Genomic DNA, 121,896 nt, shown 5'->3' with positions numbered 1-121,896 from the left:
ATGTAGTGTGGAATAGATTCTTCCAGAAATTGGTTTCTCATTTGAAATTTATTGTGCCACCAAATCATTGAAGGTGCAGGTTCTATGTGGTCTTTCACTAGTTTCACTGTTTCATTGAAAGTCATTTCCTCTGGCTTCTAAGGATATGCTAGGTCCATGATGAGATCTACATACTCAAATCCAACGAGGCTCAGTGTATAGTCATTTGTAGGTTGTCTGGAATCTTGAGCACAATGAACTTATTTTTCATAACGTAGATATACAGAGCCCACTGTACTCATTTTGCAAACTCGGGCATTGTGACGACACTAGAGTTACCTACAGACACTTTAATCTTCTTCACTGTTTCCTTGTCCTCAAGTTCAGTCAATATCTGACATGCTGCAGTCGATGGTTAGTTTGGATAATTTTTCTGACACACACTATTACAGCAAAAATTTATACACAAAGTCACATACATCAAGTTGTTCTTTAATTTCTCATTGCCAGTGGTTAGCTTTTGTACTGGATTGCTCAGTAATACCTGGATATAAAAACCACACACTTTATTTCACTAACTACATCCTTGTCCACACAGAAAAGAATACATCACGGATGATAATACCACAGCAAAGAACATAGGAAGGCAATTTAAACCACAGTGCCATGCCAACTTAACTAGCAGCTGTAACAAGAATTGGAAATACTTTTGAAATAAAAGAGACTACTCACTGAAAAGCAGAAACTTTGAGTCACTGACAGTCATACACAAAAAGAAAGGAAAGGAGGTAGCAAGTTTTTTTTCTTTATTTTTCTTTTTGGTGGTCCCTGTTGATGACTCAAACTTCTGCTTTTCGGTGAGGCTCTCCCTTAACACAAAATATTAGTGAGAGTATTATGCAGATGACCAGGAAAAACAATCCCGTAATGTTCAAATAAAGTATTAGTGATATGCTGCTCAACAGTCACATCAATTATGTATCTAGGCAAAATATTGCAAATTGACAGGAAATGGAATGAACTCTTAATGTTAGTTGTAGGGAAGATAAATGGTTGACTTCTTTTTACTTGGGTTATTCTATAAAGAAGACCACATACAGAATACCTGTGCAACTCGCTCTCAAATACTACTCAAGTGTTTGTGATCCTCACCAGGTCGGATAGATCAAAGACTTCAAAGTAATTCAGAGGAATGTTGCTAAAATTGTTACCAGTGAGTATTACAGAAACACTCTGGGAACACAAATGGGAATCCCTGGAGGGAAGAGTTTACTGAGAAAGTTTAGAGAACCAGTATTTGTGACAGACTGCCAATAAATCCTACTACCACTAACACATATCTTACGTAAGGACCATGAAGAAAAGACATGAAAAGTCAAGACTTGTACAGAAGCACATACACAGCTGTTTTCTCTTTCCTCCATTTGCACATGTAATATGAAAAGAAAATGACTAGCAGTGGTACAAGCTACCTTCCACCAAGCACTGTATGGTGACTTGTGAAGTATGTATGTAGGTGTTACTACTATATGAAACAGTTTATGAAGGATAAATTGATAATTTGAGTGAAATGTATTGCATTAATACTTTTACAGATATACAGTGAGATTTAACTCTTTGCTCAAAATTAAACTCTTATTAACACACTTATCACTCATTATCTGTAGCAATGAATGTGGGGCAACAATTTATGATATGTCTTTAATATTTTAATCAAATCATTTATAAACAATCCTTACAAATAATTTACGATGTTGTTTGTTCTCATTAGCAAATACGGTAGTTCTCTATCATTGGGAGATATTGGTTTCAAATGACTGGATTTAATAGAAGATTACACAGAAGAACATTCTTGTCTGCTGTTTCAATTCATAGCTGTAAATATCACTTCCTGGCTTTATTTAAAATGTTAATTTCTGTTTGTTACAGACATAGTAACGTTCCAACAGTACTTTTTTCTGAAACTGATAAATATCTTCAACAAACCTTCATAAATGTCAAATGAAACATAATAGTAATGGAAAGCAGGAGAGATCATCAATAGGATTTTTCTTGATTTATTCATATCGGTCATAATGCCAACAATGAAAATAACTACAGCTTATCAAAAATGGTTTTTAATTGACTTCATTTCAGCATACAAGAAAATTATCTTTCCTAAACATAAGTAGGAAACACTTATGTGATAATCACAACCCAGTAAATCTTTTGTCAGGGTTAAACACAGCATGTCACAGAATAAGTAGCATGGACAAAATGTGTTGTTAATAAAGGAGAAAGTTCCTTATTTGTTTTTAGTTTTTGCTTTTCTTTCATCATTTTTCTCCTTGAGTTTGGTATGAAGCTTTTTCAGTTTTTGGTTTCGATGATGATCATCACTTTTCACTGGAGGTGGGTGCTTAAATGTTTGTCGTGCATGCTTACGAGCTGCCTCACCACAACCATGCACTTCAGGAAGGGCATGCTCGAAACAGAAACGCAATCTGCAGTGAATGCAAGTACTGGATATCAGTTCTGTAGACTTCTTGCAGTCTTCATAATTGCACTTTGTATTCATTTTTTGAAAATGGCTAATTACAGAATCAAAATCATCATCCTTTAATTTATCTAATGCATTCACATTTTTTTTCTTAACACCAGGCTTATCACTTTTTCTAGTGCCTGGTATGTTGGCTTCTCTATCCTCATCCTTTATTTTGCCTTTATTGGAAGACTTAGTTCTACACAAAATATTTTCATTCTTATTTTCATCAGACTTCTGCATATCACTTGGTTCACTACAATTTTGTTTTTTACTTGCTGGTTTCCTGACCACAATGTAACGACTCTTTCCCTCACCAACACTTTCATGCTCCAAGTTCAGATTTTCAGCTGCTTCATGTATCAACATTCTTTCATATGATGTAAGATTCTTGAAATGGTGTTCTGAAGCACCATTAGGTACCAAAAATATTTTTTCAAGCTCTAATTTCCACTTCTCAGTTTCTGAGACTGTGCTTTTGATGTCACTCCTACTTGTAGCTTCATTGGTTACACGTTCATGTAATTCTTTGTTGTTGTCTTGTACATGTGAGTCTGGCTTTGTAGGCTGTTGAGATTTATGTAACCTAGATTGGGCTGACAAATCTTTGTTACAGGTCTTGTTTGCAGCAGGCATAGAAGATGACTCTTTTTTTGAAGGCTTTGTTTTTGTTCTACCAGGTAATTTTTTTATAGCTGGACTGCTCTGTGAAACAGATTTCTGGGCACCCTCATTGCCTGAAAATTAAAACAAACATATTAATAAAATAACAGGCCCAAAAAAAAAACATAAAATGCATTACATGTGACATATAAATAGGAGTACTGTGTACTTGAAAGGTAGCATTCCACCAACATTTGATACATCAAAGCATTGTAAAAAACAAAAGTTCAGAATAGTTGAAGGTACGGCACGAGTTTTAAATTTCCATGAAAAATCTTTTAATTATAGTCCTCCAGAGATATTCCAGTTCACATTACATGATTTTCCTCTCCAGGTTGACTCAGTCCTTAAAGAAAGACATCAAGTTTTCTGTGGTAATTTCTCCACGGAAAGGAATGTTGATGGATCTGCTTGAGTCTCACAACCTGATGCAAATAGTGTACTTTCCAGTTACAAGAGAACGGGCCAATGAGACATTTTGAAACCTTCCCTAAAATTTGTTTACACAGAAAGAAGACAACAAAAGAAATGCACTGTCAAAATTTTAGCTGCTAAGAGGCACTCCAAGGCAGTGGTAGAAATGGACTACTGGCGCTGTAACAACTGCGCATGCGCAACTAGGCACACACAGACAGCCGAGGTTGGCGGTACATTTCTAAACAAGAAACATGACACACCTCGATCATAATTTGTAAAGGACGTTTCAGGTTACCGTTCATTGATAGTTTCTCTGACACTACAATACACAGTAGTAACATCCATTACAAATTATCAGTTGCTTTTTGCAGTACTGGTGAGTATTGACAATAAAGGTAAAGCTGAATTAATATTTATTGTGCTTTCGTAAGGCATCCCTCTTAATAGGACCTTTTTTTTTTTGTTTCTTCCAGTTTCACAGTAATGCGGAATCCAATAAATGTTATCAGTTTAACAATGATGTAATACGAAGAACGTGGTTTCCAGTCGAAATCACATACATCTCTTGAGGATGTACATATGTGTCCTTTGTTAGTTAGTTGCCTTGACATTCATTCAAACGTCATCGACATTTCATTTGAAATTGTGAAGACATAAGAAGAAATAAGAAATAAGAAATAACCATGACAATTCCATTAATTGTGGTTTGGATGACAACAGTTGTGCCAGTGACAGTTCTGAAGAAGAATACCTTCCAAGCCTTTTAAAAAATGTACTACAACAGCTTTTGCTGACAAAGAAAAGGCAGTGAAATATTGGTTAAATGAAGGAGGGAAAAAACGCTAGAAGTTATGCAGCGTGCAAAGGCATTTTCGTTCCATAAAATCAGAGTGTGAAATATACAAATGGAAGAATGAATTACATGAAGTAAGAAATATGTGCCAAACAGAAACCTGAAACCATCTGATGAAAAACTGTTTGAAAGATTTAGGACTGCTCGTGAGAGGCTATGCACCGTTAATGATGGAGATCTACGAGACAGGGCCCCCCAAATTGCATCTGACACAAATATTGTTAATTTCCAAGCTTTGTCGACAGGCTACGCAAGTTCAAGAAATATTACAGAATAGGAAGTCACAAAATTACCAAGTTTACGTTATGTAAACGTGTAGAGAAGCTGCCAGTGATAGACAATGCTATAGAGAAATTCATAGCTGACATAAAGACAAAACTTGCTGTTATCACTGCAACTGCTCTTTATAAAGATGATCAGTCATGTTTGGTGAAAGAACTGCGTGCACACTGCACTTTATCATTTCAAGGTGAAAAAAGTCAGTTGCTCAATCAATGAATGTGGCGACACACTCACATACGATAATGCCAGTGATAAGTATGAGTGGTTTACTGTTTCTACAGTTGTATACCTGTCGTCAAGAACCGCAAGGCAAATTAGGACCAAAAATAAAAAATGGACTGTTTAGATCTTGTAATCAAAGTATCAAAATCTGGAAAAATTGAAAAGAATAATTTTCAACGTTTTGTTCGAAACATATTCCTACCAGCTACAGAAACTAATTCATTGCTTTTCTTGGATTCATAGGCTCGACATAACGACGCCTCTCTTTTTGTGGAGGACAAAGAAAAATATGTAGATGTAATGTGGATTCTGCCTGGAATTTTTTCAACAGCGGAAAGCAAAAGAGAATTTTGTCAGATGTACCCAGTAGGCCTCTTGCAGGTCTTTTAACCACTGCAGCTACTTGGGTGTCCCTCACATTCCCCAGTTACCTAATCAGAAAATGGAGACCTGCAGTTTAACGTGGAATCCAAACCACGTCTTTCATGGCCACTCCAACATCTGTGAGAAGTGACAGCTCTGTTAAAAATCATAGTGAAAAAGTTGTGGTCTGAATGGGATTTGATCCCGCGCTCTATGGATCACGAAGCGCACACTTTGTCACTAGACCATTCTTGTTTTAAAAAAAAAAAAACTAATGTGACCATTAGACCTTACATGCGAAGGGGAAATGCTAGCTCTTAAGATGATGTTTTACATCAGTAATTAGTGTTCTGTTTCCAAAGTTCCCCTCAAAGGTAATGAGAAGCCTGGAAAAAATGGCAGCTGACATACAAAGAAAATTTTGGACCAGTGCTAAGGAGAGATGAAGATGCAAATCCATGTAAGGTGTACAACCTCCACAAATGTCACACTTCCATTCAAATTGAGACACTTAAATTCTTCCATCCCTGCACTATTTTGCATACTCAGTCAAGAACAGTGCTCTCGCGATGCAAAATAATCCTCACTGAATAGCAAAGTTTCGTATTGTGACACTAACAAGATAGAATTATAGCCTGTATGCCAAATATTCACTCCAAAAACTAATAACACAGTGTTCATAGGCAGTGTTCGCTACCTCGTGTTCTCTTCCGTTCCCTATAGTATAAAAGATTCTACCCATATACAAGCGAATGGTAGTGAGTTTTCTGCAAATGTTCATTTCCATGTGTTCGCTTCCATTCGCTCCATTGTAAAGCACATTTGCTCCATTGTAAACCAGGATTTTGGTGCTTAAAATTGGTGTCTGTGAACTACAGGTAATTCCGCTACATGGCGCAGCATGATTGATTTGCCGAGTCGCGCGCTAGGTGGGCAGGGCTGTACATATCGCTGTTATAAGCTATTCTTCGTGTAGAAAAAGTGTGTAACTTCAACATTTTTTATAAAACACTTGCAGTGTCTCTTAGCAGCTAAAATTTTGGCAGTGCATTCCTTTCATTATCTTCTTCCTGCGTAAAAAATTTCAGGGTAGGTTTCAACATGTCTTATTGGACCATTCACTAGTTAGACTACAAGTAAACAGTAGCACAGCTTCATATGATGACTTAAATAATTTTTCTCAAGCTGAGACACATTGGGAGAAAAATTACAAATGGCTGGTCAGATTATAATGGATAAATACACTCATTTTCAGAAAAAAACAGAACATCTTGAATGACCAGAGACAGAACATTCATATCCACAGGACACGTACACAAGTATGTTCTGCAGAAATAATTAGCATCTGAACCACATCAGCCTGTGGCTTCATGCTCAACATCGATATTGCGGCACAACTCCACCTGCCGGTGAAATGTGCCCGAGGCTCTCGTTGTCACTATAAACCAAAGGTAATGGCTCAGTGTGTCTTGAACAGATGTGCAGAATGCCCTGCAGATGTATGCATGAACCATACCATCAGATCAGAGTTTGAAAGAAGATGCATTATTGGCATGATAGAATGTGATGTACCAATCCACGAAATTGTTGCTAGTGTGGGACAAAGTATTTTGGCAGTGCAATGGGTGTGGGCAGAATGGTTCATGGAAGGCCGTAGAACATGACGAGATGGGTCAAGTTGCACCAACCACCCCACCCCACCCCACCCCCCTCCCCCAAGATGATCAACACCTCATCCGAACAGCACTGCAGGACGGATCTGTTTCCTCCTTGGCTCTGGCACAACAGTGGAACAGTGTCACACATTGTACACTATCAAGGATGACAGCCCTTCATCATTTATTACAGCATGGGTTACATGTGTGTCATCCACTTCTCCACCTACCTATGACAAATGTGCAGAAACATGTTAGACAGCAATGGTATGGGGAACAACATCACTGGGGACAGGAATGACATTGGATAGTGTTTTTGTATGAATCCAGGTCCTGTTTGTTTGAAAATGATGGCCAAATTTTGGTTTGCTGCTGTTGGGTACAATGACAAATCACCACTGGTGCATTTTCAGGGCACTGTGACCAGTGTGAACTACGTGAATGACATACTGTGACCCACAGCCATACCCTTCCTGCACAATGCCCCAGATGCCATTTTTCAGCAGGACAATGCACGACCACATGTTGCTGCATGAACATGTGCCTTCTTGGTATCACAGGACATCAGTCTTTTGACTTAGGCTGGCAGCTCACCAGACTTGTCGCCAATCAAAAATGTGTGGGATATGGTGAAACGACAGGTGCAGCGCTGTGATCCAATGCCAACCACCATATATGAACTTTGGAACCAGGTGAATACAGCATGGATGACTATACCACTGGACACGATTTATGCCTTATACATGTCGATGCCATTATGCATGGAACAAGTTATCAGGGCCCTGTGCCTACTAGGCAACAGCACACATGCTGAACCGACGTGACTGAAATGCTAACCATTTCTGTAGAATATACTAATGTACATGTCCCCCTGTGAATATGAACATCCTATTTCTACTCATTCAATGTGTTCTGTTTTTCCTGAATGTGAGTGTAGTAAAGTTATAATGAATTAAGGCAGAGTCACATCCAAAGAAGTAAACAAAATATTTAGAGATACGGTTTCATTTGCAATGCAGACATCTAAAGCTAATCTTAAAGAACACCCTTGATAAGACATGCACACCAAACAGAAGTTTAATCAAACATACATTTATAAAAAAATCTATCACTTCCTTTGAAGTCCTTTTTGAATAAGGATTTGCGTGCAGAAACACAGTAGTAATAAGCAACCTGTTTGGATAATTAATGACATTAGAATATCATGATGCAGGAAATAGGATCAGTTTCGTTTGTTTCACTACAAACAATACTGCAAAGTGTTGAAGGATGTCATCAAACAGATTAAAACAATGTGTTCATACAGAGAATAAGCAACTTTCAAAATAGGTCAGTTTAAAAAAAAATCAAGCCAGAATGTGGGTGTTCAATGTATCACATCTCTTCTGTGTGAGAACGATAATTCTAATGATGTATCAGAGCTGGAATTTTGACAGTCATTTGCTGTCAATACTTGGCAAGGTAAATCAAAATTATATTTGCACAAGCAAGTTTGCGGAAGTTTAAAAAAAGCTGGTGAGCTAACACAATTATGTCATATCCACCTGTTGGAAACAAGCAAGAATGATATTGAACCAATTGTTAAGGCACTGGAGGCTCGTATGAGTATGATGAAATTTCAAGTAGACTTATGAAGATCAATGCAATACACATTAATTATTTACTTAGTCACCTGTACAATGTATCTTTCAGGTGTGTTCACTTTGCAGACAGATTAAAACACTCATTAGCAAGGGTGTTCCAGCTCATATGCCAGCTGATGGGTGGCAGGGTGCCCACGGTAATGTGAGTAGGGGTGATTAAACTGCTGTTGCACTGGCAATCAGGTAGCCAGGCAGCAGCCTACACGATCCTACTGTAGCGGCCGAGAGGATGCAAGCAGGGGTGACCAACCACCTCATGTAGGTGCAGAATGATTGCAACTGGGCTGCCTGTCAAGTAGCCTATACTAGCTGTTCTGCCTGCAAGCGAGCTGAGGGGTGGCCACTGGTGCCCATGTTCTATGGGTCTGCTTTGGAATGGCCTTCGTCAGCAGAAGCACTGAATAAAAAAGGCGAAAGAAATAATGGAGTCAATTACAAGCCAGTATCACTGATAACAATGTTTTCAAAGTTTTTTTGAGAAGAAAATATATAAGATAGAAGTAACACATCAGGCACATAACTTTTTGTCAGACTTACACTCTGATTTCAGAAGAAAGCAACAACAGGAAATGGGTGAGAGGTTCTTGCAGGGCAAATCAGTAAGTGGATAACAATAAGTATCTCCTTTGATTTAACAAAAGCATTTGACTGTGTGGGTCACAACACACTTTTAGGTAAGGAACTGAACATAAGCATATTTCATACCTCGAAAGTAGGTAATTGAAGGATGTTAACTAACAGGGAACCTATTTGAATCTCACTGGGGTGATGTAAAAGGAGGTGAAGTGTTGTAACTGCGTTATAATCTGAATCCATTGTTTTTCTTAATAAATTTATTCCAGTAAACCTGTGATTCTTTAAACAATCAAATTCCCATATATAAAACTGCTTTAAACATGTCATTACTTTACAAATGAGTTAATGTGGTGAATATTTGATTTTAAGCACATAAGTGAGAGAAGATTAAGGAGGGGTTTGAAATTAGCTTAAAGTTTGTTGGAAGTCACTAAGTGCTCTCATTATCAAACACAGGATAAATACAGTCTGAGGATTTGTGCATCATCTGCTACACTGCCTCAAGACAAACACACAGCTGACAAAGTAGTTTATGGTGGATGGACAGATGTTAGTGTCCAATGGGTACAATGTTTCAGCAATTGACCACAATGCTACTATCAGGTGCGCTGACAAACTGAATGCTTTGGAGCAGGTGTTTGTGTGAGATCCATACCCAGGCATGGGCACGTATCCAGTATATCCTCCCACCCTCTTCCTACCATCAAACTATTCCATTCAAGGTCTATACCCATGGGCATGTGCTGGATGCATCTTAGGCATTGCCCTGCTTGTCTCTAAAGTCAGTTCATTGTGGGATATCTCCTTCCTCTTCTTAATCAGACTCAATTCGAATTCCTAGGCCTTTCTAAGGGTGTAGCCACTATCATGACTGATTAGTGACTTCCTCATTCTAATCTTGATAGATCCTTTAATTACACAGTCCCAGAAATTAGACATGTGTCAGAACCTTAGTATAGTCATAAAAAGGAAGCCCTGTAATCAGCTCAATGGAAACCTACTTGTTTCTTCCACTACGCTAATGAAATCTTCATCATATGGTCACATGGAGGGTACAAACAGAGTGATATTCTCAGACTTCTCAGTTCCTCATACCAGAACATTAATTTTATCATGAAGGTTGAAGTGGATGGAGTGCTTCCCCTTCTGGATGTCCAGATAAAAATTAGAATGGACAGCATGTTGGACCAAAGCATGTACTTCAAGATGACGCACACCAACTTATACCAAATACAGCCAGCTACCACCACCCAGCACAGAGGAATGGCATGCTCTAAACATTGATACATACGGCTCATACCCTCTTTGACAATGACAGCCTCAATCACAAACCTGAACATTCTGAGGACAGTGTTTGGGAAAAAGGCTACACAGAGTGACAGATTCAGAGAGCTCTATGTCCTACACTGACTGTACAATCAGCATTAACAAAAGAGGACCCTCAGGAGGCTGCAGCCATTGCATTTATTCCATTTTGTGGCACATTATCTGGGAAGATTGGAGTAATTCTTTGTAAACATCAAGTGTCTTTTGTCCATCAATTAAAACACAGACACTGCTTGTTAGTGTCAAGGATAACCTTGGACTCTGGAAATCTGGGGTCTATTAGTTACCCTGCCAGTGTGGCATCATTTACATAGGCCAAACTGTGCATACTGTCTAAGGTCATCATTAAGAAAACCAACAGTACATCAGACTGCAGCAGTCTAACAAGTTGGCAGTCACGGAACATTGCCAACTGGAATCAAGTGGAATGCATTACGACCATATGGAGGTTCTGACACAGACATTCGATTTCTGGGACTGTGTACTTGAAGAATCTATCAAAATTTGAGTAAGGGAGCCACTGATAAATTATTAATAGTGGTTACATCCTTAGTAAGTCCTGGGAACATGCACTGGGTCCAATCAAGAAGAGGAGGAGGGAGATATCCCACAATGAACCGACTTCATTGGCAGTCAGTGCAATAGCAGAGATGCCACCAGTACGCATTCCTGGGTGCATACTTTGGAAGGATCAACTTGGCGGCAGGAGGAGGAGGAGGAGGAGGAGGGGAAGGAGATGCTAGACATATGCCCCGCAGCTGGGGGCAGACCTCGTACAGAATGCCAAGTAGAAGGTAGGGGTGGAGGGGAGAAGACATAAGCCACACACCAGCTCCAAGGCATTCAGTTCATCAGTGCACTTGATGATGGAAAGTTCTTGTTTGCTGAAATATTGCACCCATTGGACACTGACATCCGGTTGTTCATCTGAGACATTTTTCCTGAATTATGCAGGGAGAAGTGGAAGAATCACAAATACAGTTACTAAATGTAATGACCAGATTATGACAGCATTTTAAATTCAAAACGATAATGTAGTAAATCCATTCACTAATAAGAACATACGCAAAGTTCTAACCATTTTAATCCAAAGGCAGCAAGCTAGCAAGTTTTTTCTTTTTCTTTTGTGTGTCCTTGTTGACAAATCAATGCTTCTGCTACTCAGGGAGTGGTGTCCTTTACTTCTAATTTATTTACATCCCCCCCCCCCCCCAGAAGTCTCTTGAATATTATTCAGGATCTAGTGCAGAAGCTAAATTTTTCTATCTTCATTATAATAATATTCACTATCTATGACAATGGAGAGAAAGCTTTTTTATTATAATACTTTCACTCTATTACAAACTATGATACATTTTGGGACAATTCTGTGTGTTAACAAAGAATATTCTTAGCCCATAAAAGGGCAGTCAAAATTATTTGCAGACCCTGTTTGCGAACTTTGAGCAGACCAGTGTTCAAATGTAAAATTCTAACTTTAGCATTCCTATTCATATAATCACTCATGAGATTTTATTATTAATGATATGGAGTCTTTCAAAACAGACTTCAACAGTCACTCAGTGATTATAAATCTTTTTTATGATTTTCAGTTGCTGAATTATTACAGTGCTTCCACAATACATTATGAAGGAAAGACTGCAGCTGTAATTGTGATACACAATTTTCCATAATCTATTTTGTGTTGGAAATTTATTATGTCAACAAAGCTAGTTTTCACAACCTTTACCTGCACCAACAAGATTGCTAGAATACTTTGTGTACTTTGATTCAGCACTGTCCTACTGCATGATCAATTGGACTAATGGAGCTAAGGTTAAAAAATAATTTATTCTACAGAAGCATGCAGTAAGAATACCATGTTAAGATGAGATCTGAACACCTCACAAAAGCCTCTTCAAGGGCTTACAGATTCTTGCATTTACATGCCAATAAATTTTCTCCACAATTGTAGATGTGGATAATACTTTATAAGAGAGAGTTTAGGATACACCATAAAATTCACAATCACAATACTAGAAGCAAAAGTAATTTCCATATTGACTGTGCACCTCCCATCTATGTTTTGGAACGAAGTTTCATAAAGCAAGTCTAAAGGAAGTTGCTGGGAGACATCAGGAAAGAAATTCAAATTCCCAGATGTTCAAAAATCAAAATACCTTATTAGCCACTACTTCTACATGGTGATTTTGTAATGATGTTACAAACTTTCAGGGGCAATGGAGAAGGGTAACTGTATAACTGATCAAGCCAAAAGTTAAAAGAAAAATTTGCTCCGATACCTCTGGCAATAGAATACATGTACTGGGGTTTGTTGTTGCTATGACTGTGCAGTAGGTAACTTTCAGAGGTGCATTATGGACCACATAAGGAAAAAAAAATTAATGAGTATGGACTCTAAAATACGTACCTTAAGAGCTATGAGCACTTGTTCACCTTCGTTACTGTGAAACACAACTCTTCTACTGAATAAGTGCCCATAGTTGTTTGTACATTTCAGAGACCATATTTACTGGACTCTTTCTCCTTTTCTGGTCCTTATTACCTCATCTAAAAATACAGAAACCAAAGAGCTTGCAGTAGAAGGATGTATTTCACAGGATTGAAGATGAATAAGTGCTCATAGCTCTAAACGTAGCATTTTAGAGCCCATGTTTACTACAGAGATTGTTCAGAAAGTAATGCATCACTTTTTTTTTTAATTGATGGCTGAGACAACAAAGGCAGTGTGAGCTGGCACATTGTTATGGTGCAGTTTCCACGACACATGGAACTTCTTTTGGATGCAGGTGAACCTGTGATTCAGTCTCTGGAGCACTTCCTTGTAAAACTGAGCACAGAGGGTCCAGCCAGGTGTGCACTCATAATGCACTATACCCCTTGCGGGAGGGAGGGAGGGAGGGAGGGAGGGAGGGAGAGTGGTCTTCGCCTGGGACTTCCTCATGCCAGCTTTCTTCTGCAATGGCAGCGACATCATGTGCCATTCCTCATTCTGCCTCTCTGCATCTTGAACTGTACTGGAAGACCTATTATTCATCCGCAGTGATTATGATGTCCAGGAAATTGGAGTTGCTCGAATTCTTCATGCCCTTCCACTCACTCTTGCTTTTATGCATTGGTCAAAACTCTGGGAACAAGTTTCGTGCAAAACTTCTGCATGGTCCAGTATCCAATACAATCTCTTCACCAAGTCTAATAATTCCAACATCACGTGAACACTCATTATGGATCATCTCAATTCAGGAACTGGCACAAAAAAGTCACATGGGCACCCGTTTGAGATCCTGATGGACATCCTGTGTGGGTCTTGTCGGCAACCCCCTCCTGACCTACTCTAAAAAATTTGCACCACCTGTCCAACTGCGATCTAGATAGGTAATCATCCCCAAAGACATCCTTAAGCATTCCAAAAGTTTCCGGCAGCATCTTGTTGAGCTTCACACAAAACTTCATCATACAATGTTGTTCTAAAGTTCTCTTCATCGTTAGTTCAACGTGATCACTATGTAGAGGTTCACAGAAGAAGCTGTACTAACCTTTCAAGAGCACAGAGGCAACTGGATAACCCACCGGTGAAAAGATAAGGATCCTTCCACCCTTCCCAATCAGTCCAATCAATCTGCGAGGCAGTCACATAAAAAATTTGCAACATATTATTTTCCAGATACACCCTGTAGACATTTTTTTCCTTATTTGGTCCATACTGCCACTTCTGAAAGTTGCCTATCCTACAATCCTAGCAACAACAGTACTTGTACATGTATTTCACCAGCACATGTATTCCACTGACAGAGATATCAGAAAGATTTTCGCTTTTAACTTTCAACTTCGTCATTTCCGGATCAGAGTCTCTTACCTCAAATTGATATATTTTCCTTTGTCCATCATTCCTGAAAGTTTGTAACATCATCATGAAATCACCCTGTATAATTAATCAGACTATTTGGACTCATGGATGTACATTTTTCTTAACTCTAATGATTTTATTAAAGAGGTTTTAACACTGACAGTGTGTAGATAGTACATAGTGTGTACAGTTACATAAACACTTAGTTTGAAATATGATATAAAAATAGAAGCTGAGTAATCTAAGAGCAGGCAGCAGTATCGTCCCTCCCCTCCCCCACTGTCACCAGTTTGAGTATATTATCACTAGTCATAGTTAGCACCTAGTGTGCATTACAGAAGTTCCAGCGATGGGTTTTTGCCTAATAATGTACAACTTGTTCCACATCCTTGAGCGCATGAATGAATGAATAAAAGAATGAATGAGTGGCAAAACTGAAAAGCACCATAAACTTTGCCACTAAAAGTGGTATATTTTCTTCATCTCAGGACAACCAGCATACAACAAAATCATACGTTCAATACAAAGGATGTTTCAAAACGAACTTTACAAATTGATATAAATTAATTCAAAGTACTTAAAGAGGTGATTGTAGTGTCAATTTGCAGGGATATACAAATTTTGTCTCGCATTGTTTGTTACAACCGAATCACGGCATAAGGAGCACTTGCGGCAGTTGCATTAAAGATGGCTGTCTTCACTGGACCCGAGTGTGCTGGCTGTGTGTTTTGGTTTGAAGAATTGAAGTCAGCAACAACAGTTCAGCGTAATTTCCATACCAAGTATGCTAAAGATCCTTCTAGTAGCCCTACAATTTACAAGTGGCATAAATGTTTTGTAGAAACAGGGTGCTCGGTAAGACATGGGAAATCACCAGGTCATCCAAGCACATCTAACGACATCATTGAGCGAGTGAGACAACGTTTTGTCAACAGCCCTATGAAATCGACCCGGCGTGCATCTCATGAACTGCAAATCCCACATACATCTATTTGATGTGTGCTGAGAAACCGTTTGCATTTGAAACCGTACAGATTGACAATTGTTCAAGCAATAAAAGACACTGATAAAATTGGTTGCAAGAACTTCTATGCAGATATGTTAAATCGATTACATGAGGATGAACATTTCTTGGACAAAATCATCTTTTCTCATGAGTCGACTTTTCACTTAAGTAGCAAGGTTAACACACATAACTGTAGGATTTGTGGCAGTGAAAATCCACATCAAACATTGCAACATGTTCATGATAGCCCTAAACTGTAAGTCTGGTGTGCATTGAGCAATAACAAAGTTTACAGCCCCCTTTTTTTTCCCCATGAGAGAACCATCAATGGGATAGTGTACCTGGATATGTTACAACAATTTTTGATACCACAAATCAATGAGGATGACCAAGAATGAAATGTTTACCTCATGCAAGATGATGCACCACCCGACTACCTGGCTGATGTCCGGGATTTTCTTAGTGACCACTTTCCAGGTCAATGGATTGGCCATGCTTCGCCAATTGCATGGCCCCCACGTTCCCCAGACCTGACACCACTAAATTTTATTTTTAATGGGGATTCATCAAGGATATCATGTTTGTACCTCCTGTGCCAGCTTCTCTACCTGAACTTAGAGCAAGAATTTGAGCAAGTTACACCTACAATGCTACAGCAAGTTTGGGAAGAAATTGACTTCTGATGGGATGTGAGCAGGATAACCAACAGAAGCCACATACAACATCTTTAGCTTAAGGATAAAACAAAATAACACTAAACCCAGCTGTTTATCTTTTTTCAATAAATTTATATGAATTTTTGAAGTCCTTTTTGAAACATCCATTATATAGAAAACATCCAGAATATAGAATACACATATTCACTGCCATCCCACTACACACAAGCATTGTAGCATTTAGGGCCAAGTTGTACTGACTATAATTACTAAATTTAGAAAACAACAACCTTAAGCAATTGGACACATTAAACACATTTATAAACATGAAATTGCTGAAATGAAATTAATGTGAAGTCAATAGGTATAAATCAATTAAGATGCCATGAGGTGAGATGATGCCAGCAAAAACAAGTGAGAATTCTGCAAACATGGTGTCAGAAAAATTTCCAACAAATGTATACATGGTAGACAAGACATCCACCCACTCTTTGTAACATACCTGTATAAAAATCTGGTGTTAATACTATCCCATGTTCTCCTATATAGTCAAGAAGGCTCTTAATTGTCTCATCATTACTGACAGTAACAGAATCTCCGACCACACCAAGAAACCTGCGTGCACGACTGACAGCCACATTCAGTCTTCTCTTGTCTGTCAAGAAACCAAGGTTGCCTTCACGATTTGTTCTGACAAGTGATAAAATAACAGCTTCCTTCTCTCTTCCTTGAAATCCATCAACAGTCTTTACTTCAACATGTGACTTCCCAGTCAACAATGATCGCAACAGCTGTACCTACACATCAGAAAATAACAAACAATAGTAAGTGCAAGGAAGACAGAAAGCTTAGGGTTAACATCTTGTCAACTAGCAGGTCATTAGAGGTGGAGCACAAGCTTGAGGTTGGGGAGGGATAGTACTTGGCCCTGTCTTTCTCAAATGAACCACTGTCTGCCCCAGCACAGTGAAATTTATATCTGAAAATCATTAAGCCAGCAGTATTTTTTGCAATAAGAGTTTAGAGAAGAACTTATATATAATTTTAATTTTTTTTCACAAATATTTACACACAGATATTAACTTTCTTGTGTTAAAAGTACTTATGCACAACATACAGCACATTTGTGCCAGTGGTTTCACTAGTCTTTGAGAATTTCTGAAACACAATTTTGATTACAGTATTTAGCTCCTTGAGCTACTCTGACGCTCTCTCTTCGATGTTGCTAGAATTTCATATTTCATCATTCTTTCCAGCTATAAGTATTGGTAGATATCACTAGAGTCCCATGTACAGCACATACAGAGGTTGAGGGATCAGAATGGTGTTTTATTTGACCATATGCTGACGATTTTTAAGTGAAATTTGGGCAGGTGCTTTATCGTTCTGCATTGCCTTGAATTGTTTCACCAAACCCAAGCATATTTTTAACAGATTTGTTTTTCCAAATGTCATAGCATTTTTGTTCACTGCTAATAAAGAAAAGCAAGTACATCACAGATAACTTACCAAAATAAAAATTTCACAATACTACATTTGGTGCCACATTTTATTCTAGTCTTAAAGCAAAACTTAATGCAAATTCTTTTCTCCATTTTTTCCATAAGTTAAAAAAATCAATGAGATCCCCCCCCCACCCCCCCCCACCCCCCCCCGCCGGCCGCAGTGGCCGTGCGGTTCTGGCGCTGCAGTCTGGAACCGCGGGGCTGCTACAGTCGCAGGTTCGAATCCTGCCTCGGGCATGGGTGTGTGTGATATCCTTAGGTTAGTTAGGTTTAAATAGTTCTAAGTTCTAGGGGACTTATGACCTAAGATGTTGAGTCCCATAGTGCTCAGAGCCATTTTGAGCCCCCCCCCCCCCCCTTCCTCTCCTTTCAGAAGTAAGATATCTAAACATTTAATTCTGCAGAGCCATTCATCAGTTCAGAACGAGTGTAATAAAGGGCATATTGAAATAAATGTCATCAGAACAACATTGACTAACTGCTAAATATGAAACATGTTTGACAATTTAAAGGGTGAAAAAGATTATTTTGGTCATGTTGCAAATAGGTATGTATGAAACCAGCAATTTTTCTCTCATACAACACTGACACTGAGTATAAAATGAAAGTTCTTGCACTAATTATTACTTGGACTGCAGTAACTCAAACTAGATAACACTTTTTATCATCTATGAGGATAGAAGGCAAGTCATCATTGCAAAGATGTGTCAGTGATGATCAGTGTCAATAAGCATATATTACTATGTGAACTGAGAATAGCAGTGTCTGTAATCATTCCAACAATAGAGCTGTCAACAGACAGTTGAGTCAGTTCCCACAAATATTAACTGCACAGGTTCATTACTTGGTTACGGAATAATTTTCTATCTAAACATATGCTAGCTGTATTTGAAAGTCACAGATGACTTTACAGACTAATTCGAACTGTGAATTACTGAAACAATAATCATGTGGACGAAACATCATCACAGCACACTATATTGTTGTAATGGTGCTGTAACTTGAATGGGGTGACGACGTATCCCCTAGAGAGGGTGAGTAGAGAAATAAGGTGGAAAGGTAGATCGATGGAGGGTGTTTTGGAGGGAAGGACTACTGACTGTGGGCAGAGAGAGGTAGTAAGCACACAGGACAGGGATGTGGTACTGGTGAGCTCACTCTGGTACAGGCAGGGGGATTTGCACGTGGTGACAATGGTGTGGAGGTGTGGACAGGGAGGGGGAGCTAGAACAGAGAAAGAAAGAGACAGTACAGTAGAGATGAGAGAGGGCGTGGAAAATGAGTGAAGTAAGAGGAGGGGGGGGGGGGGCAGCGGACATGGGGACAGGAGTGGAGTTGGGTGTGGAACAGGGGCCACGACAACTGCAGGACTGAAAGATGTGTTTCTGTCTACATAGTTTGGAGAGGCTGGTATTGGGGGAAGGGAGGGGGAGGGTTCAGAAAGCATGGTTATGCAGCAGCCACTGAAGTAAAATACACAGTTCTTAGCAACGCGCTCTGCCACTGGACAGTCAACACCGCTCCTGACCACAGCTTGCTGATGGCTAGAGTTGTGTAACTGCTGTAGACTGTCATAAGCAAGTGTTGACTACAGTAGTTTTCCTTGTAGCTTTGGTCAGTTAATGTCATACTCACATATACTCACATTACCTGTACACTGTGTGTGTTGCATACCTATGGGCATTACCTCATAACGATTGCTTTCTTTACATATGTGATCCGTATCTTAACTAAATTCCTCTAAAAACCGGAAGTGGTAAAAACTGAGTAGGTCAGGTAACCTATAGAACTTTTATGTTCTACATAGTTATCCTCCAGTCTGTTACTTAAAAATAAACAATATTTACAACAAAACTTAAATTAACAATGTTTAATTCAGGTTTTATTCAAAAATTGTCATTTTGTAACATGAAACAGAGGGATGTAGCAAAAATAAAAGATGCAATACAGATTTATTGTGTAGTACTAGAAAACGCTATTGCCTAAACAAAAAGCTAAAAACACAAACAAAAATACATCAAACATTGATTCAATACTTCACCAAACTTACATAAAACACAAGACTGTTATTCATACACACCTTTTGCATTTATCAATAATATGTAAACTGTATCTTGCACCAAAAGTAACTGCCTTGGTTACATAAAAACGCAGACGATACGCAATCAACTAATTTTTATTATTTAGCAAATGCAATTTATATTCTGTAGGGGTATAAAATATACAGTGAAGTAATGTTGAATGATGTGCAGTTCAAATTTAAAAAAAGAGGAAGTTGTCGGGTCCCGTTTTCCTTTTTACACATTCATTTATGTTTACTTTCATACCAATTCTACTAATACTACTGTAATCCTACCATTTAATACATAATTTATGTAGTGTACCAAAACTACAGAACCATAGTTTTAGTAGATTGCAACTCTACTAGTGGCCATTCATTTGAGTGGATGGGTAGCCTGTGATCAATCCCATAAGAAAGGCTATCCATAAGTTCAGCAAAGCTAGGACACCACATGACTGCTTTCACAGGTGGCCCTGCCTCTGCTAGGCTAGGCTTTGCCTGTGATGGGCTATCATAGGATGTGCTCTTTGGATGCATAGGACAGGTCTTGTGCCTCAATCTTTCACATGTATCAATGGGTTGGGAGTATGCATGACATAAAAATGGACCAGAATATTTGTAGATTGGCTGGGTGGTGAAATACCATACAATACTTTGGGGCAGGTGGGAAGGAGTGTACACAGGATGTTCCTCATTTCTGGAAGTAACAATAACTACCCAAAGCACTGGAATGGATACGTCTACGTCTACATCTACATCCATATTCTGCACACCACTGTGTAGTATAAGGCAGAGAGTGTGACCCATTATACCAATTATGAAGGCTTTTTTCCCCACTATTTCTGTATGGAGTGTGGAAAGAAAAACTGTTTAAAAGACTCTGTGCATTCTGTAATTAATTTACACCTGTCCTCATGACCCTTATGGGAGCAATATGTATGTCGCTCTAGTACATTCCTAGAGTCATCATTAAAGGTGGTTCTTGAAGTTTTGTACATAGGCTTTCTTGAGCTAATTTATGTCTCACTTCAAGAGTTCTTTCAACATTTCTGTGACATTCTCCTCGGGTTCAGACAAGCCTGTGACCATTCACGTATGCGGATCACCTGTAAACATTCAATATCCCCTCTCAGTCCCACTTGGTACAGGTCTCACTCACTTCAGCAGTATTGTAGGATGGGTTGCACATGTGATATGTAAACAATTATATTTTAGACTGAATGCCTTTCCATGGTATTCTATCAATAAACTGAAATCAGCTACCTGCTTTACCCATGACTGAGCATATTTGATCATTCCGTTTCCTGTGTCTACAAAGTGTTACCCATAGGTATTTGTACGAGTTGGCCAATTCCAACTGTGAGTCATAAGATACTATGTTTTTTTGATCTGTGAAGTGCACAATCTTACATTTCTGAATATTTAAAGCAAGTTGTGAATCTTTCTACTGCTTTGAAATCTTACTGCGAATCCGACTGAATACTGTGCAGCTTCTTTCAGATAGTACTTCGTTAAAGATAATCACATCATCTGTGAAGTGTCTGAGGTTACTATTAATATTGCAACATCATTAATATACATCATTAGCTACAGGCCCAACACACACTTACCTGCGATACCCCATTAAGTTTCTTCTACATCTGTCAATGACTCTCCATTCAAGATAACTTGCTATGTCCTCCCTATCAAAAAACCTTCTGTCCAGTCACAGATTCCACTTGATATCCCATTCAATCATACTTTTGATAATAAGTGTTGTTATGGTACTGAGTCAAATGCTTTTCAGAAATCAAGAAATACTGCCTCTATCCGATTGCCTTGATTCATTCCTCTCAGTATGTCATTTGAGAGGTTGGGGTGATATTGAATAAAGAGGGAGTGGTCTTTGCAGTTGGTTCATGGGTGGGTTCAGAAGATTTGGGGTATGTGTATATGGTGCTGGAGGTGTGTTTACGAACTAGTTATGGAGGGTTATCCCTGTCTGTGTGGGTCTCAGGAAGGCCTTATGTACCAGAGTGAGCTCACCAGTGCCACATTCCTATTCTGTGCACTTAGTGCTTCTCTCTCCCAACCATCAACCACCCTTTCCTCCAACCCATCTTCCCTTCCTCTATCATGACCTCCTTTCTCCTCTCACTCAATACAATCATAAACCCCACCACTGCTGCAGTGCCTTTACATTGCAGTCGGCTGGGACAATTGCTGTACATGTTCAGTTTGCTTGTGTATTATGTCATTAAATCTGAAGGATGATATTGTTAAGAAGGTCTGCAATGTTTTCAGTCTCATTTATGTATCCATCAACAACTCAATGCCTGAATTACAATGTGAGTTTTAACTTCACTGTTTCCCTTATTTACATTTCTCAAAGGACTTTCTCTTACTATATTTATGAAACAATGTAGTTTTTGTTATCTAATAATCTATCATTTTCTTCACACTGATCAGTTTTCTGGGGATGTCAATGCTGCATGCTCAAAGTGAGCTGTTGTGTATTGCTGTTCTCACATTCTTGAGAACAATAGTCATTGTTAGAGACTGGAAAACATAGCATGTATTTTTGGCAAAATTTGAATCTATTTTTAGCAAAAGTCGGGTCCGTTTCTGTTGAAATTCACATCTATAGTAAATAAAAAATAGATGATTAGACATAAAAATGTAAGATTGTCATGCTACGTAAGTGAGGATGAAAAAAGCCTTAGTTCTTTCAAATTGACTGTTAAAAAAAAAAAAGTGCTGATTGAGACCCTTATGACTGGAATTTTTGCTTCTGTGAAAACTTCCAACAGCCTTTTTTTCTGAAGTGGCCTCTGCTTTTTGTTTGCCTGTATTTAAGCTTTAAAAAAAATGACTGGTCTGTTGAAAAGTAGCAGCATTTTTCCACAGGTGGACTGAATGTGCCTCTGGTTTGAGGTGTTTCTCAACATTATTTATCTCTTCCCACCCACTTCAATGATTACAAAACCTGCAGAATATTAATTTTGACATTTTGTGGGCATTAATAGCTGAGGGACCCATGCTTAACAATGCTACAGACAGAAATGACAAGGCAGTTAGTGTAGAAGCTGAACCAAAAGTAACTATTTTAACATTTGGGAAAGGGTTTTGTGCAGTCAAAAAACATGCAGACTTTCTTTTCCAAACATTATAGCATGCAGAGTGGGAGCACTATAGTATATAGTGGCAGGCCATGAGCATAAACAAACTAGTATTTGGCCACCACAGGGGTGAGGAACAGTGCAGGGAAATGAACCCCACATCTCTTTCACAGAGCAGCAGCCTACACCCATCTTCTGCGAAAGCAGAACTGATACTGCCACAAGGATCATCGATCTCTTCTGTTCTTGTGTCTTAATCAAAATCCATGATGGACCCAGATTCATTGTTTCACTCATTTCAAAACAAGTAGAGAAAACAACAAGCAATGCACAACAACACAAAGCATTCAGGAACGGTTACCACGCAATTGCCTGTTGAGGTTGGCACCGTGTAACAGCATAGTTTAGGCAGTGTTGCCAACTCAGCTGATTTTTGGCTGTTCTGGCAGATTTCTTGTAATACTATATTTTAATAAATTAGACACAATTAAATAATTTAATTAATTACATTTAATTAACTTAATTCATGCAATTATTAAAATATTAAAGTTAAAAAAATTTCATTGAGTTAATAATATTTGAGATGGACTTTTAGAATAGATAGCCTAATACACTGTTTAACAACGACTATCTTGATTACTGTTGGCAGCTGCGTGACATCTGACACAGTACAGTTCAGGAACAATAAGGAGGCCAATGTGCAGTGGTCCATTTTCATTCAAAGCTCTGGGAGAATTCATTTGTTTGTTTGGAAGGTAATGATGACAAGTGGTTTTGGCCAGTCGGCAATGATGTTTTTTCTTTCACAAACGAGTTTACAGAAACTATTTGGTAAAAAAAATCACTTTTGTGTTACTTATAGCTTCATGTGTCAGGTCCATGATGTTCTGCCCATTATTTTGTTAATTATCATAGTTATTGTGATATTTACTTGGAAGTAACATACTGCGTGAAATTGAAAATGTTTGCAGTGAAAAATGGGTGTTTCTATGATTTTGAGTTTGGTACAAATTACACAATACATTGCTGCATATGAAATTTAGCTAATGTATAAAATTTTTCTTTAGACTTGGGTGAAGGTATCTGTCACCAATCTCAAGAAAATTGATCTGATGTAGCACACTCATTTGCGATCACGCCGCACCAGTGATTAATCCAGAATGAAATATCCACAACATCCCTCGTATTTCATAAACAGTTTATATCAAAATGAGATTTTGGCAAATGATAGCATACAAAAAGGAGGTTATTTTACTATAAGCTTATTATGCAAAACTTCATTATCTACCATGGTAATCCTCTAACTACAGACTGACTAAACAATTTACATTTATTTTTGTTCTGGGGATGTGCTTTTTTTAATAAGTTATTGACCTTTCTTTTCCTCAGTTCCTCATTTAAGAAATCACTGTTTCAGAATTCTCTCGCAATTGTGTCTGCACAACACGTTAGAGAGGTGATACTGTGTATACTCCACTGTGTTTTGGCAAAAGAAGCAAATTTTAAAATGGCAACCAGAAAAATGTGTAAAATTTTACTCAAAATTTGTCACTAATGATGCTTCTCTGATAATTACAAGTGGTTGGCAAGCCAAGTGAAAATAAATCACTGCAATTTCAATGAAATTCTGTTTAGGCACTAATCACAGCATGGAGACAGACCTTTTGATGGTCACCATTGAAGTGCTGGTGTGGAGGGGCTCCACTTAACATTTACAAAAATGTTTAGAGCAGCACTTCCCCTCCAGTGCTCAGCATTTCCCCTACAGCACTTTCCCGCAACCCCCATTGCTACCCCTCTCCTCATGCATGCCCTGCTGACTGCACATCTACTGGCTACGGCGTTTTGCGCGGACTTATAACAGACTGCAGCAGGGCCTCAGTGGGTTGCTTGAATACAGTCTGCAGTGCTATTACAGCCATTTTATTATCAACAGTACACAGGCAGCAACCTTTAACTGTCTCTAGGCATTTATTTAACTCCTTTCATTTTGAATAAGAGTCAGTTTCCTTAGACATGTGTACATTTTGTTAAAAATGTGCTGAAGAAACATAATTATGCTACAATTTAGAGAAGAATGATTAAAAGATGTAAATTTGAAAGACTAGATACAGAAGGTACCAACAGTAAAACAAAGATGCAAAGTCATTTCTGTCAAAGCCTTCTCAACTGCAAGTATTTGGGACTGGGAGACTATTTTAAATCCATCAAGCATGTGAAAAAGCTAAACCATTTTCTTGTGCTACAAAGCCTAAATAGAATCTTCAGCCAAAAGTTCTATCAGTCACAACAGCTAGAGCCGAGGCAAAAATGACATTATTTGTGAGTAAGTATTGTGTTATATACTGTGCTGATCATCTCAGCAAGCTGAACAAATGATGTTTCCAAATAAGTTATCTGAAAATAACATTGCACAAAATGCAGTGATGTTATAAAAATGCAATATATCCATAATTTTATGTTTCGTTGTAAAATTACATTGGGGACAGTTCGTACAGTGTACTTGTCGTTGATGGCACCGACATAATTATTACGAAACAGCTAAGTGTTTGTTCTTTGGGCTTCTCAGGAAACAAAGAGTGCGTAGTTTCAACTTATTTGAAACTGTTGGGATAGACTCCATGATGCAAAAGCAATTGTTGAAGGAATGAAAGCTATGTTAGCTGACTTGGAACTGAATTTGCAGCAAATACATGGTATAAGGACAGATAATGCATCTTTTACAGTTGGCAAAGACAACGGAGTTTATGCTCTCCTTAAACAAGAAGTTTCACACCTAATCCTCATATCATGTATTTGTTACTCCAACCAGTTGGCCTTTCCTCATTCTTGTAAAGAAGAATTCAACCAATTGCAATTCATCTTTTCAGAAACATATGCCGCTCCTCGAGAAGGTGAAAGTCCTACAATCATCCGTATAATACTCTTTATGATGAAGATCTTTTGAGGGTACAACAAATCACCAGAACATGGTGGATCTCAATTGAGCCCATCTGTGAACACATACTTAATCAGTGGGAGGGGGGGGGGGGGTGTACTTCAGGGAGGCATCAGTGAATGAAAAGAGCTATACCACTCAGACACTATACAAAATGCATAAAGACGATAATAACAAATTGCTTTTCATATTTCTATGACCAATTCTGCAACAGTGCAATGTAATTAATACAATGCTAATCTGGATCTGTTGACCCCCTACAAGCTGCTGCAACATCTCACTATTTTAATCAAAATCTGTACAAATGGGAATCATAAAAGGGTCTCAAGAGGATCTGATGTTTGCAAATGTTAAGAATTTTCTTCATCTCAGGCCACATTTGGATTCCACTTTGGAAAAGCAAGTAGGAATTTTGCATACCAGAATGACTGTGGATACTGAAATGGGAATCAGAAAGTTTGCAGTAACTTTATTGTACAATATGTCCATAAGCTCCAATCCTCTCTCCTGTAGAATGCTGAAGTGCTGCACAAGGTATCATCTACAGCACCAGAAAACTGTTTAAGAAGAGTAAAGGACAATCTCACATCATCACATCATCAGCTTTGAAATTATTTATCATACCAGCCATCCTTCTGATGCAAAACTGTACTGGCAGAAAATCAACTTTTGGAATGGAAGAATGTGACAGACATGATTGGATTTTAGTTAGAAGTATCAAAATATGAGATGCAAGTGAACAGAAGTCTTTTAGTGAACTCTGCAATTTGGCTATGATACTTCTAGTGCTGCCTTGGTAAAATGCAACAGTTGAGAGATGTTTTAGTGAAATGAATATTGCTCGAAGTTTGTATAGGAACAGGATAGGGAACATCAAGATAAATCTATCTTGACAATTCGTGCTGGCCTTTGGCATCTCTGAATACGTAAAGAAACCATTTTCCTCAAACAAGTATTTTTTCTGGCTGTTTTCTAGCAGATTCTGAAAGTTGATTAGCCGAAATACATGTGACAAGAGTGGGCCTGACCTGTAGTGTTATTCGATGCAAAACATCTGCTACCTAATTTGCTGCATTAAATGTCCATATAATAACAACTTTTCAACTTTAGCTAATAAACTAATGTATGTGCTTTTTGTTATAAAATGCTAGGCCCCACCAAAGAGTATAAATATCTGTGGAGTGAGCATTCAGATGCATAGAATGAGAATTCCGGCCGCAACATCTGCCACAGCTCAAGTTACATAATTTTGGGACTGTGCGTTTTAGCCTGTATAGTGGTTACCATATTTTGGGAGTTATTACTTTGGTGCCACAGATGTATCACCTTTAGAAGGACTGAGAAACTTTGTATACACATTTTATAGACATCTTAACAATTCGATACCAGGGACTGTTGTTTGCTTAAATATGTTAAGAGCACAGTATCTTAGCTCAGATATCACTTTATTTGTGGTTTTTTGCTAATGGAATAAGAAGTGACAGCTAACAATATTTTTTAAATTTTCTATTGCACCGATTCATATAGTCAAATCTTTTCTAATTAATTATGTTATTATGACACTGTACAGGACACTATCTCATTGAGAGATACTTAGATATACACAAGGATTTGAAAATCTGCATTAATTGGAGGAAATTATTTGGACTGTCATGTATAAATTATATCTGCATATAAATATAGCACTAATCTGTATACACTGACTGGCAGTTTACTCAAACACACTTGCAAATTTACCCAACACTTGTCTCATAAACACATGGCCATAAAATCACAGAAATTATCTCTACAATACGAGACTTTATACTACAGTCTCTTGATATTTCTCAACATATAAAGTGCCTCATATCAATATGACATGTACAATTATACATTTGTTGTACATATCTATGAAAAACTTGTCCTGCTTTCACATACTTCTCTTTACATTCATAGTAATGACAATACTGCACCATAGCTGTTACTAGAACTCAAATGTGCAGAAACATATATAAAAAGGGCAAATACATGTAATATTCAAGTTTTGCTATTATTGCAAACTGTAGACAAGCAGTGTTGTCCCAAAATCACATGACTAGGCCAGTTTGATGTTGAGAACATGCACAGCAAGCTATGCTCCTCCCATAGATATGTATACTCTATGGGTCCCAGGGCTCCGTAAAATATTGCTCTATGCAGCATTATCTTAGATAGATCATTCAACCACCCACAACTGGCGTGACACCAGAGGGCTTAACGCATTAATAAGCCATTGCATTCATGGACTTTTTATTTCGCAAAGAGGTTCTTAAAACCCATTATATTTCCAAACTGGGCTTTGCCAGATGATGTATATTATCAATAACTAAAAATTAGTTACTTTTTTATATTTATATGCAGAAAATAAAGCTACTTCAAACTACCTCTGATAAAATAGTTCATCTGGACATAATTCGCTATAAAATAGCATCTATTATATAATTTCACTTTCTCACATTTTGAGACAGAATTTCCATCTATTTCACATTTATCACAAAATGCAAATTTTTCTGGTCCCCAGTCATTGTACACTGAATAGAAAGAGCACGTGAAGAAGATGTAACATGCAAAGGAAGTTGAAGAGCTCCTCAGAGTGCTTCTCACTGACAGGAGCAATTGACTGGGTGGCAATTTTGACTTATGCTTGATTGATCATCTACACAAATCAGAATATAGCTGAGGAAACTCTTGCAAAAGACCTTTTACAAAGTTTTCTGCAAAGAGGGCAATGACACAGTCAGCTAAATCCAAACCAGTGACTGGCTACAGCAGACAATTAGCCCCAAGCTCATAGGGTCTAGAAGACAGCTACTTCTCCTGTGTGCATCTGATGAAGGGACAGGAACTGGAAGGAGCACTGTCAGAAGCTGATGGACTGCACCAATTTAGTGTCAAGTCTGTTGATAATGAATTTGCACCCAAAATAAAAGTAGACAAATGGCATTAACTACAAGGCCATTAGAAACCTCGCAGCGAGCTTAGTTGTCCCAGTTCCAGTCAGTAAGTAGTGCAGAACTAAGAAAGTACCTGTAGACAATCCTTCCTGTCAGAGGATGATGAGAAGACAAGTCCACAAAGAGCTTACATTCATTGGTTTCCAGGAAGCAGATCTGAAGCTGCATAACTCGATAAACAAGAAGAAGAAGCTGCTATCTATACCAGCCAGAAAGATAGTCGACAGCCAATGAGAATAGAAAACTACCACAATATTCAAGGTGAGAAAGATCCTGGACTTTTCAATATTGTTAGAGCCCCTGGCAGAAATTTCAACCTGAGACTGTAATTCCAAGAACTGTGGCAAATGGCAAAGTATAGCTAGTATAGCACACAGGCTAGAACTCTCATTACACCCGTACAAAGAGAAATGATGACTTTCAAAATGTGGCAGCTGTAATATCCGATAGATATTCCACTGATAAGATTAAGACAATGATGAAATAAAAGATTTTGGCTAGTATTGAAAGCATCAATATGCATGAAATAGTACAATAATCCAGATCTTTTCCAAATGTTTTTAATTAAGTGTGTCAATAAAAATGATGAATGACGTGCAATGCATGCAGCATCAATTGGAGCATACACAAAAAATGTGGCACGGTTTCATTAAGGTCACATATTACGTTACACTGTGTCAAACAATGGAAAATCCAGGATGGAATGTAACAACATTATAAAAAGGATACCGTATTTACTCGAATCTAAGCCACACTTTTTTTCCGGTTTTTGTAATCCAAAAAACCGCCTGTGGCTTAGAATCGAGTGCAAAGCAAGCGGAAGTTCTGAAAAATGTTGGTAGGTGCTGCCACAACTAACTTCTGCCGTCGAATATATGTAGCGCTACACAGTCATGCTTTGTAGGCACAAAGATAAATACTGGCGCCAAAACCTCTGCGTCAGTAAATAAATTTAAAAAAAAAAAGGTGGAAGACGGACTTTTTTTCTCCGCCCCGAGTTTCGACCACTGCATTCTCATACATTATCCAACGAAGTAAATACAAATTCCGTACTGTTCATCTTCGAATGTAGCAGAATTTCAATGTACTACGAAAATCCGACTGGCAAGACTGTTTGGGATGTTTGTCAATATGGCCAACTCTGTGTTCTCAATTTTTTTCTACCTGTGAGAAAAGATGGTTGCTAATAGGAACCTGATGAAATGTGAATCACATACAGTATTCTCTTCAGCATAAGAATAATACGAATATAAACATTTTGCCATGTATTCTTTCGTGTTTGCTGCTATCTCATTTAAATCCTGTCAATAAACTACGAAACTAGAGTGAGACAACAGCAAACGCGGAAGAATATACGTATCGTGTCATGTTTATATCCGTATTATTCTTATGCCTAATAGTGATACAGTCAGAAATGAAGCATGGCAACTAACTAGATTTTTAAATCTAAGATGACTCTAATTTCTGTGCAGAATTTGATGTACTAAAGAAGTGGCCGCAAAGATTTTGAAATGGAGAAAAATTCTCGCCTAACTCTCGTTCAGAACATGTTCTATCATACGCAGTCTATTATTTGGTTCTTGTTGATCATTATCAAAGAAAGCAGCAGTGTAAATAACAACAAATAGCATTCTCTTGCTATTGTTTCGCTAATCAGACAATTCCTCTCTCTCTCTCTCTTTTTTTTTAATTGTAAGTGGCGGTAGCGCGCACAAAAGCAAGCCATGCCGCGAGCAGCGACAGGCCGTAAACACGCACTATCAGAATGCGACAAACAATGCATGACACAGTACAGTAATGTATTTTCAGCTTAGAGTGACGTAAACACCTATAACAAAGAAAATGGCACTTATCAGATCAAAGCAAAATAAGCAATCGATTCAAACCAGACGAAGCACGTGAAAAAGAAAGGGTACCCGTATAAATACGGACAGAGCGTCTGACACATAGCAATGGCTACCTGGTAAAGCTTAGCTGCTAAGATTACGACTCGAACGAAACTACTGTAGGTGTATTGTCATTCATTCAACCTAAATTGTGTCTCATATTACAATGGACCAACTTTGTGTCGATTTGGAGGTGCGGCCTAAAACTTTTCTCTCCCCTTGAATTTCGAGTCTCTAATTTCAGGTGCGGCTTAGATTCAGGAATTTTTTTTTCCTTTATTTCAAGTCTCATTTTTCAGGTCCGGCTTAGATTCGAGTAAATACAGTAGTTGCTACTCACCATATAGCAGAGATGCTGTCACAGATAGGCACAACAAAAGGATTGTCACAAAATAAGCTTTCAGCCAACATGGCCTTTGTCAAAAATAGACGACCGAGACACACACACACACACACACACACACACACACACACACACACACGACTTCAATCTCTGGCAGCTGAAGCCACATTGCGAGCAGCAGCAGCAGTGCACGATAGGAGAAGCACCCCTGGGCGGGGGTAAGGAGGAGGTGGGGTCGGGGAGGAGGAGGGATAGCAGGATAGGGTTGGGGGATGGTGAAGTGCTGTTGGGGAGCGTGCAAGGATGAGGTGGAGAAAGGGTAGGGCAGCTAGGTGCAGTTGTGAGGTTAGGTGGAGGACAGGAGAGAGGTGGGGGGAGGGGAGGTAGCAGTGAGGTAGGGGACAGTTAGGGTGGCAGCAGTGACTCAGGGGTGAGCAGAGAGATGGACTCCAGGGAGAGGTTCCCTGACAAGCTCATCACTGTTGATGCTGCCTCCCATTACACTAACATCCCTAATGCCCATGCCCTTACCACTATTGAACACTACCTTTCACAATGCCCAATAGATTCCAAACCAACAACCTCCTGCCTAGTTGCCATGACCAATTATATCCTCACGCACAATTACTTCCCCTTTGAAGGCATTACCTACAAACAAATCAGCAGTATGGCTATGGGCACCTGCATGGCACCATCCTACGCCAACCTGTTCATGGGCCATCTAGAGGTATCCTTCCTTAACACCCAGAATCCTAAACCCCTCACCTGGTTCAAATTCATTGATAACATCTTTATGATCTAGATTGAGGGTGAGCACACTCTATCTACATTCTACATTCCTCCAGAATCTCAACAGCTTCTTCCCCATTTGCTTCACCTGTTCCTACTCAACCCGACCAGCCACCTTCCTAGATGTTGACCTCCACCTCAAAGATGGCTACATCAGTACCTCTGTCCATATCAAACTTACTAATCAACAACAATACCTCAACATCCACAGCTGCTAACTGTTCCATACCAAGAAGTCTCTGCCATACAGCCTAGCCACCCGTGGTTGTCGTATCTGCAGTGACGAGTGGCCCTCTCGAAATATACTGAGGGTCTCACTGAGGTCTTCACAGACTGTAATTATCCTCCCAACCTTGTACAAAAACAAATCTCCCGTGTCTTATCTTTCTAGCCTCCCACCACCTCCCAAAGTCTCACAGCCCAGCCACAGAGGAGCATTCCCCTTGAAACTCAGAACCACCCAGTACTGGAAAAACTGAATTACATTCTCTGCCAGGACTTTGACTACCTCTCGTCATGCCCTGAAATGATAAATGTCCTGCCCACTATCATTCCCACCCCTCCCACAGTGGTGTTCCGCTGTCCATCTAACCTACACAATATACTCATATATCCCTACACAAACCCTGCTCCTAACCCCTCACCTCATGGCTCACATCCCTGTAATAGACTTAGATACAAGATCTGTCCCATACAACCTCCCAATACCACCTACTCCAGTCCGGTCACCTATACCATCAAATGCAGGGCTACCTGTGAAACCAGCCATGTGATATACAACCTAAGATGCAGTCACGGTGCTGTATTCTATGTGGGTATGACAACCAACAACCTGTCTGTCCGCATGAATGGCCACCAACAACAGTGGCCAAGAAACAACTGGACCCGCCTGTTACTGAGCACGCCGCCCAACACGACATTCTTCATTTCAATGACTGTTTCACAGCCTATGCCATCTGGATCCTTTCCACAAACACCAGCTTTTCTGAATTGTGCAGGTGGGAACACTCCCTGCAATATATGCTACATTCCCATAACCCTCCTAGCCTCAAACTTTGTTAGACATTGTCCTCACCCTTCCAGCCTCTTCCCTGTTCCCATTCCAGCACTACACACCCCTCTATTCCACCAACGCACCCAGTCTTTTTATTTCTTTCCTTTTCTGCAACCTGTCCCCCCCCCCCCCCCTCCCCTCCCTGCCCACCATCTAAGCACTTAGCCGCCCTATCCTCTCTCCACCTCGTCCCTGCACACTCCCCAGCAGTACTTCACCATCCCCCACCCATACCCTGCTATTCCTCCCCCTCCCCGCCCAAGCCTCCTCCTTACGCCCACCCAACAAAGGCCTTGTTGGTCAAAGTTTATTTTGTGACAGTCCTTTTGTTGTGCCTATCCGCTATATGGTGAGTAGCAACTACCCCTTTCATGATGTTATTATACCATATCAATATTTCAGAAATATTGATATTTCATGGTTAGAATATTGATATTTATTCATTGTCAATACACAACAATATCAGTAGATTTTTCCAATATACTGGTTTTTCATACTTCTATTTTTAAAGTATTTTTACTGATATGTGATACAAGTAATACAAGTAATTACTGTTTTTCACACATCTTGTCAAATAAACTTAACAAATGAAGAGTCGTTAAACACTTGTAGTATCTTATTGATATACGACATTTAATAAAGAAGAGTAGGCATGTTATTAGATTCACTCAGACACTCAGTAAATGCCAGTGACATATGAGACAAAAGCAAAACAATGAAAGTGTTGTCAAAGGAGAAGCTCTGAAAATGGCGCTGGACACAAGAAGACATTGAAATTATTCATATTGAGGGTAGACACTTTTTACAAAACATGTTTCCTCTGCACCAGACCTATCCTGAGCAGCAATTGCTTCAACCACACCGTGCACTCCGTTTACAATCAACTAAGTTAAAATGTATGCACTATGCTTAGTTTGTAAATCACTTTATTGCTGGAGTCCTTACTGCTGAACTGGCAGGAATTGGAACTCCAGGTTGCCAACACTTTGTGTCTGGCCACTGCTATCAACAACAACAACAACAACAACAACAATAGCATTACACAACCGAACCCTTGTACCCTTCACAAAATTTCATACTACGCCTCAGGAATAATTACCCACATGTTAGGAATTACTGCTTTAGTATTATAGTGTTTAGCAATATTGGGATACTAATTTCCATATTTGCAGTCAAACTCACTTAGCATAACTTCACATTGTGTCCACAGGGGAAACAGAGGATAAATTAACACAGAGGAATTTCCTGCAGCATATAACAGACATTTAATGCAAGTTAGGTATGTTCCTTAAAATACAAGACATAACATGATGAAGCTCTTTACAATGTGATCTTGTATCTTGCGCTTTTGTCTTGAATCAAGATGTATTCAGCTTTCTGCAGTTTCCCCAAAATATGCAGTTGTGTAAAATGTTCTAAAACATTATTTTACATTATGTTATTTGACACTATCTGAATATAAATTAAAATGTGCACTCCATTATTTAGTCTAAGTTCAGTACTGAGAATGTTAATAACTCAACAATCTTAATTGCAACCCTCCTCTACAAATTATATTTCACTGCTATTGTTCAAACTTGTATTGCAAGTAACTACACGACATGAGTTGTGTAGATTCAAGATGCACTCTGAATGGCTGCACACGGATTTGACCCAATCCACCCAAACACGAGTCCGGTATGCCTTCTTCCTCAATGGAGGCAGAAGTGGGTGTCTAATAGTCATGATCCACTCAAAAGCAGTATAAACAGTAAGTTCAAAGTTTACCTGATTGCTATAGGGTGTTATGACAGCAATTCCTTCATTTGGAACATTTGCCTCTAAAAGGCGGTTCACCAGAGCAGCAACAATATTGGCCTCTTCCTCATTCGAATACGATCCCTCATCATCAACAGATTCTTCATAGTCCATGCCTGCTGTGTCAATGAATAGCATTGGAGTGCCTGCCCACGAGAGGAGGAAGTTACTGGGAGTTTATTAACACAAAAGAAGAGGACAAAATACAGTGAATTATGCCAAGAGTATAAACTAATGCACAAAATCTCCAGACAATAATATTTCCACAACACCTATCACAAGTAAACAATTTACAATATGTTCATCTTCAACTTTTGTAGTCCTGTCTTCCTCAGTTGCATGTAATATTACGGTATATTGATAATTTTTACTTATGGACCGTCTGACAGCAACTGAATAAAACACAATTTTAGTGCCATACGCGTTTCGCCTTTATTTTCTGCAAGGCATCATCAGTGGCCTGGAATATGTACATATGATAGCTATTTTATTTACATTTTTGTCACTGTGCCTATAGGTTATAAACAGTTCTGGTGGTTGCTATTTCCTATTAAGTAGTAATGTTTTGAACTGTACTTACAGGTTGTGTGGACAATTTCTTACATATTACGCTCCTGTTACATTTTTGGTGTTGTTCTTCTTCTTATGAACGCCAATTTGCATTTTTTTCCACATTCCACAGCACTATGCGCTGAACGCTTGTTTTAATGCAATGTTTTGGTTTCTGTTGCCGACTGTCAAATGTTTTTGCCAAAGATCGAAACTTATGAGTGTAATTATTGAAGTATCTGTGGTCTGTTCGTGTATGCATTTGTGTGTGTGTGTGTGTGTGTGTGTGTGTGTGTGTCCAGATAGTGTGGGGAAGAGTTTTTTTGTTTTATGTTATCATTTCCTTTATTAAGTGTAGTAGGCAGCCTGTGCTGATGTGTGTTTGTTCATTTATCACATGTTTGTTTTCTGCTATGGCTTTCTGGATGCGGAAGTTTTCTTGTGTTTGTATAAGATGTTTGTCATGGTTGCTTATTCTCATTATTTTCATTTCTTGTTCCATGTTTGTAGGATGAATTGTCCACACAACCTGTAAGTACAGTTCAAAACATTACTACTTAATAGGAAATAGCAACCACCAGAACTGTTTATAACCTATAGGCACAGTGACAAAAACGTAAATAAAATAGCTATCATATGCACATATTCCAGGCCACTGATGATGCCTTGCAGAAAATAAAGGCGAAACACGTATGGCACTAAAATTGTGTTTTATTCAGTTGCTGTCAGACGGTCCATAAGTAAAAATTATCAATATACCGTAAATTTACAATATGTTCGTCTGCAGGACGTTTTATCCTTGATATACAATGTAAGACATTCAGTCATATCCATCACTTTCCCACAAACTGACTTCCTCCTTATTTATAAAACATTTGTTGTACTAACTTGTGCTCACAGCTGCAAAATTTAATTCGTATTGACTTAAGTTAGGATTTCTTTGCAAAGGTGCCACCTTTAAATGGAATTAAGGATCAGCAAAGAAAAGTTATAAGCTCATAATGAAAACTATAAATATCTGGCATTGTCAGCTGGAGAGTGACCATGAATTCAATGTAAAGAAAGCTTCAAATATCACATTTTTATTGCACTGATCACATGTAGGTACTGTGGATTACTAGTTTCAATAGGGCTAAGCTGCCATCTTCAGATCCTCAGGATATGAAAACATGCTGTGAAATAAACTGTATGTTTGTTTTTGTACTACCATAATGGGCTCCTAATGAAAAGAAAGTGAAACATTAAAAAATACAACTGCATCCTCATGGCAACATAGGGTCACACAGGTGTATCCCACCACGAAGTGCCACATATGTCCGTGTTAAATGCTGGCTATACACGCAGTTTATTGCACAGCATGATTTCATAACCCATACACTGAGGATCTGAAGATGACAACTTAGTCCTACCGAAACTAGTAATCAAGTGTACCTACGTGTGATAAAGGCAATAAAAACTTAATATCTGAAGCTTTCTTTACATATGAAAATATTGTAAAATACTGACAATTAAATACCTGTAATATTTTGGGATAGCAAAAACATATGAAAGAGATGTATATGTTTTCTGCAATTACAAGAATTTTCTGAAGAAAGAAGATATAACCATACATTTCAGCAACTATCATTCATTCTCTCTCTCTCTCTCTCTCTCTCTCTCTCTCTCTCTCTCTCTCTCTCTATCTCTTGAAATATTTCACTGATCTTTTTATTGATTTTGGAGATGGAAGTTTCTCTACAGAGTACAGAGTATTTCGAACAGGAAAGTATCAAGTCAAAATCATTTAAAAAGTGCAAAATGGAAGCATTTACATCCTGTTATTCAATAAATATTTACCTGTTTCATCATTTTCTGCGACACAAGGTAAGTCTTTCATAAGATGTTTAGCTACAGATGCATCAGCTGTGAGCTGACCATTATAAATTTTCTCCGATACCCATTTCATAATTGTCTCATTCATACGGAACTGGTGCGTTAGCATGTGATAAGGCCATTTCTTTACTGCCCGCTCCATGAGGCTAACTGACAATATATTTGTACTCTCTGGATTTAGAACTGTAGGTGGCAGCTGCATATGGTCACCTGCCATTATTACTTTGCTTGCTCGGGGTAATGCAATCCAACAGGCAGCCTCCATTCCCTTAAAGTTAATGAAGTTTCAAAACAGATAAGCAGAACAGATAGATTTTCATCTGCACATGTCATCATATACAAACACATCCAGTCACAAAAGGGATAGCATGTTGTCTGTGTATTGGATCTGCTAGCAGATCAGTATCTTATTCGCAATTCCAAACACAAAGTGCTGGCGTCAGTTGCAAAACATAACACAGTGCTTAACCTAAAATCAGTCCTACCTGCATGAAAATAAAATACTTTGCAAACATTGTTTTACAACTCAAGCAAAGAATCTTGATTTGAATTTAAACAGTGAAATGACTGAGATCTGGAAAAACAGCAAAAACAAAAATCATACTTTGAACAAGAGAAAAGAGAAAGTAATGAGTACAATTACACTTTCACTTTACTGATACTGGTCTCACACTTTTTACTTGTCCCCTCTGTGATCAGTGGAAATTGGCTGACAACATGCCACTCCAAAATGTTTACCTTCACTGCCAACCTTAGCTATGTGACAGCATCATGTGAATATAATGTGGATCTGTGTGTGTTGTTGTGCTAAATCAGTGTTAGTATTATTTACAAAAATTAGTGAAGAGGCTGTTCCTGGCCCATCTGACCCTCCTTAACTTTTTCTTACTTCTGCAACAAATTAATCCATTACATGTTCATTTCTTTTATAAGTTATAAGCCGTCTGCTCTGAGAGAAGGATGCGGGTCTTGCCGCAGTAACTAATGTGCTACAAGTTGATCACAAGCTTTCACTCCGAGCATCCTCCACTCAGGAGACAAATAAAAGTATGTGATCAATAAATGTTTTTCTTTATTTATTTGTATCAAGAGTTTATGTTGGACTGAAACACCATACATGATTATAAGGATGTTTGAGAAAGAAGAGGAGCATCTTGTTACTAGCTGCGAAGCAGTAACAACTATGGTCAAATTGACATAAAAACAAACTCCATGATGAAATTGCATATATCTCTAACAAAGCTCTTCATTAAAGGATGCCTTTGATGGGATCAATGAGTTATTTAAAATTACTGAAGATTAGACAACAAAGAATGACCTTTCTTTTCAGTGTCCAACTTATATCAATTTGTTTTGAGTAGCTTGTTATTATATGCTCTTCTTCTGGACCACATTTTTTTGTATCATTATTTTATATTAATTACTTATGAATAACAAACACAAGCTGTATGGTTACCTGCGAGCATTCATCAATGACCAAAACATCAAAATGGTCGGGAGGAAGGAGTTTTAACGGTCCATCATAATTTGCTGTAGTTAATGTACACAAGACAACTTCTGCCTTAAACAATACATCCTTCTGAGTTTTTAGTTCTCTTCTTTTTATTTCATTTCTCAGCTCTTTCACTCGTCTGGTAACACTATCCCTAGTCTCTTCTGAGCTCCTGCGCAGCTTTCGAGAAACTTCACGAATTTCTGACCTGATTTCTGATAATATCTGAGCATTCTCACTACTTGCAATAACAGAATCCAATGAATATTGCTGAAATGTTTCTGGCATACGGGCAGGATGTCCAAGTCGAATGGCGCGACATTTTGCTCGTACCAAGCGTTCTAGAACATTATCCACTGCAATGTTTGATGGTGCTGTCACTATCACCTATGGGCAGAAATGTTATTACAACACACACACACACAGAAAATGAAGTTAAAATTCAAACTGATTAACAATAATAACAAGCTGCATGGATGCATTTTTTTTTCCTTCCAAATTTGATAAAAGTTTATCCTACTTTCTTATAACCTGCACATTTAACTTCTTTAAATATAATACCAATCTCAAATTTAATTTATATACATGAAATTTATTACCTTTTGTTTGGCTTTCACAAGCTGAAGAATTATTTCCACAAGAGTTGTAGTTTTTCCTGTACCAGGAGGTCCCTGGATTATTGCAATATGCTTCTGTTTCAGACTGTATGCAACAGCTTCCTTCTGACTTGCATGAAGGTTACCTGTAAAGTGATATAAATATAGCTCACAATGTTAGATATTATGTCACTAGTGTTAAGGTGTTGGGTATTTTATGCAGATAACAGACTTAACTTCAAATAACAGAGAATGCTAGTAACTGTCCATTTTGTATTAAAATGATCCCTGTTTATGACCAACATAAATTATTAGCACATAAAGCTATGGATATGTGAGAAGTTAGAGTTCTATACACACTGTTAAATACAGATAATGAAGTTGTAATCACCACAAGTGAAGCTGAAGTCACCACAAGAGTAACGACAGACTCAAAAGGTGTATCTTAAATGAGCACTGGCCATTGTAAATATGCTGAGAAATTTCTTCTTTGATTCTTTCTGAACTTATGAACTTGTAGCCAGAAGTCAAAGGCTACGGTGAACTCACAATGTAAAAGGTCAAGCACACTGTACATGGTGATAAGACAGACTCACTAATGTGCAGCTCATTTACATGCCACCATAATGAACACTACTGATGTGGATGGAAGGAAGGAAGAATTCTGAGTGGTTTAATGATCCATAAATGACAACGTCATGGAGATGGAACAACTTGGATATGTCAAAGATGAGGTAGGAAATTTTCCTCATTATTTTCAAAGCACACATCCCAGCATTTTCCTTAATCAAATTAAGGAGTCAAAGGAAAACGTGTATGTGGATGGATATGTAAATCCTGTTCGTCCCAATGACCTTCCTCAATAACACGACTTATTCCCTGAAAAACATGTTATCTTGAAATATCTCCTTACTGGCTCCTCTTTGAATTCTGAGTTTTTCACACTATCCTGATGCAGTATAATTGAAGCTGTAGAGTTTGCAGATATATTCTTCAGAATAAAACAGACTGATTTATTGCCTTATTTCTCAGTGGCTGTCAGTACAGATTTCATTGAAACCAAAGGTAAAGCTTTCTCAAAATCTATGACACTCAAAGCAATAATTCATAGTCATTACCCTTCCTAGAATTATAATCATGACTTGCAAATTGTCCACCATACATTTGACAGCAAAAAAGGTAGCAGCAGAAAATCATAGCAATGGTCAAATACAAATACAGTACAGCAATGCCCAGACTAAAATGCAACATGTCATTTTACAGACTTACATTGAGAAATGCAGAAGAGGAATTATTACTTCGAATATCAATCAAAAATAATCCCCATGTATTCTAGACCTAGTACAAGATGGCATTATGGCTTTTCTGCAAACTGCTGAAAGAGAGACATACTAAATGTCCAGATGATGTAAAGTTAATTTTCTCCAGCAGATGTGACACTTTCTACACTTTAAATCAAGGGCCACTTGTCAAGACAAGTATGATAAAACTGGTAGCAACATTTACTATTAGTCCACTTATATGGGATGGCTACAACTACAGCAAAAAATTACAATAACACTGGAGTGATAATAAAATGCTTCCACCATGGTCTACTAGAAGGGCAAAGATTATCGAAAGCTGATTATTTAGTCCACACATTAGCAGTAGCATGAACACTGAGGTTTTCTTATGATTCCCTGAATTCTGCCCATGGCAGGCTACACTCAACAGCTCACCAATTTTGAAATGCTTTAATACACTAATTGCAAGAGCCCTCAAAATGTAACCATCGTAAAAGTGTTAGGGGAAGAGAGAGATCATGCAGTTCAGTGAAGCTGGCCACAGCAAGTGCTACTTGACATCCATTTTCTGGCAATGACCCTCTTCTAGTAACTTGAACAAAATAGATACCAACAGCTGTAATTTTATTTCATAACTTTAATTAGCTAACCAGATTTGATGCCTCACTGGCACCATCTTCAGACATTTACACATGAAACTAAGCAAGTCATCTCATCGTTTGTGTTAGTATTATATGGACCACTACACCCAACCGCTTTCCATATACTTCTAAAACTTCCTCAGTAGATGTGGACACTTCACACCTCTAATGATGACACCTCACAGGATGCAGATGGTCAATGAAATTACTGAGCTGCCCTTTGGATAACATATTAAGTGGTAAAGAAACCACATGTGATGCCATTTTGAGGGTAAATTGTTGTTAAATTGTTGTTAAAATTTCATTTTTCTATAAATTAAACAAATTAACACAGGAAAACAACAATAATTGCTAAAGTGGAATTCAGTCCAAATATTGCCACCATGCAAAACCTATTAGTCTGTCAAATATGGCACTGAACAGTGAAGTAACTATACTTACTGCTACAATATTCTGATATTTCTTATTGTAGTCTTCCCTTGCTTCAACCCCATGACTTCAGGTGCCTATTCCACATGTGATATCCTAGGAATGCAGATAATTCTCAAGGGTTTTTAGAGACTGTACTCCTTGTGCTGAGTGTGAGTTGTGCTTGGATAGCTCAGTTAGTAGATTACTTGTCCATGAAAGGTACAGTTCCAAAGTTCAGTCCAGTGCACAGTTTTAATCTGTCATGAGGTTTCATCTGTGATATTTCTATGATTTTCTTGTTTCCAAGTAAGCCTCCATTTAAATCTTTTTTGCTGCTTTGTTTTTCTTGCTGAACATACTCATTGGCGCTATTGCTCGAGTTCCTGGAGTCTTCTACTGCAAATATTGTTTCATCTGGGCCAGAAATCGGCATCCTATGAACTCTCACATGGCAGTACGGTCTCTGGCGATCATACCCATGATACACTAGCTTGCCAGGGCCTCAAGGGTTTGACAAGATATACGACCCATGCAATACCTCAGCTGAGCTATGCTAGTAGTTGTCTCAGTTCAGGGATGAGAACTTCTGAATCTCAGAACCTGGAATCAAGGTGAACAGTTTATATCCTGATCACATGCCAGCACAGGCTCCAAGTCACCAATCAACATTATCTGACAGGCAGTCTCCATGGCATCTGTCACATACATAGCTGAAATGGTAACAAACTTTGACCCATCACACTGTTTGCAGTGTGGTTTTATACTGTTTAGCACAAAGTGCTCCATCAACATACATTACGATTACTAACAGCTGCATGGGATGAACATCTGGAATGGACATTGGATATACCCTGCTTGGTAACCCTAATACTCACTAAGCTATAATTAAGGGCTCTCCCCCCTCCTGTTCTCAACAGCTTCATCTTTTGCAGGCTTAACATTTATTATTAATATTTTTTCTAAAATGTAGACAAAAATAGAGTAAACAAAGCATTTGTTAAACTTACTTTAACTTGGTTTTAGTCTTGTGTTCATTGTTATTTACAGTATCTTTATAAAGAATATGGCAAAGAAATGTATAATTTATATAAAAGCTTACCACTGATAAAATCAACCTCACCATCCTTCAGGAGAGATGGTGGCACAGGTACCTCTACAGGTTGAGCATTACCAAACAATAATGGAATCAATGCATCTCCTGGAGATCCAGAAGGTGATTTTAAATACTGGAGAGCACTGAAATATTTTGTCAAACATGTTAATTAACCTCACAAATTTTCTAAAATAACAACAAACAATACAAATTTCTTATACTGTAGAGCTAGTAGTTAATGGAATGCAACTAGGCTTACACAAAGCAAAGTTCTCTATTCTTCTACAACATTGCTCTTATAGTACAATCAATGTGTTTCTGTTCGAAGGCTGTACAGTCCAGAATCAGTATGCTTATCAAGTAAAATCATCATGAGCACAGAGGAAATCATCCGACTGATGCACCAGGTTCAAGATACCCACTTGGTAAAACACAGTGTCCTGATGCATGAAGAAATCCATAACTGCCTGCTGCACATCCTTGTCTGACAGCACTCATCAGCCCTTCAAGGCCTCTTTCAAGGGAGCGAAAGTGTGATAGTCACATGATGAGAGACAGGACCATAGGGTGGGTACTTGGGTGTCTACCACTTCTTATTGTCTGTAATGGACAAGGCTGGCCTCTCAGATCAACTGGCATCTTGTGCTGAATTGCGACCACCACGGAACTTGGCACTCCATTCCACAACAGTAGTTTTTAACAGACATGCTGCCCATACACATTCTTCATTCTCCAATGGATGACTACCAGTGTCTGTCCTTTGGCAGCCAAGAAATGAACAACAGCACATTGCTCCCGTTTGAGCGCATTTGGTAATATCATCACCACAGTTCACATTTCTGCATTTAATGCACACATATTGGAAAGACACAAATGCCACACTAATCCAATGCCTACATGGCAGTACTTATATACCTGCATCAAAGTAGCATTACACTGCATATACACTGTGTAGTGGACTGTTAAGGCAGCCAGTCCACAGTGAAGTAGCCGAAAGGGCACGCGTCAACTCACGTCGTCTGGCGTTAAGTCTGGAACAGGAGTCGTAATGAATGTGATAAAGAAAAGAACGTAGCTACTAGAACACTTAACTTTTATATTGTCCTTTGGTATACAGCATTCTGGATGATACAAGTGAGACTCTATCTGGAGGTACATGCAACGTTACAAATGGTTAATGGCGCCTTGCTAGGTCGTAGCCATTAACTTAGCTGAAGGCTATTCTAACTGTCTCTCGGCAAATGAGAGAAAGGCTTCGTCAGTCTAGTCGCTAGCAAAGTCGTCGTACAACTGGGGCGAGTGCTAGTACGTCTCTCTAGACCTGCCTTGTGGTGGCGCTCGGTCTGCGATCCTGACAATGGCGACATGCGGGTCCGACATGTACTAATGGACCGCAGCCGATTTAAGCTACCACCTAGCAAGTGTGGTGTCTGGCGGTGACACCACACACTGCAGCATTGCCCTCAAGCAGAAACTTTCTGATCACCCATTATATGCTGTCATGGTCTTCAGCCCAAAGACTGGTTTGATGCAGCTCTCCATGCTACCCTATCCTGTGCAAATCTCTTCATCTTCAATTAACTACCGCATCATCCTACATACATTTGAACCTGCTTTCTGCACTCACTCTCGGTATGCCTCTACAGTTTTTAGCTCAAATACTAAACTGGTCATTCCCTGGTCCCTCAGGATATGTCCTAACAACTGATCCTTTCTTTTAGTAAAGTTATGCCACAAATTTCTTTTCTCCTCAATTCTATTCAGTACGTTCTCATTCATTACATGACCTACCCATTCAATCTTAAGCATTCTTCTGTAGCAACACATTTCAAAAGTTTGTATTCACTTGGTATGTTCCTTGTCCACATTCCTCTTCCATACAAGGCTACACAGTCCAGACAAGTGTCTTAAGAAAGGGCTTCCTAACACTTAAATTTATATTCAATGTTAAGTTTCTCATTTTCAGAAACACTTTTCATGCCATTGCCAGTCTACATTTTACATCCTCTCTAATTTGGCAATCAGTACTGTATGAGGCTAAAAAAAACTTAGTCATTGAAAGAGTGAAGCTATGTAAACAAAAAAAGATTTGGTTATCTAGATAAATGCACAAAAATAAATGAAAAGTTATATTTTTGTCTATTGTACTTACTACAACAGCAATACTTAGTAAACAATCACAACATGTGGTAAAATAAAGTGCACATCTTTTCTCATCTTTTTCTCATGAAGTACATTTCAATAAGTTCCAATAACACGAAATTTTACATTCTTATTTTCCTAGTGTTTTTACTGTGAATATTTGTTTCTTTTTCAGAATTTGGTCAGAAAACTGATCTTATTTGCTTCATAAGATGTTATCACTCACTTTTACATTACAAGACAGAATTTCTGGCCAGTATTTATCCTCAAGAGTCAAAATCTGTAATACATATATATAAAAGTGACACACTTCCTACCTTCCAGAACTAACAGTCCCTTCCTTGGGAAGTGGAGAGAGGGACAAATTGCGGAAGATTAAAAGGATGGGCATGTCATCAACATCTCAGGATGAGAGAGACCCACATACAGTAAGGATGATGGAATACAGTATTACACATTTTGCCCCCTGACGGTCAATAAGATCAGAAATTGTGTCTCCTAATTTGTTAGTTTTTTTTTACTAAATTTTCCTTTAGTGCAACTGTCAGTCAGTTTTGCCATTCAAACTATGATTTGTACTGTTATAAATCTTTCACAGAAATTCAACTTCAACTACTGTTAATATAATGGCATAAATACGTCATACTTTGCACTACATGGTCATCATTTGAAGTCAAAAGTAGACAGAGTAAATTATGTGGAGTGAACAGGGAAATCATTACATAGTGAACTACAGCCTGGGACTATATTGAGTTTGAAAGGATGTTATTCCCCAAAATATTCCAGTATAATTGTAAGACCTTTCTGGATTGCAGCTACTTGAGAAATGTAAAAAATAGTTGCTGTGAAGGTTGCAGGTTAAACTAAGTTCACTCGTCCCAACATAGCCAGAATCTTGGGCAGTATTACCGGTACATATTCCTTCAGATGTCAAAGAGAAAGCAACAAACTTCAAGAAAATATAGAAAGCTTTTTAACATTAATGCCTCAACATACTGCCTGTTCTCTCATATGCCAATGCATTAATCTACACTGATTAATATAACATTGATGTGTTGATAGCACATTTGCAGTAGAAAAATTACTGTGACCAGCACTGTACTTATTTTCAACTTCAACCGAGATATCCCATGGAATGAAAACAAGATGAGGTAAGCTCACCCTTAGAGAAAGCATTACAAGCATCATCTAGTATCCTGTAATTCTGCTCCTGGACCTGATAACTGCCTACATTCAGTTATTAAGTGAGTCCAAACTGTTGTGCAGATACATCGCATCCAGATTAAGAAATTCACTGAGGATTTGATCACACAATCCACCAAATAGTGTCGATGTTGTTGTTGTTGTTTTACCCACTGTTCGAACACGTCCCATGGACTTTCTGTGGGGGTTCACAAGTCAGGTGATTTTGGAGACCAACTGAGATTTAATAGGTAGGGGAGTGTTCAGAGAACAAGTCACATATTCATCCAACCCACTGAACTTTCCTGTTGTCTTTATGTGCCTGTGTGAGCAATGGCCATTTGTGATGTGCCCACATCCAAATGTTCACTGCAGCAATTTCCTTCTCAATGCTATCTCACTAACAGATTGGAATGGACCTTCATTCACTGTCTGCAGCAATTCCTGTCAGGTTTGGAAGCTATTTTGATTAACAAGCTGTGAAAGATGTCTCTGGTTCCTCTCAGTTGGGATCTTTTTCTGACCACAATTCTGACATCATGTTTCGTAGCAAAGTGTTTTACACCACTGCTTGTAGGTTGGTTGGAAGACCCAATGCGAAACACCAACAAATCCAGCAACTTCACATACTGTATGGCCATTCACACAGCCAAACAAGATTGACCTTTTTGCCACTCTGTCACATTCTTCCATTTACCCATATTTACAGACAGTGTCCACTTGAAACATTGTCTCGCTGATCACTCCCATCTTATGCTCACACAGAGGCAGTGTGTGTGTAGTTGAGCACATGACTCAATCACTCTGCCTCACTGTAAAGCCTTAAAAACTCATCAGTGTGTGCACACTGAGGTGACAAATTTTTTGTCCAGTGAGCTTATAAAGTGAAGAATAATGGAGGATTGGCTAGAAACACAATGGTTGCTGCTTGGGAGAAAACAACCCAAGACGAGTGAAATCAGAATGTAAATATTGCTGTGCAATGATGAATTTTGCATTTGTAACAACATGAAGTTGTGTTCTATGTTGTGCTCAATACTAACATTAATGAAGATGGAACAAACTAAAGAGAAATTTTAGGCTAGATTTTTTTTTAATTTATCAAATGTGTGAAGTTATGAAAGAATTATTTGAAGTAATCTAGTTAACACAACTTAAAACTGTAAACAAATCCTTTCTTCACTCTGTTTTAGTTTTCTACTTCTTTCACTTTCTGACCTGACTATTTTTCACCATCTCTCTCCCACCTCTGTTACACGCAATGTACTTAGCTTTTCACTCTTATTAAGTCATGCACGATGTTTTAGCAGTAACCTCTGTCTCGCATATTACCCTGTCTTCCACCTTTAAGCTCCCTGCTTTTAAAATCTGGTCTGGTGCAGCCCCCAACAATCAGTCTCTCCTCCTCATACCATCCGGTAAGTCTCCCTTGACCTGAGGTTCTGGGTGACTTTTCCGAACTCAAACCCTTTTCCTAAACCTCTCCTTTTCCTTCAAACTTCTTCCTTCCCTTTCATCACTTCTGCCAGCAGAAGTAGTTACCATCTCCAAAAGGTTGCATATGTAAAACCTTTTTTTTAAATGTGCATTCTCCTACCGGCACTTGATGAGTAGATCTTTTACACAACCAAATGTATCACGTTCTCAAAAATTGATTATATTCATTGTTATAGTAGCTCATGTGGCCATCGTTCCTTCTTATGTAACCCTCTTGTCAGTCTTTGTTGCCATCTGTCTTGTTCAAAATGTAATCTGTTTTCTACCTTATGTGCTAGTCCATTTGTTTATTTGTCTGTATTACCCAGATTAATTACCACTTTGCCCCTGCTTCTTTCCTAGTACTGATTTCCATACATGTAGATGGGTCCACTGTTATATACAAATTTGCATATAACAATTCCATTGTTATTTACAAATTTGCCTGTAACAATTTGTTTTCAGTTCACCACACTGCAGGAACTTCTCTCGATTGTCTGTTGCCAATTTAGTTTTAAATTTGAGACCTATTTTCTTTCCCTTCCTCCACTTACCTTGTTTATACACAATTATTTCCATGTTTTTGTGTGTTCACTTTCTGCCATCTCCAACATTACCTTATTTGCCAATCAAAGTAGTTTACATTTTCTCCTATGATTTTCTCTTTCCATTTACCCAGTTTTTAAAATTCTCTCTCTTTTCATGACTTTCCCTATAGATTTTTTTTTTCCTTTTCCAATCATTTTTCACATCATACAGGCCACTTTTCTGGAAAGAAATTCTCACAAACTCTTCACCTCTTTTTAGCCAATGGCTGTTCTCATGATTTTCGTATGAGTTTCTCTTATTTTTCCAATTTTTTCCTTGCTTTTCTTATATTTTTCTATCTTCTTCCACCATCTGCTGCTCTTTTTTGCCACTCCCACATTTCTAACACTCCAAACCGTCCCTTTTTGCCATGATGAATCCCATCACATACTACACTTTTTTTTTTTTAAAAAAAAAATTTTTTTTTGCACTATCAAAAGTAAAGTCCCACATTCTGTTTCTTGAAACCTCCTTGTTCCTTATAGTTACCCCCAAAGGCCTAACACTGAAAGTCCCTGTTTCTGGATGTAATCCTATTCTAAACCAAACTCCCTTACAGTTTCAAATACAGCAGCCTCTTGCACTTACCAGCTAATCTGTGACCAATATGCCTCATCTGCCAATTTACACTCCACCAGACTTCTCTGGTTTTACAAAATCCTGCAGTTATCTCGTGTTTCCTTGAATGGTATCATCCACCAAGCCAAGTTACAACTGCAAAAATATGCCAGACTTCACCTCAAAAAGCCATCCCACCTTCTCCTAAACCGCCTCAACAGTGGTGTTTCCCTTCCTGTCCCCCTGCAGCTCCCTAAACAGCCACACAATCAACCCTCACTCCTGTCCTACAAACCAAGCCTGAAAAACCCCTTTAACATCCTACAGCTTTCACCACTGCCTCCCAGACCAATAATAGCTCATAATCACAACAACCAGTTACAACAGTCTAAAGCACTCTCCCCTCCTGAATTATCTATTATCCAAGGGTCTCACTTTCAGCCCTAAACCTGCTTTTAATCATGCTGCCTTGGTGAAGAACTTACTTTCCATCACATGTAATGTCAACTGGAGATATCGCTTTGCAGCCCAATCCCAAAACCTTTCCAACAGCAAATCGGACAGTGTACTCTGCCTTGAACAGTTCTGACCGTGATCTCAACTTGATCCACCACCACTTTCTCAAAATCATACCTTACAAGCAGCATTGCTTCGCAACCCTTGCTCATGTCCCTACAACATGACTCTAACCTGTCATCTGCACAACTCCAGGCTCTATGTTCCCTAAAAGCTGATGACTCCATCATTATCCTCCCAGCAGACAAAGGATCTGCCACTGTGGCACTTGACCGACAGGAGTAATTAATTGAAGGTCTACGCCAGCTGTCTGACACCTTTACATACAGCATCTGCCATCAAGATCCCATCCCTGTCATTCAAACTGACCTGCAGTCCCTCTTTAAAACCTCAGGTCCCTCACAAGGACCTTCACCTCAATCCATAGAACTTCTTACCCCACTGAACCACCCCTCCCCCCCCCCCCACCCACCTTTTACCTTCATCCTAAGATCCACAAACCCAATGAACACCTGCAACACATAGAACAAAGACTTCCCTCCCATATTAAAGACACCAAACATTTCCTAGATTACCTGAAAACATTACCTGTCCCACTCCCACCACACAAGTTGCTTGTCACCATTGATGCAGCCTCTTACTATACCAACATACCCCATGTACATGGCCTGTCTGCTGCTGAACATTTTCTCAGTCAGTGCCCACTTCATTTCACACCTATGACATCAATCCTGCTGACCTTAATCAACTTTATACTTACTAACAACTACTTCACTTTTGGGGGGCAGACATACAAACAGATCAGGGGTACGACCATGGGAACCGGAATGGCTCCTTCCTATGCCAATCCTTTCATTGGTTGCTTGGAGGGGGCTTTCCTGGGATCCATAGCCCTTCAGCCCCTCATTTGGGTTAGATATACTGATGACATCTTTGCCATATGGACTCATGGTGAGGCTGACCTGGAACCTCTAAATACCTTCTCCCAATTAAATTTCACATGGTCCTGTTCCAAACCTCACGTCACTTCCCTTGATGTTGATCTCATCCTCACTGAAGGCCGGCTACACATTTCTATCCACATTAAACCTACTGACACACAACAGCACTTACTTTTTGACAGTTGCCATCCTTTCCACATCAAACATTCCCTCCCATACAGACTTGGCATTCAAGGCAAACATATTTGTTCGGATGCAGACTCTGTAGTAACACACTATCATTCTCACCTCAGCCTTCTCTGTACATAATTACCCCACCAGCCTAGTTCAAAAGGAGATTTCCCATGCCATCAAATCCAATTCTGCTGATCCCTCAAAAAAACAACTTTGGAGCACATGACTAGTCACTCAGTATTATCCTGGTCTGGAATGTATTATCAGCTATTTCAAAAAGGCCACGACTCCCTAAAATCATGCCCTGAAATGACATCTTTCATGTCTGAGATTTTGTCCACCACACCTAGAATAGCTTTTTGCTGCCCTCCCAATCTCCACAATATCCTTGTCAGACACTATGCTCCTTCTGCACCCATCTCCCCACATTGTGGCTTCTGGCCCTGTGACCGTCCCCACTGCCCTATTCGCCATTCTGCCACCACTTACACCAGCCCTGTAACTGGCAAAATATATACTATCAAAGAGAGCCACATGTGAAATGAAACTTCATATACCAATTGTTGGGTAAACACTGTTTGTCCTTTTACATAGGTATGACTACAACCAAGTTATCAGTTAGTATGAATGGGCATAGGCAGAGGGTGTATACCAGCAACACACAATATTATGTTGCAAAGCATGCTCTACAACATGACAATCATGATCTTGGTGCCTGTTTCACCACACGCACCATCTGGATTCTTTCCCCATGCACCAGTTACCCATAACTCAGCAAGTGAGAGCTAGCGCTACCACATGTCTATGGTTCTCACCACCCATCTGGCCTTAATTAACATTAATTTATTCTGTCTCAGCATTTCTTCATAGTAAACTATTCCTTTCTTCAATGCAATTTAGTTTTCTAAATCTTTCATTTTCTGACCTATAGATCTATTTTTCACCATCTTCAGGACTCGTGCACAATGTTTTAGCAGTAATCTCTGTCTTACATATTACCCTGTCTTCAACCTTTAAACTCTATAGTTTTCAAATCTGACCTGGTGCACTCCCCAACTGTCAGTCTTTCCTTCTCATCCTGTCTGGTAAGTCTCCCTTGACCCGGGGCTCTGAGTGGCTTTTCTGAACTCAAACCTTTTTCCTAAATCTCTCCAGTCCTTATCCTTCACCACTCTTCCTTCCCTTTCAGCCCTTCTGTTGAAGAAGGAGCCACTGGCTTCGAAACCTTGCATATGTAAAACTTTCTTTTATTTGTGTGTTCTTCTGCAGCCACTTGGTGAGTAGATTGTTTTATCCATCCAGTTATATTATATTGTCAAAAACTGATTATGTTTTCCACCACCTGCATGTCTGAAAATATGTGTGAACTCAAATTTAAAAGGAACAGGGAATGAAAGAGTAAGCTATAAAATCAAAATCTGCTGCTGGGTAACTTTCAGTACTAAGTTGCTCCACCCTATTCTCTGTGACCTGCTTGGGACTTCCTTGGCATGTGTCCACAAAGTGGACAAATCATTCATGTTCAAGCCTGTCCCATTTTTTGATGGCAGCCATCCTGAGGTCATCCAGTGTGTGAGGCAGGCTCCTGTGAAGATACAGCACAGCTTTTAACTGGTCCCATGACGGTGCCTCCTGAAGGAGGGTGTTCAAGATGTGAGTGCAGTGTGCTCATGCATTATCAGTTTGAAAGATGCTGACTGTAGTGATGGATGGACATACAATATGTTGGAGGACCGTGTCTAAGTACTGCACAGCCTTTATGTCGCACCAAATAGCAATGAGAAGTGTCCCAACATCCAGACATGCTAACAGCCATGACAGGCACACCTACCTGTTGTGTCTGTGGGCTGCATGCCTCAGGTGAACATGGATACTAGAGCTCCTTTAAAACAATCATCAGATAACAGACAAAACTTGCACTCATCAGTGAAGAGAATTTGAAACCACTGATCCTGGTTTCACTCTAGTTGTTTCCTTACACATTTTCTTTGCCCAGCATGATGTTAGATGGGTTTGTACAATTGTTTATAATGGATGTATTGAGTTCAAATTGATAGTTGTAGAAATGTGTGGGTTTACATATACCTCCAAAATGGTAGCATCCAACTCTGTTCCATTCACCCTGCAGGACTGATGAGCCATAATGCATTGGTAGCAGACATTACCTGAGGCTGAGGACAATGGATGATCATTACAAGTCAAAACCTCAATGTTTTGTGTCTCATGACAGCAGATGAATGTTGGAACGATGCCATTGTGATAAATATCAATCCAGCATGCTATTTCCCAGGCTGACGACTCTTCCTGCCATAAAATGACAATGTGCACATTGCCCTATCTTAAAATGATCCTTCAATGCAAACTGACTGCTGAATAGTGTGCACAAGATGCACTGTCACATTTGTGACTGGAGACACAGAACACACTACTGAACTCCAATAAGAAACGTAAATTTACTTTTAAATTAGTGGTAGCAATTTCCTGTGGTCAAAGGAGTGTTGAGAAACAGGTTACCAATCAAAATAAAACAAACTGTGCAAGGAGGAGGTGAAAGACATTTTTGAGTAATTTATAAATGTGAAACCCCTCCAGTGCAAATGCAGTATTCTTCACACCCAGTCTTATATCCTCACTAAAACTCTGCAAAACAATGCCATTTCATTTTATTTTTACACAACCAATTTCCTCCTCTTCAAACATCTACATTTAGTGTTCCTGTATATAGGTTTTCAGGATGTTCTAAAAGATAAGATAATAGATTGGGCTCCTCACCTGAATATAAATACTTACTTTTTCATGCGTTTGAAGGTAACATCACTTGTTAATTTTATTATGGAAAATTTCTTTTCTTCCTGCAGTACTATGTTTGATGGGTCATTATTGACACTGACTGAAATATGAGGAGCTGTAAAATCTGCTATAATTCCAGACAACACTATTGTTTTTGGGCCTTCAACAAATCCAACAATATCACCTGGGGACATACAAGTCAAAATTACTTAAGTGTGCCAGTTCAAAAGATGAAGATCAGCAGTATTAGAAAGAAAGCAATATCTAACAAGCAGACCAAAAATGCCTCCAACAGACTGCTTATACAAGTAAATACGCATGTTGCAAACAGCATAAAAAGAGTACCCTAAGGTTGTAAGACTTTGAACATCTTAAATTTATTTTTTAAATTATACTAAAAATTCTCAAGATATTGGCAAGAAATGTTTTGCGAAGTTGCAAGAGGTGTTACTGAATACGGCTAAACAAATTATAGATATTTATCCCCAACACTATGATCTAAACTATAACATACTAAATACATCAGATGCAGATGATGGAAGAACACCAGAGTTCTTGTTTCTTACAATACACGTATCTAACAAGAAGATTTCAATAGGCCTAGAAGTAATCTATGGCAGAATAGAACAATGAGCAGACATTAGATGGTAAAGAGCAGGAATTCTGTCACAGGCTTACTACATTATATATAAAACACGCCTCGAAACATTCCGTCAAAATAAAGAAAATTCCTTCTCCTTGACTGACTACAGAATTACACTAGATAATAAATAAGCAGTATTCTACACATATGAGATTCAAGTGAAATCCGACACTGGAACTATACGAAATATACATGAAGCTGTGGAACAATGCAAAAGAAAATGTGCTCAACCCCAAAACCAAGCACGGCTACTTTATGGAATGCAGCCTGTTGAGTCCTACCACAGTGTGGAATAAACTGTGCACTTTTAGCACATGAAAGGTAAAATATGATGCTCATTTTCAACTCTCTGCAGATGAATTAAACAATCCTTTCACAGCAGCTGTCAACTCCAGAGCTGCAACAAATTTTTATCAGTATCAGGAAAATTGTCAAACCTCACCTGAAGACCCCGAGACAGAACCCAACAAGCAATATGCCGACATGTTGCCATGAAAGCCTCAACAATTTTGTACATTATCATCAGCCACGAGATACCACATTCTCAACAGACATGGTTTTCTTAAAACTTGTTTCTGCACATTCAATAAAGAAAGTAATCATGACAATCTCTTTGGTAGGTATGATTCCGATCTTGTCAATACCATTATTCTAGTCCTTATAAACATCTTAGAATAATAACCTAAACACAACAGGCAACTACAGGCCAATCAGCATGCTCATGAACAGCTGATGAATTTCCTTAAAACTTACATCCATGACAAGTATCAATCAGGCTTCTGAAAACACCGCAGCACAGCAATTACATTCATCAAAGTGACTGACGAGATCTAACATGCCATGGACACATGTAAAAAAAAAAGTCCATGATTTCAATGAAGTTTTGATACTGTTCATTTTGATACACTACTCATTAAAACGAAACAGCAAAATTTCTCTAACAGTGCAGTACTATGGTTCAACAGCTATCGTTCACAGCTCGTGGTCTAGTGGCTAGCATTGCTGCCTCTGGGTTCAATTCCCAGGCGGGTTGGGGATTTTCTCTGCCCGGCACTGGATGTGTGTGTTATCATCATCATCATCATCATCATCATCATCATCATCTGTGACAGTGGCTAGATTGGGCTGTGTAAAAAAACTGGATTGTGTAAAAATCCGGACTCTGTATGGGCACTGATGCCTGTGCAGTTGAGTGCCCCACAAACCAAACAACAACAACAACAACAACAGTTATCTCAAAAATAGATATCTTTTTTCACTCTATGCCAATGACATTTCACACATGCTTCATTCTTGCAGCCAGCACTTATATGCTGATGACATAAAGTTGTATTAAAGTGCCAGACCTAGCTTTGGGCATAAAACCTAGGTCTTAAAACATACTCTAAGCAGTCGCAGTCATATTCACCTCACACTGAAAGTTAATCAACGACTTTCCCTGAAACAGCTCCTCCAATACTTCTTGATGCTCTCCTATTACCATTTAAAAAAACATTACAAGACATTGTCGTAATCTTGGATGAGTGTTGTTTAAAATGGAAAGAACAAAGTAAAGTGGGTTGGCAGGAATCTCTCTCCTGCCTATATCTGATCCAAAAATTAAAAATTTCTACCTCAGACTAAATAAAATTTAGTCCTGTCTTTACAACTGTGTGCACAGCTCGCAGTCTAGTAGTTAGTTTTATTGCCTCTAAATCCTGATGTCCCACATTCAATTCCCAGCCGATAGGAGATTTTCTCCTCTCAGGGACTGGGTGTTTATGTTGTCCTCACCATTCCACATCATCATCATCATCATCATCATCATCATCATCATCATCATCATCGACATGCAAGTTGCCAAAGTGGCATCAAATAAAGAGAGCTGCACTAGGTGGCTGAAGTACACAAGGCAGGGCTTCCTGGCCAATAATGCCATATGATCAATCATTTCACTGCAGTGATGTAGCTTAACATGGTAGAAATAATGAAAGCTCCAGATGATTCGATCCTAACGAATGATTGTGGAAAATCTGTGGCAATATTTGGTTGTTTGATCATATCAGTCATTCCCGTGCTCTCTTAGCTTGGATACAAGAAAACAGACAGACAATGTGACTTTCCTACACTGTTTACTTCAATAATGATGGAAGCTGAAAAAATGAATTAAAATCTGTGCCATGGCCAGGACTTGAACCTGGGTCTACATGCTTACTACGCAGTAATGCTAGTCATTACACCACCACAGCACTATAACTAACATTGCTGCATGAACTACCACAGCCCAATGTCCTACCCAACACAAATTCAATTCACATCTTCAACTTATTTTCCCCTTCTTAAATCATCACTTCAATACCTCTCATCACATATCAAATACATATCACCACTCTATAACTGTAGTACCAGACTGATTTGTCCAGTATTTTTGCATAGCACTATATCTTCTTCGATCTCCTTCTCCATTTCAGCCCACAGCTGTGGAAAAACTACCCTGTAACTTGTGTTTTGCCCAAACCCACACTACATTCAAGAGGAGATTCTAACTTTGTTCATCATCATTGGTATAGCTTTCCTCTCGGAATATGGAGCACTACCTACACAAAATGTGTGTTTTCTAAGTACTAAGAGATATTTCCTCAAAGCACTGTTTCACTGTTACTCTCTATAAAAGACACTGAAAAGTTGTTCAAAACTCACACTGGAAAATGTTTGTGTTGCCTTTTGTCTATTAGGACTAAGCTGATTGAACTGCAAATGCACACCGAGCTCTTTGAAAATGAAGATAAGGCATCTTGGGGAGCTGTGACCATTTGTAATTATGATAAAGAAAGACAATGTATAGGTGAGTTAGTATGTTTTGTTAGGGTGACCTGTTTGAGCCTTTGTCACAGGTCACTCTCAAATCCATACATCTAGTTACTGCAATGTGCAGCTCATCAGCTGGGTGAAGATTCAATTAAAACTCATGACAGATGAAAAGTGTTCTCTGTTGAAAAAACTGTCCAATTCTACAATTATTCTAGTGACATTACAAGTCTTTAAAAAATCCAATGTCACAATCATTTACAAACTATGTTTGTTTGGTGTTGTGTAATGTTAAACACAATTTAAGATTTTGGCCAGTGTGCGATGTGCATAGCCCTACCAAAAATCACTCAAAGTAAAAATCAATCCTTCGCTTGGCAATGAGTCACTGAATCTGTGCCTGGAAATCCTTATTAATGCTGTTGGTAAAGTTCTAGTGGAGCTTAGCCTGTTATGAAATGTAGAGTTTGTATAACAAGCTGTATATGATTGACAAGTTCTTGTGCATCTACACCTATATCTATACACTGCAAACCCCCATGAGGTGCATGGTAGAGGGCACATCCCATTGTACCAGTTATTAGGATTTCTTCCTGTTCCATTCATGTATGGAAGTTCAATATCCAATGTTAGTCCTATCTGGTATGGGTCCCACACACTTGAGCAATATTCTAGGATGGGTCACACAAGTGATTTGTAAGCAGTCTCTTTTGTAGACCGATTGCACTTCCCCAGTATTCTACCAACAAACCGAAGTCTTTGAAACTGCTTTACTTACAACTGAACCTATGTGATCATTCCACTTCATATCGTTACAAAGTGTTACATGCTAGAATTTATATGAGTTGGCCGATTCAAGCAGTGACACACTGATATTATGGTCATGGGACACTCCGTTTTTTGTTTTGTGAAATGCATAATTTTACATTTCTGAACATTTAGAGCAAGTTAATAATCTCTGCACTATGTTGAAATCTTAACACTCTCTGACTGAATATTTATGCAGCTTCTCTAAAATAGTACATCGTTACAGGTAACATCATCATCTGCAAATAGCAGGATTTTACTATTAATATTGTTTGCAAGATCATTAATATACAACATGAACAGCAAAGGTACCAACACACTTCCATGGGGCACACCCAAAGTTACTTCTGCATCTAATGAGGACTCTCCATCCAATATAGCATGCTGTGTTCTCCCTACCAAAGTCCTCAGTCCAGTCAAATATTTCACTTGATACCCTATATGATTGTACTTTTGACAATAAGCTTAGGTGCAGTACTGAAACAAATGCTTTTTGGAAATCAAGAAATCTGGGTGGTTGCCTTGATCCAAAGCTTTCAGTACGTCATGGAGATAAGTGCACGTTGGGTTACACGTGATTGATGTTTTCAAAACACAAGCTGGTCAGCACAGAAGAGGTCATTCTGTTCGAGATACCTCAATATGTTTGAGCTCAGAATATGTTTTAAGATTCAACAACAAATTGATGTCAAGGATATTCGACAGTAGTTTTGTGGCTCACTTCTACTATGCTTCTTATAGACGGGCATTACCTGTGCCTTTTTTCAAGAACTGGGAACATTTTTTGTTCAACAGATCTGTTGTTGTTGTTGTCTTCAGTCCGGAGACTGGTTTGATGCAGCTCTCCATGCTACTCTATCCTGTGCAAGCTTCTTCATCTCCCAGTACTTACTGCAACCTACATCCTTCTGAATCTGCTTAGTGTATTCATCTCTTGGTCTCCCTCTATGATTTTTACCCTCCACGCTGCCCTCCAATGCTAAATTTGTGATCCCTTGATGCCTCAGAAGATTTCCTACCAACCGGTCCCTTCTTCTTGTCAAGTTGTGCCACAAACTCCTCTTCTCCCCAATTCTATTCAATACCTCCTCATTAGTTATGTGATCTACCCATCTAATCTTCAGCATTCTTCTGTAGCACCACATTTCGAAAGCTTCTATTCTCTTCTTGCCCAAACTATTTATCGTCCATGTTTCACTTCCATACATGGCTACACTCCATACAAATACTTTCAGAAACGACTTCCTGACACTTAAATCTATACTCGAAGTTAATAAATTTCTCTTCTTCAGAAACGCTTTCCTTGCCATTGCCAGTCTACATTTTATATCCTCTCTACTTCGACCATCATCAGTTATTTTGCTCCCGAAATAGCAAAACTCCTTTACTACTTTAAGTGTCTCATTTCCTAATCTAATTCCCTCAGCATCACCCGACTTAATTCGTCTACATTCCATATCCTCGTTTTGCTTTTGTTGATGTTCATCTTTCAAGACACTGTCCATTCTGCTCAACTGCTCTTCCAAGTCCTTTGCTGTCTCTGACAGAATTACAATGTAATCAGCGAATCTCAACGTTTTTCTTTCTTCTCCATAGACTTTAATAACTACTCCGAATTTTTCTTTTGTTTCCTTTACTGCTTGCTCAATATACAGATTGAATAACATCGGGGACAGGCTACAACCCTGTCTCACTCCCTTCCCAACCTCTGCTTCCCTTTCATGCCCCTCGACTCTTATAACTGCCACCTGGTTTCTGTACAAATTGTAAATAGCCTTTCGCTCCCTGTATTTTACCCCCGCCACCTTCAGAATTTGAAAGAGAGTATTCCAGTCAACATTGTCAAAAGCTTTCTCTAAGTCTACAAATGCTAGAAATGTAGGTTTGCTTTCCTTAATCTTTCTTCTAAGATAAGTCTTAAGGTCAGTATTGCCTCACGTGTTCCAACATTCTGCGGAATCCAAACTGATCTTCGCCGAGGTCGGCTTCTACCAGTTTTTCCATTCGTCTGTAAAGAATTCGTGTTAGTATTTTGCAGCTGTGACTTATTAAACTGATAGTTCGGTAATTTTCACATCTGTCAACACCCGCTTTCTTTGGGATTGGAATTATTATATTATTCTTGAAGTCTTAGGGTATTTCACCTGTCTCATACACTTTGCTCACCAGATGGTAGAGTTTTGTCAGGACTGGCTCTCCCAAGGCCGTCAGTAGTTCCAATGGAATGTTGTCTACTCCCGGGGCCTTGTTTCAACTCAGGTCTTTCAGTGCTCTGTTAAACACTTCACGCAGTATCGTATCTCCCATTTCATCTTCATCTACATCCTCTTCCATTTCCATAATATTGTCCTCAAGTACATCGCCCTTGTATAGTAGACCCTCTATATACTCCTTCCACCTTTCTGCTTTCCCTTCTTTGCTTAGAACTGGGTTTCCATCTGAGCTCTTGATGTTCATACAAGTGGTTCTCTTATCTCGAAAGGTCTCTTTAATTTTCCTATAGGCAGTATCTATCTTACCCCTAGTGAGATAAGCCTCTACATCCTTACATTTGTCCTCTAGCCATCCCTGCTTATCCATTTTGCACTTCCTGTCGATCTCATTTTTGAGACATTTGTATTCCCTCTTGCCTGCTTGATTTACTGCGTTTTTATATTTTCTCCTTTCATCAATTAAATTCAATATTTCTTCTGTTGCCCAAGGATTTCTACTAGCCCTCGTCTTTTTACCTACTTGATCCTCTGCTGCCTTCACTACTTTATCCCTTCTTCTACTGTATCAACAGATCTATGATAGATTATAGCTAGAAGAGGGGAGGACTCACCTGCAAATTCAGTATACAATCTGACAGGGATTCCATCGGGGCATGGAATTTTGTTCAGTTTTCAACGACTTCAGCTCTTTCTCAACACCAACTTTGGTACCACCAGCAGCCTTCACATATGACCAGAATTTATTTCAATTTTGTGAAATGTCATGTGACAATATTCCGCTATGGTAGTCATTGAAGGTGTCACACATTGCTCTCTTGACAGTCAAATGTCTTTCATTCAGTATCTCCCTATCAATAGTCCTATGCTTTATTTTACAGCTATTATGCAGTAATCTCCGTTTCTTTTGAAGTTATGTAACAGTGACTGTATACCACAGAGGTTCCTGCCCATTATGAACTGTCCTATTATCTATCCAGTGAGTGGTCAACTATTCTTTTAAACTTGAGCCAGAATTCCTCTGCATGCTCCTGACCTGTACTGAAAGTTTCAAGTTCCTCACTGAGATATGGCATTATGATTTTTTGTCTAGTTTACTGAACATATATATCTTTCTGCTTGTCTTAGTTGTCCTTTGTACTTTGGTATCATTGTTGACACAACTGTATCATGGTCACTGATACCAGTTTCGATGTGGACGTCCTCAAAAAGGCTAAGTCTTTATGCTGCCATTAGCTCCAACACATTTCCATCATGAGTGGGGTTCCTAACTACCTGTTCTTGGTAGTTTTCAGAGAAGGCATTTAATTAGGTTTCACAGGATGTCTTATCATGCCCACCACTAACAAAACTGTAATTTTCACAGTTCATTGTTGGATGATTAAAGTCTCCACCAATGATTAAAGTACGGCTGTGTTGCTATGGACTTGTACAGAATGCAACGAAGAGAGATCATAAAACCCAATGGCAGCATTCAGCGAATACCTCTTGAATAGTATCATTGTGGCGACCATTTTATATCCTATTTTGACACATGATGATTCAGTGTCTACATCTTCATTCCACTAGAAACAGTAAAAAGCCAAAGAAATTAACTGAGGGCATCCGCATAGAGTTTTAGACTGCCACCTCTCCTTTATTGATATTTTTTTCACCAAATTCTGACAAAAACTCTCACATTATCAGGATGTCAACCTGTTAGCCATCTTCTGCTCTAGACAAGGACGACAGTCCCTTACATACCTTACTGGAGCACTTTATTTGTTGATGTGTTGTGGTTGACTGCACAACATAAATTATACATACCAATAACAAATGGACATATATTTTCATGCTATTTATACTAATCCATTTTTAATAAAGTAGACATATTGAGCAAGCACATAATCCATAAGGGACAGCAAGAAAACACAATGCCCCATAAATTGTTGTTTTGGAATATAGCTCCCCCCCCCCCCTCTCTCTCTCCTTAACAAGTGAAAGATACTGCTACAAAACAAATGATCTATAATGAATTAACATTAATTTGTGCAATAGTCAGTCACACACAGATGAGTGTAAAGCTAAGTATAAGTTTTTTTTAAAAACCTAAAACATATTTTCCCTACAAGGTGAATACTTTCAAAGATCACTTCCAAAAATATACAATAATAGTGGAAATAGAGCCATGATCAAGTGCATGGATGGATTTGTGATTCTTTTGTTCATTTGTGGGAGCTATATACAACTTAAATTATGATGACAGACGAGTGATTCAATAATGGGCCCAAACAGAAATCCATCTAGCTACATACGCTCCCAATTTAAGTGACTGTGAAAATTAAAATCATTTTCTGTACCACAGAAGATCACAAAAAATAAATAAACTTTGAGTTTTACGATGTCAGGGTCCAAAGGATGAAATACTGATCGGGCTAAAGGGTTAACATTTAGATATGTGTCTTTTATCAATACTGTTTTGAGTCAATGAGTTATTTGGAAACAGTTGCTATTTGGGCATTGGAAATACTAAGCTTTTGCCAAAAATAATGTTAGAAATAATTATATTGCTATCCTATATAATTGTGCATGATACGTGGGGCAAATGTTCATATTAAATACAAGTCCATCAACAATTTCGTATCGAACTACAAGTTATCGGTCTTCCGAAATTACAAGTACGAATTAGAGGCTGGTTGTATGATTTCTTGTAACTGCTGTGTGTTGCAAAGTGATTTCTTTACCCAGTGCGAAGCGTAATAGTTGAAAAAAATCGCACACACACGTATCAAATTCGTGCAGTACAAACTGAGATACATGTTAGTAGTTCATTACCTGTTGAGAAGTATTGGTAATTCTCTTGGCTCGATACATTAAGTTCACAGTCGATGACATAGTGCCCTTTACTAGGAGTAACAGACACCACATCCAGAACTTTAATCGCTGGCTTATCTGGGCAGGTACTCCTCCCTACATCGGCGTCTCCCCTTTGTCGTTCGAATGCAAGCTCCCATTCCAATAAACTAATCTGTTTGTCCACCCACTTCGTTAGTACTTCTTCCATTTCAGGCGATTAAAACCTGATTTTCATATGTACACAGAATATGACATCGCACATAACCTATCTATTTCTTCAAAATTATTAGCATCACAGATTCATGACGAGTCCTCTTATTCTTTAACATCGTTCTGAACAGTGTGTATCAACGTTTTCTGTCGGAATTGATGAATTTTGTACCATTTATATTTTACAAACATTTGCAGACGCTAACAAACAGACAACATTCGGAAGTCATGTCTACCAACAGTGCAACGTCTGCGTCTGCAATCAGTAATCAAACAAGGGAATACAATTTAAAAAATTTTATAATTATTCTCTAGTATTTAATTTACACAAGAACCTATTATGTTAAGTATTTTAATAGATGTGTAGCTAGAGAAAGAAATATTCTCTAAGTATGTTACCATGACGCTGCTTGCAATGCGCTCTACCATGGCCTTCACCTGCACCCCAGATCATGAAATAATAATGCGATCTAGGGTTGCATCTATCGTCTCTCTTGAAGATACCTCGTGAATAATTGTGGAAAATATTTCATAATATTTGTAGATGAATCGACAACTCCACGTTTCTGTTACAGTGTCTTTCTCAAGTACAGACGTGCATATTTTCTTTATTCGTTTTTTTATTGTTAGTAGCTGCAACTTTTCTTCGTCAGTTGCTATTTCATTTATGTTTATCATGTAAATAAGAGCAAACGTTATTCGTCATCGTCAACATTCAGTAGCAAAATGAACTGTTTTATAAACGTGAATCTCGATACTTCAGCCATCAATGCTACACGCAGAAATGTTGATGCGGATAAAAAGAAGGCATTAAAATCTAATGACTGTCCTCTTTATTACAGACAGAAGCATAAAATATGAACACACATTTTAAACCAACCGCCTTACCGCAGCTCCATTCAAGCAATCGACTAGACAGTTTAGTCAACATGTGCACAAAATGCAATAAATACAGTATAAACTGCCATTCCGACTCCGGCCGTCCGTGGGGTCTGGACCCCTCCACAATCCTACACACCTATACATCCCTCATCCGCCCTATCCTTTGTTACGCCCATCCAGCCTGGATCTCCGCCCCCCCCCCCCCCGCTACCTTTTATAAATCCCTCCAAATCCTTGAACGCCATGCTCTCCGCCTTGCCTATCGCATCCGTCTCCCCTCCCCCACGCGGATCCTGTATGATCTCATCCCCTTCCCCCACCTCCTCCTTTTCCTTGAAAGGATACGGATCCTGTACACCTCCCGTAAACTTGATCCTCCTCACCCGCTCGTATCCCCGATCCTCTCCCACCCCCGCCCGCTGCCGCGCCTGTATTCCCACGTCCCGCCCGGTCTCCATCTCTCCACCCTCCTTACCCTCTCCCAAGGTGGCTTCCGCCAGCTCCCTCTCCCTGATGATGTCCTCGTCCCCTCCATCTACCCCTCCTATCAACTTTGACCCTGCCCCGCCCCCCACTTCCGGTGTCCTTTCCTTTCGGCACCCTCCCTCCCTTCTCTTCTCTTCCCTTCTTTTTCCTTTTCCCCGTCCCCTCCCTCCCCCCTCTTCCCCCGGGCTTCCTCTCCCCCTTCCTCCCTCCCCCCTATCTCCCTTGCCCGTGGCATCTCTGCTCTCCCCTCTCGCTCTCCCACTCCCCTTCCTCCTCCTCCTCTCTTGGCAGGTCCCCGGACTCGCACACGCATAGTGAACATTCGCGTGCCGGAGATCATCGCCTTCTGTGTCTCGTGTGTGTGACGTCGTTTAGTGTTTTTGGTGTCCGCCGTCCCACTACTACGTTCACTTGTGCCGTCGGATTCATCAGTGTTCTGTGCGCCATGCCAACGTGTTTTCAGTGTTGTTATCGTCACGTGTGAACGACTCCGTGTTTTTTGTGTCTCTGTGACCTCTCTCTTTTGCCCGTCACTGTGTTCATTATCATTCTCCGTTCTTATACTATTGTACACACTATGGCTGAAGAGCGGCGTAGTGTGCCGCCGCCAGCCTACCTGATTTGTACAGGTATTAAAATAACAATAAAGTAAAAAAAAAAAAAAAGAAACCATTCCGACCACAGATGGCAGTACACAGTTGCTGTGTTCCCAAGTTGGACGCTGTTCTCATCCGAGACATGTGTTTGGACCAAGGTGCTTGGCTTTGGCTGCAGCGACGCATCCTGGCCGTCATGGAACTGAGCAGAACATAAAACGTTCCAACGCATTTCTAATGGCGACGTTCAGACATATCTTATAAACGGAAGGGAGAAACAGAACTTCAACGTCAAGGAATCGAAGGAAGAAAGATTTGACGTAAGATACATTTTATCTTTCAAAAGGTAGCTACATGCTGGACATTTTGTTTTAATATTAATAATAAGGTTAATGTTTACCATTTCAGGGGCTCAGTTTTTGTAACAACTCAGCGAAGATAATTTTTTTTTTCTATCCTATTAGAATTGTGGTCAACTGACTATATGTATTTTTTTATAATTTTATTTTTTTGATTTAGAACCAAAATCTACGGTGATGAACATATCGCCACGGCATCTTTGTGAGGTTTTAAAACTATGGCGGTAAATGGATTTCCCACTTCCCTGTTGTGTGCTGTTATGTGTTTTCCATTACACGTAAAAAAATTATGATTAGTGTTTTCTGTTTTTATTTAATGTTTTCTTTTATTTAAAAAATATTTGTTACCAATATTAAAGTTTACTTACGACAATGTGGAAAGAGTCCTAGAAACTTTATCACACAATAATGGTATAAGCTGATACAGGTCACAATAAGGTATATTGCAGAAATGAAGCAATGTGTTCCGATAACAGTAGTGGTCCTACGACAAACCAGAAGATGTCAGGCATAGACAGGAGTGGTAAGACGTAATCCCAAAAGCTTTGGGGTTACCCCTAAGTTGGTGGTAAGTATGCTTCCTAAGGACCACAAAAGGCAGTTTAATTTTGTGGAAAATATACTTCCCAAACCCCTTCCAGGAACTAATTCGGTAGTAACCATACTTCCCAAGAACCATTATAACACCGTTGTTTGATGGGATATGCACTTTAGACGGTCCTCATGGCTATTTTTCACAACAAACAATACACTACAGTTGGTGCAGCGGACTGCCACTAGGTGCCAGGGGCGTACAGAAGTGGAAACACATATTCCATTATACACTGTAAGGAAATACATTTAGTGGTAAGTATATCCCTCACGGCATGCGAAAGGGTTACGGCTAATCTTAAGGCTATTTTTGTTCCTAGTGTTACATCTATGACTACTTCTATTATTTTCAAATAGTATTTGTTTCTTCACAACAAACTTCATAGTAACTACATTTACATGGGGAACATGTCCCGAAAGACGAAAACTAAATTTCAGAAACAGTTCGTTGCTTTGTGTTTACATGTGAAGGTCTGAATCGGATTTGCTAACCCAGTCAAGCCTGGCGTCTGCAAAACAGCTGTTCCAATTTCAGATTTGGTCAGCACAATCGCTATTGCTCTGCGCTTAAATATTAGATGTTGACACCCTTATACTCAATCTAATATTTCTGCTTTTCCTTCTCTGCACAGTAAGTCACTCCGTACATATTGGCCGAATACTTTGAAAATCTGATAACCCAAGCACGTTTCAAAAAAGGTTGTGTGTTTACGTGCGAGCGAAAATCGATCGTGGAAGTGGAAAAGGCAACTGGAAACGGATTTCCAGAAACGGTTTTGGAGTGTTTATATGGCCAACCAAAAGTGGTATTGTGAAATCGGTTTAAGAGGAGGAGGAGGAGATTAATGTTTAACGTCCCGTCGACAACGAGGTCATTAGAGACAGAGCACAAGCTCGGGTGGGGGAAGGATGGGGAAGGAAATCGGCCGTGCCCTTTCAAAGGAACCATCCCGGCATTTGCCTGAAGCGATTTAGGGAAATCACGGAAAACCTAAATCAGGATGGCCGGAGACGGGATTGAACCGTCGTCCTCCCGAATGCGAGTCCAGTGTGCTAACCACTGCGCCACCTCGCTCGGTGAAATCGGTTTAAGAAATCTGGTTTTGATAGCCCCATGTAAACACAGTGAGAGGCATGAATGAATTGTTAGGATGTGGGTAGTATGCCTAATATTTGTAAACAGTCACCTACTTGATGCTCAAGGACTGGCATCAGATATTATCCTTACAGCACATTTCTGTGCAGTTTCTATCTGTGGAACTGTCCAAGAAATTTATTCCAAGTAATATCAATGAAGGAAGTATGTAAACTAATTTTCAGATCCATTCATTATCAAAGCTAGTAGTTACAGGGTGTTTCAAAAATGACCGGTATATTTGAAACGGCAATAAAAACTAAACGAGCAGCGATAGAAATACACCGTTTGTTGCAATATGCTTGGGACAACAGTACATTTTCAGGCGGACAAACTTTCGAAATTACAGTAGTTACAATTTTCAACAACAGATGGCGCTGCAAGTGATGTGAAAGATATAGAAGACAACGCAGTCTGTGGGTGCGCCATTCTGTACGTCGTCTTTCTGCTGTAAGCGTGTGCTGTTCACAACGTGCAAGTGTGCTGTAGACAACATGGTTTATTCCTTAGAACAGAGGATTTTTCTGGTGTTGGAATTCCACCGCCTAGAACACAGCGTTGTTGCAACAAGACGAAGTTTTCAACGGAGGTTTAATGTAACCAAAGGACCGAAAAGCGATACAATAAAGGATCTGTTTGAAAAATTTCAACGGACTGGGAACGTGACGGATGAACGTGCTGGAAAGGTAGGGCGACCGCATACGGCAACCACAGAGGGCAACGCGCAGCTAGTGCAGCAGGTGATCCAACAGCGGCCTCGGGTTTCCGTTCGCCGTGTTGCAGCTGCGGTCCAAATGACGCCAACGTCCACGTATCATCTCATGCGCCAGAGTTTACACCTCTATCCATACAAAATTCAAACGCGGCAACCCCTCAGCGCCGCTACCATTGCTGCACGAGAGACATTCGCTAACGATATAGTGCACAGGATTGATGACGGCGATATGCATGTGGGCAGCATTTGGTTTACTGACGAAGCTTATTTTTACCTGGACGGCTTCGTCAATAAACAGAACTGGCGCATATGGGGAACCGAAAAGCCCCATGTTGCAGTCCCATCGTCCCTGTATCCTCAAAAAGTACTGGTCTGGGCCGCCATTTCTTCCAAAGGAATCATTGGTCCATTTTTCAGATCCGAAACGATTACTGCATCACGCTATCTGGACATTCTTCGTGAATTTGTGGCGGTACAAACTGCCTTAGACGACACTGCGAACACCTCGTGGTTTATGCAAGATGGTGCCCGGCCACATCGCACGGCCGACGTCTTTAATTTCCTGAATCAATATTTCGATGATCGTGTGATTGCTTTGGGCTATCCGAAACATACAGGAGGCGGCGTGGATTGGCCTCCCTATTCGCCAGACATGAACCCCTGTGACTTCTTTCTGTGGGGACACTTGAAAGACCAGGTGTACCGCCAGAATCCAGAAACAATTGAACAGCTGAAGCAGTACATCTCATCTGCATGTGAAGCCATTCCGCCAGACACGTTGTCAAAGGTTTCGGGTAATTTCATTCAGAGACTACGCCATATTATTGCTACGCATGGTGGATATGTGGAAAATATCGTACTATAGAGTTTCCCAGACCGCAGCGCCATCTGTTGTTGAAAATTGTAACTACTGTAATTTCGAAAGTTTGTCTGCCTGAAAATGTACTGTTGTCCCAAGCATATTGCAACAAACGGTGTATTTCTATCGCTGCTCGTTTAGTTTTTATTGCCGTTTCAAATATACCGGTCATTTTTGAAACACCCTGTATATGTAGAGTAAATGTTTCTGATGCCAGACATTTTAAAATATCTATAATGTTTGATTTCCAAGTCCAAGTTCGATCAGTACGTACACCAATGAGTTTCAAATAATCAGTTTTTATGTATTTGCTTTACCCCATGCCAGATCGCTATTGATAATGTTATACCTTGTCCTGTAACCAAATGAACTGTATTTTCCCCGATTTGTAGACCACTTACCACAAATCAGTCAATAATATTTTTGAAGGCATGATCATTCTCTTTCTGCAACATTTTTGTGCTTAGTTATGATGCTTTCATCATCAATAAAAGGAACATCCTGTTTCATCAGTCTAATATGAAAGGTCATTTACATACTGCAAGAGTAGGAGTGATCTCAGAACTGAGCCTTGTGGAATACTAGTAGTAATTTGTGCCCATTCAGAAGGAGTTTGATCATGAGAGTTCTGTGAGCTAACGTGAACTTTTGCTTCCTGTCCTTCCTCATTATACCTCAAGAACTATAAAATTTAAGCTTCTCTAAAGGAAGCTTATGATTAGTTCAGACAAAATGCCTTTGACAGCTCATAAAAATCGTGGTAGGTGAAATCTTGTGATTCAAGTGCATTAATACGCCATCAGTAAAATGGTAGTTGCCATGTTTTGGAACCCAAATTTTGACTCATTTGCAGATATGCTCAACCATTCTCAAATACATGAGCTTTCTCGGAGCTTTTGAGGAAGATTTTAACTGTGAAATGAGTCAGTGGCTACTAATATCTGTGCTACTATCTTTCTTAGAAAGGGTCTAAAATGGAATATTTTAGTCTAAATGATGACTAACTGAAAACCTCAGCTGCCGACAAGTGTTGTTGATATACCTCGACGTGGACAGCTGAAAATGTGTGCCCCGACTGGGACTCGAACCCGGGATCTCCTGCTTACATGGCAGACGCTCTATCCATCTTGTTTTTTTGCTTTTTTTATTATTTATTTCTTTTTTCTTTTTTTATAGCGCCTAGAACCGCTTTTTCTTTTTTTTATATATTTGTAGTGGACCGGTGGGGGCTCGGGGGGCAAAGGGGGCAGTGGTCGAAACCCGAGGCCTGGCCACAGTGTCCTCCTCACCACCACCGAGCCTGCGGTGCTTAGGGAAATGGGAGACACAGGAATCAACAGTAGTGGAAGGCGTTGTTTTTATTTATTTGCATGTGTTTTTGTAATATTCACTAATATCATGAATTATGTGAACACATCGGCGAAAGAGAAAAGAAATATAAATTCTGGTTAAAGAAAAAGAAAGGAAAAAGGAAAAGCAAAAGGAAATAAATCCGCGCAATCTGCGACGCGCACTCCCATTCGCGGCGGTCAGAAGTAGAATAGGTCGTAGGCGTTTGAAACTCAGACACCGCCGGGGGAGGAGGGGTAGGTGCCCTCTGAGCCAGGCACCCCCCAACTCAATGGAGGTCTAACAAAGACCGCTCGAAGATAGCAAATAGTGTTCGGTAACGTGGCGTGTTTTCTAGAGCTGCATGGGCTGTTCCTAAATAGGTTCAGAAGTCGAGGCGGGATTTAGGTCCCTCATGAAAGAGATAAGCGACCGCCCACCCTTTGACCCACGTAATAGCATGACATTTGGCGGCGGGAAAATGTCTGTCCTCCGGGTATAGAAACATTCGAGGTTCGATTGTGTCTGGTGGCACCCGGAGATAGCAGGCAATGATTTGCTGCACGAAGCGCCATACATCTTGCGATGAGGCGCATGTCAGACGGTGTTCATCAGTGTCCAATTGCTGGCAAAGGAGACAAAGAGGGGATTCTGACAAGCCAATGTTGTGCAGGCGCTGCTTCGTGGCAAATTTCCTGTTGACTATGTGATACCACAGTGCCCGGACGTTCGTAGGGAGGAAGAGCTGGTGGACGGTAGTCCACACTATGGGTCACTGGATGGAGGGATGTTTGGTCTCCATCACATTCCGGGGAACACAGCGCAGCAACAGGCTGTAAAAATCCTTAGTCCTGCGTGGACGTGTATCTGGGAGACTGGTATGTATGTAACTGTAGTCGACGAAAAAGGCCGAAATATGGGACAAATGAGGCACGATATGGCCGACAGACACCGGTGGTGAGGTGGAAGCAGGTAGGAGGACCTCAAGCAAGCTGCGTGTTAGAGATGTACCCTGGCCCATCCACTGTTTTCTCATGGTACTCATGTACAAGGCTGCAGCTCGCATACGGACATTGACGAGCCCGACGCCACCATACCGTGAGGGCCGGGTAAGTGTCTCATAACGGACTTTAAACATTGAACCAGCCATGAGATAATAGCCAAAAGCCGCCTGAAGGTTGCACCCAATAGCAGTTGGCAGAGGGAGAACTTGCGCGATGTGAACCAATTTTGATGCCACATAAAGATTAAGAAACTCAACCCGTTGAAGTGTGTCCTGGCGGCGCAAGAGGTTCTGGCGGACGTCGTTGCGGATGACGTGTAACAGGCGACGGAAATTCGTTGCCGCTGTGCGTGTGACCGTGGGGGTAAAGGTAATGCCCAGGTACCGGAAAGTCCGCACAAGCGGCAGGGGTGCCGCTTCACCCTCCTGGAGGCCTCGTCCAATGTGCATTGCAGAAGATTTGGCGACATTCATGGCACTGCCAGCGGCAGCCCCATAACGGGTAATCAATTCGAGGACTTCTCGAACCTCAGAGCCGGAGCGAATGAGGAGGAGGAGGTCATCAGCATATGCCCGACATCGAAAAGTGTGTTGGCGTAGGGTGAGGCCAGAGAGCTTGGCCGTCAAGCCCCCAATAAGGGGCTCAAGGGCAATGGCATACAGGAGGGTAGAGAGGGGGCACCCCTGCCGTATCGAACGGCAGATAGGTACCGGCCCTGCTAAACGTCCATTGACTTGGACACGTGAACTGGCACTGTCGTAAAGACGCCGGATGACGTCGAGAAACGGAGGGGGGATGCCCATTCGGGCTGCCACCGAAAACAGGAAACGATGACGCACTTTATCGAAGGCGCTGTCGAAGTCTATAGCGACGACCGCTGCACGGAGTCTGCAGGCCGCCGCCATCGCAATTAAGTCGCGGCATTCCCCTGTGGCAGTCTGTATGTTAACCTGTCCTCCAGGCGTCGTTTGCTCTGGCGAGAGGATATGAGGGACTATTGTTCGGAGCCGCATTGCCAGTAAGCGCGCGAAAATCTTGTAATCGGCATTGAGTAGGGTGAGTGGTCTGTAACTCGTGACCATCGTACCACGGGCTGGTTTGTGGACTGGTATGATGATGCCCTCAGCAAAGGCGGGTGGGATTGCTTGGTCAGATGTCATCAGTTCTTGATACATAGTCGTCCACCGTGGTGCCATGAGGTCCCGAAAGGTACGGTAAAACTCAATCGGTAAGCCGTCAGTGCCGGGCGATCTGTCGACAGCACCCTTGGCGATTGCGTTGTTGACTTCGTCTAGCGTGACCGCCACTGTCAAAGCATCCGCCTCCGTGTGGGGGAGGGTGCGCGTGACGTAATGCAAAATGGAGTCGTCTGCTACAGTTTCAGCGTCTTCTTCACTATAAGTACGACGGTAGTGCTCGACGAATGCGTGGACGATGTCATTCTGAGTGGTCACCTGCGTGCCATGAGGCGTGGTCAGAGTGCTGATGATCTGTCGACGATGCCGTCGTTTGTCGGACACTATATGATGCATAGATGGAATTTCTAAATCCGCGTGATCGTGGCGTCGCGTACGTATCACGACCCCTTGCAGTTTCCGGCATGCCAGTGCAATTATCTTCGCCTTTGTTCTTTGCCGTTCCAACTGGTTGTCCGGGGTTGGCGGTTGAGCGTCCAGATCTCGGAGAATCGCATAATAGAAGTCAATTGTGGTGCGATGCCAGTCGGCCATGTGCTTCCCGTATCTCATCAGTGTCCTCCGGATCGCCGGCATGGCGCAGTCCAACCACCATGTCAATGTCGAGTGATAGCGGGGAAGGCGTTGTTCGCAGGCTGTCCACGTTTTAGTGACTTGTTGGCGACACTCCAGGTCATGCAAGTGTGAAGTATTGAGTTTCCACGGCGCACGGCTGCGCCATACTGATTGCGGCGGAAGGAGGACCGTACAGATGTAAGCGCAATGGTCGGAAAAGGCCAGCGGCCAGCGTTCGGCGCCCCGTATCGCAGATCTAAGAGTTTGTGAGACATATATCCTGTCCAGTCGGCTTGCGGAATGACTGGTAAGAAAGGTATGGCCAGAACGGTCGCCGTGTTGAACTTCCCAGGTATCGTGAAGCAGGAGGTCTCGCACCACTATACGTAGTTCCTGGCATGTAGTATAGTGGGGAATCTGATCTTTAGGATGCAGAACGCAGTTAAAATCACCTCCTAGTAGGCAATGGTCATAACGCCCTAAAAACAGGGAAGCGATTTCCTCGGAATAAAACTGGGCTCTTTCATGCCGTCGGTCGGTGCCTGAGGGAGCGTAGACATTAATGATACGTGTCCCCATGGCAGTGAGTGCCATGCCCCGAGCTGATGGAAGGAAGGCGACATCGGTCACAGAAATCCCGTGGCGGACGTAGATGGCCACTCCGCGGCCCATAGGATCACTCGCGGAGGCATAGGCGGTATAGCCATTGATATCCGGGAGACTAGCTAAGTGAACTTCCTGCAGAAGGGCGAAATCAATATCCGAAGCCCAGAACATCTCCTGCATGAGGCGGATTTTCACCCTGGAACGGATGTTGTTGGTGTTGATGGTTGCTATCCGGTAGGCCTGGTGTCGGATTGCTGGAGGCTGGTCCACTCCGCCGTCCGCGCAAGGGTGTGGGCGTCGCAGCGGAACGTTATCCCACTGGCCCGCAGGGGAGTCTGGGGAGAGTATGATTAGTGGTGCGGCCGTGACGGCGCAGGGTCCCGTAACGGGTCCTGCTCCTCGACCTCCTCCTCGTGCCACGCCGTGGAAGCGGAAACTGGTGTATCTTCCATTTTGTCTGCAGAAGATGTAATCTGAGCCATAGAGGACACAGATGAATAGCGCGACTGCAGGGACTTATCCCTTGCACGCTTCCCGTGAGACTCACATTCCCAACTATCCACAATTCTACATATGTATTGTACATTGTATTCATCTGTGTCCTCGGTGGCTCAGATGGATAGAGCGTCTGCCATGTAAGCAGGAGATCCCGGGTTCGAGTCCCGGTCGGGGCACACATTTTCAGCTGTCCACATCGAGGTATATCAACAACACCTGTCGGCAGCTGTGGTTTTCAGTTAGTCATCATTTATTCCGGGGAAAAGCTGCACGGTCATCAACAGTAACTGTTCTTTCGAGAACAAGTTACTGTCTTCGTATATATAGTTAAAGGCTACCCAGCCAGTGACCTTCGTCTGTGCGAATGCGCACAGGTTGCGCAAACTCTTACGGGAATCGCCAAAGCGTGCGCGAGTAATGAGTGGCTGAGCAAATGTCTATAAGGCACAATACATATGTAGAATTGTGGATAGTTGGGAATGTGAGTCTCACGGGAAGCGTGCAAGGGATAAGTCCCTGCAGTCGCGCTATTCATCTGTGTCCTCGGTGGCTCAGATGGATAGAGCGTCTGCCATGTAAGCAGGAGATCCCGGGTTCGAGTCCCGGTCGAGGCACACATTTTCAGCTGTCCACATCGAGGTATATCAACAACACCTGTCGGCAGCTGAGGTTTTCAGTTAGTCATCATTTATTCCAGGGAAAAGCTGCACGGTCATCAACAGTAACTGTTCTTTCGAGAACAAGTTACTGTCTTCGTATATTTTAGTCTGCCTGGAAATATATCTTGAGAAAATGATGCATTAAATGTATAGCTGAGTACAAGGCCTATATCAGAAGAAAAAGCTTTTAATATTTTCCTTGATGTGTTACTAACCCACTGAGAATTTTTGCATTTAATGGAGTTAATTATTTTCCTGGGTGTTCTGGAAGAAGTCGATCTTGAATCACTTGAATGCTTGTGGCACTGTATGTTTCATATACTGCAAAGCTTACTGAAATGCTTGTTGTTCAACCATGAACCAATGGAGGGGTCAGTTAATATGGTTGTAGTGAGTTTCTCAGTTACATTTAGAAAGTGATTGTCAAATAAGTGTGTCATATACTGTTAGTGTCATGAGCCACTTGGATATTACTTCAATTACTAGGCCATCTTATGCTCTGATAAACTTCCTCTTTCCCTTCTACAGTCCATATTGCTTTGATATTATTTTCACAATTGTTAATCTCATATACGACATGCAAGCTTTCTGAATTTCTTATAACTGTTATCAATAAAGAACAGTACCTTGTACAATGTGAGAAGAATTGCATACATAAAAATAAATACATATATGATTTCACCTCAGACCAGTGACCGTTAAACTGCGGCCCGCGGGTCACATGTGGTCCGAACCAAATATTGTTGCAGCATTTTATAATTTTATAATAACATGCATTAGACACTAACCGCCAAATACAAAAGTCAACAAACTTTATGAGCTTCTTTACAGTTTCGTTTTCCTATTCAGTCATAAAAATACTTACGACAGAAGCATTTTAAGATGCCCTTAATTGACCTTGGTCAATTAGGCAGTGAGCTAAACAAAACTGGCCGCTTACCTCAAGGGCAGAGGGGCAGTAGACCGCCCACTGCGGAGTCACAGGATGTGAGAGCAGGCATGTTTTGTCTTCTGACAGTTCACAGGCGCGCGCGAGTCGTGCCGATCAGCTGCTATGGTATTACGTTTCAGGGGAAGTAATATGGGTTCGTGAATGCGCGTTATAGAGACAAGCATCTTCAAACGCAGTACATATCAGTAGCAAATAATATGAAATTAAATTAAGGCTGTTGTAATTCAACGCAATGAGTAGAAGAAAAACGGTATTAAAAAGATTAGTAAATCTGTGAGATCGTCCATACCACGTTTAAATATAAGTATAGTGACTATTATTAGTCAGTTACTCAGCCGGCCGGTGTGGCCTAGCGGTTCTAGGCGCTTCAGTCTGGAACCGCGTGACCGCTACGGTCGCAGATTCGAATCCTGCCTCGGGCATAGATGTGTGTGATGTCCTTAGATTAGTTGGGTTTAAGTAGTTCTAAATTCTATGGGACTGATGACCACAGATGTTAAGTCCCATAGTGCTCAGAGCCATTTGAACCATTGTCAGTTACTCATCTCTCACACATGCAACACAACAACACTTCGCCAGGCAATTACAGCGTCACAACTTTGGGTTCGATGGCGGCAGCAGCAATCTGAAAAACAGAACATCGACACGAAGTGTTGGAGTGGTGCCGACGTTTAACAATCAATACTAGGTGGCGAACTTATCACGCTCTTTATTGAAGGTACTCTACTCGATACTCATAACGTACTAATTTATGTAGGTTACCAATTAATAATAAGATCGGTACGTATGTAACTCGAGGTATCGCCCTACAATGTCAGCATTGGCTCTTGAACAAAAAAATTTGACGACCAGTGGATTGGACACACGAAAGCTTGCAAAGGTGCAGTAATGTTAGATTCTGAGCCCTTTACTGAAGGGATCTGCTTTGTCAAAATGCACACTAAGATTTCCTATACAACTGAAAATCGCTATGACATAGACTTCATTTGGTTCAAGACAAGAATCCTGGAAACAGGAACTGTGTTGTCTGAAATTCCTGAACGTCCAGCTGCAGATGCTGGAAAAGCCGGTTCTGTTCCAAAACTAGAGAAGTTTGAACCAAATGCTGCTAGATTTGTTCGTTAAGTTACAGTTTTACACCTTAAGCAGAAGACTGCGGCAGCTACAGTTTATTTTATAGTTGGAAATAAACTCTGGATGATTGACAGACGTTACTTCAGAAATAAACTGTTATATAGTTTTGATTATTAATTATGTCTTGCACCAAACAACGAGAACACATGTGAACATATTTCTGAATTTTCAATATTGGCGTCAGTGCATGCGAAAGAGGTAATCGCTCACCCATATGAGAACCGTTCAGACAGCATCTACTTTGCAGATGACTTTAATAATGCCTAATACAGCTGACTATGCGTGCGGCTGTGGACTACGGTAGTGAAAAACATTCACCGAGACCTCTATTTTGTATGTTCTGTTAATTTTTCCTCAGTTAAGTTTTGTTTACTTTTAGGCAGTTAAGCACTCTGTCATTTTTTTAGGTTGCTGTTGTTTTCTTTTCTATAACATTAAATTATCTGTGAGAAGATACGAAGACGTGCTCGCCTTTTACTCCGAATAAAAACCTGCTTTTGTACTGAAAAAAATTGCTAAGGCGCGCTGCTCAAAAAAACAAGAAATCCGGTTTCGATTTCCCGTCTGACATAAGTTTCCGTTTTTATTTTATTTTTTATCTTCGATTTTCTGACTTGTTTGATGCGATCCGTCACAAAATCCTCTCCACTGTCATCCTCTTAATCTCAGATAACCATTTACAGTCACCTGCCGCAGTTATTTGTTGGATACTTTCGAATTTCTGCCTTTCCCTACAGTTTGTAAACTCTACACCTCCCTCATCTACTGTGCAAGTTATTCCTTGATGTGGTAACAGATCTATTATCTCTTTCCTTCTTCTTGTCAATGTATTCCATATGTTCCTCTCAGCAGTACTGCAGAGAACCTCCTCATCTTTTACCTTGTCAGTACACCTAAATTTCAACGTCCTTCTATAGCCACACAAGTAAACTGTTTCTGTTCTCTTCTTTTCCTGTTTTCCCACTGTCCATGACTTGCTTCCACAGAGTTCTGTGCTTCAAACGTACATTCCCAGAGATTTCTTCCTCAAATTAAGACCAGCGTTTGACTCTAGTAGACTATTTTTGGCCTGTACCAGTTTGCTTCCTATGTCCTCCTTGTTTCTTCCGTCATGGATTATTTTGCTTCACGTCTGCTGTGCAGCGAGCTACCTTAATTTAAGTATTAACTGTATTTTTCTTACTTGTCACTTCTTCTTCCGTGTGTTTTTGCTTTTAGGAAGCTTTATTTGTCGAGTGCTATTAATAGTGTTCCATAGATTTCGTGTTTGTTTTGAGTACAGTCAGAGAGAGTCCCTTTAGTCAACCATAGTGCCAGTAGTGCTAGTGTTTGTTTTCAATACAGTCCAGAGACAGGTAGTGCTATTTTCTTTGTTTTCTACAAGAAGTGGCTAGCAATCACAGTTTAGTCAATAGTCAGCCGCCTTTAGTGAATTAGCAGTCTAGTTAAAAGTTGATTAACTCTCTTCAGTAAATTGATTCCTTAGGATGGATAGGATGTGTGACTGCTGTGTACGGACGCAGGAGGAACTGGCCACTGTTCGCGAACAGCTGAACGTGTTGATGGCCGCGGTAAGCCGTCTTCAGGCTGCTGCCTCGGAGTGTAGCGCCAGTGGGGAGTCTGATGTGTTGCAAGGTACACCCCAGGTGTTACATGCTTCACCCACTGTCCCTGCTGTCGACACATCTTCGCGGGTACCGGGCGCGGTTGGGCCACCCTCTCCCCAAGGGGAGTGGCGGGTTCAGCGGCGTTCGTGGCGCACGAGGTGGAGGGTAAATGTGGAGGCTGGCCGTGTGGCATCGCCCGCTCTGCCTGTGAGTGGACATGTGACTGCTCCTTCAGCAAGGTCCGAGCAGGCACACGGGGGGAGAGGTTTATTAGTTATTGGGAGCTCCAACGTTAGGCGGGTGATGGAGCCCCTTAGGGAAATAGCGAAAAGGTCGGGGAAGAAGGCCAGTGTTCACTCTGTCTGCTTGCCGGGGGGTCTCATCCGAGATGTGTAGGAGGCCCTACCGGCGGCGATAGAGAGCACTGGGTGCACCTGACTGCAAATTGTTGCTCATGTCGGCACCAATGACTCCTGCCGTCTGGGTTCAGAGGTCATCCTCAGTTCGTACAGGCGGTTGGCGGAATTGGTGAAGGCGGAAAGCCTCGCTCGCGGGGTGGAATCAGAGCTAACTATTTGTAGTATCGTTCCCAGAACCGATCGCGGTCCTCTGGTTTGGAGCCGAGTGGAAGGCTTAAACCAGAGGCTCAGACGATTCTGCGGAGATCTGGGGTGCAAATTTCTCGACCTCCGCTATCGGGTGGAGAAATGTAGGGTCCCCCTGAATAGGTCAGGCGTGCACTACACGCCGGAAGCAGCTACAAGGGTAGCGGATTACGTGTGGAGTGCACATGGGGGTTTTTTAGGTTAGAGAATTCCCTCCCTAGGCCCGACAAGACGCCTCCTGAGACGCGGCAAGGTAGGAGTAGGCAAAATGCAACAGCGAATAACAGTATTAATGTGCTAATAGTAAGCTGCAGGAGCGTCTATAGAAAGGTCCCAGAACTGCTCTCATTAATAAACGGTCACAACCCCCATATAGTATTAGGGACAGAAAGTTGGCTGAAACCAGACGTAAACAGTAATGAAATCCTAAACTCAGATTGGAATGTATACCGCAGAGACAGACTGGACAGTGAAGGGAGAGGCGTGTTTATAGCGATAAGAAGTGCAATAGTATCGAAGGAAATTGACGGAGATCCGAAATGTGAAATGATTTGGGTGAAGGTCACGGTTAAAGCAGGCTCAGACATGGTAATTGGATGTCTTTATAGTCCCCTGTCTCAGCAGCTGTTGTGGCTGAGCACCTGAAGGATAATTTGGAAAATATTTCGAGTAGATTTCCCCACCATGTTATAGTTCTGAGTGGAGATTTTAATTTGCCGGATATAGACTGGGAGACTCAAACGTTCATAACGGGTGGCAGGGACAAAGAATCCAGTGAAATTTTTTTAAGTGCTTTATCTGAAAACTACCTTGAGCAGTTAAACAGAGAACCGACTCGTGGCGATAACATATTAGACCTTCTGGTGACAAACAGACCCGAACTATTTGAAACAGTTAACGCAGAACAGAGAATCAGCGATCATAAAGCGGTTACTGCATCGATGATTTCAGCCATAAATAGAAATATTAAAAAAGGTAGGAAGATTTTTCTGTTTAGCAAAAGTGACAAAAAGCAGATTGTCTCAAGTACATATAGTGTTGAGGATCAGTGGACAAAGTTCAAAACCATCGTACAATATGCGTTAGATGAGTATGTGCCAAGCAAGATCGAAGAGATGGAAAAGAGCCACCGTGGTACAACAACCGAGTTAGAAAACTGCTGCGGAAGCAAAGGGAACTTCACAGCAAACATAAACATAGCCAAAGCCTTGCAGACCAACAAAAATTACGCGAAGCGAAATGTAGTGTGAGGAGGGCTATGCGAGAGGCGTTCAATGAATTCGAAAGTAAAGTTCTATGTACTGACTTGGCAGAAAATCCTAAGGAATTCTGGTCTTATGTCAAAGCGGTAGGTGGATCAAAACAAAATGTCCAGACACTCTGTGACCAAATTGGTACTGAAACAGAGGATGACGGACTAAAGGCCGAAATACTAAATGTATTTTCCAAAGCTGTTTCACAGAGGAAGACTGCACTGTAGTTCCTTATCTAGATTGTCGCACAGATGACAAAATGGTAGATATCGAAATAGACTACAGAGGGATAGAGAAACAATTAAAATCGCTCAAAAGAGGAAAGGCCGCTGGACCTGATGGGATACCAGTTCTATTTTACACAGAGTACGCGAAGGAACTTGCCCCCCTTCTTGCAGCGGTGTACCGTAGGTCTCTAGAAGAGCGTAGCGTTCCAAAGGATTGGAAAAGGGCACAGGTCATCCCAGTTTTCAAGAAGGGACGTCGAACAGATGTGCAGAACTATAGACCTATATCTCTAACGTCGATCAGTTGTAGAATTTTGGAACACGTATTATGTTCGAGTATAATGACTTTCCTGGAGACTAGAAATCTACTCTGTAGGAATCAGCATGGGTTTCGAAAAAGACGGTCGTGTGAAACCCAGCTCGCGCTATTCGTCCACGAGACTCATAGGGCCATTGACACGGGTTCACAGGTAGATGCTGTGTTCCTTGACTTCCGCAAGGCGTTCGATACGGTTCCCCACAGTCGTTTAATGAACAAAGTAAGAGCATATGGACTATCAGACAAATTGTGTGGATTGAAGAGTTCCTAGATAACAGAACGCAGCATGTCATTCTCAATGGAGAGAAGTCTTCCGAAGTAAGAGTGATTTCAGGTGTGCCGCAGGGTAGTGTCATAGGACCGTTGCTGTTCACAATATACATAAATGACCTGGTGGATGACATCGGAAGTTCACTGAGGCTTTTTGCAGATGATGCTGTGGTGTATCGAGAGGTTGTAACAATGGAAAATTGTACTGAAATGCAGGAGGATCTCCAGCGAATTGACGCATGATGCAGGGAATGGCTATTGAATCTCAATGTAGACAAGTGTAATGTGCTGCGAATACATAGAAAGAAACATCCCTTATCATTTAGCTACAAAATAGCAGGTCAGCAACTGGAAGCAGTTAATTCCATAAATTATCTGGGAGTACGCATTATGAGTGATTTAAAATGGAATGATCATATAAAGTTGATCGTCGGTAAAGCAGATGCCAGACTGAGATTCATTGGAAGAATCCTAAGGAAATGCAATCCGAAAACAAAGGAAGTAGGTTACAGTACGCTTGTTCGCCCACTGCTTGAATACTGCTCAGCGGTGTGGGATCCGTACCAGATAGGGTTGAAAGAAGAGATAGAGAAGATCCAGCGGAGAGCAGCGCGCTTCGTTACAGGATCATTTAGTAATCGCGAAAGCGTTACGGAGATGATAGATAAACTCCAGTGGAAGACTCTGCAGGAGAGACGCTCAGTAGCTCGGTACGGGCTTTTGTTAAAGTTTCGAGAACATACCTTCACCGAAGAGTCCAGCAGTATATTGCTCCCTCCTACGTATATCTCGCGAAGAGACCATGAGGATAAAATCAGAGAGATTAGAGCCCACACGGAATCATACAATCCTTCTTTCCACGAACGAGACTGGAATAGAAGGGAGAACCGATAGAGGTACTCAGGGTACCCTCCGCCACACACCGTCAGGTTGCTTGCGGAGTATGGATGTAGATGTAGATGTAGAATTCCTTTGTCTTCGTGCTCACATATTCGTTGGACTGGAGGTTCAACATTTCCAATCGTCGATCACTGATACAATTTCATATTATTACATCCTGTTGATTTCATCCGTATTACCCACCAATTCCATTCCAGCGAATAAAGTTTAGTAAACGTAATATCTCAATAGTCAACGTTGGTAAATTAGGTAGTGCCAACTGGAAACGACCATAAGTTTGACAGTGATGATAAGCAGAAGCAACAATGCCTTTCATTGTATTGTTCTCTTATTGAAAGCCTCACGATTTATAGTTCCACAGTTGTCAAAGTCTGCACTCCCGAGAATGCGTAAGCTTCTATTCTCCACGACCGTCGCTTGGCTCCGCTACTGAAACACAGCGTCCTGGGAACTCAAGAATCTTAGGCGAATTGTAACCCCTCACAGTCCATGCTTCTTTCTCAAGGTTATCCATGTACAACAAGCATACTCTAACCTCGTTCTCATAACCGTTGTTCAGTGTATCTGTCTGGGATTATGGATCCTTTAGCCTTCCAGTTCGCATTGAGTGTCTACCCGCTGGTTTCCCTCTCTACAGTGCATCTGTTCTGTGCTCCCACCATAATGGTAGTGTCATACAATATGAGTAAAGGTTCGAAATGCTTTCAATTAGACGGTGGAAAACATCGTCAGGGACCTCCCCTTCACCCGTATTGTCATAAATCCAGCTGTTTTTACGTCAAGAGACTTGATTATTTGAACTGTGCTTCGTTGTTGCAGACCTTGCTTTTTTTTCGTAGTGTTTGCAACACGGTTGTGTGTTTCTGCCGATAGAGGACTGTAAGATCAGACACTGCGAGATTGCTGCACATTTGTCGCAACTGACGACGTGGATATAGGGCTTCACTGTGTACTCGCATCGTGTTATGCAGGAAAAGTAAAACTCATCTCCCTCAAATTTTGGTTAAACTACACTGGTGTGCAAAACTTAAGGATGAAAGTAACTTTCACATGTTGTCACTGCCAAGTAACATAGCTAGATGAAAGCTGGACCATACACAGAGTGTGAAGAATAGCAATGAAACTTTTGTTCAAAGACAATAATTACTCTGCAGTCAACTCGATTTATTACGGTCCTCTCAACATTACAAAAGGCAGAACACAGTTCTTAATGAGGTGCATAATGACCATGGACGGCAGCCCATGCTCTGCAACGTGCTGCGATTCTGGTCACAAGTTTGGTCAGGAGTCCTTGTAGTACGGCGTTCCATTTCTCTACCAACGCGGTTGCCAACAGCTGGACGGCCGTGAGTTCATGTGGACGTGCTGTAATACGTCTTCCCAACGCATTCCCGACGTGTTCGGTGGATTTAAGTCGGGGGGAACCGGCAGATACTCCTTTCGGCCGATATTCTCACGTTCAAAGAACTCCTTCACCTGCGCAGTTGGATGCGGTTGCGCATCGTCATCCATAAAAAGTCAAGTCAGTGTCGAATATACTCCCGGAAAGACGCAGATGGGGAAGGAGTACAGTGTCACAATAACGTTCACAATTCTACAAATCTGGACGTACCTTCATATGGCGAGTGGTGGGAACACGCAGTGTACTCAGGCATTCTAGCGAACACCATCGTTTTGGTGGTCCAGGTGGTACTAGCACGGGCGTTATCTCCAAATCTTTAAACACTTTACACTCACCGGCCTACGTTACTATGACGCTGAACTCCTTCCGCATGTGCAGCTTTTCAGGTGGATGACAATGCGCGACCGCATCCAATTTTACAGGCATAAGATGCTGGGTTCAAATGGTTCAAATGGCTCTAAGCACTATGGGACTTAACATCTGAGGTAGTCAGTCCCCTAGACTTAGAACTACTTAAACCTAACTAACCTAAGGACATCACACACATCCATGCCCGAGGCGACCGTAGCAGCCGCGTGGTTCCGGACTGAAGCGCCTAGAACCGCTCGGCCGCAGCGGCCGGCAGGATGTTGAGTCTTGCCCACTGGTCTCGCATAGGATGCCTAAGGGATGCTGCGTTCTCGGAATACTATACAACAATTCAAGCAAATAACATTAGTAGTTTTATTTCTATAAAGCATATTGACAGTAATTAACCTTAATCGCAAGCGATGGGTGACATGCAACATAAATCCGAGTCCTTGCTATACAAATTGTTCAACCCAGCAATGGATGTGGATCACTACAATCTGATATCGTAGCACTCTCTACTAGGCCGTGCTAATACTCTGCGAATCCTGTCCACTAATGTCCGGCCGAAGCTGGCAGGAGCGGCGCTCAAATTCACTTCTTGCAGAGGTGGCGCGGCGATGCAGGAGTGTGGCCGCAACGTCGGGCCGGAAGCTGTGGCTGCAGGAGACGCCAAACTTCTGGCCGTACCCCACCAACCACCATGCGCTCTGGCGGAATCGTTCTCCAGAAAACGACCAGAAGGGTACGTGTCCACTTCCTGCTGCTATGAACTTCATTGGTTATGCTGTCACATACAAAAATGTTGTCTATTGATGTGCAAATGTCATGCACATTTCTGATGGGGAAGTTTACAACTGAAGTTACACTGTAAGTCCTAATTAACATTTCTATAGTACTTTTGGTCAGTCTCCTGAAAAAATTAATATTGAAATCACGATAACATGTCATTGGTCTCGTTTAGTGAGATGGGTGATATAATAGGGTTTCAAATTTATCGATGAACTTCTGAAAGTTTTGCTTTAGCCGTTAACAAGCTCTATCACTGCTAGGTCCCTAATTCTGATGCTATATTCCAACGTTTTACATCACATCCATTGTGAATTGATATTTAATCTATTCTTACTGTGTTTTTTTATGTTATAGTAGATTATGTGTTATTGTATCTTTATAAACTTTAGTTGACTGCTTGCTTTTTATGACATATTGTGGAGGTTGTATCAAGACTCCGTATTTTTATTCGAGTGTTCCCCATCTAAAGAACCTAATGTCTAAAAGAGGAAAATTATTTAGGTTTCACTGTACTTGGACAAAGAAAAAGACTATACTAATCAAAAAAAGAAATAAATCGATCATTTTTAGTTGAAAACTGCTTCAACATTGAAAGTGAGTTCGTCTATGAGAGACAAAGACAATTTTTCCACTTTTTAGCAATTATAAAATAGAAGATGTAAAGAATAAATAAAAAAGACAATATGTACTCCCTTCTAAATAACCTAGCTGAGATGGTATTTACACAGTTTTTCAAGCAAATAAAATGTTGACTTCTTGATATGTTTGCATGATAATTTTCCTTTCCTTTCAGATGCCAACAGAGTGTAGAATGTCCCATACTGGCATGACCTTTACCAAGAACATCCCTCATTGTTACTAGTTCCCCATTGTTGTTACTATATTCCAACTTTTGTAAGACAACCAGTTCTTATAACCACACCTCCACAGTTCATTTCTTGTGCGTTGCCATTCTGCATACTTTTGTGAATAGCTGGCTGCTGAGCGCAGTTGCCTTGTCCCATTTCGCATTTTTCAGACCTGCTCTGTGGTGTAAAGACTCTCAATATATAAAACATCATCGAAAAGTTTGTAAAATGTAAGAGAAATGGAAAATAAAGACACTTGATCAACAAAAAAATCTTCTACTAAGCAGTTCAGTGGATAAGTGTAATTTTAATATCATTATTGGTGGCCATTATTAACAACACGTTTCACTGTCAGCCTTTACAAACTTTAATCATCGCTAACATAAATCTTGGCCAGCTTTAACGATTACATCTGTAAAATTTTCGACTTCTACCTTCTTTCACCTGCCTTCCAACTTGAGTAATTTTTTACACTTCCTCTCCACTTTCACCTATAGTTTTCTGTATTCTGTCCTATTTTATTAACAGCTGCTCCTTTTCTTACTGTGATCAACTCTATTCCACAATGCTTCCTACATAACTTAGCTTTCCATTCATTTTTAGTTGTTATTGTTCTGTCTGAGGAGGCTTCGTTTCACTTTTAATACCCAAACGTTCATTGCAGTAAGATATATTTTCCGTGTCTAAATAGTATGTTCTGGGTAAGTAGTTGATGAGGTTGCAACTCTCACCTACCCACCATCTAAAGGAAGTGGAACTGAAGATCCCATGCTTGTTCCACAGGAAGAAAACGTCAGAAGATGTAGAAGGAACAACTTTATCTTCCATTGACAAGTTACTGCAACAAAACAAGGAAGCAGGGTTCATCTCTACCAGGGTTGACTAGCACTTTGTGAATCTACTGCATATAGGGAACTCCTGTTGTCAAGAATTTCAGTGCTGTCACTGAGCATATTCAATTAGCGCACAGCCGGCCAGGTGGCCGAGCGGTTCTAGGCGCTGCAGTCTGGAACCGCGCGACCGCTGCCGTCGCAGGTTCGAGTCCTGCCTTGGGCATGGATGTGTGTGATGTCCGTAGGTTAGTTAGGTTTAAGTAGTTCTAAGTTCTAGGGGACTGATGATCTCAGATGTTAAGTCCCATAGTGCTCAGAGCCATTTTTTGAATTAGCGCACACACAGGAGGCAACTGTTGACATTGACTTCCACTGAAAAGACGGCTAGCTACAAATTGATGTTGGATCAGCAGCATTATACTAATAAGGAACTTTCACTGACTAAGTCACAACCCGAACTCACCCCAAAATTTTAATTGGTCATTACTTGCCTCTTACTTTCCACGTCGTTTTTCCTTGACTAGTGGCGCTAGGAGGAAAGTAGATCACGAGTAATGTCTTTTCAGGAGCTGATGGACTGTTTCCGCTATAAATCTGTCACTTTGCAGTGCAGTATACAGAGTCACGAGTTTCCAGAAGAACTAAAACTGTGTGGTCGTCTGGTCGCATTTACAATCCGCGATATTCAACTGTGACACTCGACATCAGCACGTTGTTGGCCATAGGGATTATTTCAGTTGGCAGCAGTTTACCCTGATTCGAGCTATTTAGAGTCATTGAGATCAACTGGAGAGGCTACTCAAAGGCATCTTTGCTAGAAAACCGTGAAGGTCTTTGATGGAGTCGCCATATCGTAACAAGGCAGTACCCACTTTTAGTAGGACCTTCTCGTGTCTCTCTGACAGCGCCACTTAATGTGTATTGCTCACGTCCCGACCGTTCCACGTCCCTGACTCACCACCGCCAGGCGTCCGCGCCACGCCATTTCTGTGTGAATTGGGCCTGAGGGAAGTTGGAGCTGCAATTCTGTGTCAAGGGCAATTTTTCCATGCGTTTCACAGTTGCGTTAGAATTCAGGTATCTACACTCATCTTTTCCAATGCTATTTTGTTTGCTTCGGCAAAACAGCGCGCTCGCCGTAAGAAGTAATCCTGCCTGAATATTAGACTTTTGGATCGTAGCCATAAGTGGGGTAAAGTGAAACTTACACGGCGATTTATAGCGAAAAAACACAAAATTCTTAGGGATGGCGCTGTATGCCCATTTACTCGTGTTCTCTGTGCACTGTAATGTAAAAACATGTTCACAGCTGTAAGCGAATAATTGTGTTCGTTGGTGAATTGTATACGAATGCTCGTTCGATTGTGTAGCTGTTGAGCTTACGAAACTGTTCTGGAGAGTACACTTGTCTTCAAAGAATCTTTGATTTATAAGTTCATATTGTCATCTGCCCTTATCAAAAACATCGCATTTCCTGTGCATTAGAATTCTGAGAACACATGTAGCAAACTGAATGCCTTCATTGATAGAATTTAGATGTTTCAAAATTTTATGTTCTTTATCCTCGCTAAGGAGCCACTCTAAAAGGGTGTCTTAAACATAATTCCAAAATATTTCCGGTCCCAACTTCCAGATTCCTGCGCCTTTTCCTCAAAGTGCGCCAAAAGTAAATTGATCACCAAGAGCGACAATGGGCTACCCATGACGACACCGTCGGTATATCTATAAAATTCATTCGTAAGTATGAAAAATATTTTGAAACAAGTTCGTGCTAGAACAAAGCTGTAGCATCTTTACCACAAGTTTTGTCAGTAAAGGTTAACGGATGTGCAACACGAATATTGGTGAATAATGATAATACATCGAACGTATCAGAAGATATCACCGCTAAAAAGGCCTCTATTAATGTTGAGAATACCGAAAAAGTGGATAAGTATTCCTTCACATGACTGCTTCTGGCTTGCGATGGAAATAATCCAAAAATGCGCCATATGAAAACATATGAAACAACTAATGTCTATGGGCATTATAACTTGGAAGGAATCTCAGTCCCCATCAAAATCCCAGACCTACCAAAATTCGAGGTGCAGAACCATAATTATTCGGTACACACCTGTAGTCTGGACATAGATAAAAAAAGCAAGTCAGGAGATGTGAAGCATAAAGTAATTAGACTTCTCCAAAATAATCAATCAGCATCCCAAATACATGGATTTACTGCTATTCTTCGAAAGTAAGAAGTTTCATTACATCTTGACCAAGAGCATGTTCCACCTACTTTCCTGTAGGCATTTTTGCCATAGATGTCTGAACTCTTTCATTACATGTTAGTATATGGGAAGACAGGAACTGGTGCATGTGAAAAGGCTCGCTGGGAATAAGAACTTAAAGTTTAAAAAACCCCATCACCAGGAACACCGTCCCTTCGTTTTATACAATGACATTGTGTGCTTACTAGTTCCTGTGGCACTTTGTGAAGGTAACCTCACAGCCTCTCATAACACTTTCCCAGGATGATTTGGCAGTATATCTAGTTGTGTGCTCAAATGATTCCAGTCTCAACAAATTCGAATCACACGTCGGGGATAATCCTGTGAGATGGTTGCCCTCTGAGCTTGAAAAACCATTGTTGAGTATTGACGCTATTTAGGGGAAAATCATTCAAATGGACAGAGCGCGGAATAATGATGCCTTGAATGTCATATTTACAGGATGCCATTGTACAGAAAAGCAGAAACTCCATGTAGAGACCACTGTCATATAATGGGGAAGTTCAATGGTGCAGCTCACACTGCACGTAGCCTGAAATTCCAACTGTCATGATGCATAGCCAACTTCTTCTATAATTGCTCACTTTTTTCTTGAGCACTTGGATGATTTCGAGATGGAGAATGGTAAGATCATTTTCATACATGACAATATAGAAGTGCCTGACATGGCACAGACCAGAAACAGAGCCTCAGATGATGGGCTCGACGCCTGAGGCCGGCCAAGTCAGATGCGGATGACGGTCGAAACACCAGCCAGCGGCAAGAGAGGACAACGAGAGCCGCCTCTGGGTGGTATGGATGATGGGCAAAGTTCCTGAAGTGACGCGGACCATGGACGGAGTGCCAGATGTGGTGCAGATCAATAACAGAGCTCCTAAACCATCCAGGCATAAATACTGGACCTGATACACCCAAGGACCAGTCTCAGGGAGCATCTGAAGAAGACACTGAGTCACACCATCGAAATATCATGTGAGAATGACACGAACAACCGGCAGAAGACTTGATTATTCAACATGTAAACATATCGCCAGGAAAACCTTCATGTTCAGCACATCAAGAACAGCGCTCCTCTGCCTGGATTCATTACTATTCATGCACACACCTCTTCAGAAACTTCCTGAGACAGTGCGTCAGGAGGATATGCGTACCACCAGAGCCACACATCCCGATGATGCAAAATTTCAGCTTGTAACGAAGAAGAGCGTCTTTCCACTTTTCACTTAGGTTTAATGTGAGAAGATGGGTGGTAGGAAGGAGGTCTGGTCGTGGTTATGAGAAGAAAAGAGTGGAGCAGTGTGAGAAGGGAAGAAGGAGACCTGTGTGCGGGATGATTAGGTGTTGTTTAGATCTGGCAGCAGGATTAATGTCGGGGAGATTTTCATTTTCCGAGAGAGGGTGTCTGTTGAATTTGCGATGGGAGAAGATATGGTGAGGGCGCAGGTGTAAACCGGTTGTTGCAGTCGAGTCTGTAGGATGTATAGGATAGACAAAGACTTTAAATATTTGTGAGGAGGAAGAGAATGAGCCGCTAAGGGATTCTTGTAGCCGAGGGTGTAGAATGTGTGGGAAGAACGTCTCAGCTTGCTGTGCGGCGGAGTCAGCGATGTTACCGTGGGGAGTACGGTACAAGGCGAAGAAAGAAGGTTCTCCTGTAGAAGAGGCTAGGTTGAGGGTTGCGTGCTGGGCTGCCACCTGGATATTGGAACAACGGGGGGAGGGGGGGGGGGGTGGAGGCAAGTTAGAAGCAGCCGCCCATTCCTGGCTTCCTGCCGACTCCTCTCAGTTGTGTCACCGACTCCTTCTAACCACGTGAACACATACTCGCGCGTTTTGACCATGAACCTTGGTGATGGTGTTGGCCTTCTCTACATATTCATCCTTTACTGCGACACGTTTTTCTTAACGTTGAATGGCTTGGCGGAGAAGTCGGCAATTTGGTTGCACAGGAACGTTCCACCTCGAAAATTACGTCGTCGTCATTGTGAAGATGACTAGCACGCAGTAGTTTCTTCATCATAAGGAAGAGGAAGATGTTATTGGATGCCATTTCGGGAGATTACGCGGAGAGAGGCAAAATTTTATGGAACGAAGAACCAGCATGTGTGGCTGTGACCTGCTTACAATGAACTGGGATGTTGCAGTGCAGCACATGCTGCTTCCGCCCCTCCTGTACGTAATCACCGAAACATAAAACTTGAATACGAACCTGTATTTGATGGAGACATTCCACGAAACCATACTGCCCGATGTAACAGCATTCGCCAGCAAACTCACAGGCACTGCTCATAATGGACGCGGAGTATAGGCACATGGTGAATATTTGGTAGGAGTTCAACATCTCTAATTTAGAGGAACATACTAAATTGTACATGTAGAGAGATTTGCACCTTCTCCTTGACATTTTTGAGAAATTGCAGAGTGTATGCCTGCGCATGCCCACTCTGGATCTTGACTTCTATTATGCCACACTAGGGCTTTTGTAGGGCGCAAAATTAAGAAGAAACGTATCAACATCGAGCTTTTGATCAATGTTGATACCTTGGCTTTTTTTAAAACGTGGAATTAGCTGTAGACTTTGTTAGTGTATGCACAGGTACACACAAAGGCGAATAAAACATGAATGAGTAAGGAGGAGTAAAGGCCATATGACGATTTGAGTTACATGCTTTACTTGGATGTAAACAATCTCTATAAGCATGCCACGCAACAATCTCTGCTGTTTGTAGGGTTCCGACGGCTGCCTGAACATCAAATCACCATACTGGAATAAAAAAGATCAGAGATGAGGCTGCTCACGCTGGTGTGGGACATGACCTGGAGGCAGACCTGGAATATTTGACCAATTTGCATGATACACACAGCAACATGCTGCTGTGTCCACAGCATCTAGTCCCATCCCCAAGCTGATGACAACGCTGGGGAATAAGCAGAGATACATTCTACACTATAGAAACCTCTGGCAATCTTCCAGGTTTTGGATGAAACTTGATAGATTCAGCCACAGTGCCTCCTTCAAGCAGCATCCCTAGTTGAAGGAGTACATTCATGTTAATACCGGAAAGAGTACCCTCGGAATGTGTGATTTTGAAAAGATACTTGTAAATTAATGAACAGTTTAGTTTTTCGCCAAAACCATGGAGAATGCCAGAAAACAATCGCGAAATTTGTCTAGTTAACAGATGAGATGGACATTGTGGAGCAAGAGATTACTTCGCCAGGGAAAATTTTAAGCAGGCCACAATCTTCAATGAATGACTAGTCGCTGTGGAGATGGGTCAGGTTTCAGTGAAGTTCATGAAGCCTGTCGGTATGATGTGTATTCTGAACCTCTCCAGACTCGAAATGTACCGATTCCACTACTTGTCTGTAAAACCTTCTTTGATAATAAATTACTTTATATGGATGCACACAGTTACAGCTAATGGGTAAAAGTCTGTGATCCATACAATGTGTGAGTATGTGTGGTTCTTTGTTCTTCACCTGCAGCTGTTAGCCCCGATACAGTGTAAATATTTTACATAAAAATAAATAATAGTAGTAGTAGTAAAAGTGTGAAAATTCATAGTAGTATTAGTGGCAGCAGAGTGATGTATCAAAGCAATAAATTGCAGTTAAGTAAATATTATATATAAAATCATTCTCCTGTTCTCTTAGTATTGTTATGATGTGTTTCTGCAATCACATGCTAGTCATGCATAAAACAACGAATTGTATTGGTATGATAAATCTCTGTATATAAGCAATCAGATACTACTAGCCAGGTATAAAAGCAACAAACTTGTATTAGTCTTATTTGTCCCTAGATATAAACAACCTCTTTTTGAAAAAAGAATAATTATTAAAAATGGAAATAACATTGAAAAAAGTATTAAGTATAATAAACCATAAGTTAATTTCTTACAGCAGTGTTATTATCTACAAAAGACCTCAATCGTTGGACCATGAAAGTTATTGTAGGATTGAAAACAAATACAAATAATGTTTTTTACAGGACGTATTTCTAGTCACACACACACACACACACACACACACACACACACACACACACACACACACACGTTACACATATATAACACAAAATCACTAAGTTTTATAGTACTGTCCAAATAATTCTTTTCTATATGTCTTGAATTGGACTGAACCATATTCAGACCTATACGTCCAATTAAATATCCAAGCATTCCTTCAGCAAGTTCAGCTTCCACAAATTTTGTGCTTATAATTTTTCATGCGCATCTCTTGGTGTTGGATTAACACAGCCATTTACTTATTGCTGTAATTGATTTATATTCACACTGTACACGTACAAATAGTCAATAAAGTTACAGTATGCAGTCTAATATAAGGACGCCAGCAGCTCAGTCTGTCTGCCACAATCAGTAAAGCATTGTACAGGTTGTTTAAATTCACTTCATTTGTATCTTTAATGTATATGACTATATCCTCAATTTTAACTCAAGCACTGTATCTCTACACATATCGACAATTGATACCGTACCTTTTAGCGTACTAGTGTGATTGGTTATTTTCATTCGCCATTTTTCTCTCTACGATTTCTGTCATACTGCACAGATAACCCCAATGTCCTTTTCACACCACAAACACTTCGCTATGCTGCTAAGACGTTGAACTTTCTCTATTTCAATCGCCACATCAAAGTCACTGTGGTTGCTAAGCCAACATTCGCACTTTTAGATTCACTTTCAGTCAAATTTGCAGCCAAATCGTATGTAATGGTGAATAACAGTATTCTGCTAGCACTTAGTTCTAGCTCTGGCTGTACCATGGCACAGTTGAACAGCACAAGGTCCAACAGTAACTGCTGCTGCTGCTGTAGTGCTTCAGGCCAGAACATCTGAGTGTCCTCATCTGTAACAATAAGAGCGAAGCCCTAATTATAACGAAACACATGTGTCATAATAATAATAAACATAATGGTAATTAGGGATGGATGACTGAAATATGTAATAGTAGTCTTCTTCTTCCCAGCTAATCGCTGTTGCTGCTGGTGGCACTTCATACTGGACATACATACATGCGGCAAAGAAGTGACGGCGTTCATGATTTTGAATTATAAAAATTAAAATTGCTCAAAGGAAGGGGGGGGGGGTGAGGTTGCACACCATTAGTGCTCTGGGGACTCAATGGCGTAACTCTGTTGGCTACAGGGAGATGGGGAGGAATGATGTCATTGCCTGAGCACCAGTTCTCTGAGAAAGTAGTTCCGAGAACGGCGATGCTTATGCCCTGAATTCCTGGAATTCTGATGCAGATGTCAGTGATTTGAGCTAGAAACGGCAATGATCCTCTACTAGCATGCTGTAATGATGATGTATGTCAACGAATCAGAAGCCTTCTGTAGGCGCTTAATGATCACCACGTTCCAATGTTCCAAAGTGTACACAAGCTCATTTACATAGACGACGCAGTGCTAATCATCAGAAGCAGATAGATCCAAATTACACAGAGACGACTTGAAGACGCCTGTCTGATCTTGAACAATCGGCAGCAGATTGTCATCGTGTGTTCAGCCCTGTGGTCCCACTAACGAAGCATCTGTAGCAGAGCAATCGTTGAACTTTTATTACTTTTCGGTTTTGCTATAATATTGTCCTACAATATATTATCCACACACGCAACAATGGCCTGTAAAGTACTGAGGCAAGTAAGCTAAAAACAGTCACAAATGAGTTACCTGTGATCTGCATTCCACTTGCACGCATTTTCAGCTTCTGCATCTGAAATAAACTTTTCCTTGTTACTGAAATCATTTAAACAATATTTAAGGGAAAAGATTTGCTTTGCATCAAAACTTACAAACCTTTCACCTAAATTGTTTTCTTTCCTCAGAACACAGCACAGATCAGAATCTAAATTTTGTTCGCAGTTCGATTTTTTACAAATTCTGTTTGTGTTAAACATCGACCATATTAGTCAAATACTCTTCTGCTCACCTAAAAGTAGATCGTTTAGTGATCCACTCATCACGCAGAGTTTGTATACCGGTGGCCCCCAAAAACTCGTTAAACCGGAACGATAGATGCAGATGAATTGTCTAATATTCGTACTTAAGTTCAATGTTATACAACGACAGCGACCACAGTATCTGTCATGACAGTATAAAGTTCCTTCCCATGGAGCCGTCCTAGGCCAGCGCTCACGGTTGCATCTACCGTCACAAGGGAATAAATAGCGATAATCTAACAGGCAGATACTCGCTCCCTGACCGACTGCAACACACTAACACTGAATTCGTTAATGGTGTTGCTTAAATGCCCTTCGTGTGGACAGCCGCTCGCTTCTTGCTCGTCCGCGCACCTATGTGCTTGGAATGCACGTCCTTTGTCACTCTCCCAGTTTGAGTTATAATTACTTCCTGATATATATAATTTTAAAATAGACAAATGCTTCAAGAGCATACTATCTAAATTTTGTCTGTCTATTTCAGTATAAATGGTTTGTACGATTTTTCGAACAGAACTTTTAGTAACCTTTGTCCTCCGAACTTCGATTTCCGTCGTCGCCATACCATTTAATAATAATTAATTCTCTTGAAATAATTTGTTGCACTTTATTATATTCACGTCCAAAACTTAAAATTTCTTAAAAGCTGTAAAATATTGGACGTAACCACACACAAACTTCCATACCACGTTGTTACACTAAACCACATTTACTAGTAAAATTTCAACGTTGCAGCTTCTTATTTCAGCAGGTGTAACATTTCTGTAAAATATCGATAACTTTCAAAATATTTAACATAAGTTTACAGAAAATTATGTGAAGTTTTTATACCATAACTCTAATTAAGATTCAAATTCGTATCTTGAAATTCCATCAAATGTACAACTTTCGCAAAATATTGAGATTTTGGGTAACCATTGATCTGATGATGTTCAAACTCAGCATTAATTACTTTTACATAAAACATTTTGGAAGCAAATTACATGATATAAAATTATAATTCTTTTTAATACGCTACTGGACAATAGTATGGTAGCATGGAGGTGCGGTTAGACGGCAGTCTGCCCACTTAGCTTAGCAGCAGAGAATGAATGAAGGGTAGGGGCAGTTCATTCTCTCCGGCTTCCTCACACCTGTCGCTAGTTATCCATTGCAGTTTGCTTTCCCACACGAAGGTCACCGAACTTCAGGAACAGTACTCTCCTCGGTAATAAACAACAGACGCGAACAGCAAAATACGAGTTACCCTTGATCACCAACTGACCTGGAGACAACACATCGATGAGGCCTATAAGAAAATTTCTGGTGCTCTGTGTGCGTTATATCCACTGATTAATGGAAAGTCCACTCTACCTATAGAATGCGGTCCACAGAAGTACAGGACATACAACAGGCCGGTTTTGTACTGTACTTTTTCTTTTCGGGCACGGCGCCCAAGACACACCCAGAGAAGCGACAACCCCAGCAAACTAGAGCACTCAAGAGGATATTCCGCGTTTCGCGGAACTTTCTCACCAATTACCTACACGAGAACAACGACTACTTCACATATTCCAGTACGTGCGAGGAAATTACACGATATTATACAGCCAGTGGCTCTATTGGATCGCCAGTAGCCCCTCCATAAGATTATAACAAAATAAAATGGCACCACACTAGCACACACATAAACTCGCTAAGCTAAAGAAACGACGAAATTGACAAAAGAATAGTGAGCAATATGGCAAGGTAAAAGCCTCTACATGCAACCAACTAGGCTAGTGGCTTAGAGAGAAGTAGCTGACGGTGTGTTGTTACTGACGAAGATGGTGGGGATTTCGTCGACAGTTCGATGTTTTACTCAGATTTGGCGAGGCAAGAAAACCGAGTACGTTTTATACAAGGGAAACTTTGTTCACATATCAGGCAGTAAATAACCTAAAACGAGAAAGAAAAAAAAAGCGAAAAACTGAGAAAAGGACTAAAACGATAGACAACTTCATTCAGATTTTTCTAGTTGCACTTGTACTTCATATTTCTGATGACGCAATGATACGCCCCATACATTGGAGGTGGAGCTGCTGTTAGCACTGGAGTGCTGAAAACGCTGCTATCGCTGCAACACTTCGGCCTAGTCGGTTTGGCAGGCTGCCTGACTGCCAGGCGCTCCCCTCCCCGAATTGAGCCCTGATCGACCCTCGGCAGGCAAGGCGTGAGGTTCGCCGCGACCCACATACGAGACCACTGCCATTCACAAGCAGGTTCGCGGAGAAGGGTAAGCGTGCGCCTCACCTGTCCCGTCTGCGCTACGCGCTACCGCAACCATCTGCTCAGTTACAGTACATTGCTTTACAAAACAGAAATGTAATAACTTTGGAAAATCAATTTTTCAAGTAAAAGAGTCGACTTAATGATGCGATTTAAACTTTCCAGTGCTAAACTCATATCTTAAACGTTTGACGAAAGAACAAGCATACTATCTAAAGTGGCGACTGAAAATGTGTGACAGGACCAGGATTCGTACATGGAATTCCAGCTTTTATTGAGTAGATGTCTATTCAAGTAGTCTATTCAAGTACGTTTCCCTAGGTCAACCATTTCCTATTGTCATTAAATGCTCCCACCTAGACACTGAAAATTTATAGAAGAGAGATTATCCCATTGTGACAATGCTCTGCCGGCCTGTGTGGCCGACCGGTTCTAGGCGCTTCAGTCTGGAACCGCGCGACCGCTACGGTCGCAGGTTTGAATCCTGCCTCGGGCGTTGATGTGTGTGATGTCTTTAGGTTAGCTACGTTTAAGTAGTTCCAAGTTCTAGGGGACTGATGACCTCAGGGGGAATCGTATCAACATAGATAATGTCTCACTGCGAAGAAGCGGAAGCGGGGGTCCTACAGGCGAAGGTCGTGTAGTATCGTACACGTAACCTTTTTCGATAGTATAATTTTTTCTGAAGGTTGTGTTGCTACATTCTTCACATTAAACAGTTCTATTATTAAAAATTATGATACTCCTTGTCGTAAGAATATATGTACGTTGATTTTTTTAAATATTTTTCCACCCTTTGCATTTTGGTCGTTTAAATTTTGGGGAGGTTGTATGTGACGTGAAATTGTAAGGCGTCAAAAAGAAATTTTTCTTACAAAAAAGTTTTAATTGAACCATAAATGGCTATAAACAATAATTAAAGCAGGTACATTTTATACCGAGTTAGTACTAAGTTTACACGTCAGGGGAAAGTTGACTCAAATAAGCAAAAATTCGTAATAAAGTTATTAAGTTAAAGATTTGAAAAGAATAGGATTAAATAAAAAGTTTAATTCAAACTTTAGCGAAACATTTATCGCACGTACAGTACTGTTCACCTTGATATCGGCACAATTCTCATCGGTCTAAAACTCGGAAATGTGGCATTGAATCAAGTCTCATTCGAAGGTTTCATTGATCATATGGCATTGTTTCTTTTTCATCCCTGAAAGTTCTCGGAAAAACTTGTTGTTTCCAAAAACATGTTTCGTGGCCAATTATTAAGCTTTAAGTTTATAGCCTTATGTACTTCTTGGAACTGATTATTTCGTACTCATGTGCTGATTGTCATTTCGAAAAGTCTGACATTTTCTACGGCTTCCTTCTTATTATTTTCGTCCCACTTATGTCGTGACCTTTTAATATTTGTCTATTAAAGAAAAAACAGTGATAAATAATAGAAAGAAAAACCAGTCCAAAGTTACAAATTTTTACAATTTATTCATTCGTTGATTAGTTTCGGGCCGAGACCCATTTTCAGATCATCATAACATAGTCGTAAGCGCCATTTTCGACTATGTTACGATGGTTTGAAACTGGATCTTGGCCCGAAACTAGTCAACGAATGAATAAAAAATAAAATTTTGCAACTTTGGCCTGGTTTTTCGTTCTACTGATTAACAGAAGTTGCTGACCCAAGCTACTCCAGCATGTTGGAAGTTTGTAAATGATAATTAAGTTTTATGGTATCTGTTTTGTCCGGTACAACCAGAAATTGTTTTACCCAATACAATCCGAACGTACCGCTGTAGCAGTTTAATGTATCCATTGTTATTACTTGTGCTAGACATGTCACAATATAGCGAATAACATCTCCTGTTGAGAGGTGGCATGAGCCCCCTCTCATATTTCTATCTTACGACTCTCCTCTCTATTTGCATGCGGTGGAGGGTTGCTTTTCCTTAACACGCGTACTTCCCACGCAGCGTCTCTCGTCACCCGGGTGGTCCGGTGACAGGCGGGCTCTGTGGAACGGGAGAGAGTTAAGCCGACGTGTGTGAGGCAGTCGAGTGAATGCTTTGCAGACGCCGATATTGTCAAGAGACACGCCCGCTGGGGTGTGAAGTAGCGGCTGGGCTAGAGGTTCCGTTACTTCGGAGAAACTTTGCGAAAACACTTTCTGGCGGGCTACCAGCGAGGCGTGGGAATGACTTGTGTACCCACGCAGTTGTGGCGGGAAAATTCCCGCACTTTCTGCAAAATCAGCACAGAAATTGGCGCCAAGAATCTCCATTGGTGGAATGGTAGTGCTCCGGCAATGGAGTGGAATTTCCGCCGGTTTTCGAGTTGCTGATTGGAACGTAACCACGGCCACTGTCGTGGGGGCGGGAATGTTCGGTGTTCGGCCTGTGCGGGTGCTCTGAGTGGTCGGCAGTCGCCTTTCGGTCGAGGACATCGGAGCAACCAGCCCTCGCCTGCGGTACGCCAGATCGTGTTCTGGGAGATAAGAAGACTGTTGGTAATGTACGTCCGCAGCACCGGCAGATAGGGATTTTCCTAGGTGATAATCAGAGCTCAGCAGAGCGCGCCTGTTCATCCTTTTCTAACTTTGTTCAGTTTCGAGTAGCAGCAATTACTATTGGGTTAGCTGTGTGTCTCTCTTGAGATTTGAGTGGAAAGGAATTGGCTCCACATACCACTTCGTCTTAAACCTCACGATCTAAGTTAGGGACAACTTCACCTTTACTGTGTTTGTATGAATCTCCAATTTTAGCCAATTTGATGTTTTATATTTCCTGTGTCTCTTTTACTATTCTGCGTTTAATCTTAATAAATCATATTGTTATTTTGGACAGAACTTTCTTTCTGTTAATCAATAGAGCAACCCTATCATTCCTCACTATGCTAATGAAACCTTTGTTTATTTAACTTATTTATCAAATTAAATTATTGCAGGTGCCAAACTCTCTTCTACTCCACTAGCAGGGTTGATTAGAGTCAGTTCGCGTATTTGTTTTATCCTTGTGCAACAGCAAAAGTCGGAGTTAGAATAGGGGGGGCTTAGAGCATGATTTACACATGTGGATTCTAGTAGAATTTAGTGATAAATACACTACTAGCCCCGGCACCTCGCATAATATGGCGACCCTTGGCCTCGGATCTTTCCTGTGAATCTCTGATAAACAAACAGGATTCTTAGTAGGAACATTCAATTTTTTTTTCTCTCTATTTTTTTTAATGATTAATACCCAAGTTTTTTTTGGTAGTTCTGCGTTTAGTTTTAAGTAGCGGCGCATGACTACAGTTTTTGTTTTCAGTGTATATATTTTTTGTTCATTGTTTTTTTTGTGTTTCGCTGATGTGGTGTCTGTACCGCATCGCACTTTGTCGGATTTGTGTGCGGTTTCTGTACCACATCAAATTGTGTTTGTGATTACAGCGTTGGAACAGCGTTGTTGAAATTTTATGTTTATGTGTAAAAAATATATGGAGTAGATTAATTTTATTGTGCATTTTAGATGAATTTGTTTTTATGAATGATAACGAGAAGTAAGGCACGACTATTATCGGGCGAAGCTAAAACAAAAGAGGATAGCATAATGGATAAGGGGCAGTTTACTGACGGGAATAGGTTCGGAGATGAGATGGGCACATTTTTAGCAGGACAGGACGCCAGGGGCATTGATGAGGAAGGTGATTTGGACGCGATCTCAGAGCAGCGTTGCGGCCGTGATTATGATAGTGAAGTAGAGGATGAAACAGAGACAGGCACACAGGTCGTGACGGTAGCAGAAGTTTATAGTCAAACGAACGAGTGCAGACAGAGGCCAGCTCGGTCACGTCAGAGCTCTAGCGCCCAGGTGTCCAGAGTTACATCGCCCATGTTTGAAGAGGATCAAGAAGATGACGTAAACCCAATACTGAGCTTCCTACGATCAATGAAAGAAGAAGCTGACGAACAGCGTAAGAAGCAGGAAGAAGCTGACGAACAGCGTAAGAGGGAGAAGGAAGAAGAGGAGAAACAACGTAAGAAGGAGAAGGAAGAAGCTGACGAACAGCGTAAGAAGGAGAAGGAAGAAGAGGAGAAACAACGTAAGAAGGAGAAGGAAGAAGAGGAGAAACAACGTAAGAAGGAGAAGGAAGAAGCTGACGAACAGCGTAAGAAGGACACGGAGGCAATAATTTCGCATATAGGGGCAATTCGTGGGGAATTATTAACAATAAAGAAAGAATGTGGAGAAGCAAAACAAATGTCAATGGTAGCACAAAAAGTAGCAGGCCTAGCCAAAACTGCAGCAACAGGGGCAATGAAAATCGCAAGAGTAACTCTTAAACTCGCAGGGCGCTTGCGACGTGCGACACAAGTCCACTCGAAATCCCTAGCGGCCTTAAAGACTCAAGGTAATATTGCGGTTACGAACATCACGAAACGAATGAAAGAAGTAGAGAGTCGGATAGCAAAACTAGAGCGAAATGGGCACACGAGCACTGCGCGTTCGGATACCAATGATGGAGCACACAGGATTGTGTCTCCGAGGAAAAGCCCGCCGTGCTCTAGCCCAGTGACAGCGTGCGGAACAAACAATGCACACGCAGAAACAGCGAGTAATAGCTCCAATAATTGCAGCCCACTTAGAAGAGTGAATGCTGAATGCCACTTCCACTGTGATACAGACGTAGCACATCACAGTTATCAGCAAGATAGATCAGGACACTCCGCAGACGTGCAAGTATCGGAAACGTCTGACAACACCAGTGCGAGGATCGGACAGAATTTTGATCACAATCACTTCCTGTCGATACTCAAATTCCAGAAGTTCAAAGATAATGGAGGGTCGATGCATCCGAAGAGCTGGGTGATGCAATTTACTAATTCATTACCGTCGTCATGGCCAACCCAGGCCAAATTAGAATTCATGTGTGGACACATCGAAGGCCAAGCCGCGGAAAAGATGCGGGGCGTGGCAGCGACGTGTCGGACTTATCAGGAATTTGTTGGTGCATTCCTGCGGACCTACTGGTCAAAGGAAACGCAAGACAGGATTAAAGAGGAAATAATATTTTGTCCTGAACTGGAAGTGTCCGGGCATAAGAGCGCAACCAAATTTTTTGATGATTTACTCAAGAAGAATCAGTTTTTAGATAGTCCATACAGCAACGGAGAAATTATTAAATTTTGCTTTTCGAAATTGCCAGTTAGGTATCAACAGACACTTGTCGGGAAGTGTGGATCTGACATAGATGCATTCAAGAGTCTACTGCGCGAACTCGAAGTAGTCTTCGATAAACAAGACGCAAAGGACAGGAAGAAGGCGCAAAATAACAAATACCACGGGCCAGCAAGGGAAGACGACAACAGATCGCATAATCGCACTGGTCAGTTAGGAAACCAGGGTTACCGAGATCAAGGTTACGCTATTCAAGGTTATGGAAACCAGAGACACGGAAACCAGAACGTCAGGGAACAGGGTCAATCCAGACAAGCAATCTGGGACAGGAGGAATGACGAACGGCAAAGCGACCGTAATTGGAGGGAGCGAAATCAAGGACAACAGGAGAACCAGGAGATTGAAATTAGACCTCCAAATCCTAATGCACGTCAGAGGAGGGGGAGTCTAAGAAGGGATTGACGCTAGTCCATAGGACTCCACCACTTCTCTCACATAAAGGAGTTCGTAGAATAGTAGTAGTGTAAGAAATGTACATAGTAGAATAGGCAAATATATGAACCTTTGTTCGGGGAACAATAATCGTTACATTAATAGATTAAGACTGCTAAAGTATTAACACGCTGCGTTGTCTTGCATAAGAATTTACTGCTGCTATCCTCTTTTTGTTTATGTTTGCAATCTCCAATGTCGATGGAGTAGGAGACACTACCTTTTCATGAGCAATGTTTTTGTCCTTTCCTATCTGGTGTCCATGTTAAGGGATAAGGATGAGTGACGAGACGTCGCACAAACGGGCGCATACAAGAACGTGCTCTTAGAAGCGTTCTGAGAGGTCGTGATACGCTCCATAGCGGCCACAACCAGTTCGTGAGACGTTCATACCAATGCTTGCAGGCACGCGTCAGTGCACTGCACGATTGTGGTATATTGCGCGATTTCGAGGGTGAATATGGGCAGTATAGTTTTTGCAGAGCTGCGCCGGTATCGTTGTCTTGCAAGTCGGGGTGAACCTGTGAGCATTTGACTCTAATGGTGCCCTAGACGAGAGAAATGAGGGCATAAAAGCCTACCATGCTAATGTGCTGGTTGGGGATTTAGCGTGCTGCTCGTTTTTGTCACAGATGAATCACCAAGGAATTGTACTTGGATATTCGTGACATACTGTGTAGCTGGCGTGTGTTGGGTGTCTGAATCCTCAACAGGAACCAGTCCTGGCTTGGTCATACTACATTGCTTCTGGAAAGGTGTACTTCGATCGCGAAAACCGCTTCACATAGAGAAGGAAGTTGCAACTATAAATTTATTGTCGTGTATAGCCATGGCTAACCCAGTCTCTGGAGTTTCAGTGAGGCGTAATGAAAACTCGGAGGTCATGTCGTACGGCGCGCACATCACTGTCGTCAATAGCGGCGAGCAGCAAGACATCTCAGCGTAACAGGAACTATGTAAGGGTATTGTATAAGGTAAAAAAAAAATAAATAAATAAATAAATAAATAAATAAATAAATAAATAAAATAAAATAAATAAATAAATAAATAAAAGGGAAAGTACGATACTAGGATAAGTTAAACTGTAGGATTTAACAATAACTAGATTAATATTGTGGGGGTTTTCTACCACAAGTGTGGCGCGCGCCTGTTGAGTTGCTATTTTTCAGGTCACCAAACCACAGACCCGAGATGGAGGGACGACGGGCGAGCGAAAGTAGCGTAGTTGCATGTTCTTTATAGCACAGTAAAAACTTAGACCTGCATAACAACATAATTTAATTAAAAAACGTAGAATGTAGATCGTTGGGATATGGTAGTTAATTCTTGAAGCATGTCTACTGTCGATCTATATAATTAATAGTAATATTAGTGCGGGCCCGCACATTTAGTTGTTCATCCATTACAAAGCATCAGTTATCACACACCATGTACATACTGAGATCGGTCTCTACACATATATCAAAATAAATTATTTCCATGTCTAGATTAGATGTTATAATGATTGCCATAGATTAATAACTATAAAAGTAAAATAAGAGTGTCTGAAATGACAGACCATCAATGTTTCATTATGTAAATTTATTATAACATAGAAGGTCATGGGAAAAAGTTAGGCATAAGACTTTTGTAAGAATTGTTCAGATGACGAGGAACGTGGCAATGCAGAGGCCAGCCAGCGCAAAAACAAGAGGTCTTCGGCTACCTGCTAGAGGGCGAGCGTCCCGTCCTACACGCTGACAGTCACCCGGCTGCCTACCTGAGGGATTACACGGGACCCTTGCCCCGCCACAAGCGAAAGTGGGGCTGGCCGTTGACCCTGACACGCGACAGCCTGCTAGCTCTCCGGACGCGGCAGCCGATTGGAGGGATTCCCTGCGGCAGACCACGTTGTCGTGAGTACACGAAGAAGATCACATATCGTGTCAGAACCTGCGCCTCATGTGCCTCAGGACAGAAAGGGACGCTCTATACTCACCTGTTTGGGTTTTTACAACTCACTAGCATTGGCCGATCTGCATACACAAAGCAGTATCGTGCCACACTAACAAATGTATGGTCTCATGTCTTACTTCTCCTCTCTATTAGAGAGCAGTTTTTAACAATAGTCGCTCCTAGTTCGATCCTGTATGGATGACCTCACACACTTGTGGAGTCACTCCACGTGCCATCATCCCTCGTCGAACTGCAATATTGGGAAACATAAAGTTCTGTCCAGCGAGAGAAGAGACCTAGACTAGTGATGTATCCCAACGAGTAGACCTCAGAGACAATTAATCGACGTGAGGAGAGCCTATCACTGTGTCTTCCTACCATACGGCCGTGATCATATGCGTGGGTCTGACTACAATCTCAACAGCGTACTGCAGACACTCCAGAACTCCCTATTGCTGTTGCCACAACGTAGCAACTACAACCGACGTTTAGCCTTATGTGATGTCAGTACAGTGGAATCAGTGAAGTGCCACGGATATTTCTAACAATGTGATTTAGTGCCTCATTCTCAGCACAGTCGTGAACTTTGTGCAATGTGCACGCACAATTTGATGCCCCATGAACCTTGTTTTTTTTCTTAAATTTCTTTTTCTTATGTTGTTTTTGTAATGTATGTTATACCTTGTATGCGTTTGTGTTTTACACTGTAATTCTTATTACAGATTACTGTATTGTTCTCCACACCATGTTTTTTTTGTATTTTGTGTTTATTGTTGTGTGTATGCAAACAGTGTGCCTGAAGTCCCCATAAACTGAAGCAGATACCACCACTGTCATTGTGAATGGACCATCAGTTCAGGGAACATTTTGTAAAGGTTATTCTTGCTGCAGGGAGACAGAATGAATCGGAGGTTGTAATTAGATTCTGAAAGCTCACAAAGAGATTGTTAACTTATATAGTATCATGTGTGAGTGAGTTCAGGTTAGTTTAATGATTAAAATTGTTGTAACATCTTGGGCATTTAATTGCGGAGCACTCCAACTCTGATTGTAAAGAATAAACTGCTCCAGATTTGGCTCAGATGCCCGGGCCATATTTAGAGCGTGAATGTCTGCGTGAATCGGTGTTTGGAAGGGGCTCCCTGGGTATGGATGTGTGATGTGAGTGTTAGTGTTCCATATTAAGAAGGTGAAGTTGGCTACATCATAAATAATCCTCCCTCTATGAGCTGCATTTTTCAGTTGCAGTGATTTTCTTTATAGAATGCGGCATGTGGAGCCAGTTGCGAGATTGTTCTTGGGCGATTGACTCACTACCTTGCTCCTAAGTGAGCCAACCGCTCACCAATTACAATCTAAAATGGCGTAGGGGCTATGAGAGGTGGCATGAGCCCCCTCTCATATTTCTATCTTACGACTCTCCTCTCTATTTGCATGCGGTGGAGGGTTGCTTTTCCTTAACACGCGTACTTCCCACGCAGCGTCTCTCGTCACCCGGGTGGTCCGGTGACAGGCGGGCTCTGTGGAACGGGAGAGAGTTAAGCCGACGTGTGTGAGGCAGTCGAGTGAATGCTTTGCAGACGCCGACATTGTCAAGAGACACGCCCGCTGGGGTGTGAAGTAGCGGCTGGGCTAGAGGTTCCGTTACTTCGGAGAAACTTTGCGAAAACACTTTCTGGCGGGCTACCAGCGAGGCGTGGGAATGACTTGTGTACCCACGCAGTTGTGGCGGGAAAATTCCCGCACTTTCTGCAAAATCAGCACAGAAATTGGCGCCAAGAATCTCCATTGGTGGAATGGTAGTGCTCCGGCAATGGAGTGGAATTTCCGCCGGTTTTCGAGTTGCTGATTGGAACGTAACCACGGCCACTGTCGTGGGGGCGGGAATGTTCGGTGTTCGGCCTGTGCGGGTGCTCTGAGTGGTCGGCAGTCGCCTTTCGGTCGAGGACATCGGAGCAACCAGCCCTCGCCTGCGGTACGCCAGATCGTGTTCTGGGAGATAAGAAGACTGTTGGTAATGTACGTCCGCAGCACCGGCAGATAGGGATTTTCCTAGGTGATAATCAGAGCTCAGCAGAGCGCGCCTGTTCATCCTTTTCTAACTTTGTTCAGTTTCGAGTAGCAGCAATTACTATTGGGTTAGCTGTGTGTCTCTCTTGAGATTTGAGTGGAAAGGAATTGGCTCCACATACCACTTCGTCTTAAACCTCACGATCTAAGTTAGGGACAACTTCACCTTTACTGTGTTTGTATGAATCTCCAATTTTAGCCAATTTGATGTTTTATATTTCCTGTGTCTCTTTTACTATTCTGCGTTTAATCTTAATAAATCATATTGTTATTTTGGACAGAACTTTCTTTCTGTTAATCAATAGAGCAACCCTATCATTCCTCACTATGCTAATGAAACCTTTGTTTATTTAACTTATTTATCAAATTAAATTATTGCAGGTGCCAAACTCTCTTCTACTCCACTAGCAGGGTTGATTAGAGTCAGTTCGCGTATTTGTTTTATCCTTGTGCAACAGCAAAAGTCGGAGTTAGAATAGGGGGGGCTTAGAGCATGATTTACACATGTGGATTCTAGTAGAATTTAGTGATAAATACACTACTAGCCCCGGCACCTCGCACTGTACTGAAAGGTACAACAAAAATGTCCCGCGCCCGGGTTCCCGGGTTCGATTCCCGGCGGGGTCAGGGATTTTCTCTGCCTCGTGATGACTGGGTGTTGTGTGATGTCCTTAGGATAGTTAGCTTTAAGTAGTTCTAAGTTCTAGGGGACTGATGACCATAGATGTTAAGTCCCATAGTGCTCAGAACCAACACCAAAAATGTAACGTTACTTACCCGAAAACAAAACAGCCCTCGTCCTATACAATACGCTGCCCAGTACTTCCCAATCTTCCCTTTCTGATCTTATTAGCCAGCTGAAACATATGGCTGATTCCAGAAACACTAGATTTCGGGTACAGTAGGTAGGCCTGTCCAGGTAGGCTAATTGTTAGAACGGATGTCTCTTCTCGTTTGGGAGAGAGTATTGTTCGAACAGATGGAACAGTTTTAAAGAAGTTCATACTCTCAGAGAGAAAACGGAATGGAAAAGGGTGCTGAAAGGAGGTTAAAAGATGAGTATCAACAAAAAAATACAAGAATTATGGAATGTGGTCGACTTAAAACAGGCGCTGCTGGGGAAATTGGATTAGGAAGTGAAACAATTCTGCTATTTGGGCAGCGAATGACCAAGGCAGAGAGGATATAAAATGCAGATTGGCTACAGCAAAAAAAGTGTTTCTATCACGATACATTTATTAACATCTAATATAAGTTTAATTATTAGGAAGTCTTTTCTGAAAGTATTTCTCTAGAGTGACTTGCGTGGAAGTGAAACGTGAACGATAAACAGTTCATAGAAGATGAGAATAGAACCTATCCCAATGCGGTGCTACAGAAGAACGCTGAAGGTTATATCGATAGATAGAGTAACTAATGAACGTGCAGGCCCTGTTTGAAATATTTTAGAAGAAATCGATATTAGCTGCAGCACTCTGAATGAACACGCTTTACTTAAGCACGCAGCTCTTTTGAACAACTTTTATTGTTCGAAGCATCATCCAGCGTCATTTCCTTCTTCTGGTTTCTAATTATTTAACGGTACACGTGTGTACTTCTTAACTGCGTCAGTATTTTCGCCATTGCTTCGATGGCTCTTAATTAGGATTAGTTACTATACGGCATATTCCTCTTTCCCATAGTGAGGACTTCAAGGTCCACCCAGTTTCTATTTTTCATAGCTGTAAAGTGTCCTCTTTTAACAGAAGTTTGCATATTTTTAGTTTTTTAGCCTACGACTACGGCGCGTTATTGTGTGTCATTATCTGCGTCCCCACTAAATTAAAACTTGCCTGTCATTCATGGTGTAAAATTTAATTGTCTCACGTCTTATCTAACGTAAATCTACTTTTATTTAGCAGTTTTTCGATTGCTCCTACTTTTAATGTTTCCCTTCATTGCTACTGTTGCTAGCTATTAAACTGTGGACAGGTTTCTGACAATGTGGACTTTAAAATTTAACTACCTTCCATTTTTCTTAGTACCAAGATGTTTTGGATTAGTACATGTGTATGATCTTTTAGCTCATGACTATGGCACGTTATTCCAAAGGCGTCCCCATTAAATTAAAATTTGCATGTCACTCATGGAAAGGGAAAAAAATTCATTAGGTTTTACGATTTATGCGTAAGTTTTAAATCGCCAGCATCCAGTTAGGGGTTTTACTACAGTTCTGTACTGCCTCTTCAATACGTTCCTTTACCGCTCGTAATGTACTCTCAATGCTTTTCATGCAACATTTTTGTAATGTTTTTCCCCTTTGTATGTAAATCACTGCTTCAAGTTGTGAACGTCCTGGACAGTTGGTTCATCCGTCGACGGATGGCAGTACTTTTGCCAATCTGGTTTATCAGTTTGCTTCCTGCTTTGCGTACGCTACACCGTGCTCTTTGCTCCCTGGTGTACTTCGCATCCTATACCCTCCATTGTAGCGTTCGGGGTCACAGCACAAATTGTAAGTGTCCTGAAGTCCATTCCATGTTTCTTTATCCAGGCAGTCGTCCGCTGTATTGTCTTGTGTCGCTTTGGCACTGACTCATTTTCTATCACACCTAGTCTGACCGCTGTTTTCCAAAATTGTTTTACGGTGCTCCTTTCTTGTTTTCTCATGTGTAAAAATTCATGTCAGCTCCATTCTTTGTCTGGGTAAGTAAAAGCCCGAAACAGGTCATAGTCTAAGCACTGAAAAATAAAGAAGAAACCTTGCAACTCGAGTGGTATTTTCAATTTCTGCTAATGAAGAAGTACTGGAATGATCTGAAGAGAAAAGAGTTTATGGCACAGCTTGAGTAAAAGCTGTGTTATGTAGATACGATGCATCCTGAGACATTAAGGATTAGTTAGTGTTGGTGTTCATGGAAGTGTGGGGGCAAACACTGCAGAGGGAGACCAAGCCTGGACTACAGTATACAGATTCAAATGGCTGTAGGTTGCAGTAGTTCTGCAGAGATGAAGAGGCTTGCACAGCATAGACTAGCATGGAGAGCTGCATAAAAGTAGTCTTCGGAGTGAACGCAGCAACAACAACAACTTTTGTCTTTCGCAAAAAGACGTGGAAGAATGGACAGCGGCAAGCAAAAAAAGTAAAAATAAAAATAAGAAAATAAAAATAAACACATAAATGATTTGACCTCAGACCAGTGACCGTTGAACTGCGGCCCGCGGGTCACATGCGGTCTGAAACAAATATTGTTGCGGCGCGCGATTCTCAGCAGTATTTTATAATAACATGCATTAGATACGAACCGCCAAATCCAAAACGTCAACAAACTTTACGAGCTTCTTTACAGTTTGGTTTTCCAATTCAGTCACAAAAATACTCACGACAGCAGCATTTTAAGATGCGCTTAATTTTAACTGACATTGGTCAATTCGGCAGTGAGCTAAACAAAGTTGGCCGCTTACCTCAGGGGCAGAGGGGTAGTACACCGTCCACTGCGAAGTCACAGGATGTGAGAGAGGAATGTATTGTCTTCTGACAGTTCACGGGCGCATGCGAGTTGTGCCGATCAGCTGCTATGGTATACATTTCAGGGGAAGTATTACGGGTTCGTGAAAGAGCATTATAGAGACAGGCATCTTCAAATGCAGTATATATCAGTAGTAAAGAATATGAAATTAAATCAAGGGTATTGTAAAAAAATGGTTCAAATGGCTCTGAGCACTATGGGACTTAACAGCTATGGTCATCAGTCCCCTAGAACTTAGAACTACTTAAACCTAACTAACCTAAGGACATCACACAACACCCAGCCATCACGAGGCAGAGAAAATCCCTGACCCCGCCGGGAATCGAACCCGGGAACCCGGGCGTGGGAAGCGAGAACGCTACCGCACGACCACGAGATGCGGGCAAGGGTATTGTAATACAATTCATTGAGTAGTAGAAAAATTGCTTTAAAAAGATTAGTAAATCTGTGAGATCGTGCATACCACATTTAAATGTAAGTACAGTTAATATTATTAGTCAGTTACTCATCCGCTCACACATGCAGCACAATAACACTTCGCCAGGCAATTACAGTGTAATGTGGCAGAATAAGTGAAGGTCAGATCCGCACCTTACATGAGAGGTTTATACATCACAACGAAATGGTGAATATGACACCTAACGTAATTCGGCGGTTATGAGCAAATTTGCCTATCAGTATGTAATGCAAAAAGGGATGACAGTCAGTCGAAGGTAATTAACACACCGTTCCTCTATAATGCATGTCTTTGAGCAAAATGTGGAACAAGCAGCGCGAGGCGATTTAGTTTGAAAGCCAGAGGGACAAGGGCAGAAGTGAAGGCACGCGGCAGGGGCTACCACGGAAACCACTTAAAGGGGTGGCAGGTGGAAGGTCAACGACCCAACCAGGTGATTCAGGTGGAAGAAATGTGTGTAGCGGCACATCTGCACAAAAAAAAACAAAAAAAAACACCACTTTAGAAAGCTGCATTGCTGCGTTTCGGAATTACAAAGGGATAAGAACAAAACTAGTGATGCATTCTGATGACGTGTCCAGTGAGTGCGACACACGTGAAGGTCAATGTACTTTAGATATCTAGAATGGGCACGAAACGTCCGATTGGCGGAAACGCACTAGGAAGGAGAAAAAAACTGAAGTTTCGACGCAGTTTAATAGAAGGGACATTGCGATTGGTAGAGAGAGTTTCTACAAAATAAGAGGAACGCTTCTATTGGCAGAAAAAGGCCGTGATGTGAAGAACGAATGAACCCAGGGGTGGGGAGGCAGTTCGGGCATGAGTACGACAAGAGAGAAATTTCCGGGGACTCTTCTCTGAACTGGTGTCAAGTGCAGAACGGAGCACTTAACGCTCTGTACGACACAGAGAAGAAATTTGTGTGGACACTGCGTTCACAGCGGCTGAAATCCAGCTAAAAATTAGCTGTAGCAACGTTTAGCTCCAACTGAGGAGAAATGAACCAGCCAGTTAGTTAATTGTTCTTGCGAGAAATGAGAGGGCACTATAACATGCACGCTGCTCCAGTCATGCGCGTGTCTATCGCCACCGAGCGAGGTGGCGCAGTGGCTAGCACACTGGACTCGCCTTCGGGAGGACGACGGTTCAATCCCGCGTCAGGCCATCCTGATTTAGGTTTTCCGTGATTTCCCTAAATCGCTCCAGGCAAATTCCGGGATGGTTCCTTTCAAAGGACACGGCCGACTTCCTTCCCTGTCCTTCCCTAATCCGATGAGACCGATAACCTCCCTGTCTGGTCTCCTCCCCGAAAAAATGTATATCGCCACATACAAAGACTAGGACTGAGTACATGTTTTCTCGCATAACGAAAAACATAAGGAAAGTTTCTGCTGGAAAGTTCAGTGAAGGCCTGATTAGTTTTATAGGAATTTCAGCGGAAGAGAGCGGCCTAGCAGACGGCAGCTCGTCGCAGCTAAAGGTCAATACCGCGTGCGGAGGCGTAAACCTTGTTGGTTCACCAGCTTGCGTCCACTGTAAACTCGAGCGGCCTTGGCTAATCTTTCGCTCAATTTGTCACATAACATACCATCCACCGTACACTTGATTGTCAACATAAATAGTACCGAAATTGGAACCGGAATCGGACGATTTTCGTGGTACTGACCAACATCATAATGTATATGTAGGAACAATTTTGTAAAGAAACTTCTAATAAACTTTAATATTGTTGTGATTAGGATTAATATTCTTTCTGAAAGTTAGTATTTAATATTTTTATGTTTTGGATTATTTCACTTCTTGATGTTGGCGAGATGCGTTATCCTGGCAACGGTTTTACGTTGTCAAATTGAAAACTGTGTAGATGCGTGTATCTTTGTGCCCAAAAATTGCGACACTAAACATGTCATTTCAACTTACACAGTTGTTCTCAATCACAGAATAAGTAACCACGTTACTACAGTGTCACAACTTTGGTTTCGTTGATGGCAGCAGCAATCTGAAAAACAGAACAACGACACGAAGTGTTGGAGTGGTGCCGACTTTTAACAATCAATACTGAGTGGCGAACTTATCACGCTCTTTATTGAAGGTACTCTACTCGATATAACGTACTAATTTATGTAGGTTACCAATTAATAATAAGATCGGTACGTATGTGACTCGAGGTGTCGCCCCACAATGTCAGCATTGGCTCTTGAACAAAAAAATTTGACTACCAGTGGATTGGACACACGAAAGCTTGCAAAGGTGCAGTAATGTTAGATTCTGAGCCCTTTACCGAAGGGATCTGCTTTGTCAAAATGCATACTAAGATTTCCTATACAACTGAAAATCGGTATGACATAGACTTCATTTGGTTCCAGACAAGAATCCTGGAAACAGGAACTGTGTTGTCTGAAATTCCTGAACGTCCAGCTGCAGATGCTGGAAAATCCGGTTCTGTTCCAAAACTAGAGAAGTTTGAACCAAATGCCGCTAGATTTGTTCATTAAGTTACAGTTTTACACCTTAAGCAGAAGACTGTGGCAGCTACAGTTTAGTTTATAGTTGGAAATAAACTCTGGATGATTGACAGACTTTACTTCAGAAATAAACTGTTATATAGTTTGATTATTAATTACGTCTTGCACCAAACAACGAGAACACATGTGAACATATTTCTGAATTTTCAGTATTGGCGTCAGTTCATGCGAAAGAGGTAATCGCTCACCCATATGAGAACCGTACAGACAGCATCTACTTTGCAGATGACTTTAATAATGCCTGATACAGCTGACTATGCGTGCGGCTGTGGACTTCGGTAGTGAAAAACATTAACCTAGACCTCTATTTTGTATGTTCTGTTAATTTTTCCTCAGTTAATTTTTGTTTATTTCTAGGTAGTTAAGCACTCTGTCATTTTTTTAGGTTGCTGTTGTTTTCTTTTCTATAACATTAAATTATCTGTGAGAAGATACGAAGACGTGCTCGCCTTTTACTCCTAATAAAAACCGGCTTTTATACTGAAAAAAATTGCTAAGGCGCGCTGCTCAAAAAAACAAGAAATCCGGTTTCGATTTCCCGTCTGGCATAAGTTTCCGTTTTTATTTTATTTTTTATCTTCGATTTTCTGACTTGTTTGATGCGATCCGTCACAAAATCCTCTCCACTATCATCCTCTTAATCTCAGATAACCATTTACAGTCACCTGCCGCAGTTATTTGTTGGATACTTTCGAATTTCTGCCCTTCCCTACAGTTTGTAAACTCTACACCTCCCTCATCTACTGTGCAAGTTATTCCTTGATGGGGTAACAGATCTATTATCTCTTTCCCTCTTGTTGTCAATGTATTCAATATGTTCCTCTCAGCAGTACTGCAGAGAACCTCCCCATCTTTTACCTTGTCAGTACACCTAAATTTCAACGTCCTTCTATAGCCACACAAGTAAACTGTTTCTGTTCTCTTCTTTTCCGGTTTTCCCACTGTCCATGACTTGCTTCCACAGAGTTCTGTGCTTCAAACGTACATTCCCAGAGATTTCTTCCTCGAATTAAGACCAGTGTTTGACTCTAGTAGACTTTTTTTTTGGCCTGTACCAGTTAGCTTCCTATGTCCTCCTTGTTTCTTCCGTCATGGATTATTTTCCTTCCAAGGTATCAGAATTCCTTTGTCTTCGTGCTCACATATTCGGTGGACTGGAGGTTCAACATTTCCAATCGTCGATCACTGATACAATTTCATTTTCTTACATCCTGTTGATTTCATCCGTATTACCCACCAATTCCATTCCAGCGAATAAAATTTAGTAAAAGTAATATCTCAATAGTCAACGCTGGTAAATTAGGTGGTGCCAGCTGGAAACGACCATACGTTTGACAGTGATGATAAGCAGAAGCAACAATGCCTTTCATTGTATTGTTCTCTTATTGAAAGCCTCACGATTCATAGTTCCACAGTTGTCAAAGTATGCACTCCCGAGAATGCGTAAGCTTCTATTCCCCACGACCGTCGCTTGGCTCCGCTACTGAAACACAGCGTCCTGGGAACTCAAGAATCTTAGGCGAATTGTAACCCCTCACAGCCCATGCCTCTTTCTCAAGGTTATCCATGTACAACAAGCATACTCTAACCTCGTTCTCATAACCGTTGTTCAGGGTATCTGTCTGGGATTATTGATCCTTTAGCCTTCCAGTTCGCATTGAGTGTCTACCCGCTGGTTTCCCTCTCTACAGTGCATCTGTTCTGTGCTCCCACCATAATGGTAATATCATATAATATGAGTAAAGGTTCGAAATGCTTTCAATTAAATGGTGAAAAACCACCTCGGGGACCCGTCACCAGTATTGTCATAAATCCAGCTGTTTTAATGTCAAGAGACTTGCGATTATTTGAGCTGTGCTTCGTTATTGCAGACCTTGCTTTTTTTCGTAGTGCTTGCAACACCGTTGTGTGTTTATGCAGACAAAAGACTGTGAGGTCAAACACAGCGAGACTGCTGCTCATCTGTCGCAACTGACTATGTGAATATCGGGCTTCGCTGTGTACTCGCTTCGTGTTATGTAGGAAAAGTAAAACTCATATCGCTCAAATTTTGGTTAAACTACACTGGTGTGCAAAAATTAAGGTCGAAAGTAACTTCCGCATGATGTGTCACTGCCAAGTATCATAGGTAGATGCCGTGTGGCTAGGGCCTTCCGCCATGTAGACCGTTCGCTTGGTGCAGGTCTTTCGAGTTGACGCCACTTCGGCGACTTGCGTGTCGATAGGGATGAAATGATGATGATACGGACAACAAAATACCCAGTCCCTGTAAGGAGAAAATCTCCGACCCAGCCGGGAATCGAACCCGGGCCGTTAGGTACGACATTTCGTCGCGCTGAGCACTCAGCTACCATGGGCGGACAACAGAGCTAGATGAAACCTGGACCATAGCCAGAGTGAGAAGAATAGAAATGAAACTTTTGTTTAAAGACAATAATACTCTGCAGTTACTTCAGTTTATTATGGTCCTCTCAACATTACAAAAGGCAGAACACAGTTCTTAATAAGGTGCATAATGACCATGGACGGCAATGCATGCTCTGAAACGTGCTCCCATGGTGATCACAAGTTTGGTCAGGAGTCCTTGGGGTAGGGCGTTCCATTTCTCTACCAACGCGGTTGCCAACAGCTGGACGGCCGTGAGTTCATGTGGACGTGCTGTAATACGTCTTTCCAACGCATTCCCGACGTGCTCGGTGGATTTAAGTCGGGGGGAACCGGCAGATACTCCTTTCGGCGGATATTCTCTCGTTCCAAGAACTCCTTCACCCGCGCAGTTGGATGCGGTCGCGCATCGTCATCCATAAAATGTCAAGTCAGTGTCGAATATACTCCCGGAAAGACGAAGATGGGGAAGGAGTGCAGTGTTACAATAACGTTCACAATTCTACAAATCTGGACGTACCTTCATATGGCGAGAGATGGGAACACGCAATGTACTCAGGAACTCTCGCGAACACTATCGTATTGGTGGTCCAGGTGGTACTAGCATGGGCGTTCTGATCTCCAAATGTTTAAACACTTTATACTCACCGGCCAACGTTACTATGACGCTGAACTCCTTCCGCATGTGCAGATTTTCAGGGTGGATGACAACGTGCGACCGCATCCAATTTTACAGGTAGAGGATTTTGCGTTCAAATGGTTCAAGTGGCTCTAAGCACTATAGGACTTAACATCTGAGGTCATCAGTGCCCTAGATTTAAAACTATTTAAACCTAACTAACCTAAGGACATCACACACATCCATGGCGGAGGCAGGATTCGAACCTGCGTGGTTCCGGACTGAAGCGCCTAGAACCGCTCGGCCGCAGAGGCCGGCAGGATGTTGGGTCTTGCCCACTTGTCTCGCATAGGATGCCTAAGGGATGCTGCGTTCTCGGAATACTATACAATAATTCAGGCAAATAACATTAGTAGTTTTATTTCTATATAGCAGATTGACAGTAATTAACTTTAATGTACAAAGGTGTCGCAAGCGATGGGTGACATGCAACATAAATCCGAGTCCTTGCTATACACAATGTTCAAGCCAGCAATGGATGTGGATCACTACAATCTGATATCGTAGAACTCTCTACTACGCTGTGCTAATACTCTGCGAATCCTGTCTACTAATGTCCGGCCGAGGGTGGCAGGAGCGGCGCTTATATTCACTTCTTGCAGCGGTCGCTCCTGGCGCGGCGCGGTCCTTGTGAACGGGCTATAGGCTGACGTTTCCTCACAGCCTTCTCTGGTCTTGCGTTCTTCCTCTTTGTTCCGGAACATCCCTCCTCCTCTCTCCCAAAGCGACGGATGCACAGAGGGCAGAAACGTTCCCCGGAAAACGACCAGAAGGGTTCGCTTCCACCTTCTGCTGCTATGAACCAGATGAAGAAGGCCGCGATTGCTGCGGTGTAGGCGGGTCCAGCTCCATCGGTAGGACGAAAGGAGGCGGAGGAAACTAAGGCTCCAAGGGGTCGTCCCGCGGTGTCGTGATGACTCCCTCTGGCGGCTGCTGTGGCCGCGCTGCCCTTTGGACCCGTGACTCTGGGGGAAGAGAGACTGAAAGACCATTATGTACATGACAGAGGCGAAGTTGATTTTGATGGCGGCGCTGCAAGCATCGGGACCTGAAAGAAGATACATGCAAGCGCCAAGTCGACGGACGACCTCACCTCGCGCCCACCGTCTGCTACCGCTAAAAACCCTGTAAAAGACAGTATCAAGCGGCGCGAAGCGATACTTGCAGCCTTCCTTCGCCGCCGGAAGCTGAAGAGGGTGGAGCAGATGGAGCAGTGTCCGATGGCGGCGGCCGCGAAGCAATTCCGCCAGCGATGGTCCATCTCGTGGGTGCAAACGATATGAGGCGAGTAACAGTTGCAGTGCTTGATCCCTGGTGTGTGCGGAGCATAGTTTGGCCATCTGCTGCGTGAATGTTCTAACAAAACGCTCTGCTTCGCCGTCTGACTGTGGATGGAACGGGGCACTAATTAGATGCTGTATAACATTGCGTTCACAGAATGTTTCAAATTTATTTGACGTGAACTGAGGTCCGTTGTCAGCCACTATTAATTCAGATAAACATTCTAGGCAAAATATCGATGACAGCGCCTGAATTGTGCTACGTGACGTTGTCGAGTTCATTGGCACTGATCAACCAACGGGTGTTCGAAAAAGGTCCTGCGAAGTCTATGTGCACATGTTGCCATGGCGATTGCGACTTAGGCCATGCAGAGAATTTTTGTGGCGGAGCGGACTGATTTTCCGCACATGCGTGATACTGTGAAGTCATCTGTTCTATTTGGGCGTCCATACCCTGCCAGCTGCGCTAACCGTTTCGTACGAACAATCCCTCAGTGTCCTTGGTGAAGTAGCTGCAACACTTCTTAATGCAAAGCTTTAGGGTTCAACACACGTGACTGTCCACTGTCATTTTCAACAAGAATTACATCTTCCTGCACAGCGAGGCTATGGCAACTTGCAAAGTATCGGCGCACTACAGGGTTCTGTAAGCTATGCAAGAAATAGGGAAAAGATGTGCGAATGTATGTTAACATAATGTTCAAATCTGGATCAGCTTCCGCGGCCTGTGCAATTTTCTTATAGTTCAACGGAAAAGACTGAAGCAATTCAGAATCCTGAGCATCGATGTGACAACAAGATGCAGCTGAAGCGTCAAAGCCTGTGTCAGGCCAGTCGGAAGAAGTGCGTCCGCATTACCATGTTCAGCCGTCAGACAATACACAATCTCGTACTGGTATTGAGACAACAACAAAGCCCATCTTTCCAATTTTTGGGCAGTTTGTACAGGAACCGGATTAGTCGGATGAAACAAGGACTGCAAAGGCTTGTGATCCGTTACTAAGTAGAATTTTCTGCCATACAAATAGTGGTGGAATTTGGCGGCACCATAGACAATAGCCACTACCTCTTTTTCAACTTGTGAATGGTTACACTGAGCTTTGGACAACACTTTTCATGCGAAAGCTATAGGTCTGTCTCTATCACCCATTCTGTGCGAAAGCACTGCACCGATTCCGTAAGAGGAAGCGTCAACTTGAAATACAACTGGTTTGTCAGGATCAAAGTGAATTAAGCATCGACCACTGAGAAATGCATCTTTAAGGCTTTGAAAAGCTACTTGGCACTCATCTGTAAATACAGAGGGAACATTCTTGCGACACAAGCGATGCAAAGGAGCTGCGATTTGTGCGGCATTCGGTATGAACCGAATATGATAGTTCTTTTTCCCTAAAGCTGACTTCAATTCTGTGACATTTCGAGGAACTGGCAAGTCTCGTATAGCTGACAAATGCGACTGAAGAGGATGTACACCTTGACTGTTTATGACATGACCAAGATACTACAACTTAGGTTTAAAAAAAATCACACTTGTCCAGTCTACACTTAAGTCCTGCACCAGATAATACACGAAACAAAGCACGTAAATTTGCAATATGTTCTTCAGGTGTACGACCTGCTGCGACAATGTCGTCCGAAAAGGTTGAACAATTTGGCATTTGCGCAGTCAGCTGTTCCAAATATCCTTGGAAAATGGCGGGTGCGGAAGCACTGCCAAAAGATAACCGCAAATATTTAAACAAACCTAAATGGGAACTTCTACTACACATACTTTTTGAGATTCTTCATCGAGAGGTATTTGAAGATACACGTCGCGCAAATCAATTTTTGAACAGTAGTGTCCAGACCCTAATTTGTCCAAGAGATCCTTTGGGCGTGGCAACGGATAAGTATCAATGACAGTTTGTGAGTTGACTGTAGACTTAAACAGAGGCGAATGTGACCTGAAGGTTTAGGGAGCCCATTGACTCTGCTGATATTGGCGCAATAACTCCACTATCTTCCAATTCTTTAAGTTCAGCAGCGACTTTGTCCCGCAATGCAATGGGAACAGTTCTGGCCCGGCAAAATTTCGGCTGAGCATTGTCTTAAAGAGTAAAATGTGCAACAAAATTGTTAGCTTTACCTAAACCATCAGAAAAGAGTTCTGGGAATTTTTTTAGTAAGTTAGCTACACTGTCTTTTGCATTGATTGCAAACACTGACAACACATTGTCCTGAATGTTAAAGCCAAACAAATCAAAAGAATCAAAACCAAATATGTTCCCACAGTCGCTTGATTGTAGCACTCTAGAAGTCACTGTTCACGTATGCGAGTGATACATGGCAAGCAAAGTACATGTTCCGACAACGGGAATGTCTTGTCCATTATAAGCCATCAGTTGCGTGCTAGTTTTAGAGAAGCGTGGGAAGTCTAACAGTCCATATGTGTGACGATTTAGCAATGTGACGGAGGCACCCGTGTCCAACTGAAATGTCCCACGTTTCCTACAAATACGTAAATGAACAAAAAGTTTGTTTGACTGACGTATCACTGATGAAACTGCAAGCTTGCTAGTTGCAGTCTTGGAATATACTGCATTAATGACATGGGACTTACGACGAGAATTTTGTGAGTGGGCCGAATGCTTACGTTTGTTCCATTGAAAACATACGGATTGCACGTGTCCGTTCCTGCCACAAGCGGATTGTCGGGAGGGGCAGTCTTGGCGTTTGTGCCGTAAATAACACCTAGGTTAGCGAACTCCTTACGTGGCTTGGTTAAGCGTTGTTTACTTGGCGTGACTAGCATACGCCGCCGGTGCGGAATGAGGCGATCGCAAGCAAGGGACTCAATCCAACAAATAACTGACTGCTCAAATTTAACAGCTGACAGAGCACCGGAATCATACTGATCTAGTATTTGATGGATCGGACTGTTTCAAAATCTGTTCTCTGAGTTTGACATCATGTAATTGCACACGATCACATCACGCAATATAACATCAGAATACAAAGAACGCAAGCATATTTGAATTTGCATTTCCTTGTCATAACCTGCCAATCTGTGACCCACTCGCGATAAGTTTGTTCTGACCGTTTTTTTTTTTTTTTTTTTTGTAATGAAAGAACTGATACCTAGCTGCTACCACATTCGCTTTTTGTTCTTAATAGCTTGTTAGTGAGTCTACCACTGCGTCGAAAGAACGTTAACTCAGATAGGCGTCAGGAAAGAGTTTTTGAATTAATCTTAACACCGTGCCGTGGATACTAGATATGGAGGTTTCATAGTACTTGGTACATTGTGAGCGATGAGATGTGATTCGAACTGGGACAACCACTCGAGCCATTCCACGTCTTGTTCATTGAACTGAAACTGAAACATCGGCATTAGTTGTGTGGCATCTAGCGCTTGTGGCTGTGGCGTCTGAGCAGGGGGGGGGGGGGGGGGGGGGCTGGCCGGGCCGTGTTGGATGTTGGAAGACGCTATTGTAACAAACAACAAACAGACAAAAATATCTACAAAGGCAAATAAATGTTCTGCAACGCACACCTGAAAACACTGATTAGCGCCGGCCGCGGTGGTCTCGCGGTTCTAGGCGCGCAGTCCGGAACCGTGCGACTGCTGCGGTCGCAGGTTCGAATCCTGCCTCGGGCATGGATGTTTGTGATGTCCTTAGGTTAGTTAGGTTTAAGTAGTTCTAAGTTCTAGGGGACTAATGACCACAGCAGTTGAGTCCCATAGTGCTCAGAGCCATTTTTGAACACTGATTAGCAAGAACGACAAGTAACTGCTAAAGCAATGAAGCACTCCTACAAAGTAAAGAGAAGAGAGAATTGAGGCGTCAGCACAATATAAACGAAAAGTTCGTGGCCTTCGGGCAGTGGGTTCGAAGGCTTCTCATCGCCGTTGTTGAATCTTGCTCACTCGTCTCGTATAGGGTGCCTAAGGGATGCTGCGTTCTCGGAATGCTATACAACAAAAAAATGGTTCAAATGGCTCTGAGCACTATGGGACTTAACTTCTGAGGTCATCAGTCCCCTAGAACTTAGAACTACTTAAACCTAACTAACCTAAGGACATCACACACAACCGTGTCCGAGACAGGATTCGAACCTGCACCGTAGCGGTCGCGCGGTTCCAGACTGCAGCTCCTAGAACCGCTCGGCCAACCCGCCCGGCGCCAGCTAAATAAAAGATTCTAACTACTGAAGACTCTATCTACTAATAGGCATGTGGTTAGCAAAGGAAAGATTTATTTGCAGAGCAAACAGTATATTTACCTTAAGAATTCAAGAAAATTATACAGGGTGGTCCATTGATAGTGACCGGGCCAAATATCTCACGAAATAAACGTCAAACGAAAAAACTACAAAGAACGAAACTCGTCTAGCTTGAAGGGGGAAAGCAGATGGAGCTATGGTTGGCCCGCTAGATGGAGCTGCCATAGACCAAACGGATATCAACAGCGTTTTTTTAAAAATAGGAACCCCCATTTTTTATTACATATTCGTGTAGTACGTAAAGAAATATGAATGTTTTAGTTGGACCACTTTTATCGCTTTGTGATAGATGGCACTGTAATAGTCACAAACGTATAAGTACGTGGTATCACGTAACATTCCTCCAGTGCGGACGGTATTTGCTTCGTGATACATTACCCGTGTTAAAATGGACCGTTACCAATTGCGGAAAAGGTCGATATCGTGTTGATGTATGGCTATTGTGATCAAAATGCCCAACGGGCGTGTGCTATGTATGGTGCTCGGTATCATGGACGACATCATCCAAGTGTCCGGACCGTTCGCTGGATAGTTAACGTTATTTAAGGAAACAAGAAGTGTTCAGCCACATGTGAAACGTCAACCACGACCTGCAACAAATGATGATGTCCAAGTAGGTGTTTTAGCTGCTGTCGCGGCTAATCCGCACATCAATAGCAGGCAAATTGCGCGAGAATCGGGAATCTCAAAAAGTCGGTGTTGAGAATCCTACATCAACATCGATTGCACCCGTATCATATTTCTGTGCACCAGGATTTGCATGGTGACGACTTTGAACGTCGTGTACAGTTCTGCCACTGGGCACAAGAGAAATTATGGGACGATGACCGATTTTTTGCACGCGTTCTATTTAGCGACGAAGCGTCATTCACCAACAGCGGTAACGTAAACCGACATAATATGTACTATTGGGCAACGGAAAATCCACGATGGCTGCGACAAGTGGAACATCAGCGACCTTGGCCGGTTAATGTATGGTGCGGCATTATGGGAGGAAGGATAATTGGCCCCATTCTATCGATATCAATCTAAATGGTGCAATATATGCTGATTTCCTATTTAATGTTCTACCGAGGTTACTACAAGATGTTTCACTGCATGACAGAATGGCGATGTACTTCCAACATCATAGATGTCCGGCAAATAGCTCGCGTGCGGTTGAAGCGGTATTGAATAGCATATTTCATGACAGGTGCACTGGTCGTCGAAGCACCATACCGTGGCCCGCACGTTCACCGGATCTGACGTCCCCGGATTTCTTTCTGTGTGGAAATTTGAAGGATATTTACCATCGTGAACCACCGACAACGCTCGACAACATGCGTCAGCGCATTGTCAATGCATGTGCGAACATTACGGAAGGCGAACTACTCGCTGTTGAGAGGAATGTCGTTACACGTATTGCCAAATGCATTGAGGCTGGCGTACATCTTTTTGAGCATTTATTGCATTAATGTGGTA

At 41.2% G+C, this 121,896-nt stretch overlaps 1 protein-coding gene across 1 annotated transcript; it reads right to left on the bottom strand.

The window, feature by feature from the left end:
• Positions 1 to 2,098: 2,098 nt before the first annotated feature.
• On the bottom strand, positions 2,099 to 62,474 carry LOC126259938 (DNA-binding protein SMUBP-2-like). Its single transcript, XM_049957032.1, has 9 exons — positions 62,019 to 62,474; positions 52,758 to 52,941; positions 42,397 to 42,533; positions 38,966 to 39,108; positions 38,331 to 38,753; positions 36,839 to 37,142; positions 34,424 to 34,599; positions 16,512 to 16,806; positions 2,099 to 3,237 (listed from the first exon to the last, which is right to left on the bottom strand). Exons 1-9 carry the CDS (start codon positions 62,245 to 62,247, stop codon positions 2,264 to 2,266), a joined length of 2,865 nt encoding a protein of 954 aa, XP_049812989.1. The 5' UTR covers positions 62,248 to 62,474; the 3' UTR covers positions 2,099 to 2,263.
• Between the last annotated feature and the right edge of the window lie 59,422 nt (positions 62,475 to 121,896).

Source organism: Schistocerca nitens, chromosome 5, assembly GCF_023898315.1.
Source record: "Schistocerca nitens isolate TAMUIC-IGC-003100 chromosome 5, iqSchNite1.1, whole genome shotgun sequence".
NCBI lineage: Eukaryota > Metazoa > Arthropoda > Insecta > Orthoptera > Acrididae > Schistocerca > Schistocerca nitens.
The sequence above is the reverse complement of the archived record's forward strand: the minus strand, read 5'-3'. Positions and strand labels throughout refer to the sequence as shown.

Excerpts from the sequence above, each read along its gene's own strand:
- LOC126259938 (XM_049957032.1), bottom strand. The coding sequence starts at position 62,247 with ATGGAAGAAGTACTAACGAAGTGGGTGGACAAACAGATTAGTTTATTG. Across the intron at positions 52,942-62,018 it reads TTACCAATACTTCTCAACAG|GTGATATTGTTGGATTTGTT; the intron begins GTAATGAACTAC and ends GTATGTCCCCAG. Across the intron at positions 37,143-38,330 it reads TCATTGATGAATGCTCGCAG|GGAATGGAGGCTGCCTGTTG; the intron begins GTAACCATACAG and ends ATTAACTTTAAG.